At 43.0% G+C, this 144,179-nt stretch overlaps 2 protein-coding genes across 7 annotated transcripts in view; both read left to right on the top strand.

Moving 5' to 3' along the window:
• Grxcr2 (glutaredoxin and cysteine rich domain containing 2) overlaps positions 1-8,854 on the top strand; it is a 12,801-nt gene extending 3,947 nt beyond the window's left edge. Inside the window, exons 2-3 of the mRNA XM_059246025.1 lie at positions 2,791-3,018; positions 8,672-8,854. Coding sequence (XP_059102008.1) covers positions 2,791-3,018; positions 8,672-8,854 — 411 coding nt within the window. The remainder of the gene's footprint in view (positions 1-2,790; positions 3,019-8,671) is intronic.
• Positions 8,855-24,723: 15,869 nt separating this feature from the next.
• Positions 24,724-106,969, top strand: Prelid2 (PRELI domain containing 2). 6 transcript variants are annotated; one of them, XM_059246156.1, is made up of 9 exons: positions 24,724-24,837; positions 26,630-26,764; positions 29,554-29,667; positions 45,682-45,739; positions 48,065-48,138; positions 50,498-50,658; positions 70,818-70,923; positions 100,507-100,576; positions 106,677-106,736. In XM_059246156.1, exons 4-8 carry the CDS (start codon positions 45,694-45,696, stop codon positions 100,564-100,566), a joined length of 447 nt encoding a protein of 148 aa, XP_059102139.1. In that variant the 5' UTR covers positions 24,724-24,837; positions 26,630-26,764; positions 29,554-29,667; positions 45,682-45,693; the 3' UTR covers positions 100,567-100,576; positions 106,677-106,736. The 6 variants fall into 6 exon arrangements, with proteins under 6 accessions (XP_059102139.1, XP_059102138.1, XP_059102140.1 ...); XM_059246155.1 differs by lacking the exon at positions 29,554-29,667; XM_059246158.1 differs by lacking the exon at positions 26,630-26,764 and having other exon boundaries at positions 24,726-24,837.
• The last annotated feature ends 37,210 nt before the right edge of the window (positions 106,970-144,179 follow it).

The following is a 144,179-nucleotide window of genomic DNA, read 5'->3' as shown; positions in this document are numbered from 1 at the left end:
ATGCTGACATCTTCCTCGTGTTAGAGTCCAACTGAATACTTTAAGTATGAGAATGTTGAACTGTGGCATCATTTAAGTAGACTGGGTTTATACAATTTTAGAGTCAGGAAAAATATTCCATGCTTGGGTGTTTGGCTGTACAGCATGTGTGCATACATTATTGAAAATTTGTTTTTAATAACAGCAGTGATGACGCCCACAATTGCACATTATCAAAAGCTTTTGCAAACTCCATTTTTCTGTATCTTTCATATCATCCCCAGAAGGTGATATCATCCTTAGTACTAGAGTAAAGATATATAATCATGGGAATAAGGCCATCACAGAAGTCAGGAAGGGCCCTAGAGATTGGTGTCTTAAGCATTAACCCTTTGTGTGTGTGTGTGGGGGGGGAGTCGAGACAGGGTCTTTCTGTGTAGCCTTGGCTATCCTGGAACTATGGCCTCAGACTCACAGAAATCCACCTGCCTCTACTTCCAGAGTATTGAGATTAAAGGGCATGCACCACCATGCCCAGCTAGCATTAACCCTTAAATTATTGAGCTTGACAATGTTGGAAGCCCCCAGTAGGGAGAATGGATAATGTGTGGCAGAACCCAGGAGTTTCAGCACATCTGTGTACTACCAGTGTGGAAGTACTTTTGCATTTAAGGAACTAGCTTATCTGTGCAAGTGCCTACCAGCTGGATGTCAAGACACAAGCAGATGACCAAATCGGAGTGCATCAGAGTGCGTGACTGTCCTGCATCTTGTAACTACTAGACATCAGATCTGGACTCCAAGGCTGTTTCCTTCCCAGCTGTGTAGCTGGGCAGAACTGTGTGTTCCTGGTCAAGTGGTACCTGAGCATTTACTCTTCTGCTTGTCTTGCCCTCTCCTGTTCCTCCTCCTCCTCCTCTTCTTCCTCCTCCCCACTTTCTTCTCCTTCTCTTTCCTCCTCTGCATCCTGGACTCTCTGAACCCAAGGCCTCACACATGCTAGGCCAGCTCTCTGCCACTAAGCTACAATCTTACATCTCTGTCCTCCATCCAGCTTTTTTAGTGTTCTATATAGCATTGCCCCCTTTTTCCCCCCCATGAGCAAAGCATTAGGTAACGCATAGTAAAACCATAGAAAGAGACATTAGCTATTAACGATGATTGTTTGGAAGTATATTGACATAAAATAGTCCATATTATTTGAATAACAAAAGTGGATTATGACAGGCTATATTTACTGACATATCTGTTGTAATTTGATATATATGATATATAGAGATATATGTGGGAAGAAAGGAATGCTTGTGAATAGTGCAGTATAGGTGTTAAGAATATGGGAGTTAGCCGAGCGGTGGTGGTGCATGCCTTTAATCCCAGCACTCGGGAGGCAGAGCCAGGCGGATCTCTGTGAGTTCGAGGCCAGCCTGGTCTACCAAGTGAGTTCCAGGAAAGGCGCAAAGCTATACAGAGAAACCCTGTCTCGAAAAACCAAAAAAAAAAAAAAAAAAAAAAAGGAATATAGGAGTTTGGAGCCAGGCAGTGGTGGCGCACACCTTTAATCCCAGCACTCAGAAGGCAGAGCCAGGCAGATCTCTGTGAGTTCGAGGTCAGCCTGGTCTACAGAGCGAGATCCAGGACAGGCACCAAAACTACACAGAGAAATCCTGTTTCCAAAAATCAAAAACAAATAAATAAATAAATAAATAAATAAATAAATAAATGGGAGTTTGGAAAACAGGAATGGTGGTACACGCCTTTAATCCCAGCACTTGCGAGCAGATGCAAGTGGATCTTCATGAGTTTGAGGCCAGCCTGGTTTGCATAGTGAGTTTCAGGCACCAAGGCTATGTAGTGAGACCCCATCTAAAGAAAGAAGGAAGGAAAGAGATAAAGGAAGAGAGGAAGCGAAGAATACGGGCGTTGGAGACTGGGGAGTTGGCTCAGTGGTTAAAAGCACTTGCTGTTCATGCAGCGGCACCAAGTTCAGTTCCCAGCACCCACATGGTGCTCATAACTCCAGTTCTAGGGGATCCAATGTCCTCCTCTGACCTCTGCAGGCAACAAGCATGTATGAGGTGCACACACATATGTCTAAGCAAAACACTCATACACATAAAGTAAAAAGAATGAATCTAAAATTAAAAAAAAGAAAGATATTAGATTTGAATCCCAGTCACAGTTTCCAAGTCACTCTGTCACCTTAGTGAGGTCCTTGACGCCACTGAGACTTACTCCTCACTTGCAGAGTGTGGATATCATAGCATTTACTTCACATGGATGTTTGGTAGAGAAGTGATGTCAGTAAAATGCTTAGCATGATGTCTGGCACACAAATAATGTTCAGTAAGTGGTATGAGCTAGTGTTATTTATGCATAGACAAATGGAGAAACATTTGTATAGGACTAAAGAGTCCCTTTGCCTGTGCCCAGCTCTGCATTGGCTGTCCTGGGGTGTCCTGGCTGTTCTGGTGGGACCAGAAGGCAGATGTAAAGGATCAAGGACAAGATCATCCTTAGCTATGTTGGGAGTCTGAGGCCAGCTTGAGCTGTAGACCCTTTCTGGATTCTGACCTCTACAGTCCTGCCCTCCGAGTGGTTCAAACTTCCTTGGTTCTCATCCTCAGCGAGAAGGAAAGTGACTCTTCTTACTTTTAGAAAGAATAAATGAACCTTAGAAGGAAGCCTTGGGTAGGATGAGTCACAGGTTGGATGAGTACAAAGCCCTTCTCTCCTGCCTCTTGGACAGGGCATCGGGCAGGTTCTGCAAGCCTGAGTTTGGTGACTGCTGACGCTCACTCTCTGTTTCTCTAGCCTCCACCGATTATAGACTTTGGGAAGATAATCATCTATACAAACAACCTGAAGATCATCCGAACCCCGATGGACAAAAGGGACTTCATGAGGAAAATCCTGCAGAAGGAAGAGGTTGCGGAGGAGGAGGCTCTGATGAGCACAGGAGAAAACGACGGCGACAGGGAGCAAAATGACAGTCCCCTGCCGGAGACCGAAGGCACATTTCTCCACAATCAGCACACACAGGTGTGTCAGCGCCTCTGATCGCCCCAGGCTGGCCTGCAGCAATAGCCTGCAGACTGCTCTGCTTCTGCAATACCTCCCTAAACGTTTTTGAACAACACCACTTACAATATTTGTTGAAGGGTGAGGGGGTTTTAAAGTCTATGGGCTTGTAATGGCATAGTCTTAATATAAATTCGCATTTATACCATATTACATATTATTATAGTCATGCTTATAAATTCCTATTTTAAATATTTGTAATTTTTTGGATGACTTCTTTTCATATCTGATTAGGAATCTGTTGCTTTGGTGAACTTGTGAACACTGGGTTTCAGAGATGGAAAAAAATCAGCTCTGTTCTATTTTATTTATTTTTCTGAGAAAGGGTCTACAGCTCAAGCTGGCCTCAGACTCCCAACGTAGCTAAGGACGATCTTGTCCTTGACCCTTTACATCTGCCTCCAGAGTGCTGGGATTACAGATATGTGTGCCACTGCACTAGGTTCATATGATGCTGGACATTGAACCCAGGGCTTCCTGCATGCTAGGCAAGCACTCTACCAACTGACCTACATCCCCAGCCCCAGCTCTGCCTTTTCTTGTGGACTGCAATATACTGAATCTTTGCAATATGCTGAAAGTAAACAGTCGAGCCACATGTTGCTGCCAGCACTCCAGGGTTCCTTGGATGCAAACTTTGCTTCTGTGGGACTCACTCTAATATCCCATGAGTTGGACTGGAAAATGGAAGAAGGGCTTTGGGGGACCTGAATGATGTCCCTGCTCTGGGAGGACTGAGGTGAAGAGAACAGAAAAGTCATGGCCAATTTTGAGTGATGACCTTAGGCCAAGGTGCCAGGTCTCTCTGCTCTCATTTCTCTACCTTACATGGCTGCCTAACTCTCTACATTGCCTTTTAAAATCTATCATCTCTCTTCCTCTCCTGCTCCATCCCCACCACCAGATAGAACATAAGCCCCTTGGACTTCAGAAAAAGGTTCCTGAAGTTTGGTTCACATCCACACTTTGAGCTGATTTCACACCCAAATGCAGTGCTTTTGAAATGAGAATCTCTGTTTCTGTCACTCCCTTCCTAGCCCTTCTGCCCCTCAGAGCTTTCGATGGTGTTCATTCAATTGCTTGGGATAAAACCAAATCTCTTCACGTGTTTTAGAAAGCCCCGGTTGCCTGGCTAGTGCTGGCCTCTCTGGTTTTATCTGGCACACATTTCTTGTGCCCTTGCTCCCTCTCCTCTTTCCACTGTCCATCTGTCCACCTCTCATAGGTTCTTTCCACTCTCTTGCCAGAGGCAGATTCCCCTCTTCACGCGCCCCCAGGTCTTGCATCCTCTTGCCTTTAGTTCCTGATATCTTGATGGCTCCCATGAGGATAACACACTCAGAATAAACCCATCAGAACTTGTACGCCTCTTCACAGTTGCAACTTTACTTTCATTTTTGTGATTATGTGATTAAGATTGACTCACACTTACCAGGATTTGATCTCCGCAAAGGCAGAAGCTGTATTCATGTTGGATGCAACACTCCAGTTCTCACGTTAAAAAAAAAAAAATATCCTGGTATATAACTGATGTTCAGTCAATATTGTCTGTGTGTGGAAAACGTAATGGGATTTGGAACCAAGCATTAGCTGGTAAGAAATACCCACTATTGCTTCCCTTGTCTTCTGCAGGAAGTATGTAGAACCTAGCATGCCGGCAGATGACAACCTGAACATTGTGAACATCACCTTTCCTCTTTATACATTAATTCCGTTATTTCTCCTATTGTGCTTTAACTTGGAGGGACTACACACACACACACACACACACACACACACACACACACACACACACACAGAAGAGAGTAAGAAATAGGAAGGTGCAGGGCACCCCATAGCCCTGAAAGAAAAGCAACGGCAAGCTCCATGTGACAATTACCTTTCAATTCAATTTGGAGGAATCCAGATCTTCTTTTCTGTAGCGCTGTAAACCAGGGCACAGTTGTGTGGCAGAAGGTTGCCGGGAAAGGTTACGCTTTCCTTGTCTGTCCTTTAAACTCCGTTTTAAATTACTGTTTGTTTGTTCAATCCCTGGTGTAATGAATGCCCAGACAAGTTTTATTCTAAAAGAGAGGGTCAAAGAACATCAAGGAGACCCTTCTGGCTAAGAGACACTTTGCTCTGCTATATGCAACTGGGAAGAGAGAACCTGATGAAACTGTAGAGCAAGGCGGAAAGCCGGGCCACCTTGAACCTCTGTGGACTCCCAAAGCAAAGGAGAAAAATAATGGAGTCGAGCCTCAGCAAAATGTGCAGGGGGAGGATTCTGGCTCTGTGCTCGGTGAGATTGTAACCGTAAACCTCTGGGTACTTTAATGCTTCATGCAGCGATCTCATCTTTGAGATCGTAAGATAAGATAATAATAACAGCGGCCGGGCAGTGGTGGCGCACGCCTTTAATCCCAGCACTCAGGAGGCAGAGCCAGGCGGATCTCTGTGAGTTCAAGGCCAGCCTGGACTACCAAGTGAGTTCCAGGAAAGGCGCAAAGCTACACAGAGAAACCTTGTCTCGAAAAACCAAAAAAAAAAAAAAAAAGAAAAAAAAAAGATAATAATAACAGTAATAGCTACTGACTGCTGAAGGCCCAGGAGAGCCAGCCACTATTCTCAGCGTCTGACCATGCAATAGTTCCTTTCATTCCCATGAAGACCTCTTGGAGCACGTCTTACTCTGCACCTGGGGAAACGGAGGCTCAGAGAGGTCAATAACTCGCCAGAGGTCACCAGAGACAGCAGTCAAATTAGGTCCACGTGCCAATGTCATGATCACAGCCACTTTGCTCTGCAGACTCTGGCTGTGTGCTGGTCACTGTCTTCAGAGCTGTGCAAGCCTGTGTGTCTGCAGGGAGCACAGAAGCACCTTTTTCTTAGTCATAGAGTGACATACCAGAGTAGGAAGTGAGCTGAGAGGATCTGCTAGGCTCTTGAGCCCAAACTTATATGCAACTATGTTTTATTCCTGGAGTTAAATATTTTGAGAAGAGTTTTAAGAAGAGGATTCCTCTGATTCTTGTGCTTGCACTTAGGGCTTTCTTCCTTCTGTTGGGTTGCCTTGTCCAGCCTCAATGTGATAGTTTTTGTTTTATCTTTTATTTCATTTTGTCATGTTTGGTTGTTATTTCTTAGAAGCCTGTTCTTTTCTGAGGAGAGACAGAAGGGAGTGGATCCAGACGGAAGTGGAGGTGGGGAGGAACTGGGGGGGAGCAGAGGGAGGGAACACTGTAATTAGGATATACTGTATGAGAAAGAAAATCATCTATTTTCTTTCTTTTTTTTTTCTTTTATTTTGGTTTTTCGAGACAGGGTTTCTCTGTGTAGTCCTGGAACTCCCAGAGATTCACCTTCCTCTGCCTCCCAAGTGCTGGGATTAAAGGCGTGTGCCACTCCCGCCTGACTAATAATCTATTTTCAATAAAAGGAAAAAAGAAAAAAGGGGGCTTCTCACACATGGTTATGTTTGTTTACTGGAAGGCGAACATGTGAAGAAATATTGTGCCAGGCACTGCTCTAAATGTGACTCTGGATGTCTGGGAGGTGAGGATGAAGCAGCTGGGAAGCTTCCTGTCACGGACTCAGGAAGGCTCAGCGGTTCAGGGGGTAGCCCTGCGTGGGGCTCCTGAAAGGCGAGAGTGGGTGGATAAGTCTGTTTAGAAGGAACTGAACAGCTGACATCTGGAACAGGTGGGAATGGGCAGGGCTGTGTAGACATGCCTCAGAACAAGAGCCTGAGGCTCTGTGAAAGAAGAGAGGTTTAAATTAAAAAAAAAAAAATATTTTACATCTGCTGAGGTTACTCTTGCTGTATCAGGAGGTTTTATCAGGAGGGCAAGTATTTGTTAAGAGGGTTTGCCAAGTTGTTTTCCCTGAGATGGTCAGGATGATAGGCAACTCAATTGGCTTGAATGGAGAAAGTGTCTCACAAGAAGGGGTAAATTTGTATTTGGAGTTGGTGTACCGGGACCAGGAACTCGGGTGTGGGAGAACCTGAGACGGGTGATAAAGGATGTTTAGAAGCTGAACCGGACAGGCTCGTTAGTAAGTTGACCTGGCGTCAGTCTGGTCTTGCAGCCTGCTCCTCGGGAGATTCAGTTTATAAAGAGTGTGAAATTGCTGATTTCTGTGAGATGTCTATGACATATTGTTTCAAGACATAGCCGAGGGGCATTTTCTGGAGACAGGAGACGACTGGCTGGTTTTATGGGGAGCTTAGGATATGTAAGAGGACAGGACACTGTGTTTGCACATGCTGCCTTGCTTAATATTCCAGGACTCAGAGGGTGGGCATTACCAGTCCTGTTTTATAGGTAGAGGGACGGGGTAGGAGAGGCTGAGCGAAGGGTCCCGATGTGCTGCCTTCATCAGACATCAGCCTCTGCATTCTAGTCTACTGACTCCACAGCCAGAGCTTTTCTTTTTTATTGATAATTTCATACACACATATAATATGTTTTTTTTTTCTCTTTTGATATAGGGTCTCACTATGTAGCTCTGGCTGGCCTGGAACGTGCTATGTAGAACAGGCTGGCCTTGAACTCATACATATCTGCCTGCTTTTTCCCTCTTGAGTGCTAGGAATTAAAGGCGTGTGTTACTATGCCTATCCATATGTAAAGTGTTTTGATCTAATCCCCTCCCCATTCCCCACCCTTGAACCCCTCCCCTCAACTTTCCCTCCCTATTTCACAATCTTTCTCTCTTAAAGAAAAAACTCTGAGTCGACTTAGTGCTACCTGTAAGTGTACAGGTGTAGGACCATCTACCCAAACACAGGCTGCCTTTCAAGGGCCGAATCCCTGAAGAAAATTGGCCCTTCCTTCCCCAGCAGCCATCAGTTGCCAGTAACTTCTCACGTAGGAGTGGGACTTCACCGGCCTTTACCCTGCCATCGCAGATGAGGGCTTTTCATCATTGGGCCTTCCACAGCTCTCAAAGAGAATAAAATATTAGAAGAACTCAGAGCTAATTCATTCACTCACCCTGCCTGCCAATTGCGGAAAACATCCCTTCTTGAACACCTGGTAGTGTCCACATAATCCGAGGAGGGGATTATGTGGACAGTCCGAGGAGCTTGGGGTCTGGTGCTCAGTTCCAAAGGATCAAAACCTGCCTGTCTTCTTCCAGGCCATGTGTCTGACACTGCCAGGTAGCTTCTCCCTAGGGCATTTTCCTACCACACTCGGGTGATGGTATGCACAGGACTCTTGTGAGGGTGCCTTGAACGAGACTCAGGAAAGACTTGGGGAAGGAAGCTCCTGGTTTCTTTGAGCACCTGCTGAGGTTTGTTACACAAGTTTGTCACTCTGGCAGGATGCAAAGTCATGTCTTCCCTTTGTGGAGCTTGTATCAGTTGGGAACAAGGTTGATTAAGAGCAGAGAGTTGAAGAAGGCCAGATGTGGTGGCAGAAGATGTTGCGCTCATGATGTTCATCTGAGAAACCCTCTCTGATGAAATTGCCATTCTGTATCCTGGCCATTTCCCTCATTCGCATTGATGGGAGAAACATTTTCTCCAATTCTGCTCCGGTCTTTGCCAAGACCTAGCACTGTTTTGATCTCTGTGAAAACGGTAGGCTTGAGCCACTGGTCTAACTGGAGCCTGGCTTGTCTCTTGCAGGATGGGTTGGTCCCTGAGGACAACTGTCTCCACTGCCAGGGGTCCGGCATCGCCACCTGCTCTCTGTGCCATGGCAGCAAGTTCTCAATGCTGGCTAACAGGTTCAAGGAGTCCTATCGAGCCCTCAGGTGCCCTGCCTGCAACGAGAACGGCCTGCAGCCTTGCCGAATTTGCAGCCCGTAGTTAGTCTGTAGCCCTGGTTTTCACATCTGCTTTCATTGCACTCTCACATGCTTCTCCTAATAAACCGTCCCTCTTCCTCCTGCTTCTTTCAGAAAGGGGGCCGCTGCAGCTGCAGTCGCTCCAACCACTGGCAAATCTCAAATCATTTGATGGCATTTTGTGGAGCCGGGAACATCTCTGCTTGGGTCTAAGTAACAGGGGCACTTTTGAATTAGAATCTGCTTTGGAACTGGATCTAAAATTATCCTTCCAGGAACACGTGCGTGCGTGCCTCTCATTTGATTTAGCTCAGTCTTCCCCCTGCACCAGTGAACAAATAAATAAATGTACCCTTCAGGCAGCAGGTTGAAGTCATTTTCCGGGCTGGGAGTTATTTTGCAAAAATAATGTGGTGAGAAAGGAATCAAGAAGTGGATTTCCAATGAAGCAGATTCTTGTTGCTCATAATGCATCTGAAATTGTCATTGGTCAAATTGAATTTCTAATGAAGCAGAAGAAGGGAGGTACAGCTGACACTGGTGGTCCTGGTCCTGGCAGGCGTCTGCCAGCAAAATAGCATGCTCATCCCAGAGACCGTGAGCTGAGGAGGCCCTCTTTCTGTAGCCGCTCCTAAGTGGCAGAGTGCTCTGGCACAGGCTAGGCAGGCAGGGAGCTGCACTCCCACTCAGGTGGGGACGATACATGATATTTCTGTGTGCCTCTACCTGGTGAGGTTATAAGCCACGCCAAACCTATTTGTGATAAATTTGGTGCTCAAGCACGTATTTGTGATAAGAATTCTGCCAGCTTCTTAGTAAATCACCAAATACACAGGTCTATTTCAGGACTACGATCTAGCCAGTGTCTCTTTAAGACGGACAGCAGGTGTTCCGTGCTGATCTAAGGAAACTCTAAGAGAAAAACCAAGAGGGCTGATAGACATTGTGTTTCTACCGCCCACGCATGCGCATGTGAAAGGTGACTCTTCTCTCTTAAAGACGGTTATTAAGTTTTAAAACCACGCTTGTTGATGAACTTTTGTAGCTTGCACACCCACTTTTCCACACTCAGAGAGAATGACACCGAAATTCGTTATCTAGCGAGACTCGCGGCTTATCTCCGAGAATAGTTCTGACTTCGTAGCTTAGTGATTCTTCAGTGTTTGTTATTCTCTTAGACTCTGTTAAATCAACAGTGGGTTGCACGTGGGCAATGTGAATACTTCTAATAAAAAGATGCAGACTCCCTTGGAGGCCACGAAGCTCTTGTCTGCTTCCTTATTTCCCGCGTGAGCCCTTTGTGTCTGGTGTCACTGTTTCCTGCCTCCCTGCGCGCTTCTTACAGCTGCTCACCTTTCTGCCTTACACACACACACACACACACACACACACACACACACACACACACACACGGCAGTATCGTAGGTGCTTGAGGCCTCAGGTAACCCAAAGACACCAGGCCTTTGGCATCTTGTGGGTCTTACAGTTTAAGTGGAGACAGATGTGCAACAGGTACTTCAAGTGTAGTGTGTAGTGTAGCTTTACTAGGATGGACTAATTGCAGGGTGGGATCAATGTCTTTGGAGTAAAAGAAGGATACATTGTTAGCCTTAGTGGGTTGTTCTTTCTTTTGTTGCTGAGGATTGAATCCAAGGTCTAGCACATGCTAAGCACGTATTTTACCTCTGAGTTATCTTTCGCTACTTCCTTGGTAGATTTAGGGAGGCTGTGCAGAGAAGAAGGTGTGAGAAGTATTGGCTTGTCTTTCTCACACACACTTCACCACACACACACACGATTGTCATTCCCTCACCTGTCCTGCATTCTCTTAAGGGTGGCTAGCTTTTTAAATAATCACACACTAAATATGTCTATTAATGGCTACACTAATTATGTTCATTCAGTAGGTAGGTATTTATTATTGTGATGGAAACACAACATCTGACCTCTTCATAAGGTATTAAATATATTAAACCTTACTGCTGGATCATGAGCCAAAACTGAATTTTCTTCTTGAAAAAACAAAAAAAACAAAACAAAACAAATACCCACTGAGCATCAAAGATATAGAAGTAGTCAAAAAGACAAGATCCTGGTTCCTCTGGAGCTTATATTTTGGTAAAAGTATAGATGCCTAAATACATATATTTGTGTAATACTCACACATGTGGCAGCTATATAAAATGCTACAGAGAAATATACATTTATACACTACAGCTATGTATAGAATGTATAGCTTGTTAAAAAGGGATAAATCCATGCTAAAACAAAGCACCTCACGGGACTGAAGCGACGCTGAAAAGTGTCTTCAGAAAAGGCCTAGCAGAATTGTGTTGCAGTGAGCCCTGCAGATGTCTGGGGTAAGAGTAGACCCCACAGAGGAAACAACCACGCTAGACTTACAGGGTGGGGCCAAGAAGCCAGTGTGGCTGCAGGCAGTGCACTATGGGACAGATGGGGGTCACGCGGCAGAAGAGAAGATGTGTGCATGTGTGGTGTGCATGTGTGGTGTGTATATGTGCCCTTGCATGTGAAATATGTGTGCTTGTGTGTTGGGTGGCGAGAACCTTTCTCAGAAGCCGTGGTAAGAACTTGGGCTTCTGGTCAGTCAATGTCACATGCTCCTCTTCTATACTTTCCCCTGGACGCGGGGGATAGGAGCCTGAAAACTACACTTCCCAGACGCCTTAGCCTGATGGTATTCAGGCAATTTCTGCCAATGAGAAGTGCTGGCAGGAGGCTGCGCATGGGAGGAAGAAAGACACCCCACCCGACCCCCCCTCACCCACCCCCGCCCTTCGTCAAGTCTGGCGGCTTTTGCCACATGGCTTCTGCTCTAGCAATTAAGAATCTTTGTAACCAAATCCCGTAACACGTTCCCGGTTTGAAATGTCGAGAACCGGCATAAATGTTTGAGCAGAGGAGGATCATGACGCGTTTTAGCCGCTCGGCTGCTGTGTTGGGAAGGGATGGGGAAAGGGAAGAAGTGGAGGCTGGCGGGGGGGAGGGGGGGGGATGATTGAGGAGATCCTGGTGGTCGCTCAGGTAGCTAGAGCCTGTGTAGTACCAACTGGTCCAGCTATGGATGTGTTCTGAAGATGGAACCACCATGGGGTTTGTTTACTGCCCTTTGTCTTTAGAAATCTCGTTCTGTATTCTTTGTCTCCTTAATAACTACACCAGAATATACACTTCCTGATTTGTGACTTCCGCGCCTGGGGTGGGGGTGGGGGTTGGGGTGGGGGGGTCTGGACTGAGGACACTTTAGGGCAAGGTAGACTGGTCCTCTTAGGACTCTGAGAATCCCTACAGTTGGAAACAAGTGTGAAGGTTCCAAAACATCATCTCGACAATGCTGTGATTACAATGCCATGTCCTCTGAAAGTGCAGGATTTTTTTTTTTTTTTTTTTTAATGAACAAGTGACTTTAAAAACACAACGTTTCACGGAGTATGATGGCCCATGCCTGTAAGCTCAGCGGTGGGGAGGTAGAGGCAAAATAATATTGAGTTTGAGATCAGCCTGGGTTATACAGTGAGACCCTGTCTCAAACAAAAGCATAAACAAACCACCACCACCACAACAAAAAGCCAAAACAACCAACCAGCCAAAGGGAAACCAAACTTAAAAATCCAGAAGTAGCACTGAGCTGTTTTTACATTGGGTTCCCATTATGTTCCAGGCATGTGCAGTGCCCCTTAGGAAATAAATGTGGAAAAAGAATTAGTATTTATCACTAATAAAATGACAGCATTGGGCCTCTAAGTCAAGGCGATGCACATTGGGCCTCTAAGTCAAGGCGATGCACAGATTTGAGTTTATGATCTGGGGACAGCACTGCTGCCATCCATTGCTGTTCACTTCTGTGCATTTCATTTTCTCTGCCTGGCAAAGGTTAGCTGGGCCTGTCTGGATGGGTGTGTACATGCTCATTTATTTCACTGAACAAACACACATCAGCCTTAATGGCCACAAGACCTTATTCTTAGTTCTCTCCACTTCCCGGCTCCTTCAGTCATCTTCATAACGAAGTGTATTTACTACTGTCCTCTTAACCCCCGGCCCCCCACCCCTGTGGTGGTGCGAATGGAAATGTCCCCTGCTGTGGGATGTTCTGTATGGCAAATGTGTTGCTCTGATTGGTCAATAAAACACTGATTGGCCGTTGGCTAGGCAGGAAGTATAGGCGGGACAAGGAGGAGAATAAAGCTGGGAAGTGGAAGGCTGAGTCAAAGAGACACTGCCAGCCGCCATAATGACAAACAGCATGTGAAGATGCTGGTAAGCCACGAGCCACGTGGCAAGGTATAGATTTATAGAAATGGATTAATTTAAGCTGTAGGAACAGTTAGCAAGAAGCCTGCCACGGCCATACAATTTGTAAGCAATATAAGTCTCTGTGTTTACTTAGTCGGGTCTGAGTGGCTGTGGGACTGGCAGGTGAGAGAGATTTGTCCTGACTGTGGGCCAGGCAGGAAAACTCTAACTACAGTCCCCTATAGGTGCTGGCATTGGAATCTTAGAAGATTTAGCCTTACTGGAGGATGTCTGTCCCTGGGGGTAGACTTCGAGGTTTCTCTGCCTTCCCATCTTAGTCCACTCCTACCCTCATGCTGTGAGTGGAAAGGCTCATCCCTTTGGCCTGTTCGTCACTCCTATACTTCACACACAGGATCTTTGGCATCCAGGGACCTCCTTTCTCAGTTCTGCCCTGGTTGGATGACACTTGTGGACTGGAGTGACGACAGTATGTTGCCTTCCTTGACTATCTAGCAAAGTCAAGAAGGGCCGTACCCATAGGTTGTAAACCTTTGTTTATAGAGAAACTCTCTCTCTCTTTTTTTTTTTTTTAAATTTTTAAAGAAGGCCTCATTTATGCCAGGTTGACCTCAAACTCACTGTGTAACCAAGGATGACCTTGAACTTCTGTGAATGTGGGTGTGTACCACCACATCCAATTTTCTACAATACTGGGGGTCTATCCCAGGGCCTTGCACCTGCTGGGCAAGCACTCTGTCAGCTGAGCTACAATCCCAGCCTCTCTAAGAAAAAATAATTAATTTTTGCTTCCAGAAAAGATCTCCATTGAGTTACCCATTTAAAAATGTTTCAGAAACTTCAATCAGCATCACCTTTATGATCCCAAATTTACCTTCCTAACATAAACTGACTCCAAACATCACTTAAGTTTGAGTCCTACAGAAGATGATGTTTCCATATTCTAAGTCTTCCACAAATATGAATCATTTCAGCAATATAGTCATGTAAATGAGCACCGGCCACAGTTCTAAAAAAAAAAAAAATTACTATAGTTCACTGGAGCTTAATTGGAGTGAAGTTTATGCAAAAAGTAAATCTGAAAGAAATGTTCACAGTTGTTTTTATCACCTGTCCTCATTAGCTGAATTGCCTCCTTTTCTAATTAAACATAGTAATTATTGAGAGTTCATAGTCATGCAATTATTTGAGAGAGAAATGGAGCTATGTCAGTGCCAAAACTGTGGCATATAATCCCTGAGAAAAGCAGACCCAGAGACACTTCAGCAGAGCTTCCTCACTGAGTTGGTCCTGATAACACAAGGTCAAAGTTTACCTGCTTCCCAGAGCTTCCTCTCCGCATGGTTCCTTTAGCATCACTGTCAGCCAGCTCCTAAGCACCTCTCCCCCATCACTGGTTACTTCTCAGAAGACTGGGACTACTGATTTATATGAAAATATATATGGCTGATAACCAGCCATATCTGCTTTTATAAATGTAAAGTGTAGATTTCAAGGATTCCTGTATGTCAGGTATTGTGAAAGACACAAGTATGCAGAAAGATGAAAGAGAGATGTTTTCCTTCAGGGGTAATTATACTCCCACAGGAACCCAGAGATTTAAATAGATATTCGCAAAAACGGAGTGGCAGGTGTCAGAAAAGGAAAAGAAGGAAGTAGTTAAGTCATTCAGCTAGAGTTCCTTTCTGGAAGGTACCGTGCCTCAGTGATGTATGCTCTGCATCTTCTCATAGTGCCCAGTACACAGGCATTCAGTGAAGAGTTGGCCACGTGTTGTTTGTTGAGGCACATCTGGATTCACTCCTTGGCCTTTAATGTGTTGTTTGTTATCTTGTGTGTCAATACCTTATGAAAGCTTCACAGGTGGATAGCAGTTAAAGTGACTCTGAGCCAGGCATGGTGACAGACACCCTAATCCCTGAACCGAGGCTAAGGCAGGAGGTTCTTGAGTTCAATTCCAGCCTGGGGTTCCCAGAGAAACCATGCAAAAAGCAAAACAAAACAAAAAACAAAAAACAAAAACACTCACAGTGAGGCCCACGTGGTACATGGGTTTGTACCTTCTGTAATCACCTCCCCTCAAGTGTTGGTGGCCCCAGAAGCTTTCTTCTAACAAGAGGGCAGGGTCAAAATGTGACTTCACCTTTGAGATGTGGTTATAGAGAACAGTAACTCTTTCCCAGGCCATATGTGGCATTTTGGATAAGTCCATGTGACAAGGAGTGCTTTGTGGCCTCTAGCAACCTGCTGCTGACCACAGGAGGGAGCTTGAAAGGGCAACCTTTCCCAGCGCAACCTAACACGACCGCAGCCCTGGTACCTGGACTGCAGCCCTGGAGCCCAAACCACAGGCTCCTGGCTCTGACTTTAGAGTTAGTCAATGTTTCAAGATAGCATGTAAAGGACTGGGGATTTAGCCCAGTTACTAGAGTGCTTGCCTAGTGTGTATGAAGTCCTGGTGCTATCCTAAGCACTGCACCAAACAAATGGATGTGGTGGTGCATACTTTAATCCCAGCACTAGGGAGGGAGGTGGAGGCAGGAGGATCAGAAGTATGTCATTCTTGGCTAAATAGTAAATTAGAGGGCAGAATGAGATGCATGAGACCTTATCTAAACAAACAAACCAACAAACAAACAAACCAAAATAAACACACAGGCCTCCGCTGACTCCTTCTGTAGGAATAGGTAATTAATACAGAATAAGAGTACCTTCTTTCCAGCTCCTTGCTGGGTCTTTGATGTCCCCAGGTTTTTTTGCAGGCTGAGGGACACTCATGACCATTTCTGTGATTAATGCTCAATTTATTAAGCTCATAAACCTGATACCAAAATCCCCAAACCAAGTTTTCACGGAGCATTTAAAGACTGATTAAAATTGTAGAAGTAACCTTGAAAAATTTAAAGTAGTCACCATTTTATATTTAGGGTGACCAGTCCTTTCAAACACTCTAACATCCAGTGCATGAACAGATGAAGACAGCAGAACCTGGTGCTGAAGCTGCACCCTTCTACTGTGCAGCATCGACATCGCAGACGGGGTAGTTTTTTCAATTTCTGTGCCTGTTTTTCTGCGCTCATTTGGACAACCGCTTGGGGCTTCAGTCTAACTATTATCTCTTTTGCCTTCTGGGGCCACCAAATTCTTAGCAGACTCAAAAGATGATCTTATCAGGACCCCGAGACTGGGACGTGGTACATGGGTGGATTAATCCTTGCACAGGCTTATTTGTTTCTCCTGAGATGATTTTAATCCAAATACCTTTTCCGTCATGGCTTTTCTATAGTTCATTGACATCTGTCATATCACCAAGACTATTTCAGGCCATATCTTGTGCCTAAGGCTTAATTTTGCAGCCTACCGTCTACCCTTCAATTAAAAAAATATATTATCTCTTGACAATTGTTATATAACTGATAGCTTTGTCAGAATCAAATATTGATTTGTTCTCTTAGCATTAGAGACTGACGTATTTCTTATTATCACGGAGACTTAATCTCTAGAGTTGACAAACTGAGTCTTCGGTTGTGAGCTTTGCAGCTGATAGCTCGTTATTTTGGAAACCACTGTGGAACCTTTTCCTCTATGGTTCACGGAAGGGGTCACTCAGATGGAATAGCTCTGCCTGATTTTGGTTTACAGTTTCCATGTTCATTCTCCATAAGCAGCGAGAGAAAGACAGATGACTATGTCTCATACACACAAAATTAGTTGAAGAAACACTGATCCCTTTTTAATATTAAAATCAGCAAGGACTATGTTCACCATTTTCTACCACAGTGACCTTTGGGGCAGATGCCTTACTAAGCTTTCTATTTTGCATCATCTCAAATCCCTACTCTTTCACAAGACTTACCTTGTTTCTGGAGGGTATGGTGACGGCAACGGTAGGGATTTTGATGCTCAAATTGTAACACCACCTGAAAGCTTCTTCCTCTCCTCTTCTTAAAAAAACAAAAACAGGCAAGACCAAGCCATAACACCATAGGACAGTTGGATGACAAAGATTTAGGAAGATGAAAGGCAATTGGTGCTCACTGTGAGAGTGCACCCTGAAGGAAAGGAAGCCTGTGTGGCGGGAATGAGCGAGGCTCTCCAGAAGGATGGAATAGGTGGGGTAGCACTGCTTGATTTTTGTCGACCTGAAAATACATTTAATTTGTCTCATTTTTGTCATCTGTGCCTTATTTGTGCAATACATTTTAATTTTTTTTTATTAAATGGAGTTACATGAGGCTGTTTTCATGCAAGTATATAAGACACTTTGAGCATAAAAAGTTCCCTTTTCTTTTTCCCCCACACTCCTCCCATCAGCCCCTTGGTTGCCTAGACAGTCTCACTTTTACTTTCATGCCATCAATACGTGAGCCTACACTTTTTATTTCAAACACCGGCACCGTATAGTGGAGGCTTCAGGTGGCCCCTGACCCTCTATAGACCTATGGTGACATCCTTGGAAACATTTTTATCTTTTTTGTAACCAAAGGACGGTGGGGAAAATGTCCTAATGTTTTCTTCTGGCTTTCAGTCACGGACTTAGGTATCCTCGGAGGGATTGTGCCTCTCTTCAGAAGAAATCCACGTGGAAGGCCTTGCGCTAGACCCAGAAGGCACCAGAACGCTGGAGTAGGTGCTGTGAATGTTGCTGCTGGGTCACTCAGGGCTGAAGAAAGACTTTTAAAGGTCATGATATCCTGCTGACATTCCTAATTTAACTGTGCAAATTGCCGTTCTTTTCTGTTCCTGTGTTACATAAGGTTTCATCAACTTCCAAACCTTTCTCCTAAACTTTATTTATTTATTTATTTATTTATTTATTTATTTATTTATTTATTTATGAGGAAACAGCTAAACAGAGCCAAGACATACCTTCTACTACACTGTCCTTTTTGGTGTAATGATCTCCAAACTTTGGTCACTCAGATAATTCTTATTTTTCCCATTGTTTTCAAACTAAGAATTCTGTATCCTTCTGTTATAGTTTTATTACTATTCTGATTTCATTAACATTAGGTAGCTCAGGCTAGCCTGAAACTCATGAAAGCCCTGCCTCAGTGAGTATAGGGCGTATGGGTATTTACTATCATATCCGGCTAAGATTTTATGTGTATTAGTCATCAGTTATTTGGCGATTGAGAATGTTCACTTTAAGTGGATTGTCTTAAATATATCTCTCTGAATAACAGAATTTCTCCTCAGCTTTTCAAGTGTAAACTGGATAATAACAGTGCCAGACTGTGGTGGTTAAATGACTTAATGTATGAAAGGTACTCTATGTAGCTACACAAAGAGTGACTGGCACGTATATTCAGTACTCACATCCTTAGTTGAATAGCAGCCCCATTGCCAGAGGACTTGTTTATACTCTGTCTTATCTGCACTGCATGATGATTTAGCATTTAGTGTTCTTTGGATGTTCTAGATACAATTATTAAAAATAGCTGCATCTTTTGAAATTCAACCAGTTTCAATATTTTATCCATAGTTTAAAGGTAGGAAAAACAATCTCTCCAGGAAAGCTAAGCCTAGATTGTTAGCCTTTTTCTAGTTAGGATTATTTTTCTTAAATCTATTTTTAACTGTGTATGTGTGTCTGTGTACATATGTGCAAATGAGTGCAGGTGTCAATGAAGGCAGGAAGACAGCATCAGATCACTTGGAACTGGAGTTACATGCATATGAACCTCCTGACATGGATGCTGGGAACCAAATTTGGGGTTTCTGCAAGAGCAATGCACACACTTTTAACCACTGGGCCATCTCTCCAACCCCAGGATTTATTTATTTTATTTTAATCTACAAGCAGTACATTGTTATGAAAATTGAATGGTGTTTCAGATAGTTGGTCTAGGGTTCACTGAAACCCTAGGTTTCTCCAAATCGTTAACACTTCATCAAAGTGATGGTTTGGATCTTAAATGTTTCCCAAAAGCCGTGTGTTAAGTACAGGCATGGCTGCCGGCCACTAGCATTACTGACAGACAGTGGGACTTTTAGGAGCAGGAGTCTATTTGAATAAAGTTAGAACACCTGTGATAAATCTCTGAGGGGATATTAGGGTTCCACTCATCCTCTCTCTTTGTGTCCTGGACACCATGAGGCAAGCAGCTTCTTCATCATGATGTACTGCATTGCCATAGGCCCACAGGCCATGGAGCCAATTGGCCGTGCACAAAAACCTCTGAAACCAAAGGCCAGAATAAAATGTCTCTCTTTTTGAGTTGTTGATGGTCTTGACAGTGTATTGATGCCAGTGGTGTAAAGCAAACTCATAAGGTATCAAACTGAGGCCACCTGCTGATGGGATGTTTGCTCGCTTTGGTTGGGATCACTTTCTTGTTTGTATCCAGAGCAGGCAGAGCTTATTTCCAGAAGACTTTCTTGATGTCTCATTGGTCCATACTGGGCCCTGTGCCCACTGCGTTTCTCCTCTGGCAGTGGAGGCGATCCTCAGATCCACCAGGAGCAGCCCCGAAGCTTTCTGTCTTGGGAAATGGTGCTTATTAGGAGTGAGGCAAGAGTCTTCAGGAGAGCAGGATTCTATTTGAAGATGGAAAGGCGGAACAAATTCTGATGGACAACAGACAATTTACAGTCTACCCTTTGAAGGAGGAACTACATTAGCTTTTCCTTTATACTGTAATCTGTTCTTTGCCAGGTGCACAGACAATACTTAACAAATACCAGTGGAAAGAGTGTGCTGTCAGGGCGGACCAAGAGTTACTCATTCACTTACACCAGTCTCTGAGTCCAGTTTCTGACTCTCAGAAGTGCTTGACGCAGGAACTAGCATCACGGTCTTTTTCTTGTTTGATTTCCATCTCGGCAACTCCATCCACCCTCAGGACTCCTGGATGGGTATAGACTGGCCCTTTCCTCTGGATACTCCTTGTTGATGAATCATTAGCTATCAACATTTGTCATTCACTCTAAGATCATGGGTCACTTTTTGGCTGTTGGGCATTATGCTATGCTAGATAGTTAATATTTTGAGATTTATGCCCAGAAAAGTTTAGTCATCCTCTTTGTTATAACTCTGAGGTTAGGGAAGCAGCTGCTAATGCGTTGATTAGTATCTTGGGGTACGGAATGTGCTCCCCATCCTTTGACAGTTGCTTACTCCATCAAGAGACTCTGACATCATCACTAGACTGTTGTTTCATGTAGAAAATAAAGGTTGACTTGACCTCCTGGTTTCTGTGAGCAGCTCAATGGGAGTAATCCTAGTAAAGGACGTAGAGAAGTCTATCACCTCTGGGCGTATGGAAGGATAACACTGGGGTGCATGTCACAGACAAATCTGCTGCATCCCTGGAACTCACTCTTTAATGCTCACACTCTGCCTAGGAAAGGGGCTATGACTTCTGGACAGAATTAGGGTACCAAGGAACCATTTTATTCTGCATGGGAATAACACTAATTAGAAACGCTCTTTTGGGGACTAGGATGTAGCTCAGTGGTAAAGGCCTATAGGAGGCCTTGGGTTTGACCCTCATTACATCTCTCCTATTTCCTACAACAATTTCAAAGGAGAAAAAGTTAAAGGGGGGGAGGAAAGCTTGGTCTGGTGGTACATATCTGTAATCTCAATGTTTGAAAGGCTGAAGAGGAAGAGCTTGGGTTTGAGGCCAGTTAGGCTGACAGTGAGATGCCTTCTCAGAAACAAACAAAAATGCTCCTTTGATTTCAGTCACTCTGCTCTTCATTGAACTGACCCAGAAGAAGTATTTCCATCCACCACCCTTTCTAGAAAGGATCCCACTATATGGCCTGGGCTTGACTAAAACTACTATGTATCCCAGCAATCTCCTTGCCTCAGCCTCCTAAGTGCTTACAGGCCTGTACCACCATGCCCCACTAAAGTAAGTCATTTTATTATTACTTTTTCTTTGCTTTGATTGTGACAGGGCTTGGTTTGGTAGCCCCAGCTGACTTGGAATTTGTTATACAGCTGAGGCTGGCCTTGAATTTGTAATCCAGCCTCAGCCTCCAGAATGATGGGATTTAGGTGTGTGTCATCATACCTGGTGAGAAGTATTTGCTTGAGGTTAATCTTGATGTGGCCATTTTAGGAGGTTTTTGTTTTTTTGTTTTTTGCCAGTGGGGATATATATATATATATATATATAAAGTCATGGGAATCTTTGAAAGGAATACGTATCTACTATCATATTTACCTCTTAAGTTCTATTTTCCCACGATTTCCTAACTCCCCAGCTTTCTTTTGCGCAGTGTGTCATTTCTTTGGAAACATCAGTGTCTTTGTGTGTTAAGGTTTCAAAGCATCCCAGTTTTCTTGTTCCTCCAGTTTTCTGCACATGTAAAATTTTCTCTTGTCTTTGCAGACCAGAATTTGGCGAAATTAAATCCTGATTGCTCTGGATGTGTGACTCTCTTCCCACTTGAGTCTTTTCATCCCAGTCCACGAATAATCATATGAATGACATAGCAGCACTCTGCCTACACCTCTCCTTGGGGCCCATACTCTCAACTCCTCAGGGCCTCACTGGACCTGTCTTTTGCTACAGGGGACTCGTTTATCTGGTTGTCCTGTCAATAGAGCTTCCTGAAGAATTGAAATGGCCTCTGGGACCACATTGACCCTCTGACTATTCCTGAATTCTTTACTTCCTCAAGGTATATCTTCCCAAAGCACCTCTTAATATCCGTGCATGCAAATCCTCATCCAGAAATCTGTTGCCAGGGAAACCAATCTAAAGATAAACATGTATCTCCTCAGACGGTTGCAGATGAACTGTATATGTGAAAGCTTTTGGGCAGCACCGGGGCTTGGGAACAGATATCATTTGCTAGCTGTCATTATTCTCAGGCGGTAGGTACTTCATCAGCTAATAACATTACCATTCCAGTCAATCTCATCAATCAGTCCTTTGGGGAAAAAATGATTAGCTAAAGCTACTGTTTTAAAAGAGCTCATTTACTCTTCCTTTGCTCTGGGGCTCCTTGTGGTTGGTCACAGTGTCTCTTCTATTCTTTCCCCTTCTTCCCACACATTCCACCCTTCAAGACCCTTTCTGTTTATCATATCCCACCTCCCTTGAAAAAGGAGTTGGGACCTAGGGATGCAGCTGAATGGTGGAATGCCTGTCTAGAATGCCTGTTGTCTTAAGTTTTGATATCCAGCCCTGCAAAAATATATAAACACAGGAAGAGAAAGGATTTCTCTTTAAAAAAACTTTATTATTATTATTATTGTTGTTGTTGTTGTTGTGTGTGTGCATGATGTGTATGTGGGCATGAGTGTGCCATGTGTAGATGTGGAGATCAGAGGACAGCTTTGTTGATTCACTTGTCTCCTTCCACCTTGAGGTGGGTTGTGGGGATGGACCTCACATCACACATTTATGTGGCAAGTGTTTTTAATTGCTGAGTCCTTTTGCCTGCCCCAAGGAAAGACATCTTGAGGTTACTCACATTAAAGGGCTATGCTTGGGGGGAACACATTGGTAAGCCATGGGATTAGCATGTTTGAGGCTTCTGGATCAATGCCCAACATCAAGAACCAAAACCACGTGAAGCTTAATATGTTGTTCCTATGTCTCACTACATTTAGTTGCCTTTTTTGTCTTTGTTTCGTTTCTTTTGTTTTAAATTTATGGCCCAACTCCTCTCAGCCTCCTATAGGCTGGGCAAGCATCATTCCATTTGAAGTTCTCTCTTTCTTTCTCTCTCCCTCCCTCTCTCTCTTTCTGTGAGTATGTATGCATATGTGTGCACACACATGCATTTGTGAGTGTGATCATGGACATATGTGCTATGGTGAGCATGTAGAGGTCAGAGGACAACCTCAGGTATAAGTTCTTACCTTCCACTTCCAGGGTCTCTCTGTGGTTTGCCACTGTGCTTTGTACACTGGGATAGCTGGCCCTCAAGCTTCCAGGGGTTCTCCTTTCCCTGCCTCCCATCTTGTCACAGGAATGCTGGTATTACAGAGGAGTGATGCTGCCTGGGCTTTGCATGTGTACTGGGGATTTGAACTGAGGTCCTCACACTTGCATAGCTAGGACTTTACCCACTTATTTATTTCCCTAGCTCCGCCTCTGGATTTTAGTCATTATTATTATATTATTGTATGACTGCAGACGACCTTCAGTAATTTCTGGCCTTCAGTCTGGTATGAGACAAGTCTTTTAAAACCCATCTTCTCAGACAAGAATTTTCTTAAATAGAGGCTTTTAAAAATGCCACTAATGGTGTGAGATGGTTGGCCTTTTAAGGATGTAATTTCACCAAACAAAATGAATGAATTTCTTTTTGGATTTTTCCACAATCAAGGTGAAAACAAGGTAAGTGTGAACAGCAGATTGACTTTTCAAGGTCTCAGGAGCTGGACTGATCTTGGGACAGAAAATAGATTAGACAATAAAGTGACTGCTTTCTTTCGTTTAGCATATGAACTCATGGCGGCTTATTCTGTCTTCCCGAGTCCTGTTAGGTAGGAGTCTTAACTCTCAAATTAAGTTAAGTACTAAAGGAGAGGTTTAATGGAAGGATCTGTTGAAGTTCAGAGAATCCAAACACAGACTACACAAAAGGATTAAAGACTGGAGGTGGAGTTCAGCACCTTCAAGATGTCTTCCGTCTTCCACCTCTGCTAGTCTACGCCTGGCATTCTGGTGGATTAAAGTGTGTTCTCTAAAAATGGGTTGACATTCCAACTCCAGTGCCTCCAAATTCGATCTCATCAGGAAGGACGGTCCCAGCAGATGAGTTGCTTTGCCAGCATTCACAACAAAGTGTAGTGGAAGGACTAAACAACAGAAAATGTGTTTTCTCAGTGCTCTGCAGGCAGTGAGTCTGAAATGGGAGCAGTCAGCAAAGTGACTTCTCTGTGGCTTGTAGATGACCCTTCTTCCTCTGCCCTCACAAAGGCCTTTCCTCTGCACATGTCTCTTCCTCTTCTAATGCCACAGTTGTGTTGGTTAGGGCTCAACTTTATAACATTATTTTAATTTAAACATCTTTCAAAAACCCCTATGGCAAAGTATAGTTACATCACTAGGGCTATAATTCAATGGTAGAGTATGTACGTAGTCTGTGTGAGATCCTGGATTCCAGCTCCAGTACCCCAAATAAATGAACAGGTAGATAAATGAAGTTATAGAAGGGTTAGGACTTCAACACAGGCATTTTGTACCAATACAGTACAGTTTGTAACAGTTGAAATCACCCATACTGATGACTTGGTGATTTCAACTGTTACTGTTTTTGTATTAAAAGAACTGGAATGGGTAGAAGGCATATCTCAGAAAGAGTAGCTTTGTACACTTAAGGCCGTGAGTTTAATCCCTAGAACCAGGAAAAAAGAAGTTAGAAGACCTTGAATGCTATCTAGGACTAGGTATTCTAAGCTTTTGAAGAACTAGGAACTTCCTAACTTTCTCCTGTTTCTTTCCCCCATGACAGACTCTGAAATTTACTTACATGTGTGGGGCAAGACCAACTGTAATTGCTAAACCTTCCCCCTGGAAATCTCAATTAAAAATTGGGAAAGATGAGCCACGGAGGAGAGAGAGAAAGTGAGTTTGGTATCTCACAAAAGCTCCTTGGTGAGCTCTTTGATGTCACAAAGACATCACACATGAGGTTGACCACCTAGGGTGGCTTGGATGAGAGTAGCCCTGTAGGCTCACATGTTTGACTGCTTGGTCTTCAGTTGGTGGAGCTGTTTGCAAAGGATCGGGAGGTGTGACCTCATTGGAGGAGGTATTTCACTGAGGGTGGGCTTTGAAGTCAGAAGTCCATGCCATTCCCAGTCAGTTATCTCTCTACACATACTTGGTATTTGTAGATCAGATATCAGCTCTTAGCTACTGCTTCAACCCCATGCCTGCCTGCCTGCTACCATGCTCCCCACCATGATGATCATGGACTCTAACCCTTTGGAACTGTGAATCTCCACATTAGATGCTTCCTTTTATAAGTTGCCTTGGTTGTGGTGTTTTGTCGTGGCAATATAAAAGTAACTAAGACACCAGCAAGTTTTTAAGTACGTTAAGAAACAAACTGGTTTCATAGTCCTTTATTCTTCCTTGGGAGGCGTACTCAGCAATGAAGAGTTCTAGTGTACAGACTGGCAGTAACTCTGCCACATGGTCACAGGCCTTGTGCTGTTTAGCTTGGCATGCATTTTTACCTTTAGACTGTTTTGATGTCCTTGAAATGGGCAGGTGGCATTTGTTTTTAGACCAGTCATTCAGCCAATCAACCTCACATGGTGCCAACACGAGCTGGGTCCTTTAACCTTTCAGGACACACTTTTGGCCTTTAGTAGTCAGTTAATCAGAGGTTGGTGAGCAGCTGCCTAAGGACACATTCTGGGAGACACTGGTGGTCAGAGTAGAGTGGGCACCCAAGTCCCCATTCTGTGGTAACAAAAACAGACAAGGACTAAGGGAACTTTACCTTCTATCCTTTGAAGATTTCTCAGAATGAGCTCATACCAGGAAGATGAAAAGAAGAAAAGGCACACACACACATCTAACATGAAAAGGAGAAAAATCACAGGACTGGAAATAACCCTATCCCAGCATGATTCAGAAACTCATATGCTCCTCTTCCACTGGGCAGGGAGTGAAGCAATGGATAAGGCAGAAAGGATTTTAGGTTCAGTAATGGTTGACAAGGAGAGCTGAGTGAGCCTAGAGCAACATACATGGCCAGGGTCAAAGTCCACTGTGCCTGCAGAACAGACAGTAGATTAAAAAGGATTCTTTTTCAGATACTGGGTGAGACTGAAATAGGAGACAATGGTGTGTGAGGAAAAGGTCTGTCTGATTGTGTTGCTAGATCAGTATTTTTTCCTGCTATATGAGTTCAGTTAATGAGAGCTCAGGGCAGAGACCAGAGGTAACCACTTCATCTTCAGTGGCTCCAAACTTTTGCTGACAAGGGAACTAAACAGCCTTTCCCTGCCCTGCTGGGAAGAGGCAAGATGAGGTTCTGAGCCTACTGCGAAGGTCTTTTCCTTTCCTTCAGTTAAACTGCTCACCATGCCCAAACCTACCATGTTTTGGGGATATCATTCTCAACAATACAACCACACAATATACTTTTTCAAGCAAATGATTTCTGCTTTGTGGGTCTGTACAGGCTCCCTGGACACACACACACACACACACACACACACACACACACACACACACACACACAGTCTGGTCTTGAACACTTTATCTTCCTGCTTCCACTTCCCAAATCCTGGGATTATAGGCATGCTAGGAGATGTTTTTACCCCTCAGTAAGGAAGGGTTGGTGATATCCTGGAGTTCTCCTATAGAGACATTGATCACAAGTAGGAGCTATGGCACCTGGCCCACTCATCACTCAGCATTTCAAAGAAATGCTGCTTATAGGTTTAGTAAGGTGGGGCTTCTGTAGCTGTTTTCCCTGAAATGAAACATTCCCCTTTAGACGGAGGGTCATATGACTCAGGAAGCAATGAAAGTTATAAGAGTCAAGAATCTCAGAAAGTTACCAGACTCACGGGATCTGTCTCCAGGTCGCATAGGCAGCGAGCAGTTGCATAGGGAAAGAAGACTCTTTGGTGGGGCTGTCTGCTACCTGTGGAAAGAGTGCCAGGGATGGAGCTTCTGTGAGTTGTCACCAACTATGAGTGGGCTTCTTAGTGATGCAGGTACCTTTTCGTAGTAATTCATGCTGCAGCAAACCGATTGGTTCATCGGGCTGGTTTTGGTGGAACTGTTTATTTACTCTGGCATTTGGTCTTTCGTTGGCGTCCTACGTGAAGTGAACAGATGTTCGTTCATGTGTCCTCAGGAAAAGTTATGTAACTCAGGGATTAAAAATTAACCGTTGTTCCTGTGTGTGTATGTGTGTGTGTGTGTGTGTGTGTGTGTGTGTGTGTGTGTGAGTCCAGCAACAATGGAAATCAGAATGGAGGTTTCTCAACAACTAAAAATAGACCTAATCACTATGGGGATTTACCCAAAGACTTCAAGTCAATATACCACAAAGATATTTACACGTCAATGTCTATTGCAGCAGTTTCCCCAATAGTTAAGTTATGGAGCTGTGGTGGTATTGTGTTCCCCAAAATATTGTGCACCCTAATAAACTTATCTGGGGTCAGACACAGAACAGCCACTAGATACAAAGGCTAGAAAATGGTGGCACTCACACCTTTAATCCTAGCACTCCAGAAGTAGAAATCCCTCTGGATCTCTGTGAGTTCAAGGCCACAATGGAAACGGCCAGGCATGGTGACACACACCTTTAATTTCAGAAAGCCAGCCTTTAATCCCAGGGAGTGGTGGTAGAAAGCAGAAAGGTATATAAGGCGTGAGGACCAGAAACTAGAAGCATTTGGCTGGTTAAGTTTTCAGGCTTCTAGCAGCACAGCTCAGCTGAGAGCCATTCGGATATGAGGACACAGAAGCTTCCAGTCTGAGGAAACAAGACCAGCTGACCTAGGTGTCCATCAACAGGGGAATGGATAAGGAAAATGTGGTGTATGTAGATGATGGAGTTCTGTCCAGCCATAGTGAAGAATGCAGTAATGTTATTTGTAGGAAAATGGATGCGACAGGAGATAACTGTGAGAAGTGAATTGAGCCAGTCTTAGAAAGATACACATATTTTATTATGTGGTTCCTAGATTTTATATAGACATATAAACTAACATATGCATACATGACAGGAAAGTATAGTGATTGTAGAATACAGAGAAATCAAGATTGACCTAAATTGGAAGCTTCTTCTCTGCTGGCTAGCTTTTGTAGTGTTGGGAGGTGTTACGTAGGCTGTTGGTGGTGAAAAGTCAATGATCTTACCCAGCTGTGCACCCCATAGAGTGACAAGACACATCTGTCAAGCAAGATGTGCCCACTGGTGCAATAATGGCACGACTATTATGGGGATAACCAACGGCTTTCTGATTATAATAGAGGCCTGCTTCACAGGAGGGAATTCATTCCTGCTACTGTAAACCTGGTCAAAAGCAATGGCTGGGGAAGTCATGGGCCCCAGTGAGGAAGTTACTGCTGTTGTTTTGCTAAATGAACCTGGTGTCACACTGCCTCCTAAATATTTGTTTATAATCATAGATTAATGCTGCTTTCAGCTTTGGTCAGAGAAGCTTTTGTTTGCAGTGGGTGACCCCACAGAGACTCATAACTGGTCAGAGTGTTGAGAATAAGTAAATCTTGAGTGCTCAGACTTACTCTAGACATTATATGTCTAGATTATCACCCCCTCCAAAGTTCAGGAAGAGATGGAAGAAAGAATATAGGAACCAGAAAATTAGTGAAGAGTTTGGTGAAATGGTTTTCTGGACACAGCATGGCTAATGCACTCACAAATTAAAATAAGCTTTAGCTATCTGCACAAGACCTATTCAAGACTGGGCTTGTTGACGTTCAATTATGGATAGAGGAATGATAGAGGTGAGTCCCTCCTCCTCCAAGAGGAGATATTGGCAATTAATGGTTTCTGGGGGTCAGGGTAGTCAATTTTTTCAATGGTGTGGCTGCTGGTGGGTTGTCCATGCTCCAGTTAACAATACCAACCCAAGGCCATGCCAGTAACCCTAATTAGATTTAGTCTCTCTCTCTCTCTCTCTCTCTCTCTCTCTCTCTCTCTCTCTCTCTCTCTCTTTCTCTCTCTCTCTCTCTCTCTCTCTCACACACACACACACACACACACACACACTCTACAAAACAGAACAGTTGAAAGTGAGAAAAGGGAGGAAATCTGTGGCAGTGGAAGGGAAAAGACAGAGTCATGGGTGGTGAAACGACCAAAATATATACTTGCATGAAACTGTCAAATAAAAAAAATCATCAGCAACAAAGAAAGTATAAATAGCTGGGTGGTGGTGGCACACGTCTTTAATCCCAGCACTCTGGAGGCAGAGGCAGGTGGATCTCTGAGTTTGAGGCCTGCCTGGTCTATAAAATGAGTTCCAGGACAGCCAGGGCTACACAGAGAAGCCCTGTCTTGAAAACAAGCAAGCAAGCGAACAATGAAACAAACAAAAAAGAAAGTAGAAATGAAACAGCTAGGAGAATAAAAGAGAGTCGGGGAGGTCAGGGGATATGGAGAGTCTGCTCAATGTATGATACATACTTGTATGAAAATGACCTTATGTAATACAATACTATTCATAATAATATATATACAACTAAAAATTAAAAAAAATAATTATCACATCCCTGTTATGCAAGATATTCAACTGGAGTACAAAGGAATTATTTTGAATTAAAACATTGACCACAGAGAATTAATTATGGAACTTAGCAATTTTGTCACTGGGAATTTGACAAGTGTAGTTTGAGTGGAATGGTGGAGGACAAAGCTATGAGAATGGCTCAGGACATTACAGGCCTCTCTCTCAAGGAGTAAAATTGGGGTGGAGCTGTCTGGAGGGATAAAGGGAGTTAACGGTGCTTTCTTGTTTTGTTTTAGGGTGGAAGAAATCATAGTGTTTTTGTGTGCTGCTTGTAATGATCTTGTAGGTGTGGATGCTGATGATACAGGAAAGGACCCTTGCTAGAGGGATGCCCTCAAGTAGGAAAGAAGGTAGGAGACTTTAGTGATGCGTTGGGGGCTGGCTGCAATCATAGCTATTACTAAATATCAATTATTTTGCAGTTATAATTAAAAAATTATATATATATGTATATATATATATGTTTGTGTTTGAGACAGGGTTTCTCTTTGTAACTCTGACTTTCCTGAAACTCACTCAGTAGACCAGGCTGGTCTTGAACTCAGAGATCTATCTGGCTCTGCCTCTTGTGTGTTAGGATTAAATGTATACACCACTAATGCCTGGCTAAGAAATTATATTCTAAAGGGTAGTAAATATTCAAGAGGCATCACTTTTTTTTTTTCATTTTACACACCAACCACAGATCCCCCGCTTTTCCCTCCTCCTGTCCCCCAGCCTTCCCCCCCAACACTCCCCCATCCCCTCTTCCCACAAGGTAAGGCCTCTCATGGGGAGTCAGCAGAGGCTGATACATTCAGCTGAGGGAAGTCCAAGCCCCTCCCCCTGCATTAAGGCTGTGCAAGGTGTATCACCATAGGTAGTGGGCTCCAAAAAAGCCAGTTCATGCACCAGGGATGGATCCTGATCCTACTGCCAGGGGGCTCCTTAAGAAGATCAAGCTACACAGTTGTCTTGCTTAGGCAGAGGGAGGCATCACTTCTTAACGATGTCCCTTTGCTCATTATGTATATTGATATTATCTTTTACTAACCCTATGTGGATGGTGGAGATATTCTGCCAGTCCTGTGCTCTATCCCCAACTTCATACATAGTGAGATTAGCTTTAAACACAGTAGTATTCTCATCACAAGAATTGGCAACTTAGAGAGGAAAGGACTTATTTGCCTTATAAGGGAGGGTGACTTGTTAAGTATTTGTCTGTCCAGCCTGGATTTGGAAGCCAAGGGGGCAGATTGTCCCTAAAGTAAGTGAGGAGAATTCTAAAATAACTGATAAGAATTCATTCACAAGGACAGAGGTGAAATGTTTCCTATTTATGAGGAGGACATCCAGGTTATGGCCTGGGAACCGGGTAGGGAAAGGAGGCAATGGTGGTCTGAGATGAAGGGAGACAAGAGAGCACATAGATTGGAGATATTTTGTTTGTAGATAGAGCATTGGCCTGACACACTGCTTGGAGGGCCTGAAGGCATATAACATAGTTGGAAGAGTACTTGCCCTGAGCCCATCCCCAGCACCACATAAAAAGTTGAGTATGCTGGTATATATCTGTAAGCATAGCCTGTGGAGGTGGAGGCAGGAGAACCAGGAATTCATGGTAATCTACTAACATAGCAAGGTTATATGAGACCCCTCTCTCTTAAAAAAAAAAAAAAACCTGGGGTGGGGAGAAAAACCCAACAAAACACACACACACACACACACACACACACACACACACACACACACAAATAGCAAGAAATGGGGGGATGGAAGAAAAACCAAGGCCCCTTGAGGTAGATAGTTTTGGGTTCAGATAACAGGGTTTGTCTCCCAGAGTGACCCCGAATAGACCACGCAAACGTGGATGTCAACACCTTAGGGAATGTTCCTGTTCAACCTAGCACCAACATGTCTTAGGCCCTGGGACTTTATTTGCCTACATTATTGAGTGGGTGTCAGCCCACGCCTCATTCATTTTACCCAGCAGCAGGGACGGTTTGAACTCGCTGCTGAGTCTACAGTCTACAGCTCTACACAACCCGTGTGCAGAAACAGGTGAATAACTTAGTGAATAAACGTAACATTGGCTTCTAGTAACAACTGCTCTTTGGAGGGAAGAAAACATTTCTTCTGTATCCCTTTTCTTGCTGGCTGGTGCTTTTGCTGGTTGGTGCTTACTTAACCTTAGCCAATGAACTTCCTAGAGCTGGATACATAGGTCAACTCTATTTCCTAGATGGTTCTGGGAGAAAGGCAGTTTCCTCCTCGCCAGAGGCCCAGCCCTACCCCTCAGGCAGCCGTCCAGATTAGTGAAGCGTGCCGCCGCTGGCCTTTGTGTCGCTGGACTTATCTGAGCAGGGCTGTCACACCACACACACCCACGGTTTCAGGGCGGAGGCTCTCCAATTTATTACACCTTGTTTCTATTTGGTTCTGTCAACAAAGGATAAAACTGTGACCTCCGGCAATGATGGCTTAAAATTCTGGCTGCAAAGAGCAGGGTTGCAGGGTATAACCGGGTGGCTCAGAGGCAGGGCGGGCGTGGCCAGGGTGGGGACGTGGACTGAGCCTGGCTTCCCGGTCGCTGGGGTCTGGGGCGTCTCCGATGATATCTTTATAAGGCACAAGTGAAAGGGAACGTGGGTGTGACCTGTAGCCTTGTCTCCGAGGGGGACAATAAAGTTTGAGAAGTTTGAAAAGGGGAGAGAAAGTGCACGCCCCTTCGGCTACGGGGTGTGGCCAGAGCTCGGCGAGGCGCTTGGAGGAGGGTGCGCGCGACATGGGGGTCACCGTGGACGTTCACCAGGTGTTCCAGTACCCCTTCGAGCAGGTGGTCGCCTGCTTCCTCCGAAAGGTACCAGTCCCTCCGACCTGGGCGGTGCGTCCGCTGCCGAGAGCCTGAACTGCGCCTCCCCCCCCCCCCCCCCCCGTCTTCCCCCCTACTCCTTGCCGCGCGGTGACAGGGATCCAAACCCACTCTCCAGGTCCCTCTCCAGGGCGCGTGCTTCTTTGGGATGCACAGGGGAGGGTGGAGGCGGAGTTCCTCGAAGGCTGCTCTCGGGACCGGAGGGTGCTGTGCCGGGCATCACGTCCACATCCTGCCCGCTTCAGGCAGAGAGGGTGGGCTCTGGGTGGCCTCCCTGGGTGGACGGTCTAGTCCGGCCTTCCAGTCATCACCCACTCCTTACGCATGCCCTTTAAGCTGTGATCTTGGTAACTCAGCATTACTCTAGTGTTCCAAGACTTTCTCTTTTACTAAGTAGCTGTGGGACTCCCTGCAGGCTCACTCTCTCTGGACTCTCGTTTGCTAATCCGTAGTGTGAGAAAAACAGTGCACACTCCTAGTGTTGTCGTGTGGATTCGAGTGAGATAATTAATTCTTTTTTTGTTTGTTTGTTTTTGTTTTTCTAGACAGGGTTTTTCTGTGTAGCTTTGGCTGTCCTGGAACTCTGTAGACCAGGCTGTCCTTGAACTCACAGAGATCTGCCTGGCTCTGCCTCCCGAGTGCTGGGATTAAAGGCGTGCGCCACCACCTCCCGGCCAAGATAATTAATTCTTAAAGAGTGTTTATCAAAGGATCGATGGTTATAAGTCTTTGAAATACTGCTGCAGTATTATAATATTGCAGTTTTGGATTCTATGGTCCTCATGATGAGGACTCCTCTTAGGACTATGCCTCAGGCTAACAGTAAAGTGAAAAACATCCTTGAGAACTGGTTGTCACCTAGGCCTGTGTGGTGGGACCCTGGACTAATCTGTTTCTGGTTCAGTTAGGTCTCTGGGTGACCCTGGTCAGAGATCTTCTCTCCAAGATCTAGTGTCTGTAAGATGAGAGGTTGTACCCATACATCTTCAAAGTCCCTTTCGCTTTCACAGTGTTGACCAAGACTTGGCATGATTGCAGCTGCCCTCGGGCATGTAGCATGGGATCTGTATAGCCTGAAGTTAGTTAGACCCAGGGAGTGCTGGGAAAATGGTTAGAGCTTCCATTACAGGAGAGGCCTCTATTAATGAGGGAGACACAGCTGGGGACCCAAGTTAGTGAGGGTTAAGTAGAGTACTCCTACAGTGTTGCTATGGAGACCCCCCCTCCCTTTCTTTTTTTTGTGGAATAGCTCATTGAACTTTGGGAGCTAGAAAGTGCCTTGTACCTGCCAGGTCCTCAACAAAAGTCTGAAGAAATCAATGAAGAAATGAATGAGTGAGTGAATCTGGTGTAGACTTTGTCTTAGGCCAGGCTTCTAGGCACATAAAAGAAACAGTTGACTCCCCATGCTTCGTTCAGACTGGCAGTTTGGAGTGTGGCTACCTAGTGCTTTTTATGTCGGTCACTTTTCCACCGTGATGAAATAATTACTGGGGATAATGAACTCTCAAGGAGAAAATGTCTGTACTGGTTCACTGTTAGGAAGGCTCCGGTCCCTAATGATGTGTTCTAGTTGGATTTCTGTTGTAATAAAACATTGGCTAAAGGCAGCTTGGGGAGGAAAGGGTTTATTTCATCTTATAGGCTGCATTTCATCGTTGCATGAAGTCCAGGCAGGAGCACAAGGCAGAAACGGAAGCAGAGACCATGGAGGAATGCTGCTTACTGGCTTACTTTCCCTGGCTCGCTCAGCTACCTTTCTTCCGGTCTCCTGTAACAGCTCATGGAGCTTTGAACACTCCACCTTTTCCAGCCCCAAGCTCCAAAATCCTTCCACAATTCTCCTCCCAAAACAACATGGTCAGGTGCATCATAGCAAAATCCCACTGTTCTGTACCAGTTTCTGTCCTAGTTTGCTCCTCTGTTGCTGTGATAAAACACTGACTAAAAAACATTCGTCTTACCGCTCCCTGGTCACAGTCCATCACTGAAGAAAGCCAAAGCAGAATCTCAATTCAGGGACCCAGAGGCAGGAACTGAAGCACAGGGCATGGGGGGACATCACTGGCTTATTCTCCACGCCTTGCTCAGCCTGCCCAGGGATGGCACCATCCAGAGTGGGCTGAGCTCTCCCACATCAATCATTAGTCAAGGAACTGTCCCTCAGATATGCCCATAGGCCAGTCTGAAAGATGAAATTCCTGAATTGAAGCTCCATCTTTCCAGGTGATGCTACTTTGTGTTAAGTTGACAAAAAATCACCACCCCAGTTGCCCTGCCATTCTGGGCCTGTGGAGGGGCAACATCTCTTGGTGGGAGCCCATGGTGGAGCAAATCTGCTTGGGTCTGAGCCAGGGAGCGAAGTGCAAAAGGATGGATGGGCTGGAGTCCCATAATCCAACTCAAGGACAGGTACTCACTGCATTAGGGCCTCTTCCCACAATTCTCTACTTCTTCCAGAGTCCACCCCCCACCAATAGGGCTGCCCTGGGGCCTAACCATTAACACACAGCCTGTGGGGAGCAGTCAAGATGCAGACTGTAACTGCCCCTTGGGGAGGGATTGTCATCACGAAGGGAGACCTCTGCCTTCTCAGAATAGAGGGATACTTGGTCTAGGCTTCACTGACCATCTAGAAGGTCAGAGATGACTTCTGGGCATGTCCTCCCCCTTTCAACTTTCCTGGAGCAGATCTCCCTCCACAAAACCATGCATACCACACTGCACACACTCTTCTTTGTAGTGTGCACCCACATGCTGGTTTTAGGTAAAGGTGATGGGTTTCAGAGAGTGAGACCAACATTTAATGACGACGACGACAAGGTTAGCGTAATTTCAGTGGGTGATGCATACTTCACACCAGGAGCATACAGGGTGGTGGGGAGGCCTGCAGCAGTCCCACATGGAGCCCTTTAGGTAGGCTTTCTCAGAAAAGTGACAGCTATAAAAGGTTTGCTGAAACATGGATAGGAGTTTTCTTGGCAAGTGATTCCTCCCTCCCTCCCTCTCTCTCTCCTTCCCTCCTTCCTCCCTCTCCCCCTCCCTCCCTCCCTCTGTCTCTTTCTCTCTCTTTCACTCTATGTGTATGTCTATGCACACACATGCATGTATGTATGTATGTGTCTATGTATGTATATATGTATATGTGTGTGTGTATATATGTGTATGGGTATATGCTCTGAATAATAGTGTCATCTCTATTCCTCCAAGCAGCCTAAGAAGTCATCATGACTGACTCATTCACATCGTAGGGAAACTGCGGCTCAGAAAAGTCTAAGTAACTGTTCAAGCTCCCTCAGCCAGCAGGTAGCAGAGCCAGGATCTCAGCCCATCGGAATCCGAAGCCCATGTCTCATCAGCAGCCTGTCCTTCCAGCCCTGACACAGTGGCCACTCAGGAGATGATGTGGGGAGGGCAGCGGCTGAAGGCCCAGCTCTGCTGGGTGTGGTGCCCTTTGGCTCATTTACCTCTCAGGGTCCGCTCTTCTGGGTGGACCCCTGTATCTAACATGAAGCTTACCTTAGATGTGTGATGATGGGACACAGCCATTGTTAACCATTTCTCTGCAACAAATCACTCCAGAACTTAGTGGCCTTGCCAAGCGACAGGCTTTTAATTCTGGTGATTCTGTGGGTTGACTGAGCTCATGTGGTTGGATTTAGTGTGTCATGTGGTGTGGCTGAGGTCACTTCTATAAGTACATCCAGTCAGCGTCTGATGCAGTTCTTATAAGTCAGCTAAGTGTTTGGCACATTTGAGAACTATGGAAGGACCCAGGTGTGGTGATTTATGCTTGTAACCCAAGCCATGGTGAGTCTGAGGCAGGATGGTCATCACACACTTGTGGCCACTGGGCTACCTAGCAGGACCCTGTCCTAGAAAAACCCAAACCACATAAATTAAACCAAAATATCAACGAAAGGGATTTGTGTAGGCAGCCCTAGCTACTGTGAACTATGAGTGGAACTTCCTGTTATGTCCAGAAGACATTTCTGGTCCTCCCAACCTCTGGGTCTTACAGTCTTTCCACCCCCTCTTTGAATGGTCTCTCTGAGCCTTGGTGTGTGTGTGTGTGTGTGTGTGTGTGTGTGTGTGTGTGTGTGTGTGTGTTGATGTGCACTCCACAGTCCCTTATGCTCTTCAGTTTGACTAGCTGTGAGTTTCTGTGTTAGCCACCACCTACTTCAGAAAAACACTTCCCTAAATGAGGTCAAAGAGCTGTTAGACACTCAGCATTCTGGTATGGAGTGGAAAGGGGTTCATGAGCCTCCCTAACTGATTGCCTATGGGCAGTTTATGGCTTCTCAGGGAGGAAGAGTTAGTTTCCTCAAGGGTGTAGCTCCTGGTAAGTCTACACTTCAGTAGATGCCCCCACACCTAGAACTATATGGACGGTATAACTTAGAGTCGATGGGATAGTATATAGTAATAATAGTAAAAGGACATGAACTTGGGGTGGGTAGGAGGATGGGAGTAGGTCTGGGAGGAGAAGTTAAGGGGAGGAGTCAAGGGTGAATATGATCAAAGTACACTGTGTGAAGGTCTCAAAGAATTAAAAAAACATGTATTTTCTGAAAAAGGAATGACTTCTTCAGGGTGGATGTGGTCCACTGACTCACCTAATTGGGAGCCCCTATGCAATGCTCAGCCATATACACGGCCTCCTCTTCTCATGGTGATGCTACCACCTTCTAGGCTGGTTGTGAGGATCAAAAATGTAGCAGTTTGACAGGTATGTGCTTTTATTCTAAAGCCTTGGGTGGAGAGAGTTATATTTTGGGCAAAATAGGATTTTACTTTTTTTTTTTTAGTCTTTGTGCTGCTGATTTTTTTGGAAAAAAAAGTAATTGATTTTTTTTTTTTTTAAGCAAAGCCATAGGCAGAAGGGACAGTCACGTGAGAAGCTCTGGGGACATTTAATCTGATTTTGCACAATGGTGGGCGAAGCTGCTTTAGAACTGAGGACATTGTGTTTTAAATAGAATCTACTGATCTGTGGCTTTTGGTATGTCCAGATTCGCCTTCCAAGTTCTAATTCACTACTATATTTAAAACCCGAAGATTATCTGATCTCCTTACACCTGTCTGTCGGCTGCTTCGGGCAAAACATTAGCCGCATGCTTTCAAAGATGAGTGGTACCTAGAAAACAAAGGATATAATGCTTGTGGAGTACAGTGTCCTCAGCCTCTTCTTGGAAGAGTGCTAGGAGACCCAGCATGGCTCCTTCAGATGCTATGCTGTGCTTTCTGTGACGACTTCATTCACGGTGTCATTGGGTTCTCTGGTTTCCTTTTTTTTTTTTTTTTTTTTTTTTTCCCTGAGACAGGGTTTCTCTGTGTAGCCCTGGCTGTCCTGGAACTCGCTCTGTAGACCAGGTTGGCCTTGAACTCAGAGACCCGCCTTAAAGGCCTGCATCACCACCTCCTAATTGTCCAATTCTTACCTTTCCAGCACTCATCATTTAGTGTTTTCCTTCTGTTTGAATAGAAGGTTGTGTAGACAAATGTGTGGCATAGAAGATGCTTCTTCGTGGAGGCTCGTGCAGGCTTTTTTGATTGACCTGTCTCTCATGTGCTGGGAGCTAAGGGATTTTCTTACATGTCACACACCTGGAATTTAAAGTCATTCTTTTTTTAATTTTTAATTTTTTTTTGCTTTTCAAGACAGGGTTTCTCTGTGTAGTTTTGGTGCCTCGTCCTAGATTCCGCTTTGTAGACCAAACTGGCCTTGAACTCACAGAGATCCCCCTGGCTCTGCCTCCCGAGTGCTGGGATTAAAGGCGTGCGCCACCACCGCCTGGTTTAAAGTCATTCCTAAAGATGCAAATGAGCTGTGGTGATGAGTGGATTTTCATGTCTGTGCAAATGAGGACAGAGAGCCTGAGGTTTCTCACTGCAGACTTGTTGAGGTTGGCTTTGCTCCTTGAGAATGTGGGTAAACTCCATGGAGATTTGTACCAGCTGTTTCTGTTGTATTCCAAGCCCCCAGAGAGGTTCTAGAACACAGGAAACATTCAACACGCTCTGATCCATGAAGAAAGCTCACCCTCCTGTGGTTCACAGTATACAGTTTTCCACTGAAGTCAGTACTTGGGAAGTTGAGGCAGGAGGATTGCTTGAGCTCAGAAGGCCGAGTTCAGCCTGGGCAACACAGTGAAACACCCACTGTCCGTTTCACAAAAGGAAACAAACCAAAACCCCGACAGATGAAAGTCAACACAGGGTCCAGAAACATTCCTGGGATACTGTAAGAAAATAGAGTGAAATAAATTTCACTTCCATCCGTGACCTAAGGCTTTATTTATTCCAGCGGCACGTTGCCTGGAATGGATCAGTGTTTACCCCTAAGCTCATAAAGGGGATTTATGAATGGCTATTTCCATTTAGAGTAGAAAACTGATTGGGTAATTAATAATGTTTCCTTCTGATCCCATCTTCACTCCCTTGCCAGTCTGACACTTACGTGGGCGGCACATCTTTCCCCATGGAGCTCCAGAAGAATTTAGGAGGATCTGCATTCCCCCAAACCAGCGGTTTGGTCTGATGTTAGGCCTCAGTGTCAAGCAGAGCCTGGAGATGATCTTGATGCCCTGTGCTGGGTGGCACCTTTGGTCTTCCATTCCTAGGCTCTCCTGCAGGCTGAGGTGCGGCATGAAGGAGAAGGTGGGGGTGAGGAGCATGGCTCTCAAGTCAGGTTGTAGTGCCGACGGTGGTGGGGGTGTGGACAGGTCATTTCATGTTTCCGTGCCTCAGTTTCCCCGTCTACAGAATAAGGTTAATAGCCATCTTCTAAGGTTGCTGGGGGCTATTAATTAATGCATGCACTTCCATGTAAGCACCTAGCTTAATGCTGGGGCTTGGTAAGTGCTTCCAAAGCGCTTGCTAAATTCTGGAGATCTTTATATTTGTTCAGGAATGTGAACCTGGAAAGCTGGGGGGAAGCAGTCTGCAGAAATCTTTACCAACTTAGAACAATAAGGGAGAAGGTGAGCATGAATAATGGTGCACATCTGCATGATAAATTATTTTTTAAGTGCAATTTAAATTTTAAAGCGTGCTTAGTAACTCATCCTGGGAAGGCTGTGGCTTAGTGTGTGAAAGAAGATTTTTTTATCTATCAAAGTGCTAATAGTTACATATTCATTATGTGCCTATTAATTGCTATTCATGGTAAGTCTGTGCACCCTTTGACAATAAATAAAACATGACCTTGTCCTGAAAGTGCTTCCTGTCAGGGGGAGCAGAGAGGAACATATTGATTATTGTACCAAGCTTCCTCAGGGGTATATATAGACATATAACGTGGGGCAAAGTGCATTTGCTAAAATTACGTCTTCCTCTGTAGCCCAGGCTGGCTTTGGGCACTTGGTACTCTCCCCCAGCCTCCCTAGTACTGCAATCCACAGGCATGAGTTTCCATACCAGGCAGATCAAGGCAGTGTTGATTAACCGATGACTCGTTGATCTTGGTAACAAGCCAACTTTGCTTTTCTTCCGGAGTGAGCTACTTTATGGAGACCATGAAAAGGTTGGGCAGTGTACGGTGATGTCTCGGTGTAGCTGAACACACAGCAAGACCCTTTGTACATGTTTGGAAGTAGTGGGTAGCAGATCCACTTATAGTGGATCAAGCAGACCATGGTGTGTGCCAATGGGCCAGGCATTCTACAGGTCTTCATTCTTGGTGCTTTCTCTGATAACCCTATTCAAAAGCAGCTTCACAGTGATTCCTATGAAGATACTGACTATGGTGAGGAGGACTGTGTTTCAAAAGGCAGGTATTGACTTCTGAACTTTTCAGAGAGCTGATACTTTAATAACTTCCTGCTCTTAAGAGAATACTTCCTGAATGATGAACTTTCCCTTAGCAAACAAAAGTAGAGGCTATAGCCTCATAAAGCTCCACCCACAAGTGCACTAAATATTATTCCTATAATAGATGGACTCAATTTCTTGGCCTCTCACTTTAATAATTATGAATTTGCTTTAATGTACTTTCTCCAAACTTGGCATCATGTGGCTTTTTGGGCCTCTCTTTTAAACAACTTTTTTTTTTTTTTTTTTTTTTTTTTTTTTTTTGGTTTTTCAAGACATGGTTTCTCTGTGTAGCTTTGTGCCTCTCCTGGAACTCACTTGGTAGCCCAGGCTGGCCTCAAACTCACAGAGATCCGCCTGGCTCTGCCTCCCGAGTGCTGGGATTAAAGGCGTGCGCCACCACCGCCCGGCACTTAAACAACTTTTTATTAGCATGTATGAGTTATATGTAATGATGGGTTGCATTATGATGTTTTTGTGCATATGTAATGTATTTTTATCGTATTGAAACTCATTACCCTCTGTTGTTTCCCTCCAACAGCAGCTGATACCCTTCCTCTTCCCAACTTGTTCCCCCCCTTTCATGGTGTGTGCTTGTGTGTGTGTGTTGTATGAGAGAGAGAAAGAGAAAGAGAGAGGTAGAGACAGAGAGATGGGTGGGTGGCTACTGAGTTTCATTTGGGTGCTTACAGGAGCATGGATAGGGCCTATCTACAGGAGTATGGATATCTGACCTGTAGCTACACCACTGAAAAGAACGCCCCCTCTCCCACAGCAGCAACCATTAACTGTCTATAGACCTTCAGAGAGGGAAGGGTGAGCCATTGTAAGTGTCCCCTCTTCATGGAACGATGGCTATAGACCCAATCTTATGCCGCTGCTATGAATTTAAGAGTGCAATGGCTGTGCTCTACTTTGGAGACCTTGTTCTACAACATTCCACCCCCTCTCCTGCTCCTACTTTCTCCTCTTTCACAGTGTTCCCTGAGCCTTGAAGGAGGTGATACAGATGTCTGTTTAGGGCTGAGCATTCAACAGTCACTTCCTCTTAGTACTTTGACCAGCAGTTATATCTCCTCAGTAACCACTACTTACTACAAAAAGAAGGGTCTGCACCCAGAGGTGACAACAATATTCACCTATGGGAATGATAAACATAGTTATTTAGAAGCCAATTTAATGAACACAGCATATCCATTTAGCAAACAACAGCAGTAGCTTTTCTACTGGACGCATGACCTCTACAGCCACAGGACTTTGACTAGGCTTATATTACTGAGCACTATTTCTCTCCTATGAAGCAGGCCTCCAATCCAGTTAAAAAGTAGTTGGTTGCTGGGGCTGTGGTGGCGCACGCCTGTAATCCCAGCACTCGGGAGGCAGAGGCAAGAGGATTTCTGTGAGTTCGAGGCCAGCCTGGTCTACAGGGCGAGATCCAGGACAGGCACCAAAACTAAGCAGAGAAATCCTGTCTCAAAAAACAAAAAAACAAAAAAAAAGGGGGGGTGTTGGTTACCCCACAATGGACTTGCTGCTGTTGCAGTAGTAAGAACATCTTGCCTGGCAATTCAGCAAGACAGCTTTGCAGGGTCCAAAGCTGAGTAAGAGAGCTGAGGACAGTTTCCCCACAGCTGTCTCAGCACTGCTGACACTGTGAGGGCCAGTCATCAGGAGGGAGCATCCAGCTCACCTCTAGCTTAATTTCCCAGTGTCCTTAGACCAGAGCATGTGCTGTCTTCATCAACAGGGTCTAACCATCTAGTTCTGGTGGGCAGCCAACAGCAGTGGAAACCACCTTTGTGATTTTGGAGGCTCCCGAGTGTAGGGAGGTAGCCCATCCCTGGAAATGGGATTTTCATTTAATAACCTATGGATTCTAGGAGTAGCTTTATCTACCCATTCAAGATACCTCCATTCAAATGGTTTCTGGCCTCTTTTTTTTTTTTTTCTCGAGACAGGGTTTTTCTGGGTAACTTTGGTGCCTGTTCTGGATCTCGCTCTGTAGATCAGACTGGCCTCGAACTCACAGAGATCCTCCTGGCTCTGCCTCCCAAGTGCTGGGATTAAAGGCGTGTGCCACCACCGCCGGGCCTGGCCTCTTGTAATATGTAAAAAGGAAAATGAAAAGGGATGGGTGACAACCTTAGAAGTATGCATTTTACCTTTGTTAGTGTTGCGGTAGACTTATATCTTTGGAAAGGAAAGGAGTCTGCCCGCTTTTTCTGTGAAGGAAGTAAAATCATAAAGAAGATAAAAAATAAAGCCAAATGTACCTTGAGAAATCTCCAGACTCACTGATAAAATACAGTGCACCTGATGTATATACACAGCCACAGAACCAGGCTCAAAAAAGACGAGGGCTTTTTGGCAGAAACTGGGTCAACAGACCATGTTGCTCCCAGGAGTGTCTGGTATGGAGTGGGGATGGGCAGGCCCATCTCTGTTCGTGTGCAGGATTTACACATGAGACTTTTAACAAGAAGAGTTCATGTCATAATACTCGTTAGTATGTTTCCCTGTTTGGAAGAGAACTAAATGAGATCGTGTGGAGCAGCCACTATATAACATGCGCAGAGTGGGCACAGTGTATATTTGGATCTGGCTGGATCAGTTCCATGGTCACGTGGTGTTTGAATAGATGTTCAGAAATCATGAGGCTGCAGGGAAGGGCTCCTAGTATGAGCTCTGAGCAGCCTCTCCTCTCTTAATCCCTTAGAATCAGGCTTCTCATGTATTTCGTGTGTAAGAATTAAAGCATGGGTATGTAGGTTACCACAAGATGGCATTCTATTATTTCAAGTAATGCCAGGTAGAGAGAGCCTTGGTTCAATACACTTTTAATTGCTGAAAAGCGTTAAAATTCGCACCATCCACGTCATGTATTCAGCTGTTTCACACAAACCTCTAATTTCCTTTGCCATTCTTTATGGAAACTTGAGGTTTATGTCTATTAACTCATGAAGGAAAACAACTTAGGTTTTGCGAATGATATTTATTAGAGTGAACAGTTCATGGTCTCATGTTCAGCTATTAGAAGTTCCATTTTCCTACAGCTGTTTGCAAGGATTGTAAAATGAGTGACCCTTAAGTGTTTTCCACTGTGTCTTCCGGGCTTTTCTATCACCCTGTCCTATTTTCTCTTAAGCAGATCTGACATATTTATTTACTGCTTTTGTTTGTTTCTTCAAGTATTGTATGCATTTTATAAGAGGCTACATGGTTTTCATTTCACGACTATATCCTCAGTGTCTGAAACAGTATTTGACTATCTGTTTGTCTGTCTATCTATCTATCTATCTATCTATCTATCTATCTATCTATCTATCTATCTATCTATCTATCTATCTATGGTAGTTTGAAAGAAAATGACCCCCATAGGCTCATAGGGAGTGGCACTACTAGGAGGTATGGCTTTGTTGGAGTAGGTATGTCACTGGGGGTGGGCTTTGAGGTCTCAGAAGCTCAAGCCAGGCACTGTCTTTTCCTGCTGCCTGTGGATCAAGTTGTAGAACTCTCAGCTCCTTTTCCAGCACCATGTCTGCCTGCATGCTGCCATGCTTCCCACCATGACAATAGTGGACTAAACCTGAACAGTAAGCCAGCTCCAATGAAATGTTTTCCTTCATAAGAGTTGCCGTGGCCATAATGTCTCTTCATGGCACTAAAACTCAAAGATAAGAGTCTATCTATCTATCTATCTATCTATCTATCTATCTATCTATCTATCTATCATCTATCTACTTACCTATCTGTCTCTCATCTTCCTACCTGCCTAATCATAAACAAGATGAAGAGGGACCTTATTATTTAAATGAATATCCTTTTTCATTAGGTAAAATGAAAATTAAATGGAAGTGTGAAGTAGGGTAGTTTAACCTGTAAGAATTTCACTGATAATTTAGTGATGTAATCAGCACTGAGAAAGTTTTATTACTGTGCCTGTCTGGTGATGCATTCTGTTTTCCTTCATAATTTAGTTTAGTTATCTTCCTACAATTACAGCGTGACTTTAACACTTAGTCGGAATGCATTTATGGGTATGAATGGACAAGCTGGAATACAGTAAAGGAAACAATTTCATTTTATGTTAGTGTAAAAAGGCTAATTCACACACCTGTCCTCATGGTTTAAGGAGCTGTGTGCAGGAACTCTCCTTTGTAGAGGAACAGAATCCTCAGCCCATCCTTCTCATACCAGCATTGCTCTCCAGAGGGCTAAGCTTCATGGAGGTAGTCATTGTAATTTTGAGCCTTTCCATCAAGGGCTGAACTGAGTGAATGCATGCACAAATGCCTCTTCTTTCTTAATTTTGGTTCTTTGAGGCCCATACTGATAGAGTTTTATATTTCATTTCTAAGGATTCAGGAGTCCTGAAGTTCAAAATCTTTAGGCAAAGGACTCCTCTCCCCACCTCAGCCTGGGCAGTGCACTTGGCTTCTACTCAGTGTGTTAAGATGCTATTTGATCACGTGATGAAGCTGGGACCTGAGGAGGGGGCAGGAGATAGCCCAGAGCATCAGTCTCCAGTTAGAAGCCACTTTGTCCTGTGGCTTTGAGAGACTCATATCCTCTCTCTCCGCCCACATCTGAGTAATGGAAAGGTTGAGTTAGAGTACCTCAGAGGTGACTTCACAATGGATGTGGAGGTAGCCAGACAATATCCGGGGTAAGTTACGTTATCCCAGGTGCAGTAATTATTAACGAGTTTAACAGGGTACTTAGTTTTTCCAAGCCTCATCTTCCATATAGGAAATAGAAAAAAAAAAACTCCATGGTATGCTTTTGAGAATTAACAGACTATATATGTAAATTGAGTAGGTTAAAAGTGGTAGATGTTAGCAACATTGGTGTATCTAAATTGTCTTCCAGGGCAATTTAATAAAAGAAATAAATTATTTATTGAATGTCTTCTGTGTGCCTGACATCCTATCCTTTTATTATTATTTGCCTGAGGTGCTAACACAATCACTAGATCATGGTCCAGGGTAGTAGTAAAGGAATTCTCTGTTTTGGACTAGCCTATTTAATTCCTAAATCAATCCAGTCTTCACGCAGTTCCTACTTTTGAAAATTGGGGGTAATATGTAACTCCTTCACAACAGAATAGCTATTAGAGTTAGACACGATGGTGTAATTAAGGCATTTAGCACAGGTCTGGCTCCAAGAACATTCTTGATTTATGTTAGGCTGATTCATCACTATTATTATTGTTGCTGTTATTATTACTTATTCCAACCTCATTCTCATCTCTGCTCAGGGCTTAGATAGGATCTAAAGGTTTTCCTAGGGATGGAAGGATGGCTCATTGACTAAAAGCACTTGTTACTCTTGTTGGACCTGGGTTCAATTTCCAGCACTGATGTGGAGGTTCATAATCATCTGTAACTCTAGTTCTTGGGGATTCTGTTGCCCTCTGATCCTCTCTTTGGCACCAAGCACTCACATGGTACACGCTGCATATGCGGGGCAAGATCCCCACCCCCCAAATTAAATAAATTGTCCCTGGATTTCATGAAAGCCTACCTCACTTGTTTGAGTCCAAATGGTAAAACGAAGATCCTTGATTTAAAACTGGGTTTTACATAGATGTTTCTTGGAAGATGTTTACTGGTCCTACAGGTACCTGTCATCATTTCTATCAGCTGATTCATGTTGACAAAAGAGAATGCTAACTTTTCTTTTATGTATTTTCATTTAGTATCCCAACCCCATGGATAAAAATGTCATCTCTGTAAAAACTGTGGAAGAAAAGAAAGGTAAGTTCTCTGAATATGCCTGCACTTTAGTTATGCTCATTAAGTATACTGACTTTGTAAAGGATATATTTGTGTGTGTGTGTGCGCGTGTGTGCGTACGCCTGCCTGTATATATATCTATTACATCTATCTATTACAGGGCTCTTGTCACTTTCTAAATTATAGTTGATGGTAAGACTGAGGCTGGGCAGGTGACATGTTGAAGTACTTAATGTGTGCCAACATCTTACTTTGATTAGCTCGTTCAATGTTTAGAAAGATGTTTGAGGTAGGAATTAAGATTATTCCCATTTAATGCAGGGTAGTAAAGTACAAAGAGACTGACCTGCCCAAGCTCATTGGGCTGTATCTCTGTCCCATGTCAATTTTTAGATGGCAAAACATTTGTAGATAGCGCACAGATGAAGCCAGGCATGGTGCGGCTCATGTCTGTAATACCAGCCATTGAATGGTGGAGGCGAGAGAATGAGGAATTCAAGGCTAGCCCAGACTACTAAAAAATAGCATGTGACATTGCTGTAAATTGCTTAGATTTACAGCAATGAAACCATTGTAAACCATACTGTGGTTTGGCAAATTACGGCTCATGCTGGGTGTTTTTGTAAGCAAGGTTTTGTTGCACATTAGCCACTCCCTCTGTTTGTATGTTATCGATGGCTGCTTTATCTGAGTTATAGCAAGAGCTGAGGATTTGCAAAAGAGACCATATGGTCCACAAATCTAAATTATATACCCCATGACCCCTTTCAGAAAATTTGACTGCTCCACCTCGGGGGTCTTTGGTGATCTCTGCATTTCCTTCTTCAGGGGAGGCATTGTAACTGTTAGTGTTGGGACTTGAGGCGTGGGCGGTGCCGGGAGCTCTGATGATGTGCGCACTTGATGCACAAGCCTGTGGAGATATCCAGAGCCTGGCCCAGCATGCTCTTCAGCCTTAGAAACCATGGGTGTTGCTGTTGGTGATGTGGCTGCAGCTTCTGCTGTGCTACATAAACATGACACCGTCTTATTTATGGGGCTGCTTTCTACATGCCTGCGGCTGTAGAAATAGACTGTAAAAGCTTTTTCTCATGGACCTGTATGTAGTATGGGATGAGCTTGCTTTCTGGCCTGAGACAAACCTGATTTCGAGTCCTGGATCTGTTACTTCCCCCATGACCTAACTTTTAAAAGGCTGTAAGTCATTGTCTGTCAAATGGTAAAACAATCCTGTGAATTTCAGGATGTCATCTTTGCCTCCATTTTTTTTTTCCACTATTTAATCCTGGCTGACCTGAAACTTGCTATGCTCACCAGGCTAGCCTAGAACTCACAGAGAGCCACCTGCCTCTGCATCCCAGGGGCTGGGATTAAATGCATGTGCCACCATGCCCAGAAGGGACTCCATTTTTAATATATGTGTTGCTCACACTGTCTGAGGTTGCCAAAGGGCTGCTAGGGGTGGAGCATTTGTTTCCTGACTGCAGGTTCCTGGTGGCCATAGTGTTTGCAACAGGGGTTGTTAGGAAAGCTGTATTCAGCGCACTGAGCCTTAGTAATTCAATGAGAAAGGACAGCACTTCACAGTCTGTCTTTTTTTTCTGTTTCCTCTCATCTAACTTACACTTGTTATTATTATCGTTAGTTTTAACTCTCCTCCAGGAATGCTCTGGTCACAGGGGTTTCATTCCTCTATGAATATGACTCATGTAGTTATTTAGTTACAGGCTTAAGTGATACACTCAGAAATCTTTGTGTGACAGTGTGGTCCAGGAGGTGGCGGAATCCGTTACCATCCCCTTGTTATGAGCAGGTGGCCACTGGCCACTGCCACTGGATGCTTGACACTGATCACCCAGAGTGGTGGCCTGTTTGTGATACATTTTCTCAACTTTAGCACTGTGTTTGAGGTTGTTTTACTGTTATCTCTCGAGCATTTGTAATTTGGCTTAGAAAACTGATCAGAAAAGGAGAATGCTTTTTTTTTAATTTTTTTATTTTATTTCATATTTTGTTTGTATATGTCTGTGGGATATGTGTGCCTAGATGTAGGCGTCTGAGGAAACTAGATGTGTTGGATTCTTTGGAAATGGAGCTCTAGGCAGGTATGAGTTGCTTGAGGTAGGTGATGGGAACCAAACTTATTTACTTTTTATAAGAGCGGTAAGCACTCTTAACCACCGAGTCATCGCTCCAGCCCCCGGAAAACTTAATTTTGTGTTAAACCTTATCTGTAAGAATTCTACATATTGAAAATTGAAGTTGAGTTAAAAAGCTCTATGGACTCTTAGATAAGAATACGCTTTTCCCTAATTATTTTTTGGCTATGAAATTTTCTTTTTCTAGATGAATCAACAGGACTCATCTATAGAAAGAGGATTGCTATCTGTCAGAATGTGGTTCCAGAAATTTTAAGAAAGGTAAATTCATTTCAGAGTTTAATCACAGTGGGTACAAAATTGAGGAGTTTTAATAGTCATAGAAAAAGACAGCATTTTCTGATCTAAAGTAGTGTCAGAATTTCCCACTTCCCCAGTCTCTGGTTTTGCAGGGGAAATATTTCTTTCATGCCCATCCCAGTTTTGGCAGATGCCTCTGGAATGTCTCATCTCTGTCCTTTCCAAGAAGGGCTCTTCATGGATGTGGGGAGATTTAATGATTATTTTGCGGGCACTTTTGGCATTTTGAACGAAGTGTTGTCTTTTCTAGTCTGTCTGTGGTTAGCAATAGATAGGAACAATTAGAAGTGGGAAGATTGTATTAGTGTCATGTTCGGTTAGGAAGTCCACACTTCCGTTTTGCAATGCACTGTCAGAAGTAACAGCTGTCTCTGGAAGCATAATATTCTTAGTGCCCTGTGCAAGCCTTTTGGTGTGTATTTCTGTGAAATAAGGTCGCTGATGCTGGAATCTTCATGATAGAAAATTGTTTTCTCTCTTTGAAACCCTTAAGCACTCTGATGATTCTGTGTTGGACGGAGGTAAGTTGAAAACATCATTTGCATGGCTTGAACCATACACGGATTTTCTTCTTCAGAGAGGGCCTCACTCCATAACCTTGGTGGGCCTGGAACTTAGGGTGTAGCCCAGGCTGGCCTCAAACTGAGCATAATCCTCCTAAAGTTGGCCATCTAAGTTCTGAAATAACACGTGTGTACCACCATGATTAGCTGTAGAAGTATTAAAAAATGGTTTTTATTTATTCTGAAAATTTCATGTGTATATATATATGTGTATATATATACATATATATGTGTATATATATATATATATACATATACATATATGTCTTGATCTTATCTACCCCCTTACCCCTCTAACTTCCTTCAGAATCTCCCTCCCAACTTCATGTTCTCCTGTTTTTATTCTAGTATTATTATTTTTAAATCGTTGAGTCTAGTTAGTGTTGCCCATATGTGCTTGGGTTTGTAGTTATCCACTGGGGCATGGGTACCCCTCCAAAGAAAAGTAGTTAGTGTTGCCCATATGTGCTTGGGTTGTAGTTATCCACTGGGGCATGGGTACCCCTCTAAAGAAAAGTAGTTAGTGTTGCCCATATGTGCTTGGGTTGTAGTTATCCACTGGGGCATGGGTACCCCTCCAAAGAAAAGTAGCTCTCCCTCCTTTAGCAGACTTCAACTGCAATAACTCCTCAGCTAAGCCTCCCCTGTCTGTGCTATCTATGCTGGATTTTTAACCAGCTTGCTCTTATGCAGGTCTTATGCAGGTAAGCACAGCCCTTGTGAGTTCATAGGTACAACTGCCATGTCATGTCCGTAAGACAGCCTTCTACAGCACTCCTCTCCTGCATTCCCTCTTTCCTCTCTTCCACCGGGTTCCCTGAACCTGGAGGTGTTTGCTATCGATGTCCCATCTATGGCTGAGCACTTGCTGTCTTTTATTCTCAGTACTTGAAACAGTTATGGAGCCCTTCATTCACAATGTAGGATTTTTTGATGGGGGTCTTTGAATACATAAGAGGAGAGCATCTTGACAGGCACTTAAAAAATGCCTCAGAAGAGATTCCCTGTGTGATACAGAATGAATCTGGGCACTAAGGATTAGCTTGCAGATTAAATTGCTGTGCTTATGCTAGGAAAAAAGGCAGCTCCCATCCATTCCTCATCGTGGGTTAAAGCAGTTATTCCCTTAGTGGAAAGAAAGCTAGAACCACGAAGAAGATGAACCTCTTTTGACTTGCAGATGGAAAGCTGTGTTGCGCTTCAGCGGCAAATTATCACTGGCTTTTCCAGAGTTCATAGCTGCCTTTGCCCCATATACGCACTTTGAATCTATTATTTAAAAAGGCATTCAAGTTCGTCTTGTATCTCAATTCTTAAATAATTTAAGGCTCTGACTTGTACAATTCTGCCTTTGTAGCTTTCCTTGTCCTCCCCACCTGGGAAAGCATCGATTTCTAGGGACTGAACAGAGATTACAACTAGGAAAATATTTCTCTTGATACTGCCCTGCACGGGAGCGTGTAGGTGGGCCTGATGAGGATCCATCAATGCAAGGAGGCCTGCCCCAGAGGAGACACGAGACAGCTGATAATTTGTTTAGTGGCCTACATCAATCCTGGGCCATTTGTAAACCCTGGGCAGCATGTAGTGAGGCCACAGTGTGTCTGATTATCTGAGACTGAGGGGTGTTGCTGAAGTGCTATCCCTACATTAGGGACACCTGTCCCTTTTGTTGTCTAAGGCTGAGATCTACCCTAGGCAGTCTTCATGTAGCTTGCTCTTCCTAAATTGAGAATGCTGTCCTCTCTGTTGGACAGGTGAGTATTTTAAAGGTACCTAATGTCCAGCTAGAAGAGGAGTCGTGGCTCAGTCTCCAGGAAAGGAACATGGCTATTCGGAGTCACTGTCTCACGTGGACACAGTATGCTTCCATGAGGGAAGAGTCTGTCTTCCGGGAAAGTGTGGAGAATCCAAATTGGTAAGATCACCTGTGTGTGTCTGTGTGTGTCTGTGTCTCTGTGTGTGTGTGTGTGTGTGTGTTGGGTGTGGGGATCCATATACACAGTATATGATTTCATACTTATGGTCTCTGTCTATGACACATATTTCACATTATTTTTAATCATGTAAGTAATAGATGAATATGTTTTCTTTTGGAGAAAATATGACAGAACTCCAAGTACCCTCCAAATTCTGGTATTTTCTTACTCTTGCCAAAGGCAATGAATGTCACCAATTTGTTGGATATTCTTTTTGGCCCTTTAAAGTCAATCCAGGTATTCAACAGAGTTTAAATAAGGAAAATATTTTGTTTGATATTTTCATGCATGTGACTCTGCCGGTGGGCCTGCCTAGCACCTGCCAATTCAAGTAGACTTAAGGAGGTGCTTCTCCACAGGCTCACCCAACCTGCTTAGTTTGTATGTCTTTTTTACATGCATGATTATTTATTTATTTATTTATTACATATACAGTGTTCTGCCTGCATGTATGCCTGCATGCCAGAAGAAGGCACCAGATCTCATTATAGGTGGTTGTGAGCCACCATGTGGTTGCTGGGAATTGAACTCAGGACCTCTGGAAGAACAGCCAGTGCTCTTAACCTCTGAGCCATCTCTCCAGCCCACATGCATGATTTTTATGTCATCCAAGTTTTGTACACTTATCTTTTATATTTACTAGACTGCTTCTGAGCTTTATTTATCTTATACATGTAGAGCTAGATTATTCCTCTGCATGCGATTCAACTTTACTACATTTTATTTAGTTACTGCCACAACGGTAGATACTCTGCTGGTCTCTAGTTTCTCTTTGTTGTAAAGGGAGAATAGCATATCCATGAGTTGTATGTCCTCTGAATATGACTCTTACGTGATATGTGTTTCACTCAGTGAAAATTTTCAGTGTTGTATTTGTTGCAAAATTATCTATAAACAATCAAATTTACCTTTCCTAGCACACAGTAGCGACACAACTGTACATGTGATACATATGTACACAGTTACTGCTTAACCCTGCAGGTATACTAAATTCTCCTGAAATGTGTGACTTTAAGTGGATTCTGTGGTATGTAGAGGGCTCACAGATAAGCATTGGAGAAACCTGGAGTGTTAATCATGCTGGGTTATCTCCTCAATGGAGTGAATGAATATCTGCTTTCCATCCCGAAGGATGGATATTGTTAATAACCTGGTGACATTTGGTGACCTACCTGTAGGGCCATACCTCACCCAAATCCCCCAGAATGTTTATTGCAGGCTCTCCCTCCCTTGACCTTTATCTTTATCTTTGTTTCTCAGTCAATAGAACCCATCCTCAGGGGAGATGTCACATGTAGTTTATAGCCTGCTAACCTCTACGCTATCTTGGTCAGAGACCACACCAGATCCTAGGCCCTTAAGCAATCATTTATGGTGGAGGTCATGCATATTTTTCAAAAGAGTTTCTGTGTAGCCACATCTTAAGATTTATTGTCCACATGGGACTGGGATAACTGTTACCAGGAAACTTTTTTCCAAAATCGTACTAGACTTAAAATGTGTCTAAATAAACTGGCCTGGTGTCAGGCTTCAGAAGTTTGAATCGGTGTTGGCTAACGACATTGAGCGAACCAAATATCTTTCTTTACCTCACGCTAATGTTTTCCTGTGTCCGTGAAGCTTACAGGGATCCCTACAGTGGTTGTATGCCTTATATGTTAGTTTTAAAGCACTGTGGGCTGGTTTTCAGGACACGTACAATTTGAGTTCCAGGAACTCTTTAGTTTGAGATGCCGTAATTAGATACCACAGTCTTGGCTGTTCAAGCAACACCTGTGAATTTCTCATGGCTCTGGAGGCTGGGAAGACCATTCTGTGGGCACTGGCAGATCTGGTGTCTGTGATCCTGCTTCTAGCCTGTCTCCTGTTAAACCCGATGGTGGAGAACATGTGATCTGCTTTCTTTCTTCATGGAAGGATTCCATGGCTGAGTTCTACATTTATGGAATCATGTAAACTTGGTTTATTTCCCAAAGGCCAGTGTCCTAACTCCTTCCCACTCTGGGTTAAGGTTTCAACACACAGGCTGGAGGCATCCGGGTAGTACACAGCTTGTCTCCCATGCATGAGGCCTTCCATCCCTAACACCAAAAATACAATGCAATTCAATTCAATAAAATAAAAATGGCAACATATGAGTTTTGGGGTACATAGACACATAGTTTGTAGCAAAGATTCTGGAGTGTTGTCTTGCAGTGTGTTAGCATATAAGTTTGCACTCCATAACAGCACTCAGCAGAGTTTACTTCCCTACAACATGGCCTGTAGTTAATTAACACAATTTAATTTTTATAAGTACAATGGGTGAGAAACAATCAATTGTAGCATGAATTGTTAGACGGTCTTATTAATAAAAACAAACCCGGAGCCAAGTATTGGGGTGAACGCTGAAAGATCAGAAAAACAGAACCAGCTACAGCTAACCTCACCTCGCCAATCCCTCACCTGATCTCATTTCCTCAAACTGGAAGCCTCTGTGTCCTCATCCAAGTGGATCTCAGCTGAACTGCTGCTCAAAAGCCTAAAAGCTTAACAGACTCTAGTTACTGGTTTTCATGCCTTATATACCTTTCTGCTTCCTGCCATCACTTCCTGGGATTAAAGGCGTATGTCACCTTGCCTGGGTGTTTCCAGTGTGGCTTTGAACTCACAGAGATCCAGATCTCTGTTTCCAGAATGCTAGGATTAAAGGTGTGTGCCACCATTTTCTGATCTCTATTTGGTGGCTGTTCTGTTCTCTAACCCCAGATAAGTTTATTAAGGTGCCCAATATATTGGGGAACACTATCACCACAATCAATTCCTTGAAAACACATTTAAAAGAAAGATTTTTATATTTCTATGTGTATGGGGCTTTGTCTGCATGTTTATATGTGAACTATATGTGTGCCTCCTGCCTGCAGAGGCCAGAAGTAGGCATTGGATCCCCTGGCAGTGGAATTATAGATGTGTGTGAGCTGCTGTGGGTGCTGGGAACCAAACCCAGTCCTCTGCAGGAGCAGCAAGTGCTTCTTAACTGCTCAGCCCTCTCTCCAGTCTCCTTGTTTTGTTTTTGAGACAAGTGTCTCGCTATTTTCTCCTAGGCTCCCGCCATCCTCCTGCCTCAGCTTCTTTGGTGTCTGTTATTTTTTTTAGCACCCAAAGATAGATTTTGAAACAAAAGTAAGACATCACAATCACTAAATATTAATGACAACCATTACGGTGAATGATGTGATTTCAGAAGATAATTTACTGTGTTTTATTATGACTTTTCTGTGTGGCTTGAAACATTTTATTATATAGCTACAGTTTTAATGAAAATAATAAAACCTTCAAATAACTAATTGTCCCAATGTAAAAGCCATTCTTAGTGCCCAGCCTTTTTCCATATCATTTCCTCCTGCACAGCTCTGGCCACACATCAATGATGCTAGGATGTTTCAACAGCCTCCCGGATGAGTAAGGAAGCATGTCTTATTCACATTAGAGAGAGAGCCATGGAGCCATAGTTTTTGCTTGGCTGATGCCCAGAGCTGACATAGGACATAGATGGCTGGGATTAAAAGCTGGGGCCAGAGAATAGAGCTCTGTTGTTGGCATGCAGATGGCGTAAAAGGATGGCATTGTCTGATGCATGCAAAGTAAGTCTTTCATTTCATCCTCTTTATTTTAGTACTGTATTTTGTTAATGTTATTTGGTATTATATTTGGGCTATTGGATAGTCTTAAAAGTTGTCTGTGTCAGTTAAATTACAATTTGCCAAGATAATCCAGGAAACTTTTCACTTTATGTTTTTTAAAAAAATTATATGAAAAGAATAATTCTTTTTTTTTGTTTTTGTTTTTGTTTTTGAGACAGGGTTTCTCTGTGTAGCTTTGTGCCTTTTCTGGAACTCGCTTTGTAGACACTCACAGAGATCCACCTGCTTCTGCCTCCCGAGTGCTGGGATTAAAGGCGTGCACCACCACCACTGCCTGGCTGAAAAGAATAATTCTTATTATGAGGAAAAGGTGTAAGACTATGACTCTGGTAACTAATATTAATTCTGGGAAACAAATCACATGAACTAGACTAGACATCATGCTTATTTACATACTTTTTTTATAATTTAATTTAATTCTACATATCAGCCACGGATTCCCTTATTCTCCCCCCTCCCGCCCCCCCCCCCCCCCGCCCCCCTCCCCGCCTTCCCCCCAGCCCACCTCCCATTCCCTTCTCCTCCAGGGCAAAGACTCCCCTGGGGATTGAGTTCAACCTGGTAGAGTCAGTTCAGGCAGGTCCAGTCCCCTCCTCCCAGGCTGAGCCAAGCGACCCTGCATAGGTCCCAGGTTTCAAACAGCCAACTCATGCACTGAGTACAGGACCCGGTCCCACCGCCTGGATGCCTCCCAAACAGATCAAGCTAATCAACTGTCTCACCCATTCAGAGGGCCTGATCCAGTTGGGGACTCCTCAGCTTATTGGTTCATAGTTCATGTGTTTCCATTGGTTTGGCTATTTGTCCTTGTGCTTTATCCAACCTTAGTCTCAACAATTCTCGCTCATACAAACCCTCCTCACTCTCGCCAATTGGATCCACCTGGGGCCTGGCCGTGGATCTCTGCATCCGGTTCCCTCAGTCATTGGATGGGGTTTCTAGCACGACAATTAGGGTGTTTGGCCATACTTTTTACATACTGTTTACATTCTACTATTCTTAGTCCGTTCTTACTTGACTCTTAGGTTTCTGAACTTTTAGCTATTGCAGTGTTATAATGGAAATCTCTGCAACTGTATGTTTTATCACGTATTTAATTACTTTTTTGGAGACAGGGTCTCATGCTACCAACGCTGGTCTTGAATACATTATGTAGCCAAAGATGACCTTGAACTTCTAATTCTTCTGCTTCTACCTTCCAAGTACTAGGATTACAGGCCTATGCAACTACCCCTGGTGTATGCAGTGCTGGAGATGGAACCAGGACTTGGTGCTAGGCCAACACTCTACCAACAGAGCTACACCCCAACCTGTCATCTATGATCTAAGAATTTTTTTATGACTCAATTCTAATTTGTAGTATGGATATGTGTATATATGGAAAGACAGAGAATGAATAAATATGAATGTGTGTTACTGAAGACTTGGACAAGCCCGGCAGATGCTCTACCACTGAGCTGTAGCCTCAGTTTGCATAGTTCAAAATAGAGAAACAGAAATTATGCTTAGAACTATTTACCATTATCCTGCAAGACTCTGCTCCATGTTTAGGTTTTCTGTTATCTCAGTACATCATCCCCAGAAGTGCTCACTTCCCCACTTAAGACTGATGGGACTGGGAACCTGCTGTCTTACTTCCAGAGCCAGATGTAAGTCCAGGAAAGATGTGTGTTCAGGGATTTATGTATTTCCCATGGACAATCCCCCACGTCGATGTCGTCTTCTCTGTTGTACAGTGACTGGTGTGTGTAGGTCCAGGATGCCATGGGGAGTGTGTTGGCGAATGTCAGAGTCTCTGGACTCAGAGACTCCAGGCTGATGTTCTCCTTGCCCTTAGGACCCCTCAAGACAAGCCAGAAAATAGAAAAGTGAACAAAACAACAACAGAACAAAATTAAAATCATCTCTTGTGGGAATGAGCTTTTACTAGGAAAATGGAAAGTGGTGGTTAAAAAAAAAAAGAAGAAAAAAAATGATAATTTCTGCTTTCTGAAAACCTCCATTCTGAGATAGGCTTATTAGTTTCTTAGTATTTGTGTTTGAACTGATTCTTCTTTAAGTTTAGTAATATATTTGATTTAATCCAGTATGTCCAAAATATTATCATATCTACATATAATTAGTATAAATAGTTAAGAGATATTTTACAGAAATTTCTAATGAGCCTCTGACATCTAGTATGCCATTACCATTTTGAGGGCCCGGCATCCACGTGTGGCCTGTGGCTGCCACTAGGAAATTACAGTTTTGGCTAAGAAGGTCGAGTAAGCTTACTATCTCTTGCCCTTTCCTTTGTGACCTCAGAACTGGAGCAGCTTGGCAGTGATCTTATGTATTCTAACCACTATTACACCTGTTTTAAATACATTTATTAGGTCTGAGTTCTTCCTTTGTAACTAAAATTTATTTTTTTTTTGGTTTTTCGAGACAGGGTTTCTCTGTGTAGCTTTGCGCCTTTCCTGGGACTCACTTGGTAGCCCAGGCTGGCCTCGAACTCACAGAGATCCGCCTGCCTCTGCCTCCCGAGTGCTGGGATTAAAGACGTGCGCCACCACCGCCCGGCTAAAATTTTTTGATGTCTATGTGTGTGTGTGTGTGCTCGAGTGCACGTGTGCCGTGCCATGTATGTGGAGGTCAGAGGACACCTTGTAGGAACTAGTTCTCGCCTTCTACTGTGTGAGTTCTGGCAAAGTAATTTTACCTGCTGAGACAACTCTCTGGCCCTTTAAAAAATAATTTTAAAAAATTTAATTCATTGACAGTTCCATATGTGTATAATAATGAATTTTGGTAATTTTCACCTACCGTTGCCAACTCTCATTCTGCTTTCTTTCCTGCTGAAACCATTCTTCCTAGTAAGTCCCCTTCCACTTTCAGGATGTGTGTGTGTGTGTGTGTGTGTGTGTGTGTGTGTGTGTGTGTGTTTGTGTGTGCCTCTGAATTAAATTAGGATTGTTTTCATGAGCATAGGATGGGCAATCAGTGACCACACCACTGAGGACTGTGTCTTCCTTGTCTGGTGTCCATTTTCTGCCAGTGGATCCTCTGGGAGGGGTGGGACCTCATGGACCCCTCCCCTCTCCATGGTGGAATGCTGAGAACCATAGCTGCTGTGAGTCCTTGAGTACACCCACTTAGTTTTGAGTGATTTAACTTGTTCTTTTTTCCTTTACAATAGACTTTAATTATCCTGTCGCAGACCGTGGTAGATGTAGGGTTGCTTTGGTTTTAGTAGTTGACATTGTACCTAAGTAACGCTGTTCTAGATGACAGTTGTCATCTTGAGGAGTTTGCCTTCCGCTCCTCACCCCACAACTGTATTCTTGTGGCAAGTTAATCTGTACCTTCAGTTTCTCCTTGGTGGAGTTTTTTGCTTTTGAGTGAGGCGATGATTCTTCTACATTCGGTGTAGCATCTCAGCTCCTGATATCTGAACTTTCCCACGTCCAACACCCCATCCTTGTGCTCTGATGGCATAAGACCTCACATCTGACTTCAAAATGCTCAGCTGAGTATATGCCAAGAGTGTTGAAGGTTCACTTTTTTTTTTTTTTTTTTTATAAAAATTTCAGTGAAACCACTCCTAGAACGGAGTACAAAAGATGTTGAAAGCACACATGAAATTTTACAAACAGATTAAAGTAATGGGTTGAACAGTCCGGTTTCATAGTTTTATAGAGGATCCCCAGGTGAATATTACTCATTCTAATAAATAGCTATGTAACCTTTGAAGTTTTCAGTTTAAGATTGTTGGCTGAAAGAGCCAAGTTTCAAGTAATTATCCAACAAATCACAAATAGTATGATTTATGTCTTTCAAGAGATACTTGTTGGGCAGTTTGTTTGTATATCTATCTCGTTCTTCTTCTGGATTTTTTTTATGTTGTTTTCAGCAGCAGATGTAGCAGTTGGGTGACTTCTGTGAGATTTTTAAGACTGGCACTGCCCTCTTTCAATTAATTTTGAGGCTCATGGTTCCCCAAGTATTAGCATCCTCTGACTCTATTCACTTACTTGGCAATTATTTCTAAGACTCAGTCTGGTGCTGCAGTACTTGAGGGTGCTTTTACCTAACAGCCTGAGTGAGTGCTCCTGTACTCAGCTGCAGACGCAACTCCCCTTGCCCATATTGACCTTGACTTCCGGGACACCAGAGGGTGATCTAACAATTAGCAGAGTTCATCGCCACTTACGACAGCTGAGCCACAAGGCCCCTTCTGTTCAAACTCAACATCTGGGTAGAGCCTTATTTGGGCTCAGAGTGACTGCCCTCATAAAGGACCTCATTTGCCTTCTGATGTTTGTGTTCACATTGTCAGGGTCTGTTCTGATTTTCTTACCTGTACTTCCTGTCTTGTGAGGGTTTTGTCATGGTTTTCTGTAACCCAGAGTCAAGCACAGTGTATGCCACACAGAAGGTGCTCCTGGCCCTTTGACAAATGAATGATTAATGTTAATGGGATTCAGATAGTACATCTGGTCCAAATTAGGAGTGGTGGAAGGGAGGGGAAAGAGATGTTACTGGGCAGAGGGTAGGTAGAACTTGGGAAGCTCTGATGGGATCGGGAGAAGGAGTCTTGTGTACTGATATGGGAAGCTCTCATTGATGCTCTTGGTCATCTGTGTGCTCTTTGCTCTGGGAAACATTGGCTTGAGCTCCCTCACACAGTAATGCTCAGATTTAGTAAGATCCTAAGGGGGACTCTACACTTGGAGGATATAAACACGGAGTAAGTGCAAGTTGTCACTAATGGTGAGTAAATGTTTCTGATGTTGGGGGCCTCTTAAAAGGCACTATGTTGGAAAAGTGGAGTAAGATGTTTGACTGAGAGGAGAGGTGATAACTGAGATGGAAAGAATGATTTTTAGCCAAGAGAACATTCTGTGGCACTCACAAGTGAAAGCTTTTGAAATATCTTAGTGGACATCATTGGTACTTTTAATCCTCCGTAGGTTTAGAGTTGTGTCTTACTCCAAGGTTCAGAGGGGAATTAAGAAGTATAGATGTGTTGCAGTGAGTCTAGCTTTGTAGAGGCTCCAGGTGAATCTGCCCAGTAGCTTTGGAAACTTTGATAACCAGCCAGTGTCCTATGGCACTACTGATAAGCAGATACAGAGCTGGCACCCCTTTAGAACTCTATCCCCATTTTGCAAAGTTCAAGTTAATCTTGTAAAGCGTGACAAGTTGATAATCTTCTCTAGCAAACAGCAAACATTTCCCAGCGAAAACATCCCACTAAAAAGCATAGGAAACTCTCAGCAGCTCCTTGAATGTGTGTGAGAGGAATGACTGATGAAGGGAAGGGGTGAAGAATTGAGACTCCAGTGAGCCTGATGCATGAGAAAATGTGTGGTATTGTCTGCTCTTAGGGAGCACACACCATGGGGGCATCTCTTTCTTTGTGGTCGTTATGCATCTATCCACAATAAATTAAATACTCAGAATATTAAAATGATAGTGTTTTATCAGCCAGGCAGTGATGTAGTGCAGAACTCACAGACCCCAAGACCATCAAGAGGAGCGCGGTGATTCAGATGTGCCTGTCAGGAGGTTCATCAGCCTGGAAGCCTGATTATCCTCAGAGCTGGGCTGTATTTTGTCACTGTGACAGCATACCAGAGGAAAAACCTGACTTAACTGAATCACCATTTATTTTGTCTTACCATTTCAGAGAGTCCAGGGCATGGCCATCTGGTCCTATTGCCTTCAATCAAGCTTGTGGCGGGGTGTGGACATCACGGATGAAGGGCATGGAAGAGAAAAACCTCTTGCTTCACAGCAGCCAGGAAGGAGGAGGAGAGAGGTGGTGGTGGGTGGGTGGGGGAGTGGGAGAGAAAGAGGAAAGGGAGAGAGAGAATGAGCTTTAGCTATACTCTTCAGAGGTCCCCATGTCCTGTTTCCTCCTTTCTATTTGCCTCTCAATCACCCATTCAGTTATGGGTCAAGGGATCAATCCATTCATTAGCTCAAACTTGCCATGGTGCAATCATTTCCAAAATGCTCCACCCCTATATATCGTATTGGGAATCAATCCTTCTACATATGAGCCTTGTAGGGATGTTCCATAACTAGTCCAATGCAAGGGTATGCTGATTAGTTTTTTTGACAACTTGAAGAGCAAGCGTCAATTGAGGAAATGCCCCCTTCAGTTTGGCGCATAGTTAGTCTGTAGTATTGGTGAAATTCTTATGGCCACTCCACGTAGTTAAAAGGAGATTTATTTAATGGCGTAACTTACAAATTAAGGGATAGGTAGGTCGCGGGGTCTGGGGAAGGTGTATCACAGTCCAGCGGTGTTCTCTGGAGCTCTGCTTTGTCCACCTCCACCATCCAGGGTCCTGGAACCAAGAGAGTGTTCGCTGATCCAGATCTCGGGTCCCCAGGCACCTCCCTTGGCCCCGCCTTGTAGGCATGACAGTTGCCGAAGTCTCAATGGGGGTTGAAACTTCCAGAACAAAGCTGGAATGGCTACCCACTATACACTGTAGGGACATTTTCTTGATTAATTATTGATGTGAGAGGGCCCAGCCTACTGTGGGTGGTGCCATCCCCTGAGCAGATGGTTCCTGGATCTGAGTGAGTGCATGTGCTCTAGAGCATCTTATACAGATGTCCTTAATTCAGCCTTGGGACAATTCAAGTAGCAGATGTTAATCTCATTTTACAGAGGAGACAAAGTTTCAGAAAGCTTCAGGGATTTATTTATGTGATGCGAGTGCAAGGTTAGATGAGGATCCAACAGGTCTGATTTCAGGAGTGGCCTCACTAACCTGTGTCCTGAAGCTGTGCCTGTCTGTCTGTCCAGTAGACATAACCTGTATTGCTTGCTTATGTTACATTTTAATTTATATCACATTTGTAAATACAACTTTAGTAGGTACTCAAGTGCTGATAACTCTGCATTTGAGAGCTCTGTGGATTGCGTGGGGTCTCCAGGGATCGTGGTTACCGAAATCAGTTTTGCCAAACAGCATGGGAGGCTACATGATCTGGTGTGATGGGTGCAAGACAGCTGGGGGGTGTCTCTGCAGTAGTGTTAGATTCAGGGTTACCCAGGGACTGAGCATGCTGACTGGAAGACCCCATCTCCTTTGGTCACCCTTCTTTCTGTGTGCTTATAGAAGGCCCTAAAATCTGATTGGAACTGAGATGTCACCACATCATGACACCAGTGGAACATTTTCCCCTCCCTTCAAAGGCACTTTAATTAAATTTCCATCATGAAGATAATTAGACAAGATTTGCCACACCTAGCCAGCCAGTATTCCAGGCCAGGATCTCATTAAGAAACTTTGCTTTTCTGGAAACTGCCCCTTTGAGCTTTCCAAGTTGGTGGCCTTGTGCTCTGGGGATTAGTTTCATCCATGTTTTCCCTTGATTTTTATTTCCCCAAATTTAGAAGAAAAAAAAAAAGCTCTGGCAAAATAGGGGTCTTGGTTGTTTAAACTGCTGTTAATTTTCAGAGTGCCTAGATTTGGACTATGTGTTCTTTTTCATGATTCTGGTGTGTGGTATGTTGAATGATGTCTGTGTACGAACAAAATGCAGCTCAGATCCTGGTACTGCCTACGTGAGCTGGGCTCATTCACACACGTTGCCCGTGGCTTGCCTCTCAGCTGGTGAAGGCTGCCCTCTACTGACCTTAGCAGATGGACAATTTCCTTGACACAGTAATCTCCAAATGTCTCCTTTCCCACCTTTCTTCTGGCCCTTTCCTCTTTCCTTCCCTTCCTAATGCATTTTAGTGATTTCTTACCGAATACTAGTTATTGTGATTGGAATTGAGGCTGTAATGGAGAAAAAAAAGAGATACTCCTACTTAGAAAAATGTTTGGTGTTCTCTAGTCAGGTATTTGACTGCTAGTGATGTATAAGTCAGTATGTGAGCATTCCGGCTTTATGTGCCCCACCTCCATAAACAAACAGTGAGGTGATCACTGATTTCGGGCAGGCTGGAGTAGAGAATTTCGATTCTAGAGATGAGGACCCCAGCGGGGAGGCAGTTTCCTTGGACGTAAAAAGAGAAAGGGATGTGAGAAAACTGCCAGTAGCAGTAATAAGGGAGAGAAAGGCATGGCTGACTGAGAGTCAGTTGACATAAACTGAACATAACCAGAGACTGACTGACGAGGTATTGGAGCTGTAACACTTGTGGCTGGTGATCTTCTAGACTAGTGTCAGTCAATGGGGCAGAGAAAGGGGAAGGCTTTGAGGTTGTGGGTGACAGATGTGCATGGGATCAACCCTTCTGCCCTTGGGTAAGTTATTCAACATCTCTTTACTACAGTTTCTTCTTATTTACATAGATAAACTAATTTACAAAGCATATCAGCCTCCGAGGATGTGTTGTCTAGGGTGTGATGTACACTGTCACCGTAGAGAGTTTTGAGTGTGACCAAGAGTGTGAAAAATGTGTGTAAGGTGAGTATGATACAGTTGTCTGCAGGCTTAACAGAGAGGGAGACAGGAGGAAAACCTGAATCTCGCTGCATGCTTCTTGACATCAACACCACCCACTTCACGTGTGGGGTAGGGAGGAAGAACCAGCCTTTCAGAGTGTAGGTACGGAGAGCCACAGGGTACCTTTGCTGAAAATGGTTCTTGGTTGCACGGAACCTATTCAGAATGTTTTATTCTATAGAAATGATAGTCATGGCTTTACTATTAGTTTTATGTGATTGTCAAAGTAATGCATATAAGATTTGCTAACCACAGGAGAGTATGATAAATGAGCAGCAGCTACAATCCTAATGCTCCCAGATTCTGTTAGTTAACATTACATCTCAGTCAGTCTGTCCATCCTATTTTTGTGTCTTCTTTTAAAATGTATTTATTGTGTGTGGGTCTTTTGCTTGCATGCATGTCTGTGCACCACATACATGCAATGCCTGTGGAGGCCAGGAGACAGCATTTTGCAACCCCTGGGACTAGAGTTGTAGAATGTTGTGAGCTGCCATGTGAGCGCTGGGAATCGAACCCAGGTCCTCTGGAAGAGCAGACAGTGTTCTTAAGTACTGAGCCATCTCTCCCCCACTCTTTTTTGTTTCCTTTAAAACTTGTGTGTGCTTGTGTGTGTTTGTGTATGTGTGCATACGTGTGTGTGCATGTGCATGTGTGTTAGGGGCTGACTCACTGATGTTAGAAGACGTCCTTGGTTGTTGGTCCTCCTCGCTTTCCATCCTGTTTGCGAAAGGATCTCTTGTTTGCCACTTCATACACGGGGGTACCTGGCTCACGAGCTTCTGGGAGTTTCCTGGGGTTCTCCTGCTTCCACTTCTCAACTCACCATAGATGCATTGGGGTTACAGATGTGATCTACCACATCCAGCTTGACACGGGTGCTGGGGATCTGAACTCAGGTCCTCACACCTGTGCAACAAGCAGTTTACGAACTGAGCTGTCTGCTCAGGCCTAGTTCGTTCCTGTTCTTTAATGAACACAAAGCTGATGGAAACAGCTGTGGTTAAAGTATGCTGCACAACCAGCTGCGCTTTTCAGAGGCATTTAAACCGAAGCTCGTCCTGACAAGAGACATTTGGGATAGTCGTGTGTCACAGGGAGAAAGTGCTACGGTGCTCTGAGTTACTGAGAGGGCAGTGTTTTCTCCTCTGACAGTCTTGAAGTATAGTAGGGTGAACTCCCATCTTGTGGATGGCAAGGACGTGACCCTCTTTACTGCCCTGCTGGTCTCTGACAGGTGGTCAGACCCCGAGCACGCTTTTCTGAGGACTCACTTCTCAGATTGGCAGAAAGAGCTGTTGGTTAGAATATGATATGAGAGAGACTTTGATTAATCCCTTCCCCTACGCTCGCTAGAGGACTCAATGCTAATCTCTCCCAAAGAGTGGGAGACTCTTCAACTTCTCATCTTTAAATATTAAAGTCGTTGTAGAAGTCTGCTCCGACTAATCCAGAATAAAGACAGGAGAGATTAATGTCACTAGAGTGTAGTTTTACACGAATAAAGCATTTTAAATGAGCTTAAATCTAAGAAGCAGGTTAGACAGAGGTGTATGTGTTAGGTTGGGTGGGGTAACTCGTGTGTGTATGTGTGTGTGTGTGTGTGTGTGCGCGCGCGCAGTGTGTAGGAGCAGGAAGAGGAAGGTGGGAGGTGGGAGGGAGGGAGAGAGGAGGCTGAAGGTCTAGATTTTTGCTGTGACTTGATCTAAATGTAGGTACTGCTGTTAGATACAAGGGCGAGCGTATGTGCTCGAGATGATTCTAAGTGACAGAGAGCTTGCGTGGCTTGCATTAATACTCAGCACCGGGGAAAGAAACAGAAAAGACAAGGCCACGCTTGCTAGATTGACTAAAATCACATCTTGTTGAGTCCAGTGTTTCTCAGAATATTTTTGTGTGTAAGTGCATGTATACACACATAATGTATGTACACACAGGAACATACGCCCAGGAGACTTGGGCTTTTTCTCTTCTCCATAAGATGTAAGAAGGCGGGGAGAATTGAGAAAATACTTTCTGTACTGAGTAGTTGGATTGCAAAGGTAACTAGTTCCTCTAACAAATGTGGTTGCTTTCATGAAGTGTAAGGACTGTGCTGCAAATGGGGTGTAAAGAGTTGTTTCCAGGCATCAGTGGTCTCAGCAAGGCTAGCAGTCAGTCACTGATGGACCAACAGCTCTTAATCTGTGTCAGTTCCTCTGTGCTGGGAGAAGTCGCTTTCCTTCCGGATAAAATCTGACTCCAAAGCCCGAGGCGCCTTTCAATCTGGGGTTCACATTCCTTGCCATTTTTATCTCGCATATCATGCAATTCCTGAGACTATCATGGGATGGATAAACCTTGTGCCACGGATGGGCATTTTTAGATGTGTGTGTGTGGGTTAGCTTTTTGTCACTTTGATACAAAATAGAGTCATCTGAGAAGAAGGAACCACAATTGAGGAAATGCCTCCATCAGATTGGACTGTCAGCAAGTGTGTGCCGCATCTTCTTGGTTCATGATGGATGTGGGAGGGCCCAGTCTACTGCTGTCCTTGAAGTGGCGGTCCTGCGGGGTATAAGAAAGGAAGGTGAGCAAGCCAGGTTGCAGCATCCCTCGGTGGTCCCTGCTTCAGTTCTTGCCTCCAGATGCCTGCATTGAGTTCCTGCCTTGACTTTCCTCAGTGATGGACTGTGGGGTGGAAGACTAAGCCAAATACACCCTTTCCTCTGTAAGCTGCTTTTTGGTAATGGTGTTTATCACAGCAATAGAAAGCAAACCAGGACAGTGTGGCTCCTCAGAGACTGTCTGCTACTTTGTGCCCGGGCCCTATGGGTTTTCTCTGTTGGGATGCTTTGCCATCAGCTGATGCGGTCACTCACTTACTTGTTCCTTTCATTTCCTGTTATGCAGTGAGGTCCCGGAAGAGCCTCTCATTTTCAGTATGGTGTGGGGAAAGGGAAAACTAAGTGGTGCCTTAAGAGATTTGAAGTGAAGGGCGAGCCCAAAGTTAGCAGGCGCCTTAATTGAAAATGTTTCTTCGTAGCACTGACCTTTTAAAAAGGAGTGTTTTATTTTTATAAAACTGAAATTCAAGGCTGCCATTTTTTGTTTGTGTAGTATGTACACGTAAGGTGTATGTGTGTGATGTGAATGTGTATATTTGTGTGTGTGAGGGTATGGGCATCTGTGTGTGTGGAAGTCAGAGGAAGACGCTGCATGTCCTAATCAATCACTCTCTGCCCTGTTTCCTTGAGACAGGGTCTCTCTCTGAACCAGGAACTAGGCTGGCCACCATCAGGTCCCCTCGATCCTCCCACCTCCACTTGCCATAGCCCTGGGGTTACAGACAGGTGTGCATGGTTACACCTAGTTTTTTAAAGTGGGTGCCGGGAATTTGAACTCTGATCCTCATGGTTACCAGGAAACACTTTCATCCACTGGGTCATTTCACTAGCTCTGCCATAGGTATGTATCTATATATAGATATCACATATGCTGTATGTTACTTATCATTATAAATATATATTATACTTACATATTTTTGTGATTTTTATATATGATATGTAATATAGAGTCATGTAATCACATATACATGTAAATATATATGTTATATATATTCGTGATTATATATGATATGTAATATCTAGCATATAGTAACCATGTAGTCTGTGGTTTCAACAAATGAACTAGGCCAGGTTAACTATAGTCCAAGTCTCTAGTGGAGATGCATATGTTCAGCTTTTGTATAGCTGGAAATCTTAATTTCCTTTTCCTATCTGGAAGGTAGTTTTGCTGAATTCTTGGTTTATAGTTTTTCTTTTTGGCGTGCTGAATATATCAACCCAATTCCCTCTGGCCTGCAAAGTTTCTGATTAAAAAAAAAAAATCCACTGCAGACCTCCCGGAAGCTCCTTGTATGCGGCAGGTTACTTTATTCTCGGTGCTTTCGATATTCCCCCTGTGACTTTTGACACGTATAATGTGTCTGGTGTAGTTCTCCTTAGACGTCTCCTACTTGGAGTTTGTTGAGATTTTGAATTTGTGTGCACATTTCCTTTTCTTTTAAACTTGGGAAGTTTGGGCCATTATTGCTTTATATAATCTCCCTTCTCCATTGGCACTGATTGCCCCTTTAAGACTCCACAGTGTGTGAGTGGGCCCACCTGACAGCCTCCGTAGGCCTCCAAAGCTCTCACCATGTCTCTTCATTCATTTTCCTCTTTGGAACAGCCTGTCCTCAAGTCCCCTGCTGCTGTTGCTTTCTGCTTTTAAAGCGGTTCGTCTTGGTTGATAGTCTCATCTTGTTCATGTTTCAGTTCCCCGAGTTTATGTAGTTGTTTGAATGGCTAGGTGGACATTTTTAAAAATAATTATTTCAGATTAATTGTCAGGTAATTCATATGCCTGTTTCTTTAGGGTGAGTTTCTAGACATTTATTTGGTTCAATGACTGGGCCATTTTCCCCACTGACCCGCCGTGTGTGTGTGTGTGTGTGTGTGTGTGTGTGTGTGTGTGTGTGTGTTCCTGTGTCCGTCCTGTGATCTTTCAGAGAGATTTGGCTCTATGAAACAACGACCACCTCCCCCATTTGTCATGGGCTGGCTTACACAGCTTAGCTGGGAGTGTGCCGGCCCCTCAAACTTCTTCTGATCATCTCTGGGACTGTATATACCCAGATGCAGAAGTCTGCCCTGTCATAGAGCCAAGCTTGTAACCTCTCTTTTTCGCTGGTGGTTCCACAGACCTTTTTTTTTTTTTTTTTTTTTTTGAGACAGGGTTTCTCTGTGTAGCTTTGAGCCTTTCCTGGAGCTCACTTGGTAGCCCAGGCTGGCCTCGAACTCACAGAGATCTGCCTGGCTCTGCCTCCCGAGTGCTGGGATTAAAGGCGTGCGCCACCACAGACTCTTTTTTTTTTTTTTAATTTTTATTTTGCAATACAATCCAGTTCTACATATCAGCCACAGATTCCCTTGTTCTTCCCCCTCCCGTCCCCCTCACCTTCCCCCCAGTCCACCCCCCATTCCAATCTCCTCCAGGGCAAAGCCTTCCCCACAGACTGAGATCAACCTGGTGGACTCAGTCCAGGTAGGTCCAGTCCCCTCCTCCCAGGCCGAGCCAAGGGACCCTGCATAGGCCCCAGGTTTCAAACAGACTCTTAAGGCCTATATCAGCATGCTGTGCTGGCTTTAGTTCTCAGTGACCAGCAAGCACCCAAGTATACTGTTTCCGTTCCCCAGAGTACGTCCTCAGGCAAGGCCTGCTAGAGCCACAGTATCGATGCACATTTATCTCCCTTTTTTCTTCTGTGGGAGAAACAAGCCTTTGTAGTTTTCGACCCATTCTGCCCCACTGTGCTAGTTGGGAGGGAGCTATCTGGAGTGTGATGGCTAATTCAGATGGATTAAGGGTCACTTAGGGGCAGTAGTGAGGGACAGGTTTAAATGTATGTGTAAGAGCTTTTCCAGACTGGATTAAGCTAATCTGGGGAAAATCTGTGCTGAATGTGGGTGGCACTATCCCCTGGGCTGAGGTCCTGGACTGGAGAAGAAAGGGAAAAAGAGGAAAAGCTAGCTGAGTGCCTGGATTTTCCTTTCTTGGTTTGCCTCCCAATGGCACAGAGCCCGGGGTGGCCAGGCAGCCAGACTTTTCCCAGCATGACAGATTATCCCATGAACCAGGACCTGAAACACACCTCTCTTCCAGAGGGGCACAGTGGTGTATGCCTATACTTCAGCCCTTGGGAGCTGGAGACGGAAGATCAGAATTTCAAGGCCAGTCCCTCCCACACAGAGTTTGAGGCCGGCCTGGGTTATATGACACTCAGTCTCACGACAAACACCAGCACTAACCTCTCCTTCCTTCAGCTGCTCATGTTAGTAATTCGGCCGCAGCTACAGACGGTTCTTCCTACAGTGAGGAAAAGCAGCGCACTTCACTGGCTTTGACGTGACTATTCTTGGCTCTGTCCTCACTTGGGTATACTCTTCCACCTCTTAATTGGTTTCAGGAGGTCTCACAAAGGCAATTTTGTTTGTAAATTTTTGTTAAGTCATTGTCTTTATGGGGTGGAGGGTGGGGTGAGAGCTGGAGGCTTCCTGTTCAGCCATCTTATATCATTCTCAAGTGTAACCCAAATCTCTGTTTTATGAGATGGGGATAATTAATATTGGTAGAGCTTTGATAATTAAAATGATAGAAATGGTAACACATTTGTTCCCTGTCCCTAGGGACTCAGTACCTATTCCAGACTTCTGGCTTTGCAGTCTCCATGTCTGCCTGCCTGCCTCTCTTTAGCAACCGTTGCTAGAATTTCTAGCAAATGCTTAGCACACGTCAGTCATTCTGCATATCCCTGTTATACATGTAAACTCCTTTTTTATAATATTGTAAGTGGGGGATATTATGGTCCTATGTACATGGGAGGAAATTGGTTATAGAAAGTCAACAATTTATTTAAGGTCGGGAAGCCGAAACTGGTCTCAGATTCCATTTTTAAGAGGTATTTGCTTTTAAGCAGAGGAACTAACTGCATTTATTGTCATGGAGCAAGTTCATGTTAGTCATATAATGAGAGGAGCTTTTGGTCTGGATTGCCATGAAATACATGTATTTAGATGTTAACTGAACTGTAGTCCCCTCAATTGCAAATTAAGCGTTTCTAGCTGGGCATGGTGGTGCATAGCTTTAGTCCCTCTCTTTGGGAGGTAGAGGCAGGTGGATCTCTTTGAGTTCAAGGCCACCTGGTCTATAGAGTTCCAGGACAGCCAGGGCTACCTAGTGAGACTCTGTCATGAGGAAAGCAGCAACCCTCCTCCAAAGAGTGATAATTTCTTTTTTAATTGTTTTAATTTTTGAATTTTATACAGGAGTACAATGCATTTTAATCTTATCTACATCCCACCCAGCTCCTTTTATGTCCCTCCTTCCCTTTCAACTTCGTGTTCTCACCTGTAATTATATATGTATATATACACATATACACACGCCCTACTGAGTCCATTTCATGTTGACCATATGTACATGGGTGTATGGCTGGCCACTTAGGCATGGACAACCTATCAGGGGGATTGTCGGTGATGAAAACTGACTCTTTCAGACATTGTGGGTCATCACTAGCTTGTCAGCTCATGAACCCTTTCCCCACCCATGCAGGAATGTTGACTGGTGTGATCTGGTGCAGGTTTTGTGTAGGCAGCCATAGGTGTTGAGGGTTCCGGGGTGCAACGTCTTCACCATGTCCAGAGGACAGCAGTCCTCCCTGTCTTCTGGCTCTGGCAATCTTTCTGCCTCTCTTCTCGGATGTTTCCCGAGCTTTGGGACAGGGCTTGTACTATAGACGGTCCGTGTACGGATGGAAACTCCACAGTCACTGGTTCCCTACCCCGGGCCAGCTGTGGTTCTTTGGGATGGCCTCCATCTGCTGCAAAAGCTTCTTTGGTAAGGGATGAGAGCTGCATTAATCTATGGGCATGAGAAGTAAGTATTTGGAAGGCAATTAGAAACTATATCACTCTAGCAAAATGGTTGTGGTAGCTTCTTGAAGAGGCATTTTTGCATCATGAAATGAATATTCTTTAATTCAAACGATTGTTGTTTGTACTGTATAAACTACATAGTTAGGTTAACCTTAAATAGCATCTTTTGTTTTAACAGTAATTATTCAATTATTATGGATATTATTTCATGTTAATTTTAGATGGTAATTATGCTGCTGAAAGTGCCTGTAATTTATATATCAGAATGCAAAGTCTCATGAAAGATGAATGTTTTTGACAATTGCGAGTAAAAGATGGATTGTGATCATGTTGATGCCCCATTACCTTTCCTTTTCCCTCTCCCAGCCTAGCAGGATCTTCTTCCCATTGACTGTCCCTCCTACCCTCATGGCTTGCTTTATTTTATTTTATGCAGATAGCCATGGAGATGAATTTTGTGTGTGTATATAGTTTTTTTTTTCTTTTTTCTTTTTTCAGGACAGAGTTTATTCAAAGAGGCAGAATTTCAATCACAGGGGCTGGATTTCTCAACTGCATATTGGAAACTTTTGCTAGTACTTTCTTAAGACATGGAGCCCAGAAGGTAAGCTTGCTTGTACTTTGAACTAACATTAATTTTAAGAAAACATGGAGGAATCAGTTGGGTATTGAATAGGACAGAATAAAAGAGTATCATGAGGTGATATTTAAAAAAAAAGGGAGTTAATGAATAAATATATCCACAAAATTTCTCTTAATAATTGTTATTTAAATCCAAAGTTTAACCAGGCTACACCAGTCTGAATATGTTCTAAGGAGCGCGGCACTGGGTTGTTGAGATTAATGATGCGTTCTTGGCCTAGTTGAGGAGGTTTCTCTCATGGATCCAGACTGGTTTAGCCTAGGCTGCAAGGGAGTAGTGGAACTCTTAGAAGATGTGATGTTACTTTTACTCACTGAGAAATTATTGTGCTTGTTTTCTGCTAGACCATAATATGTGCATTTGTTTAAAAAAAAAGAAAGAAAAGAAAAGAAAAGAAAAACACCACCACCACCCTCTTATCTGCAAAACTGCAATCTCAAAGTAATGCCCCTGGTGGGAAAATTAATTTTATCACTGTGTCTCTGACTGAGTTGACTCCTTGTTCATCTATTAAATCCTGTATTAGGAAAGCTGTAATAATAATAATTAAGTATAATTGTTTTACACACAAGTCTATTCATCAAAAGGATGAAATCCCTTTTGGGAGAGATAATATTTAAAAGTTGAGGTTTCTTATTATTAAATTGGCTACACATCCCGTGGTCCCTATGAAAACAGATAGCAGGCTGTATTCATCGTGGAAATTATAGCTTGCTTCACTTTAGATAAATACATGTTGTTCATTCACTCAAGTGGTTTTGTATCTGTCATCAGTCTGAACCTTTTAATAGTTGTTAATCATATCTTGATCCTGTAAGATACATGAAGTGGTCTGCATTCCCATTTTATTGGTGAAAGATGATTCAATAAGTACACCCAGTATACTCCTATGTCTCCCCTATCTTCTTTCTTCTTACAGGAGAGTACCTGCCTTGTGCTAGGCGCCATGTGAAATGTGTGTGTGGTGGTTTGAATAGGTATGGCCCCCATAGACTCATGTGTTTGAATGCTTGGTTTATAGGGAGTGACGTAATTAGAAGTGTGGCCTTGTTGGAGGAAGTGTGTCACTGTGGGGGCGGGCTTTGAGGTCTCATATGCTCAAGCTATGCCCAGTGTGGGACTCAGTTCATTTCCTGTTGCCTGTGGGTGGGGAACTCTCAGGTCCTTCTCCAGCACCATGTCTACCTGCATGCAGCTTTGCTTCCCACCATGACAATAATGGACTAAATCTCTGAAACTGTAAGCTAGCCCCATTTAAATGTTTTCCTTTATAATAGTTGCTGTGGTCATGGTGTTCTTCACGGCACTAGGAACCATGACTAAGACCAGGGGCTAAATGTATTTATTCGGTCATAGAAATAGTGAAATGTAGGCTCTAGACTCACATCCCATCTTTCATTGGCAAGTGTTCACTCTCCTTCGAGGCCCCAGGTAGAGGCAGTAAAGCCCTGACCTTCTCAGCCCAGTGACCTTCGCATGAATGGCTGTGCTAGAACAGACTTGCGTTGTTGTGTCCTACGCTTCTTGTATCTATTGGTTGCAAGTGACAGAACACACTTGAGGTTGCTCATTGGAATGGTGCAAGGGTGCTGAGGCTGGATGCTGGCTTCAGGAAGAGCTGCACTGCGCTGGAGCTTCTGAGGACCCTTGTAGGATTCCTTCTCCAGTCCCGTTCTCCTGGTCTGTAGAGATGTGTGTGCTTTGTGGTTCTCTTCTTCAGTCAGTCTGGTTCTCTCTGTTTAGTGGAATGTGGGTCTCCACTGTCTTGGTGTACGTATTGAATAGAGTTCTAGCCAATGAAGAGACTGACTGCATCTCTCTTCTTTCTACCAGCAGAATGGCCATGTCTTTCTTCTTTTTCTTATGTCTCTGGACGAAGAGGCCTTTGTTTGCAAAGAGGTCAAACAGGACCAGGGGGTTGAATGACAGCTGTATAAACATGACCTTCTTCTCTGCCGTGACCGTGGGGATCGGGGATGAGGTCACTTCTCAGAGAAAGGGCTTTGGGGGAAAATATTCCCAAAGCATTTTTGTTTCTACAATGTTCTCACAGTACACGCTGTACTCTGTACCCTAATGGAAAAGAGAAGAGGGACACACACACACACACACACACACACACACACACACACACACACAGATCCCTTTCTCTCCTCCTCCTTCTTATTCCCCGCTTCCCCCTCTCCCCCTGCCACATGTTGTGCAGGCCAGAAGAGGATGTTTGGTGTCTTACTCTGTCTTTCACTGAACCCTGAAGCTAGATTTCTGGTCAGCAAGACCTAGCCATCCTCCTATCTTCCACCTCCCTACCAAGTTTAGGTCATAGGCATGCACATGTGTGATGTATGTGTGTGGTATGTGTGTGTGTGTGTGTGTGTGTACACGTATGGCCAGCTTTTTATGTGGACGCTGGTATCTGAACTCAGGTTTGCATCCTTACACAGCCAGTACTGTTACTCACTGGGCCATCTCTTCAGCCCCAGCTTTCTCAGTCTTGATCCTGATTGCTCCCTAACCTGTGATATTCTGGGTAGCGCCTCCTATGTGTGTGCCGAAGTGCATAGGCAGGAAGTAGAATGCAGAGCGGTGCATTGTTGGCCTCTTAGGAATATTCACGGGAACAAAGCCAACAAAACCAGGTGACTCTAATGTTTTAACCCGATGAGCCCTTTATTCTTCTTGATGATGCTCGGAAGTAAGAGAATATATTTTTCCCCCTCTCTCTTTTCCAACTTTGCGTTCTGAAGAGGCTAAGTTTAAATAGCTTTTTGGTTTTTAGAAGGCAGCCATGTCTTTCACCTCTTACCCACGCGAGGCTGTTTTCTAGGGCCAGCCTGCCTTCCTGGTAAACCTCATAGCTGAGTCTGCATCACTGACTTCTGCCCAAGTGCTCTTGCCGGTGTGTGTGTGTGTGTGTGTGTGTGTGTGTGTGTGTGTGTGTGTGTGTTAGGTGCTGTATTTTCACTTTCGGACTTTATCCTTGAGGCTGTTTAGTGGCGTCAAAGGGGGGATCTGATAGCTATTTTATTCCCCCTAGTAAAAGCAAAACTAGACACTCAACCTTTCTATCTATGATTATAAATTAAAGCCAGGCTGTTGGTGTCGGGCTGGAGGTGAGGTCAGTTGTGTTTCTGGGTCTCCAGGGGCTTGTTCAATTGCATTTTTTCCTTTTCCTTCACTATTCCAGTGCAGTTTGCAAGTGGGGCCCTTTTGGACACATGCTGGCTTTCACACACCCGTCAGAAGCCGCCCTCTCCTTGGATTAGATGCAGTGGTTATCAGCGTTGCTGATTTCCCTTGGGTGCCAAGCCTCAGGCATGCCTAGGCAGTGGTACAGGTTGTACCTAAGCGGGCTGCTGTGTACCAGCCCATCACTTTTGTGACCTGGCAGCAGTTCCTCTGCCCAAGGTTGTTCATCCACCAAAGAGGTGTTTTTACGCATTCCTGGAGATATGAGTGAAAACTATGAGAGTCTTTAAGTTGAAACAATCAGGTCACATATAAATCATGTTTTCTTTGCTTTTAAGAGTTAAAAACATCACACTCACAAGCTTCTCTGTCATACTTTCTACTTATCATCACCTCCCCGCCAGCCATGTGAACATGAGTTGTGCTCATAACTACATTTTAAACTTTATTCAACCCCACAAGCATCTTTTGATGGGCTGTGTGCTGGGCATATCGGGTAGAGTGCTGGAGACACGTAGATACGAGACATCGTTCACAGGATGGAGACTGTGCCTTGTGCAGCTTTAGTTTGGGGCATGTTGCTGAGGGTGGAAAGCATGGCAGACAGTGATTCAACACCTGCTGATGCTGGGAATGGATAAAGATTGGCTTCGTGCTCACGCTCAGCACTCTGAGTCCGAGGAGGGTATTAACAAGGCAGTTCATGAGGATGAGAGTTGCAGATGACAAGCTTTAGGCTTCGCATGTGTTGCTTGTCCGCCTCTCTGAGCAACTCAGTGAGATGGGATTTACTGTTCTCTTTCATTTGCACAGGGAAAGGGAAACCGAGGTGCCATTCGACGGGACGGTTTTCTCAAGGTTACTAAACTAGAAAGTGGGAGAACTGGAATGTGATCCAAAGCTTGTCTGACCCCAGAGCGTGCTCTTGGTCTCTAACCCTTACAGTCCCATCTACAATCTCTGCACTTGAACCATGTGTGTGCTGGGGGCAGTGTTATATAGGCCTAGGATAATCAAAACAAGGGGATGTGAGTACAGCGAGAATACAAGAATGTAAGAAGAGGGAGCCGGGTTATGATGGAAGAGCATGGAACAGCAGAAGAGTAGGGGCTGATCATTTTTATAGTTTTAGGGGCAGATATCCTTTGCTCAGTCAATAAAGTGCTTGTCACAAAAGCATGAGCACCTGACTTCAACCTGCAGAACTCATAAAAAAGCTAGGTTTTAGTCCCTGGTGCTGAGGAGGCAGAAGAAGGTAGATCTTTGGGACGTGCTGGCCAGCCAGCCTAGTTTCCCAGTAAGCTCCAGGCCAGTGGGAGACTTCGTCTCAAAAAACAAGGGGGACAGCTCCTGAGGAACAACACTGGGGTTCATTTCTTATTCCGCATGAACATATATCTGCACACACACTTGCACAAAAATCACAGCACAGACACACATGCACATAGACACACACAGAGATGCACAGACATATACAGACACAAACGTACACATTCAAACAAACACACACACACACATATAGACACACACAGAGATGCACAGACACAGACAGACAAACACATACATTATACAGACACACAGGCAGGTAGGCAGGCAGACAGACAAACACATACACACACACACACACACACACACACAATCTTTGAACTTTTTGGTTAAATTTATTTGTGAGTGACTTTCTTCTTTGTATTTGCTGTAAATGGTTCTCTTCAAAGTGTTAGTTGTCCATATAAAGAAGTACTATCATTTTCTGTATTAACTTTGTATCTTAAAACTTCATTGAATTTATTAATTCTAACATCTTTTTGGGAGTGAATCTTTTAAGGATCTTTATATGGTTAAGATCATGTCATCGACAAACACACACGTTTCTTTCCTTCCTTTCCTGTTTGAATGACAACTATTGCTTCCTCTTTGTCTAATTGCTAGACTTTAATAATATGTTAAATAGAAGTGGTGAGGATGATCCATTTTTTTCATACAACTTTATGCATAGCAGCTATAATTTTTCCATTACTGGGTATCTTTTTCCAGCCTGTGCTGAAGAGAGAGTCCATATACACTAAGTTCTTAGCCATTGAGCACTAGAGAACATATGGCATGTGTCTCAATTTGAGAGGCATCGCATAGGTGTGTAATGGAATGTGAGCACAGACCATTGGTACACAGAATCAGAGAGATACTGGGTACATGTTTTAATCTGCAAAGTTGGGGTAATTTGTTACACAGCAATAAATAACCAATAGAGTGAATTTGAAAAAATCATGCAGCCAGATATAGCCAGGCCTTTTCTTTCTTTCCTACATAACCCTGGCTGTCTTGGAATTCACTGTGCAGACCAGATTGGCCTTGAACTTACAGAGATCCACCGGCCTCTGCTTCCTGAGTGTTGGGATTAAAGGTGTGCAGCACCATACTCCGCCTAGCCAGGGTTTTTCAAATGTTATTTTGGATCACATGTATTAGACCAAAATTTCTTTGACAGTAGGGAATTATCATCCATTGTAAAACTGGATTTTTCAAAAAATCCAGAGTAACAAGCTCACACCCTAAACTGTCATGTTCAGATTTTTTAGATATAGCATGCCCAAGCCAGACCTTTAAAGTCATGTTCAAATGGTCTGACTTGCCTACAGTTGTCTCTGTAACAAATATTTCACACGCTCTTGAATACCACATCTGCTTTAGCCTTCTGATCAGCGTGATTGAGAATAAGGATGGCACTAATAATGGGGCCTTCTGCAAGAGTGGTTGAGATAACAAATTATTTTATCACACATTGAAAAATGTATTTTACAAACTTAAAGGAAGAGCACGTCTGTGAGATCGGATAATGAGAACTCTGCATTCCTCGGCATTTGTAGTCGTCCCTAACCACAGAGACGAACTGGCTAAAAAAAGAACACTGCATGGCAAGATCGTTATCACCCATATTATCTTCCAAGCCTCTGTGGAGAAGTGAAAAGTGAATTCCAGCCTCAAAAGAAGAAGCCATGTGGGAGCAGCTCGCCCCAAAGTTGTGATTTCGGTTTGCCTTTTTGCCTTGTGCTGTTTTGGAAGAGGAGTGGGGTGCAGGAGCTGGTGGTAACTTTGCGGGGGCGGGAGCAAAGCTCCTCAGGATCGTGTTCTTTGTAGTATAAGATGCCCTTTCTCAAGGGAGTGGTGTCAACGAGAGGAGGCAGTGGGTTTGGGAAGCCAAAATGCATTCTCTGTATGTAAATTAGAGTCAGAATATACACACAGGTCCTCAGTTCGTTTGAGCATCACAGTTTCATAATAAGGAGAGCAGTTAGAAGGAGGCGGAGTGAAGCAGCCAGTGTCTTCTAGACCAGCGGTCTGCTGTAGGACTAGCTGGTCCTGAATGGTCTTAATTGAGATGGATAGCTTCCATGGTCAGGCAAGGATGGGAAAATCTCCAGCATTTTGAGCTGATCCCTGTATCTTAAGTCCCATTCATTGCGTTAATGAGAGTCTATTTCTAATGCACATTATGGTAGTTAATCAGCCACCAATTTCACCAGTGAAAATTCAGTTTTAGCATGCCTTGTGCTAATTTCCTTTCAAGGGTAAAGATAACTGAAATTTCTAGAGTGAGATTGATGATTAGAATAGTCATGCCATCCACTGGAGTGTGAGGCCCACGTGAGGGCACTGGCTGTCCTTAGCATATGACAGGATGTAACACATACATGCCATAGGACTACCTTGTGCATGCTGAAGTGCTTTGAAGCAAATTGTAGACACCCTAATAACCACATACAAGTATCAACTCCTGAACTAAAAGAGTGTGCTGTGCTTTTCAAAGACTTTTTTTTAGTATGAAATGGGATTCTGGGTGTATGCTCAATGTAGCGAGTGAGCGTGAAGCTTTACAGAAAGGCTCATTGGCCACTGGTCTGATATTCTAAATGTTACACTTTACAACCCAGACCCCCAGCTTTTCATCTGTTTATTCCATAGAGATTGGAAAGGACTAGTAAGTCTGTGAGCATGCTTGGCATATATTAAACTTCAATAGTCACTAGTATTAAAAGATGCTTTCTGACAAGAAGTGTAGTTATAGGTAAATAAATGTGTGTGTGTGTATGTGTGTGTGTGTATGTGTGTGTGTGTGTAGACACACATGCACATGTATGTGTAGTGGCCCATTTTCTGTCCTGCCAGCCAGCTCCCAAATAATGACATGGAGACTTATTATTAATTATGAAAGCTCAGCCTTAGCTTAGGCTTGTCCCATTAGTTCTTATAACTTAAATTAACCCATATTTTTATTAATCTTCATTCTATCACATGGCTTTACCTCTCTTCCATCTCCTGTTTCCTCTCTGCTTCTCTCTTAAGTGCCTAGATTCCTCCTCCTACTTCCTCTCTCTTCCCAGAAATCCCACCAACACTTCTGGCCTAGCTATTGGCCATTCAACTTTTCATTACACCAATCACAGCACTACACCTTCACACAGTGTATAAATATCCCACAACATGTATATGCACGAGTGTGGAGGGCAGAGGCCAACCTCTGGTGTTACACCTCAGATGCCATTCACCTTGTTTGCTGACACAGCATCTGTCGCTGGGACCTGGGGCTCCCTGGGCAGGCAAGGCTGTCAAGCCAGTGAATGGCAGGACTATCCATCTGTTTGTGCTCCCAGCACTGAGACTACCAGTGTACACCATCATGCCTGGCTTTATACGTCTATTCTGAGATTGAACTCTGGTCCTCATGCTGGCAAGACAAATACTTTACCAGCTGAGTTAACACTCCAGCCCTGTAAATAGCCTTTTCAGTACTTACTTAAGATTTTGTTGTTATTTTGTTTTGTTTTGTTGTGACAAGAATCTCTCTATTGTGGCATCCTTGGCTGGCTCAGAACTTGCTATGTAGCTTATTTGGCCTAAAATTCATAATCTTGCCTGAGCTTGCTAGTGCAGGTTACAGGTGTGGGTCCCCATCACCCACCTAGATGAGATTTTAGTTGTCTTTGGAAATCTTTTGACAGTTAACCGAACTTGGCTCTAGATGTTATTGCTTCTCTCTTTTGCTTAATTATTGGCGTGGGTCCCAGAACCCTGATTAGGAGCAATGAGGGAATGAAGAAATGACTTACAAACAGATATAGAAAAGTTGGGATCAGCTGGTCTGGGCTCTCTAATGAAGAAGCCACAGCACTCTGAGAGCTCAGTGTATTTATTACATACAGTTGAGCAGGAAGGCAGGGCTATTACATACGGATAAACAAGGAGACAAGTTTTATTATATTCAACTGAACAAGGAGGCAGATCTGATTCATCTCTGTAGGAGCAGTTTCCGTAGGGGAGCAGTCTCCAGGCCTTAAACATCCAGGAGGAGAACGCCATGGTGGGCATGTTTTTCCAAACGCATTGTCAGCATTTGTACTCAGACCCAAGAAAGGCTTTGCCATTCCCTTGGGTCTGAAGCATTGGAGTCTTCGTTATGGCTGTGCCCATGTCAAACACTGCTTGTTCACCCAGAGTCCCTTCATCCTTTCTTCTGTGTGTGTGTGTGTGTGTGTGTGTGTGTGTGTGTGTGCGCGTGCGCGTGTGCGCTGTTGGAGATCAAGCTTATGGCCTTGCACATGCTCAGTAAACACACTTTCAGTGAGCTGTGTTCCCAGCCTCAAGTACGATTGTAGATATACAATGGTAAAGGAAAAATTTGTGTTGTTTCTTTCAAAACATTTTAGTTATCTTCTTAAATCACAAATATTTTATCAAAATACAGTGAAATATAAACTATAATTCTAATAATGCATTCATTCCCCTTTAGCCTATTGATGTAGCTCTTGTTTGCATAGGTATAGATGAATCGTTTTTAGATTTAAAATGGTTGAAATTATTCAGCCCAATGTTTTCATTTATGGGCATATTGTCAACATTTTTCTTTGTCGTCACATATTTCTGTACTTTTTTTGTTCTTTAATTTTTAAGGTATGTTTTCACAAATAGCCCAAGCTGCCTCAAACTTTTCATAGCTCATGTTGTAGTTGAGTTTTAGGCCCCCTGCCGTTGCCTCCCAAGCACTGGATTACAGGTGTGCATGGCTACATCTAACAGTATATATTCCTTGTACTTTTTGCGTAATAACATTTTTTGTATAATAGCTTTTTTTAATTTTATAATTTAATTTAATTTTACATATCAGCCACGGATTCTCTTGTTCTCCACCCCCCCTCCCCTCCTCCCTCCTTCCCATCTCCTCCAGGGCAAAGACTCCCCTGAGGATTGAGTTCAACCTGGTAGATTCAGTCCAGGCAGGTCCAGTTCCCTCCTTCCAGGCTGAGCCAAGTGTCCCTGTATAAGCCCCAGGTTTCAAACAGCCAACTCATGCACTGAGTACAGGACCCTGTCCCACCGCCTGGATGCCTCCCAAACAGATTAAGCTAATCAACTGTCTCACTTATCCAGAGGGCCTGATCCAGTTGGGGGCTCCTTAGCTATTGGTTCATAGTTCATGTGTTTCCATTCGTTTGGCTATTTGTCCCTGTGCTTTATCCAACCCTGGTCTCAACAATTCTTGCTCATACAAACCCTCCTCTTTCTTGCCAATTGGACTCCTGGAGCTCCACCTGGGGCCTGGCCGTGGATCTCTGCATCCGGTTCCCTCAGTCATTGGATGGGGTTTCTAGCATGACAATTAGGGTGTTTGGCCATCCTATCACCAGAGTAGGTCAGTTCGGGCTGTCTCTCGACCATTGTCAGTAGTCTATTGTGGGGGTATCTTTGTGGATTTCTGTGGGCCTCTCTAGCACTTTGCTTCTTCCTATTCTCATGTGGTCTTCATTTATCATGGTCTTTTATTCCTTGTTCTCCCTTTCTGTTCTTGATCCAGCTGGGATCTCCTGCTCCCCTAAGCTCTCTTTCTCTCGACCCTTGCCCTTCATTACCCCCACTCACGTCCATGTTGTTCATGTAGATCTCATCCATTTCTCTGTCATTGAGCGATCCCTGTTTCTTTCTTGGGGTCCTGTTTTCTAGGTAGCCTCCCTGGAGTTGTGAGTAGCAGTCTAGTCATCTTTGTTTTACATCTAGTATCCTCGTATGAGTGAGTACATATCATGTTTGTCTTTCTGAGTCTGGGTTACCTCACTCAGGATGATTTTTTTCTAGATCCATCCATTTGCCTGCAAACTTCATGATGTCATTGTTTTTCTCTGCTGAGTAGTATTCCATTGTGTATATGTACCACATTTTATTTATCCATTCTTCAGTTGAAGGGCATCTAGGTTGTTTCCAGGTTCTGGCTATTACAAACAATGCTGATATGAACATAGCTGAGCAAGTGCCCTTGTGGTATGATTGAGCATTCCTTGAGTATATGCCCAAGAATGGTATAGCTGGATCTTGAGGGAGATTGATTCCCAATTTTCTAAGAAAGCGCCATATTGATTTCCAAAGTGGTTGTACAAGCTTGCATTCCCACCAGCAGTGGAGGAGAGTTCCCCTAGCTCCACACCCTCTCCAGCATAAGGTGTCTTCAGTGTTTTTGATTTTAGCCATTCTGATAGGCGTAAGGTGGTATCTCAGAGTTGAGATACCAACTCAAAACCATGTTTTGATTTGCATTTCCCTGATAATTAGGGATGTTGAGCTGTATAATAGCTTTTATTAATTTCTTTGTTTTCCACATTGGAAATAGTGTTGAGTCAAATCCCTGAGTATAAATACTTCTGTACATTTTTGATTGCTTCTTGGGTTAAGACCTTCTGTACGTATTATCAAGTTCCCTTCCAAAAATAATTCTGCCAGCTTATCGCTTCTTCTACCAGTTCAGTACTAGGCTTGTCTGAATTGAATGAATGCCTTGGGGTCTTAGAACTGTCGGCCTGATTATTTTTAGCTCATAGAATTGTGAAGCAGAAGTAAAATTGCCAGCTCTAACCCTCTGATTATCTATTCTGGAAATGATAACAGTTATTGATTCTGCCAATGCCACATCGTTTGGCCTTAGTCCCCCTCTGGGCTTTTATGCTGTGTGACGTTGATGTGAGTGCTGTGTGAATGCTGAGTTCCTTAACTGAGAACTGTGTGTCCCATGCATACACTTGCAGAGGTAGTCACAACTCTTGAAAGGGGGATGTTTTAAAGTCAGTAATCCCAAGAGAGAGGAACAGAACAAGAACTAGTGTCATTTAACCACAGAAGTTAAAGTTATGGGCATGTCATGAGGACATCTGTGAGGTAGCACATAGACTGAGGACTGAGGACTTCCATTTCCTGCTTGCTCATGTGCATCCTTTTAATATTCTTTATGTTACTTGAGCCACTTGAAAGACCAGATGAAATATACTCTGTCTTCAGTTCCGGAAGTCTCTTCCCAGCTCTTATTCATGTCTGATGATAATGCTTTTGAATCCCACTCTTGAGTCCTCAACTGGACCACTTCAGGTCACAGTAATTCATTTGATGCTGTGAGAATAACAACTTACTTCTAGATCTGTCTGTCTTCTTGAATGGCCCCTCCCTGTCTGCTCCGCTCAGTCTGTTGTCGCTTGAGTCCCCTGAAACACCGCCTTCCTGTGGAAAACATCTCAGTGTCAGAGATCTGTGAGTCATAATAGTTTTGTTTGTTTGTTTGTTTTGCCTTGACTGTGAGGCCTAGGAATCCCAAACCCCCAGATGACTCATTTGAATTCATCTGTTTGTAATAGACTTTGTTCAGTGTGGTAGCTTTCGGGATTCTCATAAGTCCGGTCAGCTGAAATTTGGGATGTGTTTTTTCTGAAATAAGGTGAAAGCTGGGAATTTAAGGCTTGTCTGAAAGGCTAGGAAGTGGTTTCCTGAGGTTTGGGAGTGTGTGTGTGTCCTTGTATGTATGATGGTAGGAGAGACCATGTTAAAATGGTGTACAATGGGCATGCTGATCTGGCCGTGAGTTAGGGAACCCAGGACCTATTGTGACCAAACTCTGATAGCCATGTTGTTCATTCTGGTTCACTTGTGATTAAACTATCATTTTCTGTAAAATCAGATGGAATTAAGTCATTTTAAATTCTAAAATTACATGCATTTTTCATTCTTTCCTAGTTCCCTTTATCTCTAAACAACATTTTCCTATCTGTTAGTCTTTAAGCATACATAAGAATTAAATAGTTTTAGCTATGTAGGGATTAAAGAGCATCAGAGATAATTCATTTAAAAAGTAGATGGTTAAGTGTAGCGGAGATAAAAAATACTAAAAATAAAAAAAAATGCTAATAAAACACTGCTTAGCAGAAATGGCCATGAGCACGTGGTAGGGTCTTTATAATTTTGTTTCATAGTCCTGTTCATATGAGTCAAGCTACATATTATAAATATTTGTAGGTTTTTGAAATGCTGGTCCCAGTAGTAGAGCAAGATGACTTACTTTTGATCTATACCTCCCATAAATACAGTTTAGAAACTCTAGGGGAGACCAGATAGAATCATGATAGTAGCTGATTGCACACCGTGATCCAAACACTTCCTAGTTTCTCAAACATTCATCCTCCCAATAGCCTGGAAAGGAGGCTGCAGCTACTGCAGCTATTCCTGCTTTCCCCTCTTACAGATGTGGGCATGGAGATATAATACTGGAACTTGAGTCCAGGCTGTGTGATTTCGGAACCCACTCTCTTAGCTGCCAGTGTGAAGACAGAAGTCTAGGTGAGGAGATAAGACAAGAGAATGACCCGACTCCAACAGCGTCGGGTTACTTGTGACCTTGAAGTTGACATTTGTTAGACGGTAGAGAAAGTGGCCTTGCTGTCTTAGCTCTTACCGTGACATTCTTTTTTCCAGCTCTCCCTTGTTCCACTCAGTCAGGCACTGGGACATTCGGGAGCTGAGTTCTTGCCGTTGTCCCAGATCAAATCTCCCACCAGTGTGTGAGTTTTTCCGAGCTTTTTCTCTCTGTCCATTGTACAAGATTCAAATATATAAAAAGACAGTGGAAACAGAATTTGTGGCCACCATAAATCTTTACCTACCCGATATAAACCTGAGACAGGCATAGAATTAAAGGTATGAAATGGCCTGCACCAAGTAGCAACAACAACAGCAAATTAAAAAAAGAAAAGACAAAGAAGAAAGAAAGAAAGAAAGAAAGAAAGAAAAGAAAGAGAGCAGGATTTGTGCGTGCTCATTGTGTGGACTGAGTGCTTTTGAGGTACAGATTTGCTGTGAATCAATAAGACCACTTGTAAGTTCCAGCTTGTCCTCAAGTAGGCTCTTTGCACTATATTAAGGCTCAGTTTGACCAAAAGGATCAGAAAATCCCATCAGTCAATCTCAGCTTGGGAATTCAGAAGTGTAGGAATGGCTACTTGGATTGGAAAGGTAATTTCACTTCTTTCCAGTAGGTCCAGTAAGCTGTCCACAGTCAATGGTGTGCTTGCACCCTGTGACATGCTAATGAAAAGCTCCCTGGGTTCCCTGATGTGGGGACTTTTGGTTCCTTTTGGGTGCTTTGCTTGTTTTGGGACCTCGGCAATGGTGCTGTGGAAGAGGCTTCCTTCCGTGTGTATCTGCCTGTTCCACGGAAAAGGAGTATTGGGTTTAGAGACCCTGAGTTTGTTAGAGTGTTGTCTTTTTTTTTTTTTTTTTTTTTTTTTTAGTTTTTTGAGACAGGGTTTCTCTGTAGTTTTGGTGCCTGTCCTGGATCTCGCTTTGTAGACCAAGCTGGCCTCGAACTCACAGAGATCAGCCTGGCTCTGCCTCCCGAGTGCTGGGATTAAAGGCGTGCACCACCACCGCCCAGCTATGGAGTGATGTCTTTTTGCCACTTTCAAGTTGTTCGTTTTTAATTCTCCTTGCTGTCTGGGGTTTGTCGTTTGATGCACCTCGGTCCCTAGCTGCCTTTTTCTTTAGAGATGTCTTACACTGCTTTTCTGTCTCCCCTTCTGCCTAGAATCCTCTCTCCCTCTCAGCCTTCACTTCTGTCCCCTGCTCTTCCTGGCATTTTGTTGTCGTTTGTGTTTTGTTTTGAGACAGTGTCTGTGTACCCTAACCGGGCCTGGAATTTAGGATGGCCTTGAACTCACGTTGATCCTCCTGCCTCGGCCTCCCAAGTGCTAGGATTACTGGCATGAGCCATCATACCTGGTCCTCAACTGTTTTTTCTATTTTTTTTTTCCAAATTTCCTGAACAAAAGAAAATGGAGTTAATTCATTTTGCAGTTAATTAACTTCTTTCATATTGATTCCCAAGGTAAATAGAATTTAAAGGCTATAATTAAAATTTTTATTGCCTCCCAAGTCCTGGGATTAAAGGCATACACCATCACTGCCCGGCAGCTTTTATTATTTTAAAATGTACTTACATTTGTTAAAAATTTGACTGTTGCCAGACAGTGGTGGTGCAGGAGTTTAATCCCAGCACTTAGGAGGTAGAGGAGGTGGATCTCTGGGTATGAGGCCAGACTGGTCTACAGAGTGAGTTCCAGGACAGCCAGGACTACACAGAGAAATCCTGTCTCCAAAAACAAAAAACAAAAACAACAACAAAATCAACTTTTTTTAAAAAATTAGTTTGTAATCTTCTAGATATATCTGAAATGGTTAAAATGTAAAGAAATTGTGACCATCTCCTCCCAAAGACTTTGAAAATCTTTTACATAATTTTTATGAGGCTTGTTTAAAAATGGTTCTGAATAACTAGTATATGAACTGAATAACTAGTGCATGTTTTAAATTGGATTGTTTGGAGAGCCATTCGTGGCAATACCCTGCCCAGAAGAGCTGTGTGACTTTGGACAAGCCATTAGAATCTGCGCCTCGTTTTCTTCATCCGCAGAATGAGGACTGTATTGGTTCCTACTTCCTAGAGTCCTTGGAAGGAGTAAATGAGTTCTATAAAATACCACAGGTCAGGACTTGGCGCAAAGCAAATGATCGGTTGTTGTATTGTCATTATTTAAAAAGCAAAGTGCAAGGAAGTTAAAAGCCAAAACTTGTTTTCCCCATTAGAGCATTGCAGACAATGTTTAGTGGTTATAATGCGCCTGCCTTTGAAGTCAGCCTGACCTGGGTTTACACCGGAGCCCTTCCTCGTCTTCTAGCCCAACCTTTCTCTGGGTGACATTTGAATAATGCTGTCTACCTCGTGAGCATGAGAATCACAGGCAAGTGTAATGAAGCATGTAAAATACCTTGGCATACAGGAAACACACCATAAGGGATCATTGCATTAAAGCATAATTTGGAGTCGGGCTTAGTGGTGTATGCATGCAATCCTAGCACTCAAGGTGCTGAGGCAGGAGAATCGTGCCTACACTATATAGCAAGACTGGCAAAAAACAAAAACAAAACAAAACAAAAACCCACCACCACCACCACCACCACCACCACCGCCACCACCACCACCACCACCAACAACAACAACAAAAACAAAACAAAAACCCCAAAACAAAACAGTAAAACAAGCCAACAACACAAATTGGTACATTTTCATCTAGTCTTTATTTGCATATTTCAAACATTGATGTCCACATTATTAGTACAATTATACATATTTTTTCAAATAACATTTCATCACAAGTGCCTTTTATACTAACTACATAAGCTTCATTGAGTAGTTATAGCTTACTTTGCTATTTAGTACTGAGCATTGAGGTTATTTCTAACTCCCAATGTTAGTCAATGTTACAGTGTCACAAAGAAACACAAGGTGAAACATCTGGAGTCTAGAACCTTCCATGTTTGCAATACTGTCTTAGAAAAGATTAAATGAAGAACTCCTACATGTGCAATCGTTTCCCTGGACTTTGTAAAGTTGCATGTTTCTTGCTGAGTGACTTCCAGATGGAATGCACTACTGTTGCACCCATTTCACGAAACCCCAGAGCCCACCAAGGAGCCGGTTTCCAATGCAAGCACATAAGGGTCCTTTTATTCAGGTTCAACCTGGGCCACTGCATGGCAGATGGAAGGAAATGTGGTGGCGGCCACGAGCCCAGATGTAGAGAGTTTTTATAGGGGAAAAACCACAAGCTGGGAATTACATGCTTGGGATTGGGTAGAAGGGATATGGGGCAAGGTGATTTTATGAAACTATTGGTCTAGACTTTGGGTGCGAAACCACATTTGAAACCACTGGGTTAGACTTTTGGTGGGGAACCACAACAATCCACTGAACAGGATAATCTGGACTGCTCAGCAGGAATATCTAGATATCTTCAAGGGACATAAATCGCAGACAGGATGTCTACAGGAATATCTGGATCTTGTTAAACTTTACTGCCCTGTATCTGTCCAAGTTGTCATGGCACATTCCTGAGATTCTTCCTGAAACTGAGTACAGCAGGTGGTCTGAGATGGTGGCCCTTTCCCTAAGATGGAGCCTGTAAAGTCAAGTCTAGGTGGCCCTTTCCCTAAGATGGAGCCTGTAAAATCAAGTCTAGGTGGCCCTTTCCCTAAAATGGAGCCTGTAAAGTCAAGTCTAGGTGGCCCTTTTCTTAAGATGGAGCCTGTAAAGTCAAGTCTAGACCTTCACACTACTCTGCCCTCAGGATCCAAAAGTTTCTCAGGGTTCAGTGGATACTTATTGACTTGATGAACACATTATTATATTATTTTCCAGAACTGGTAATAATTTTATGATTCTATTCTATTTTGAGTTAATATTAAAGCAAAGTAGTTTCTTTTCAAATACAGAACCAATGGGATGGTAAAAAAAATATTTTACTTATTGCCATTATTATTATCTATTGATTTTTAGTTAGTATAGAAAGAAATGGTTTTCAATGTGGCATTTTCATACCTGGGAATGTATATATTTTGTTATTGTTTGGGCCACCACAATCTTCTCTCCTCATCCTCTCTTCTATCCTCTTATTGGGTCCCTTTCACCCTGTAAATAATTTCCCCTTCTGCCTTTATGTCACACATATTTCATGACCCTCTGTTGATCTCCCTTTTAGACTTTTTTCCTGCTTCTGATGGTCTCCCTTTTACTTTATGGTCTGTATAACATATACCTATACACATAATATAATTTAAACCTACATTCTGCATATGAGATAAAGTATACAATATTTGTCTTTTTGAGCCTGGCTTTTGCTTACAAGTGATCTCCATTTTTATCTATGTTCCTGAAAATGCTTAATTTTGTTCTTCTTTATGGCTGAGTAAAACCCTGTTGTGTGTATGTACCACATTTCCTTTTTCCGCTCAGCTGTTGAATGGGCCTCTAGGCTGGTCCTTTACTATCACAAATAGTAAACAGTAGACATGGATGTGCAAATATCTCTAGGTGATGACTTGGGAGCCCGAGTACTTTGCATGCATTGTCTCATTCAGATGTCTCAACACTTGTCTGTGGCGGGTACCCTCCTGAGTATGTATTAGATGAGAAGGGACAGGCCTAAGACCACACAGGGGGCAACACTTAGTGCCATATTCAAATCAGTGGTTAGATCTCTGTCTCTACACTGAAGAGCAGGCTCCATACATGTCTGATTTTTAAATAGGAAAAATTATTATCGCTGTGTTTCTGTTATTAAAAAAAATTATGGTCTTGGTCTTAACAGTGCTGAAGATTAACCCCAAGGCCTCCTGCTTGGCAAGTGCTCTGACCCTGAGCTACACCCCCAGCCCTAGGCTAAGTGGCTTTAAGATAGACAACCACCCCATTTCCCCATTTTACATTCCTAGCAGCCCAAGTCTTTCTGTCTGCCATTGTAACAGATATTTCCCAGAGAAGCCGAATTGGCCAGTTGAATTCCAAATGAGGTAAATAGACCGAAGAGTTGTCCCCCACCTTGAGGATTTCACATGAGTTTCTCCACAAGAGCTGGGATTGCTTTCCATTTTTGGTTTTAAAGGTAATTTCTTTAAATACCTTTTTATCAAAGGAAAGAGTTTTAAATACTTTTTTATCAAAGGAAAGAATTTCATAATATTTTTTTCACATCAAAGACAGGTTTAGAGCTTCATCCACGTGGGAGTTTTTAATCCGTAGAGATATATCTGAGACTAAGCAGAGGCTTAGGAATTAATCGGTTAAAACACTGCCTGATTAATTAGTTGACTTGGTGGAGTGACTTTTCCAAACTGTCAGCCTGTCACCATTGCGTCCAGTCCTTCAACTTTCCTTTACCGCTTACTAATTTCTAACAGGACTTGGGGATTTTTAAATATCTGTTTGCATAAGCACTGCCTGACTTTTGTCTTTTGAAAGCAAGGGGTGAACAAGAGGTGTGTGGTGATATACAGGTATAATTCTAACTCTTGGGAGGCTGAGGCAGGAAGATTTCAAGTTTAAAGCCAGACTGGGCTACATAGCAAGACCCTGTATCTAAAACAGAACAAAACAAAGTAAGACAAAACAAAAACAAGTAAACAAACAACAAACAAACAAACAAAAAGACAACTATCTAGCCAAACAAGCGAAGTTAGTAGTCATTCACCTTTAAATCTTTATGGAAAGATTTTGATTTTATCTTTAACAAATATCTGCCGTTGTAACAGCTATTTCTCAAAGAAGCTGAATTGGTCAGTTGAATTCCAAATGAGGTAAATAGATCAAAGAGTTGTCCCCCACCTTGAGGATTTCACATGAGTTTCTTCACAAGAGCTTTCCTAAATGTTGCCTTTGTTCTAAGTTGGTTGATTTTTAAATGTGAAATGCTTAGAACTTTAAAACGATTGCTTCGAAAAACCAAAAAAAAAAAAAAAAAAAAAAAAAGCCGGGCAGTGGTGGCGCACGCCTTTAATCCCAGCACTCGGGAGGCAGAGCCAGGCGGATCTCTGTGAGTTCGAGGCCAGCCTGGGCTACCAAGTGAGTTCCAGGAAAGGCGCAAAGCTACACAGAGAAACCCTGTCTCGAAAAACCAAAAAAAAAAACAACAAAAAAAAAAAAACGATTGCTTCTGGAACTTTCCATGGCTTACTTGTGTGCCCCTCTACAGTGTGTATGATGAAGACCACCATCATGAGTATGTTGCCGTTAATTATGGCACTGTAGCTCCAAAAAGGGACTTAGCACTTTGCTCATCTGTGGTTTTTGTCCCCCAAGAAATGATGGGCATGGTTAGCACCAAAAGACCTTTAGTGATTTGGTGTTCTGAATGAGAAATGCCCCCGATAGCCAATAACCTCAGGTATTTGAGTACTCGGTCCCCAGTGGGTGGCACTGTTTGGGGATCTTAGGGAACCTTTAGGTGAGCCTTGCTGGAGGAAGTATGTCCCAAAGCCAGGCTTTGAGACTTGATAGCCCCACTTCCAATTCTCTTTGCTTTTTGTGTGGAGTTGAAGGTGTGATCTCTTAGCTTTTTGCTATATCATCCATCCCTCACCATCATGGATTCTCCCTCTGGATCTGTAAGCAAGAACAGGCTTGTTCTTCCTGAAGTTGCTTTTGGTCATGGTGTTTTGTCACAGCAACAAAAAGTCACCGATGCAAGTGGGAAATAAAATGTTGGTTGGACAGCTGACCAAGACACTCTATACATAGATAACTTATTGGAGCAGAAATGCTTCCTGTGGGTGTGCTTGGCTTCTCTAGAGCCCAGGTGTGGTGAGATGTTTTGCTCTGAGGATATTGCAAACACTGCTTGTGGTTTGTTCTCATTCTGCTTCTCCTAAATTTAGAAAATGAAGACCACATACACGTAGATGGAAGTAAGTGACATGACACAATGTGAAAGCTACAAACACATCTTTCCTCCCCATCCCATCCCATTTTCCCTTCTATAGCATCTTATGGAACCCAGGCTGGTCTTGAACTTGCCGTGAAGTGGAGGCTGGCCTTGAACTACTAATCCCGTGGCCTCTACTTCCCAAGTGCTGGGATTATAGCAGCGTACCACCATGCTAGGCCATGAACACACACCTTTTAAAGGCATTAGGAAACTGAGAGAGTCACTAGATTCTGCTACTTTCTAGCTAAGCATACCACCGACTAACTTCCTTTCTGAGTGTCACTTACCCGTGTGACTAGCTCATAGACTGGGCGTGAGGATTTGATGAGTCCAGGAGTATTGTGTGCTCAGCGTGGCACAGCAGAGGGCTTTGCCTGCCTGCTGAGAACCAGTTCTTCAGTGGACCCAGATTCCAGTTGTGTTCCTGCTGCTGACCAGTGCTGTGACCTCAGGAAGGCTGGTTTACCATTTGGTGTGTCAGCCACCACAGAAGCACCAGTGTCTCTTTGAGAGGATGAACTACACTTTGTGAATGTAAAGCTGCTCGAGGTGGGTTGCTGGAGGCGTTTTCTGTGAGGCACTGGACACTGACTGAAGAGAGCTTTGTAATGAGAAAGACATCCTCCCCCCTCCTCCCGCCTTCCCCTCCCCATCATTCCCCCCCCCCCTCCCCCAGCTCCATCTGCAGAGGTCAGCACTTGTCTTTAGTCCACAGGGAGACTGGAAGGTTAAGCATTGTTAACACAGGCGTGCTGTATGCAAGTGGCTTTAGATGTCTCACTTAATTCTTAAAGATAGCATTGCAAAGCAAAATGCTTCCTGTGCTCTCTCTACGCAGGCAAGCAAACAAATTCATTGAGGTGAGTGCTCATTGTTACAGGAGCTGGAGAAATCCAGGGTGAAATTCCAGCCCTGCCACTCGATAACCGTGTGGCCTTATGTTCTCACTACCTGAGACTTTTTCCTTCCCTGGAGACGAGGAGAGTGAAAGCAGCTCACCTCGTAAGACTGTGGAGAACATTAAAGATGTGGGTGAGACAGAGGCTTGTAGTCAGCCCATAACACGTCTGCAGTAACGCCGATGCTGCTGAGACTTCGTGAACTGGGCTTTTTACTAATGTACGGCTTTAGGAAATGATAGTTTGTTCTAAGGAAACACCTAATTTGAAGACATGCATGCAAATATTATTGATTTACCCAGAAGCATAGTGATGGGTAGGGGTGGAAATACAAACAAAAGGAGAATTATCTAGGAATCTGTTGGATTTATTTATTTCCTGGGCAACAGTTAAATTTTTATGCATTCTGTTAGAGACAATTCATTGATAAAATGTACAGACACTTTGGCTCTCTGTTTTACCTCAGAGTAAGGAAGGAAAATGGAGAAGCTATGTTTTGGCTCAAGTTTGATGAACAGGAACAAAAAAATTCTACTAAAAGGGAATTGATAGAAGGCTTGTTACTTTTTAGTTTCTCACAGCAAGAGTAGGTAATGGGGTCCACTGGTGCCAGGCGCTGAAGCCACTCTGCTGGAGGATAGGAGAGAATGCCTTGTCATTAGGACAGACACAGACGGCATGAGTGAATGTGTCCCATGGATGGTGACTTCTAGCAGAGATGAGTTCAGTAGTGGGATGGTCTCAGGTGGGGTGTGGCTCTGTGTGAGAGGCTGGCCTTGATGAATGGTGAAGGAAAGCTGTGTTTCACATGAAGTTTAAGTCAGGAAAAATAATTTCTAGACAGTCAAAATTGAGACAGATGGAGTCATGTTGGACGGTGGAGAAAGAATGTAAATACAGAAGCACACTAGAGACTTGATGCTTGTCAGGTGGGGCTGAGGAGGAAAGGGGGCCATGAAAATGACAGTGTCCTCTTTCCTCCTGGTATTTGGCTATCGAGCTCTCTAAATCAAATGGGCCACTTTCAACCCCTTGTTGAGGGTTTTCTTTCTGGTTCAGAAAATATAAGATCTTTCCCAAGTTTTAGATTTTCTTATTTGGGGACATATTATTTCCTGTTGCAAGTTGTAAGAATCGAATATTCTCCTTCAGGAGAGAGAAAGATTAATAATGTGAAGTGGAGGTGTGCGAATCATTGTAGCAGTTAATATTGTGCAGTTATACCTAAAGATTTGGGGTGATTAGTGAAAATAAAAATGAATCTTACTGAAGAATGTATCAATTACTATTGGGAAAATTATATCAAAGCTGTATATTATATCTGACTATTCCTACTTGAAAAGTATTGTATTTGAGATAATTTGTAGATATGATTAGATATTGACTCAGATATTAAAATTCATGACATTTTGTTTGGGAACAGGACTAAAATGTCTGATTTGTTTATCAGAATTTTTGAGCCATAGTCAAACAGGGAAGGGAGAAAAGCTCTTGGTACATATCCAGCATTGTAATAGGGGTCTCACACTTTCCTTATAACTTCCAGCCTAGCCAGATTCTCGGCTCTTCTGCTTGATTGCCTTGAGTCAAATGGAGGCTCTGGTTTTTAGTTACTGTGTGGGTTCGGATTGGATGTTTAATGTCTCTGAGCTTTGGTGTCATCCCCAAACACAAATAACAATCCTTTAGTGCAGAGGGAGGGTAGAGGAGCTTTGCTCTGGGAAGGTTCTCCCACAGTGTTTGGCACACTGCATGGGCTAATAAATTTTTATTATTGTTATTTGGTGCTATTCCAGTTTTGCAGATGAAGGTAGCTCTAAGTTGAAAAGAATTGGGCATCAGATTAAAAGATGCTTTATTGTGATAAAGTATCTCTTTCTAGAGAGCTTTGCTCAGTGTTTCTCATATTTTGATGAGAACACTGGATACAGATAGCTTCCTCCTTTAATCACCCCTTCCTCCATTTCTCTTTCTCTCCTTCCTTTCCTTCACAAATGAAGCCCATCCTGTTGGGTTCTAGTGTATGTGGGATTCAGCAGTGGACACACATGGGCTCTTTCTTTGATTTCATGAAATACACCTTCTTATGGGGGTGACAGATATTTTAGAAGCTTGAGGATTGCTATATGGTTGCTATAGAGATAGTGGCATGTGGAGATTGGACCTAGACTGGCTTGGCTGTATATGCAGGGATGGCCACAGGAGTAGGCATTCTCTGAGGAGGGGGTAGGTCAACTGAGCTGTGAATGCTGCAGGAGGACTGCCACTTAAAGACCTGGGCTTCCTCAGAGAGAACAGTGGGGGAGAAAGAAGGCACAGATATGTTTCTGAGTAGGAAGCAGGCATGTGGGTCATGTCCATGGTCAGAGGAGAATGCAGAGGGATATGGCTGGAAGACTGGGAAGGAAACAGACCAGACAGAGCCTGATGAGTATGATTAGGGCCACAGGTCATGTTGGGAGTTGAGGCAACCAAGTGTTATTACTTTACCTTATTCATGTCTTCAGAATTCTGCATTGTTAACAAGATGATTCTGAACAAGTTCTATAGAAGCCATCTTAATGGAAAATAGAAGTTGAAGGGTAATGAAGTTTTTAAACTAAATTTGATGCAAAGCTTTCTGTTAAGTGGCCCATGATTTTATAGCGCAAAGTTTCACATTGAAAAGTATCTCTCTTTCTCAATATTTGTTGACTAATCCAGATTTCTCCAGACCTGGTGTGTGCTCCTGGCTCTCTCTCCATCATTCCCTCTTCTTCGTCTCATGCCTTCATCCTTTCCCTGTTTGGTCCCTTCATCTCTGCAGCAGCTCTTGTGATGCTGAATCTCCCACTTCCACTTCACGGATGCTGAACATGAGGCAGATTCATTCAAAGCAGTTCTTCCTAAACTCATTATTCTAGCATTCGTAAGTCATATGTTGGTAAGTTTTACAGCCCATCAGCATTGAGCACCTACAGTGTGTTGAATTCTGCCGAAGGTGCTGGTATTGAAACATAAGCTAAACTTGCACCTTAAGTGTGTACCTTTTCATCTCATCTAAAGTGGTAGGAATATAAATTGATTATTGATTGGTTAACTAGTACATTCATTCAGTGGACAGTGATGCTATGTCTCCTGTGTCCCAAGGCTGTCCTCTTCCACAAGATGCATGCATCCTTGTTTGTTTACTTGTTTGTTATTATTCTCTGTGTGTTGGAGTGGAAGTTGGGGGTGGAGGTATCACATGCTGTGCTGTATACGTGGAGGTCGGGACAACTTTGTAAAGTAGTCTCTTCACCTTTTACCTGTGTTCTAGGGATCAAACTTGAGTGGTCAAGACTTCATGGCAAGTGCTTTTACCTGCTAAGCCACTTCATCAGCCACGCCCCCCTCTAAACAGGATCGCATTCATCTCAGGCTGATCTTGAACTTGCTAGGTAGCCAAAGATGACCTTGAATTTCTGATCCCCCTTCCACAGCTTCCTGAATGTTGGGATTGCAGACATATGGTTTAAGCAGTGCTGGGGATGGAGCTTTGTGCATGCTGGGAACCAGCGAAGCTATGCCTCCAGCCTCACAGGATTACAGGAAGATTTAGGGGAAGCACAGCTATTTAATTGCAGGCTGTTTACCATAAACTAGCATTTTAACGCTAGGAATTATGGTAATCAGATTAGGCATGATTTTACCCAAATTTGAAAACAAGCCCATGTTGCTATCTCTATTCAAAGAGGAGGCAGTTAAGGTATAAAGAATTTTAAATTTTGCACCAAGTTTCACAGCAAACTTGGATATGACCCAAATGTCTCCAATAGAGTCATTAGCTGATTACAGTGTCATTTGTGGCTACAAAGGAGGTTTTATGTGCTACTGTCTCTTCCAGGAAGAAGTGGAACTAAGGAGGAGAATGTGTGTGTGTGGGTGGGTGGGGAACCAGGAGTTTGGAAGATGGGTTGTATAATCATCCTGTTTCCTTCCCTATTCTGTCCAGTTTCCTGTGATAACTGCTTAACAGCGAAAGTGCTATATGTAGCTCCCTGCTCCAAGGCCTTTTCCTAACCTTCTTGGGGTCCCTCTTTACCTTCTCTGGTATCTGTGACTCAGAAGCCACTTTGGTGTTTACTCATATCTCTCCTCCTCTGGTTGTTCTTCCGACTTGTCTCTTCTTGTGTACCTGACCACTCCTTGCCCTTTTCTATAAGTTGCAACACTTTTCAGAGATTGGCTTGCCTCTCAGTTGTTTTTCATTCTTCCATGAGACCATGACCTCTGACTGTGTGTTTTTGTCAGTGGGACATCATGTCCTGTTGGATCTCTATGCCACTAGATGAAGCCTCATACACACAGTGGCAACTGGTACTATGGACAGTGTCTTAATTAGGTTAGCTATTGCTGTGATAAAACACCATTGACCAAAAGCAACTTGGGGATGGAAGGGCTTACTTAGCTTCCACTTCCACATCACAGTCCATCATGGAAGGAAGCCAGGGCAGGAACTTAAGGCAGGAAACCAGAGGCAGGAACTGAAACAGAGGCCATGGAGGAATGCTACTTACTAGCTTGCTCCTCATGGCTTATTCAGTTTGCTTTTTTATATCTTAATAACACCTGCTCAGGAATAGCACCACCCACAATGGGCTGCACCCTTCTCCATCAATCAATCACCAGTCAAGAAAATGCCCCATAGGCTTGCCTACAGGCCAGTCTTAGGGAAGCATTTTCTCAATTGAGGTTCCCTCCTCTCAGATGACTCTGGCTTGTGTCAAGTTGACAAAAATTTAGCTAGCTCAGGCAGTATTTGCTCTAAAGCCATGAATCACAAGAAGGAAGTTCTTTCCAGTGGGGTCTTTGACACAATTTTTATTACTGTGATAATTAAGTGAGCAGCTCTCTTATTAGGAGCTCAGCATGGGTATGCCTTTGGGGAACTGCTCCGGTGTCTGTAATTTTTGTAAGGTCTAATATGACTCCCTTTGGAGTCTCCCAGGTAAATCAGACCTTCATTAAGGGAGCATCAACTTGATTATAAAATAAACACACTATCTAGATCTAGCCATCTTTGATTCTACCTCTCTTGAAGACACAGTTTGGTCCTGCAGTAATAATCAGTGATTTCTCAGAAACAGAGAAGGGTTTTTGTGAAGGATTTCCAACCTGAAAGGCTCTGAGACTAAATGGGAGTACCTTTAGGTGTTGCTGTCCTGACATTAGGGACATGAGGCCCTGAGATGGCTCACTTGCCTATGCATTGACAAGTGGGGAAAGATGGCCTAGTAATAGAGGAAAAACCATTCCGAGGGCAGAGAGATAATAAAATCAAGCTGGTTTATGGTTTGTCAGCCCAAAAAGCTTTTAAAGCATATCCAAAAGGTGGATGCACTTAATGTTTACTCTGCATGAAGGCCTCATTGTGTGATAAGGGGTATAAATTTAGCCTCTTTAAGTCTCATCTCTGGGGTGAGATTTGAGTGTTAGAATGAACTTTATTTGAAAGTACTATTGATTGGGCTTTGATTTGGCCCCTCCTTACCAAGAGAGGTGCCAAATAATGGCTAGCCTACTGTTCGGAGTTTTCTTTTTCTTAATTCACTTTATAAGCCTTTTCCCCTGCCCTCACGCTCCCCTTTCTATATCTAACTATTCTTCTTAAGAGTAAAGTGCTATGAGAGGGGGAAAGAGGGAAAGAAAAATCAACTGTCACATTGTGAACATAATTGATTCAATAAACATCATCTTTGAATTCCCAGAGCAAACCTTGGAATCTTTATTTACGTCAATTAGTGGCCTGGTAAGTGGTGGAGGTCTTAATTTAGACGGATGAGACAGATTACGGGTTAGTTCTCTCTTCCCAAGAAAGAACGTGCTTTCCTTGTTTTAAAGACATACTGTCCAGATGTGTACAGCTACTCTGAAAAATGTAAGTTTGAAAAAAGAATTTATGTAGCAGTTTTTCTGGAAATAAGAGGACATGTAATTATTTAGGGGGGGGGGTTGTTGGAACAAGAAAAAAAAATTTGAAACAAGAAAGAAAATTCCCTGTAAAGGGCAGAGACTTTTTCTTAGCTGTTCACCATTTAATATCCAGTGCACACAGCAGGCACACAATAAATATTAGTCAGGTGTATTGTTGAATAAATGAACACGGAAGTGAACACTGTCCTGATCTGGTAGATTTTATCTTATTAGTTGTTGTACCCCTGGTCCCCACTCCTTCTTCCTCAGTGTTCTAGGAGACTAGTTTTCTTTTTTGATGTTGTTTGTTTTTTTAAGATTTATTTTTAGTTATATGTGTATGTGAGCATATATGCATGTGAATGCAGGTGTCTGAGGAGACCAGAAAAGGGTGTAGGATCCCCTTGGAGCTGGAGTTGCAGGAGATTGTGAGCTGCCTGATGTGGGTGCCGGGAATTGAATCCAGGTTTCCTACGAAGAGCAGCTAGTGCTCTTAGCCACTGAGCCATCTCTCTGGCCCCAACAGGAGACTAATTTTCAAAGTACAGTTTGAGAGAACATCTCCAGGTATGATTACAGAGAGCCTGCTTCATCATGCCCAGATGGGCAGAGCTGGAGGGGGACCTTAGAAATGTTACAAAGCTATTATTTACAAATCCTTGGAAATTGCATTTCAGAATCTTCCAAAGGGTGTTATCAATGCACAGTTCCAGGGCCTGGCGCTGGAATTCTGGTGGAAGTCACTGTGGGGGCTGAGGAGCCTGTAATCCCTATTGTGAGTAGCCCTAGTTGCTTTGGTATACTGGAAGTAGATGGCCTCAAAGTCCCCTGACCTTGGTAGTCAAAGGCACTTCTTGGTGAAAGTGACCATCCTAAGGAACCAGCTTTAGAAAGGCTGTGAGCTGTAAACAGGGTCCGAGTCTCCTGGCTCAGATGACCGTTACTGGTCCTTTGGTTTGCTGTCCTGCTTCATCTGACAAGCCATGCTTCTCAGCCTCTGTCATGATCCTTTAATACTGCAGCATTGTCTGCGGTGATGGCCCTGGCACAGCTGGAAGGACTTTCAGAATCATATCTCATTTGTTCTGCTTTGGTGTGAAAGGTGTGCGTGTGCGTGTGCGTTTGCGTGTGCGTGTGTGTGTGTGTGTAGGTGTGCGTGTGTGTGCGTGTGTGTATGATGTATGTTCATGTGGGTATGCTAATGTGCACACAAGGTTCACATGTATATGCATGCATGTGGAGGCCAGAAGTTGCTGTTAGGCATCTTCCTCGACCATTTTCCACCATATCTTTTCAAGATGTGTCTCTTGTTTAACCTGGAGCCCATGGATTTGTCTAGAATTGACAATTCTGTCTCTGCTCTCTTGCCTCCCAGTGCTGGAAATACAGATGTGTGGTCAACGTTTTTTGTTTGTTTGTCTGTTTGGTCTTTTAAAAGAACGTGTTGGGAGTTTGAACTCAGGTCCCCATCTTCTCTTGTCAAGCACTTCAGCCACGCGGTCACTTTCCAAGCCTCTGTTTTATTGTGTTCACTAGTGATGCCTTTGCTTCCTTCCAGTCCTTGTCTCCTGTCTCACACAAGCACCAGTGGTGGGTCCCAGCCCTTCTTTTGTAGGCCAACTCAACATTGCCCAGCCCTGCTTGAACTTAAGGGAATCACGTGAGAGGTTGTCAAAGGTACAGAACACTGGGGCCCCACCGGAGTCCCATTAAACCCGCCTTTCTGGGAGAGGCCTGGGGAACCTTTTTAAAGTTCTTTTCATTGCTACGATTCTCGACATTTCTAGTCTCTGTGAACAGCAGGCCCCTTTCTTTCTGGATCCGGGTGTGCAGTTTTTAAGACCTTACCTCATAGTTATGCCTCAGCCCCATCTTTCCCTGCAAGCTATTCTCTAGCCTGCAGAACTGGTCTCCAAAGTAGGATGGGGGTATCTGCCATCTTCTTTCCTTCAAGAACAAGAGTAGGCAGGGTGGCATGGGAAGTCATGGAATGTACAGTGCAGAAGACTGGTGTGTGGGGCTGAAACCAGGGTGGAGTGCCTGTGCGCTTCCCTGGCATCACGATGTGGGAGCTTTGGGCGCACACTTAAACCTCTTTGAACATCTGTGTTCTAACTAGGAAAGCGGTTTTGTCTGTATCAAACAAGGTGTCAGAGTGGGGATGTATGTATAGAGTGTGTTGGAGAGGGCTGTGGGGAGCATCTCTGTAAGGAGGGAAACCAGGGAGGCTGGCTGAGATACAGCTGCAGCAGAGGTCTCAGCTACGCCACGGAGAGCCATGGGGGTGCAATACCCTTCACAGTTGTTGGCGATTGAGAGAAGAGAGTCATTATGTCTTCATATCCACCAGTCATAGGATATGGGCTGGTACTGGAGAGAGGGCATGACCTCAGGTGATGATGTGCCTTGGCTGTGATGTCCTTGTGCCTGCAGCGGTCCACAATAGGTTCTTGTGGGTGGGGAAAGAGTGCCTTCATCTTGGAGAGCATCTCAGTGGGGTATGGTAGCACCTGCTGCCCGTACCAGCACGCATGAACCTTGGCAGTGAAGCCAGCACAATTGTCGCCATTCAGCAAACATTTACAGTTGCCATTATCCCAACTCTGGCAAGCTGTGCCACTTGTGAGACATTGCTTACCTTGGCTTGGCTTGCCTTCTGATGTTGCAAGCAGATTCCAAACCCCGCTCTGCCCACCTCCTAAACAGCTCCGAGAACATGCCGGGAAAGCAGAAGGGGGATTGCTGAGTGAAATATTACAAAAATGTCAGGGATGACTGAGCCCACTTTTCTTCAATGAATATATATGGTCGGGACCCGGATTCCCTGAAGGGAAAAGGTTGTGATAAATGTAATGGTGCTTGTCTATGAAAGATGGCATTTTGATTTTTCTTTCTTCTCTCTGTAGGGAATTAGAATAATGGAGATGCTGCTAAAGGAACAGTGTGGTGCCCCCTTAGTGGAATAAAGAATCATCAGTGAGTATCAAAAGCAAAATCAGAATTATTTACTCAAGCCATGTTTCCATGCTTATAAACCTGGCATTATGAATCAGCCTCCCTGAGCTATTCACTGTACGTTTCCTAGTGATACCCATAGAATACTATTTCACAGGCATTTTGTTATCTGCTCAGCAGCTTTATTTGCTTGGCTCTCTGATTTTCAAAGCAGTTTTGTACTATGCGCTGAGTTACAACTGCTTTCAAATCGCTAAAACTGTTTGGTATAATCTGCCATGATTGAGGCCCTTGGGGTGGCAGAGATTTGTAAAGGCTGCTCTCAGGATTAACTGAAGCTTACTTATTGTTCTCAGAACAATAAGAAAGGAGACTTAAAGCTGTAATTGGGGCAGGAAGGATCACAGAAAAGGAACATGTTGATTGGCCAACTAAAACAAATACATCTTACTAGTCTGGAAACTAATCCCCAAGACCAAAATACGAAATTCTCCTAAGTGTACAACTTCTTTAATACTGACCTAAGGTGCTGTGTGACAAACTTTATACCTGACCTTATGTGGTGGGTGGCAGTCCAAAGAAGGAAAACTGAAAGTATTGTATATAAATGATCTTCAAGCTATAAGTATACAGTCTATATAAAAAGGAAATGAATTTAGTGTTTACACTTGGGTTCCAATCCCAGGGAATCTCATTATATATGTGCAAATATTGCAAAAATATGAAAAGTTCCCTAATCCAAAATACTTCTGGATCCAGGCAGTTTGGATAAGGGATACGCAATAAGCATATACTTTCCACTGCCTGAAATGCTGTTCAGAAGGAATCCGAACCTTCTGTAATTCATGGGCTCCGGCTTGAGTGCCTTGGGTGATTAGGAGTGTTTGTCAAGGGCACTATTGACTAGCAATCCATAATTACCTTAGGCCAGCTTAAAAGGACACTCTATACATAGTTTTCTATAAACAACCTGGTGTTTTAATTGTGGCATACAACGAACTCTGAGAGCAATTAACCAAAGAAGAAATGATAGGACCATTCATGTACAAGTACCTTGAGTTTCAAAGCATGCCAGTCATGCCTCTGAATGGACAGTAGTTGGAGAGTTGCATTTCTGTTGATTTGCAAGTTGTACGCCCACCATTCTAATGACTACTTAGCTGTATACACTTGACATATAGTAGATTCCAATGTTATTGGAGGACTAAACAAGATAATTTTATTTAGTACAGGCATGGCATGTGGTAGGTGCTCATAGAGTGTTAGAATTGAATCTAGGTATGGTTTGTTCTTATATCCATCCTGCTCCTTAAACAAATTATAAAGAACTTGGCTATTTCTCCCTGTTTTTCTAGGCTGGCATGTCTGTGAGGATGACTATATTAGTTACTCTGCTCACTACTGTGATATAATACCTCACAGAAGCAACTTTAAGGAAGTATTGGTTGTAGTATTAAGGCCACTCCACATAGTTAAAAGGGAGGTTTATTTTGTGGGGTAACTTACAAGTGAAGGGATAGGTTACAGGATCCGAAAAAGGTGTAGCGCAGTCCGGCGGTGTTCTCTGGAGAACTCTGCTTGGTCTACCTCCAGCATCCAGGATCCAGGAACCAAGAGAGCTGGCACATCCAGATCTCGAGTCTTAAGGGCTCCTGTCTTGGCCCCACCTTGTAGGTGTAACAGTTACCGAAGCCTCAGTGGGGGTAGTACTTCCAGGTCAAAGCTGGAACAACTACCCACTACAAGGAAGGAAGATTTATTTTACTTATGTTTTAAGAAGAGATGGAGTACAGTGTGGTGGCAGGATTGTAAGGTGGCTGATCCCATTGCTTTCCCAGCAGGGAACAGAGAGATATGAATGTTGGTGCTCATTCGGTCTTCTCCTTTTTCCATTTATGTTAAATTCAGAATCCCAACCCATGCCATGATGCCACCAACACTCTGGGCATGTCTTCCCTTCTTGCATAAATTTCTCTGGAAATATCCTCCCAGCCTCACCTAGAATTGTATGTCCCAACCACCTCTGAATCCAGTCAGTTGACAGCGAGGACAAACAAGCTCATCCTTTATCAATGTGACACCCAGACACCTTGAACTGTAACATTCTACCCTTTGTCCTCAAGGGCTCATGGCCCTCTCATAATACATTATGAGGTCTTCTAAATACATCTCATAATGTAGTAAAAGATACCAACTGAAAAAAAAAAACCAGTAGCTTCTGATGGGTCTTATGGTCAGATAAAAGGAAAGACATCTACATATTAGATACCAGGAAATGTATTAATCTATTCAATCAAGGCAAGTGCAGCTTGGACATGATTAGAGTCCTCACTTGATTCAACTCACAATAGTTAACTGTCATTCTCCAGTGTCCACCAGCTGCACAGGCCAAATGGACTTAAATGGAGATATGGTTGGAGTCATCACCCCTGTGGCCTTGATGGTGGCTCTCATCTTCACAATCTCCCCAGGGATGCAGTAATGGCTTTGCTTTACTGTAGTCCCAGGTAGAGGCATCTTTAATGGCTTCCATTTGGCTGCTTCCATCTTAATAGACCCCACTCTAACTAAGTACTAATGCGCGTGTGCCCTTGGGCACTGATCCCGACTTACCCAGGGGGTGAGATCTGAAGTCAGCTCTAAGTTACACGAGGGACTTTGGAAAGGCAATGCTTGCTAGTTTCCAAGCTTTGAATTAGTGGTCTTGAAATTTTAGTCAACATCAGGAACAGCTGGAGGATTTTAAAGCATAGACTAGTGGACCCACTCCTGGAGTTCTGGTTGACCAAGTCTTGCGGGGGTTGGGGTGGGGGGGGGTGGAAGGGCGGGTCTCCTGAGCTCATCTTGGGTAGAGATGATGGAGGCAGTCAAGAGCTAGGACACCAAGAAAGCAGATAACTGGGCTTTTAGCATCTTTGGGTATACGTTTACCTTTATATCAGTTATTAATGGTTTGCATCCTGTATTTTCCCCTGATTTTTTTTCATCAAAGCCTCTTCTTGCATTATTCATTCATTCGTTTGTTTATTTTCTGAATGTAATGTAGACAAGCTCCAGGTTAGAGCAAATTCACCCAAAACAAGGAGTCAAGGCTCATGCCAGCTTGTGGTTCTAAGTCAGTTTGGATGTAAAGTGTTGTTAGTAAAGATGAGTAAATTTAAAAAGTTTACAGTGTGGCCTGTTGTCTTTCAGTCATGACCAGCCTATGGCCCATGTAGCCCATGACATCTATCAGTGCAGCTTAACACAAAATAATAAACTCGTACTTTGGAGATGATGATGATGATGATGATGATGATGATTTTAGCCTGTGTGTATGACTTGATACACAGTTCTCCAGTATGAACTTTGTAGATGATAATGTTTTTGTAGTAGCAAGAGGTAGGACACTTGGATTTTCTTTTTTTTCTTTTTACCATGTGAGACTAACCTATGACTTGGGCTTATCCTGGTGTATAAGAAGCAGCTTATTCCATCTCAGGCAGCTAAGTGGTCGAGGTCTGCATAGTGTCAGGACTTTGGAGTGGGACAGTAGCATTTGGTGCCACAGAATTCCTGTGTTATATGCATAGAGCAGGCTGTCATAATTCATAACCCATTTTCTCAAAGGAGTAAATGTAAAGGAAGGGATATATATTCTTCATATATGCATCTACAATTACTGTAAATTAAAGACTACCAGTTAAGCTTTAAGCTGTTCCAATCAACTTCATTGAGTTATTACTTATATACAATTAAATTGATGATTCCATTTTGTGAAGTATAAATAAATAGTTCTGTAATCATCACTACAAATCAGACTTGGAAAAATTTGAGGCTTTGGTGTTGTAGCCCAGCCACAGCTTTATTCTCTCTCCTTCCCATTTTCTTGACAATTTTTACAAAGCTTTTGTAGTTTAAAATGCTTCTGTTTTTATGGAACGTTCTTCCTTTCTCAAAAATAGCTTTATGGAAAATAAGTTGTAGGTGGGGCGTGTACTGTTCTTGAGTTGTGAAGTGATAAAATTAAACGGAAAGGAGCCAGCATTTGGGGGGCTGGGACAGGGTGGCTGAGAGTTTAGGAGCAGCCTGGGCTATGGAGTGAGACTTGCTTCGAAACTAAAAACAAAGTCTGAAAAGATGGCTCATTGAGAGGTGTTTGCCCCCAACCCTGGTAGTCTGGGTTCAGTCTTGTGGCCACAGGTAGTAGAAGGAGGGTACTGACTCCCACAGGTTGTCCCATGTCCTGCACACATGTGTGGTGTATGTGAATGCACATGCACACGCGCCCCCCCCCAGGGAGGGAGGGAGGGAAGAAGGGAGGGAGGGAGAGAGAGAGAGAGAGAGAGAGAGAGAGAGAGAGAGAGAGAGGTAACTAAAATAAAAAGCAAATAAATATATAATAATGGGTAGGAGGGACCACACAGAGAATAGAGTTCAGAACACTGTAGCCGTAAAATGTATCCAGGCTGCTGCTTTTTATAAATTAAGATTTATTGGAACACAGCTGTGCTCTTGGCTACGTTCAAAGCTGCAGCAGCAGACTCGAATAGTTTTGACAGAGACCTTGCAGCCTTTACAGCCTCAATTATTTACTTTATTCTCCTTTTGTTGTTTGTTGGAAACAAGAAGGGCAAAGTTTGTTGTCTCCTGAGTTACTTTCATAAATTAATGTCCAGGATTGTGGTGGTGATTGTGTGGCCTTTGAAAACTATCACATGGATCACATCATACCTCTGCTCTTTATTTTTTTGACAGTTTATCTCCTCTGCATTTGTGCTAACAGCCTCACTTAGTGAAGACTCACATCATGCTATCTTAAGGCGTGATGAGATATTTAAATGCTAACAACAATGACATTAAAAGTGCCATCAACAGTGGTCACTGACGCACTCAGAGAGGTCCAGTGCACATGCAATAGAAATACAGGCATTCTGTTAACATTGACAATGTCATTGGAGCATGGTAATAATATGGGCACTGTTTATAATTCAATTGATATACCAACTTTGGAATTTTGCAACTCTCCATTTTCTTTTGTTTTTTGCATATGTGCATATGTATATGTATGCATTTATATGCATAAATGCAGGTGTGTGCATGTGTGTGTGTGTGTGTGTGTGTGTGTGTGTGTGTGTGTGTTTGTGTGATGGAGGGAAGGAGAGAGGGGATGATAATCTGAAGTATTGATTCTTACCTTGTACCTTATTCAAGATAGAGTCTCTTGATTTTTTTTTTTTTTTTTTGCTGTGTATACCAGGCCTGGGAGCAATCTTGTCTGAGTCCTGGGATGATAGGCACACATACTATTGCGTTTGACTTCATATGGTTTCTGGACATTTGGACCCAGGACATCACAATGTGTAGTGGGCCCTTTGCCCTCTGAACCATCTCTCCAGCCCAGTTCTCTGCCTTTAAAAGACAATTTGTAGAGTTACACAAATGTGCCAGAGGAGATATTATTTCATATTTTTACATCACATGCCTTTAATCCCAGCACTTAAGATGCAGATCTCTGAGTTCCAGGCAAGTCAGGGCTAACCCTACCCCCACAAAAACATAAAAATGTAGGATTTAAATTCATGGAACACATGCCTACATTTTTCATGGCACCTAGCATCAAAAGTAACATTCATGAACTTGCTGACCTGTGTGTCCAAGTGGGCATTTGCAAATGTAGAAAGCTTAGGTAATTTTCTCATGGACCAAAACGGAGGCATATAAATCTCACTAGCCAATATGCTTGTGGTGTTGCTGCTGGCACATCTATTTGATGGATTTTTGATTTCCTGTCACTTTTGAACAAAACAAATAGCCCTGACATCTGTTTGTTCTTGCCACTGGCTTGGTGAGGTCTGATAACACAGTAGAATTCTATCTCATCGGGATGATGAAGACCTCACTTTTAGCTGTATCTTGAGTTCCACTCTGAACTAGCTCCTCTAGGTAGCTGCACTTAATAAAATAAGGTGCTTGCTTTGTTCGAAGATCATTAGGAGGTCGGAATGCAATTTCTTCAAGAATTATCCATAGTGAGAGAATTCAAGTGACTCTTGGGAGTTGCTTCAGAAAAGAGGCCAAATAAGTATTGATTGGTGAGACGTGTTTATTAGGTGATAAAACCTATTTCTTTCTCTTGCAGGGAAGCTGCTGCTGTGTTTACTCTTTTTTTCTTTTCTTTTTTTTTTTTTTTTTTGTTTTTGAGAATCCCTTCTCAGCCACGACATCACAGGCACAATTATTGGATGCAAGTTTCAGGACACAGAATCTGTGGCTTAGAGAAAAGGAGACCTTCCTGCCGAGCACAGACTGACACTCTATTTTGGAGCCTGCTTCAAATCATGGGACTCATGGAGATGAGATCTTTCAGCTGGATTTTATGACATGGTCTCTTTACAATCTTATGAATAAAAGGAGAGAACATATCAGATGATATCTATGCTTCCTCAAGATGTTCTTCTGATTTCATGTGATGGTGTCAGGGCGGCCAGGGGCAGGATGGAGGTTTGGGAAGGCACCTTATACTCATTGGCTGTCAGCATCAGCATTCATAGGATCCAGGAGAGGATTCTGGGACACGTAAAGAGGTCCACCCTGGTACCTTTTTCCAGAGAGATGGATAGAAAGGCAGTGTGCCAGAGCTGTGGTGAAGCTAAGCCACATGTATATATACCATGGTCAGCTAACCCCATGTACACCAGCTAACCATGTGGATACCATGTTCAGGTAACCCCATGTATACCAGCTAACCACATGTATACACAATGGTCCGCTAATCACATGTATACCATGGTCAGCCAAGCCACGTGGATACTATGGTCAACTAAGCACATGTATACCATGGTCCGCTAAGCACATGTATACCATGGTCAGGTAAGCACATGTATACTATGGTCAGGTAAGCCACATCTATACCATGGTCAGCTAACCACATCTATACCATGGTCAGCTAAGCCATATCTATACCATGGTCAACTAACCACATGTATACCATGATTAGCTAAGCCACCTATGTATGAATATTTGAGATTCTCAGAAGTCAGTACAGTTTTTAGGAGATGACATGTAAACTCTGGCTTGTTCTTCTGCAAGAGCATGGAGTGAAGAGTATGAAGAGTCTGGCTGTGGCTCCCACTTACTTGTTTTGTGATGTGGCACAAACTATACAGCTCTGTTTTTGACTAGTAAAGTGGGAGTAATCAGGCACGATTCTTTCATCTGTGGGTTTAGTCTGAAGAGCACAGGTTTGGGGCCAGTCAGATTGGTGTGGATTAAATCCTGGTTCTGCCACCGATTATTTAATGGGTGTGCACATCATTTTTAAACCTTTCCACAGCTAATTTAAATAAAAATTGCGCAATGGGGTAATGGGTATAAATGAGGTTATTGGACTGACTTAAGATAGTTTATAAAAATATTAAATAGGATCTATTATTATGTGAAATGATTTTTGAGCATTTGCTTTTCTGTATTCTTTTTGTTGTCTACTTTTTTTTTTCTTGAGACACAGACTCTCTATGTATCCAAAAATGATCTTGAACTCCTGATCCTTCTGCCTCTGTCTCCAGAGTGCTGGGTTGACGGGTGGATGCTGAGGATTGAACTCAGAGCTTGGTGAATGCCGGCAAGCACTGTACTAATGGCGTTACATACCTAGCCTGGGCGTCTGCTTTTCAGCTGTGATGTAGATGGTATTAGTGGGTGAAATTTCGATGACATTAGTTTGCATTTCCCGTGATGAGAAGCCAAAATATAAATGCATACCGTCTAACAGAAAGCTTGAAAGGAAGTAATAATTCGGAATTCATCTTAAGATAAAAATTAGGCCATTATTGAAAAGACTTAAGGAAATTGTTCCCTTTTTTTTCTCTTTCAGTATTTGAAATTTTCTCTGCTTTGTGCATTGATGAATTTCAAAGCAATTGTGCTTTTGCATACAAGCCTGCCACTGTGAACCTCCTCTTATTGTGTTTGAGCTATTTGTGCTGTTTGAGTTTTATCTCTTGGGATAATTTCCCTTCATTTCCTTAGCATTTTACTCTTCCGTTGTGTCGGAGGGAAACTGAATGGTAGAAGTCAGAGTAGATTTTGACCTTGTTTTCCAGTTAGTAAATGGCATTAGAATAATTTCCCTTTCCCAAAAGTAAGTGAATTATTATGGATGAGAGCGACAAGAAATTTTTACTTGGGGGTTGATGCTGGAGTAAATACAGCTCTCTGCACTCAAAAGCTCACAAAGCCAGGCTTCTCTTCTTTAGCTACCTGTTAGGGTTACTCGGGAGACTCCAATCCATCTCATAGAGCAGGGTGCACCCCAGACAGAGAAGTCAGACTCTCTGAATGTGGAATCCTGGCATCACTACTTTTAAAATAACTCAGTTGTGCCCAAAGTCTGGGCCATTTGCATACGTTATCTGTCTTCTTTCTTTTTATTTTCTTACTTACTCATTTATTTTAGATAGGGTCTCACTATTGCGGCTCAGGCTGGTCCAATACTTGCTGCGTGTACTCCAGGCTGACCTTCAACTGTGGCAGCTGTCCTGCCTCAGCCAATTCTTGAGTTTTTTTGTTGTTTTTGTTTTTGTTTTTCGAAAGAGACAGGGTTTCTCTGTGTAGCTTTGCACCTTTCCTGGATCTCGCTCTGTAGACCAGGCTGGCCTCGAACTCACAGAGATATCCACCTGCCTCTGCCTGCCGAGTGCTGGGATTAAAGGTGTGCGCCACCACTGCCTGGCTCAGTTCTTGATTTCTTCTTTAACACCTGCGAGGCAAGAAAGGATTTTTGTGGCAGGAATTTTCAGCAAGAGAGTGAGGCAGAGAGAGACTGAATTTGTGCCAGGTTCCTTCAAGCTGAGGTGACTGGTGCAAAAGTGTGTGGGTCCTTACAATTGTTGTGGTGAGTGAAGCAGGCTGAGGTCGCTGTAGAATGTGGTTGAAGGTGGAGCGCTGCTGCTAAGCCCCAGCCTCTGTGACTGGCCACATGGCTGCTTTATGTGGTCCTTGCAATGTTTACCTTTCCAGGAAAGGATGGAGGAGGAGGAGAAGGAATGGGAGGAAGAAGAACAGGAGGAGGATGGAGAGGAGGAGGAGAAACCTTTTAAGTGTCAACAACAAATTCTGAGCTGCTCAAACTTTTCTGTTTGCCATGCATGCTTGCCAGCCAGTACTTTTGAGCCCATGCTTCTAGAGCAGTAGTTCTCAACATTCTAATGCTGTGACCCTTTAATACAGTTCCTTATGTTGTGGTGACCCCCAACCATAAAATTGTTTTCCTTGTTACTTCATAACTGTAATTTTGCTACTGTTATGAATAGTAATGTAAATATCTGTGTTTTCTGATGGTCTTATAGGTCGTGACTCACAGATTGAGAACCACCCTAGCAACTCAACCATGTGTAACTCCAATTCCAGATGATCCAATGCCCCCTTCTGGCCTCTGGGGTACTGCATCCTTATGCATACCTCTTCCCAGACATACACATAGTTAAAAAGAAAGTCTTAAAGAAAAATAAAATATTTATAAAAATATTACAGAGCTGGGGATGGAGAGATGGCTTAGAAGCTAAGAGTACTTTTTGCCATTCTAGAGAACCCAAGTTAGGTTCCCAGCACCAACATCAGGAGGCTCCCAACCTCCTGTAATTCCAGCTTCAAGGGATCTGATACCCTTTTCTGGTGCCTGAGAGCTACTCACATACGTATGACATCCATTCATACAAACACACATATACATATAAATAAAAATAATAAAAATAAATCCTTAAAAATATTCATCTTTTTAGAATTAGTTAGGATTCTTTAGTTTAAAAAATTACGTATATCTTATCAAAGTGTGCACTTGGTCATCTACTGGGTTGGATGAGAAATGCCAAAGTCAGGAGTGTGGCCTTATTGGACACACTGGGCACAAGAATGGGGAAGGTTCATTCACAGACCTGGCTGGCTTCCTGACTGCGTTGCTGAGCCTTCCTTTCAAGGTGACGTTGTACGGTGATGGGGAGACTGTACAGACCTCCCCAGAACTCTGCTGCCGTGTAGTGCAGGCTCAACCCTTCTCCGACAGACTCCGATTCTTGTAATATCCAGTTGGGACTCTGGATTTACATTTTGAAGCAAGTTCTCTAGGACATGTGTGCTTCTGTAACACAGACTACGTACGTTTTGCGAAAGACAGATGAGGGGAGAGTGTTTTTGGTCTCTATGTCTCCTGCCCTGTAAGAAGGTTTTGCATCAGTTGAGTCCACTGATCAGCGCATGCGATCACTCAAAGAGTGTTCTTAGAAAGAAGGAAGCTAGCTTGAGTGGTTTTCACCAGGAGGGTTCTTAGGTTTTCAATCATTGGCCAATGGAAAAGCTACTATGTTCTTTTCATGTGAATTACTTTGTGTGTTTCATAGACAGTGCCGCGTATGAATTAATATCACATTTCTCAGACACTGTGGGGGCACATGGTATAAACAACTTGAGGCCATTCTTTCACACTCCACATCTTTTAAAAAGCCACTTACATCACCCCTCCCCCCCCCCCCCCCCCCCCGATTTCTTGCTTTTGTAACTGGAATTTATCGAGGAAGGCTCTTCAAGGCTGTCATTTTATTTTTAACCCTTTTGGGTCCTATTCAGGTTTGTGAATGCCCCCGTTTAGACAGGGTTTGCTCCTTGGACTCTAGGGTGCCTTGTGAGTTTTCCTTTTCCTCAACATTTCCTGCACCATTTCTGTGTCGGCCTCTAGTAGCCTTCCTCTCATTTTCCAGGGGTCTGGGAAGTCATGTGACTACACAGTTTGTGTCAACTAGCAGTGAATAGCATCTGATGAGGCTGTGCGCGCTGCCTTGCTCACATTAAAGTGAATGAGCGTGGCTGTCATGACTTGGAACACTATTTCAGTGGCTTAATGGCCTTCCGATTTCCTGTCTTCAACCACAGCTGTCACACTGCGAACTCAAGGTAGGCGAGACGTGGCTCGAACTCATTTCTCTTGCTGTACAAGCCCTTTCCCCATCTGTGTTTGCGTTTTCAGATGTATTTTGCTCTATAATGTGAAACAACATGGATTAAAATCCTAACGGAAATACCTCCAACTAGGATTTTATACAGGATGAAGTGTTTTAAAGTCAGTGTTACTGTGAGTTAGAGCTATGAAATACTGTCCTGTAGAAATAAAGGCAGTTTTTTTCAATGAGTATTTATGGATAAAAACTACTATAGTTTTTCTGTCAGCTTAGCAGCTGCAAATGAATCTACTGATATTTGAATTACTGTCTGAGGCCCCACAGCCACCCAGTCAGCGGGCCCACTGCCCACTTAGGCTGCTGCCTGGAGGATCTTCCAGTCTGGCAGCCAGACTCTGCCTCAGCTGTGATGTATAGGTTTAAACTAAGTCTCTATTGCTCTATTTAGCAACAAAGACTCTCGAAAATCAGATGTGAGTGTGAAAACTTGCTAGATCAGAGAAGCGAAGAAGCAACCAGCTGGCCTTGCTTTTTGGCCAGACACACAGCAAGAGTCCATCTCTTCCTCATCTCAAAAAAAACCAAAAACCTGTGCCAAGCTGTAGTCCCACCCTTTCCTCCTTTAGGTTTTCTTGGTCCAACTTCCTGGCTTCTCTATGGCTAATTCCGGTCAGCTAGTCTCTGGCTCTGCCCTCTGATTCATGGTTAACTTTATTGGCAGACTAAGGAGTGTCAGAGTGAGATCAAAATATCCCACAACATTTTCTTGAGGTCATCACATCTCCCAACATAATGTGTGTTTAGTGATTGTAGTGGCAATCCTGGGTTTTGCCATCTGCTTCAGGTGAAGGTGGTAGGTAACAGGATGTTCACTCCTCCCTCCCTCAAGGTGAGCCAATAAACTTTCTCTGAGATATAAAGAGAGGCCACCATTAGTGGTTGACCCAAGTAGGCCAAGTGCAAAGGACTGGAGTCTATAGGGGGAAGAAATGAGGCCCACTGTCCATAGTAGAGCTGGATGGCACCAAAGAGGAAGGGGGCGGGGCAGAGCCGCTTCTGGTTGGCCTGAACCTCTGCTCTGCCTCCTGCACGTTGTTTCTGTTTGTCTCTTTTCACTTGGATGTATTTGAGTGGATCTCTGTGCCTTGTTACTGAAGTGCCCGTCTAGACGCTATTGATGTTTTCCTTTGCTAGAGCCAGGGTTGGGTGATGATCTTGCTTTTAGGAGTAGACTCTGGTTCATCCAGCATTTACCAAGTACTTGTTATGTGTAAGATAAACATCTCTTTGGACTTGAACTAATAGGTCACTAGGAGGCTTGAAGCATTGTTATACTGACATAACACTGATAGATTCCGACTGACAATAAGACCCGATGTTGCCACTTCTTAGGTAAAGCAAGTTGTGATTATTAGTTTAAGGGATACAGGAAAGAAAGGTCAGCATAAGATGGACTGTGCAGAGATCACATCACAAAAGCATATAGGTTGATTATCCCAAAGCTCACTGTCAGACGCGTGGTTGCGGATAGTGCCTGAGTTAGGGTGGGTCATGTGGCATCTTAGAAGGAGACAGCTTCTTGTAGGTCCAGCCGCATAGACAGAAGGGTGGAGCAGCCTCCCCCAGCCATCTTACCACAGCCGGGAGCTTTGCAGTGCACAGTGGTTAAAGGGGAAGGGACACTCAGGCGTGAGCCTCTTTAACCTTCACACTCATACGAGCAGCCTGGTCTGACACCTTCCAGTGTCTCCCTGGAGTCAGGGGACCCCATGTTCACTATTGCAGGCTGACCTCCAAACCCCATAACTTTAACAAAACCTTGGAGAGACGGAGGCTTAGGGAGAGAGAGAGTGGGAAAGGAACATCCCAAGAATAACAAACCAATGCCAGGGTGACCTAGGGTAGAAGTTAAGGAACAGAAGTTAGCTTTCTATAAACCAATTTACAGAAACTTGTAGAAATTTCAAATATATTACTTCTTGCATACCTTAGACAACCTTGGACCACCTGAGGAATTTGAAAAATGACTGATGCCTGGGCCTCACCCATGAGGACTCTGGTTTATGGCTGCATTGCAGCCCTTGTGCCAGGGTTGGGGGAGGCACCACAGGTGGTCATAAGCTGGGCAGCGATTCTCACCAACGTTAGAGGAATGGTCTAAATGGGTGGGCACTGCAAGAAGCTAGCTGAGGAGGAAGTTTCATGAAGACCTTTCCCTTTGGTGTTTGCCTGTGGTCCCTTACTAAGAGGTTGATTTACTGGCTAATGACAGAAGATGCTCCAATGTATCCTAACTACCAATAGAAGAAAAGTGATGTAAAAAACATCCCACCATGGGCAGCCCATTTTCTTATGACCAGAAATTCGGCCTGCATTTTCTAAAAACAAGATCCAAGGTAATGGAAGAAAGAAAGAAAGAAAGAGGTCTCACAAATGCCTCCCAACTCCTCTTGCATATCTCATGGTGTTGACCTTAGTCACTGCATAGCCAGACCCGTGAACTACGGCCTGACATGCTGTGCAAGAAGTAGCAGAGAGGAAATGGCAGCCACCGTTAAATTAAACTCCACGGAGCCATTCTCCAGCATTCTCTGAGAAGGTTACAGCCATTTCGTGCCTGCCATCTGGTAGCTGCTGATGGAATCATTACTTCTTTGTGTTGGTGCCAGGATGAACTTTAGGTCCGATGACAGAGGAGAAAATGCTATTTGCTTGCATGTTTTTGTTTTCCTGTTTGGAATTCAGGTGTCTCCTTGCATTCAGATGTTTGTCAATTGTTCAGACATTGAAATGGACACATTGCTGGTTTTTCTTTTTCCTCTTTTTCTAGAGGTTTGGGGGAGATTACTTGCTGGATGGAAGCCCACTGTCATTTGTGTTTAAGTATGTGGTTATTAGTCTGATCTTTGAAACTAAAGTTGTCCCTGTCAGTCAAAGAAAAAAAGTCTTTCTGGTCTTTAGGGTAGGAGCTTTTGGAGGGGAGTGGATAGCTAGAAATTCAAGATATAAAAAACATGCTCAGGTGTGGGTTATACAGAAGCTATAAGAGAAACTGAAACATTGTTCTCAATACGTGGTCATAAATGGGTATTTTTTCGAGATTAAAAGCCCCTATAATGCTAGAAAGAAAAGAATTTGATGAATGAATGACCCCAGAGTACAGTTTATTATAATGGAAATGGAATGTTGGAGATTGTGAGGGATGCCCCACCAAGGCCATACCTGTGGCTGATTAGATTTGACTGGCTATGAGGGAACCCTATTGCCCGTTGTTTTCTTTTGCAAATAGCATTTCAGACACTCAGGCTCTGGCAGGAAGGTTTAGAATGTTCAATCATGTCTTCCCTTTTGGTTTCCCCCCACCTCACTCCAGGCAACACATCCCTAGAGCCAGCAGAAGAGAGTTCAAGGCAGTTTCCTTCCTGGTGTCTTGCAGACCGGCATCTGCCTTCGGAAAATTTGCAGTCACGTGATAGGTGCCGGCTTACTGCAACTTTTAATTACAGTTTTAAATTAGATTAAACATTACGGGTAAGATTACAACTGGAGCCAGTGTAGCACAGAGAATAGTGTTTATGTATGAAGTCAGAAACTGGCCCAGTAACCTGTTTCCTTTGGTGTTAATTGTTCCGTCAAATGGTATAAGAATGAGTTCCCGGGAGAAAGGAATGTTCACAATGTTTTTAGGCTTTAGCGAAGGGACAGGGTTTGTGGAGACAAATTATAGGAGAGCAGAAGCAGGCAGACTTACTTTTCCCCTCTGATACGTCTTCCTGTGGCCCATGGCTGATGATTCTCAGAATAGGACACCTGTTCCCTTGGAGACCTAGGACCATCTCTGAGATGTGTATGAAGAAGCCCTTTGAGGCATCTGCTCTTCTCACAATTTTAATATTAAAGCAAACCCCTAACCTTGTAGAACATAAAGCTGCAATGAATTACAGATTTTAAAGCCCACAGCCACTGGCAAGATCCTCCAACAAGGCCACCCCTCCTAGTCCTTCCCAACCAGTTCCCCCCACTGGGGACCATGCATTCAAACACCTGAACCTATGGGGGCTGTTCTCATTCAAACCACCCCACGGTATAATTAGTCTCGAAGGTGTGAAAACCCAAAGAAGAGGGAAATTTAATGAAACAGTATTTTGATTCCTGGCTCTTGTAATTATAGTGGTAGAGCTGGCTCTGCCTCCGTGAAGCTCTTCACTTTCCAGATAACAGACCTCCCTTCCGGTGTGTTCTCCCAAGTACATTTTACCTGTCTTCTGAGTGAACTGCATGGAAGCTGCTGGCAGGAATACCCAGCCTCCCTGTTTATTTGAACAATGCATACATGTATGGGAAGTATAAAACGTCAAGTAGTGCCCGAGCTTCTCTGTTGAAACAGTGTCTCCTGTTGAGATTTGAATTGCCATTTTTAAAAGTCAAATTCGAAAAGTAAATTTTGTAATAGATTAGGAATCTTTGCATCTGGTTGGATCCAAATGTCCCTTGAGAAGTGGCGATGGACCAAATTAACCAAGTTAACTCTGCATGTCATGGTGGATGAGACGGAAGACCCAGGACCAGAAGCTGAGCTCAAATCCTGGAAATGTCATATGCTTGCTGTGTTGTTGGAGTTCTTGGAAGCTTGGTATTTCTGTTTGAGAAGATTTTAAATGATCAATTTCGTTTCCTTCATGGTTGGAGGGTAAATCCAGGGTTTTATTACACGTTGAGGGAGTTGTGGCCGTTTTCAAGATGGATGGGTCCACGTCATCTGCATTTTCCTCTTGTTTCTTGGGGTGCTCGTCTGGTGCTTTGCTGGTCATTAGCTATAGTCACCTTTATTCCTGAAGCGTGTCTTGGTAGATATTGGTCAATTTCATATTCCATTGATCTCTCAAAGCACCAGCTCTGCTTTATTTTTTCTACTGCTGTTTTTTTTTTTAGACTTCATATGTTTGTTTTATATATGCTGTTCGTGGGTTACAGTTGTTCTACCGCTGACTTGTGTGTGTGTGTGTGTGTGTGTGTGTGTGTGTGTGTGTGTGAGAGAGAGAGAGAGAGAGAGAGAGAGAGAGAGAGAGAGAGAGAGAGAGAGGAAGAGGGAGAGGGAGAGAGAGATAGAGTATTCACCCATGAACGTGTACAGTCCAGAGGTCAATGTCTAATTCTTCCTCCATCATTGTTTACCTAATTTTTTATTTGAAGGAGTTTCTCACTGAACGCAGAGTTCTCCATTTCAACCAAACTGGCCAGCTAGAGCACCCCGGAGAGTCTACCCCCTTCCCTCCCCCAGCTGTGGCGTGCTTGCAGACATGTGCTACCATGTCTGACTTGTGCGTGGATGCTAAGGATCCACACTCGGCTTCTCTCTCACGTACCGCAAGCACTTTCCCCGCAGAGCCACTTCTCCAGTTCTGTCCGTGACTTTTTCTAATCCGACGTCTTCCAGCCTCTTCCTCTGGGGGAGTCCCACCTTTCAGGTCTCAGTATGGAGCGGCTTCTTCTGGGACACTCTCTGAGCCTGTGGAAGGGACTGGGTCCCTGTCGTACCTTTGTCAGTCCCAGTCTATAAGTGAAAGAGCCAGAGTTGGTGAATTTAGTCTCTCCTTCCACGCTCTCTTTTGTTTCCTTATCTCCCTCTTCTTTGATTCTCTTTTCCTTTTTTCCATTTTCTTTTCTTTTCCTCTACCCACTCAAGTCATTTCTAAGATGTAAAATTAAAACAATCCTTTCCACAATTCACTTACTATATATTTTCCCTCACCACCTCATCTATTCAAATGGAAATATCTTCCTAAAAAGATGGGTTTGGATCACCTTCACTCATTTTATAAATATTAATACACACACATACACACACACACACACACACACACACACACACACACACACAGTAAATATGTGAGGCCAGTGGTCACTGAATTTAATTGAGCTGTGTATTATTGGATGAGTCACTTATCCTCTTTGAGTACTGGATTTATCATCGTGAAATAAAGTAAGTAGACAACTATAATGAGTCTTTCTCTGTCCTGCCAGCCAGCTCCCAAATAATGACACAGAGAAACTTATTAATTATGAAAGCTCGGCCTTAGCTTAGGCTTGTTTGTAACTAATTCTTATAACTTAAATTAACCCATTTCTATTAATCTATGGGCTGTCATGTGGCTTGTGGCTTTTACGCCTCTTCCTGCATGTCCTGTTTCCTCTTGTGTCCTGCTGGTGACTCCCTCTTTCTTCTTCCCAGAGCTCTCTGTGTGGAAGTCTTGCCTATCTCTCCTGCCTACTTATTGGCTGTTCAGTTTTTTACTACACCAATCACAGCAATACATTTTCACACAGTGTGATAGCCCATAACAGACAACTTTAAAGAGCAAAGACACATTTTTATTTTGAAACAAAAGTATAAGTGCAGTCTTCATCCCTCATCAAGGAAACTTTTCTCTGCAACAGACAAAAACTATTACAGAAAACCACAACCAATGAATATACAGATTTGTGGAGTCCGGTCCCAGTGGATACATCTACAAAACACTCCCCTACCTAAGCTCCAGAGAACATTGTAGAAGAGGGGGGGGGGCAGAAAGATTGAAAAAGTCAAAGGATCAGATACATTGCTATGAGATTGTGTCTCCTAGTATCATTATATGGACTCAACAGGTTATATTTGGGAAGATATATGTATATGTACATATGTAAGCATACAATAATAATTGATGAAAAAAGAGGCCATGAAATTTGAAAGCGAATGGGCAGGCTAAGTGGGAGAGTTTGGAGGGACAAAAGAAAAGGAAGAAATGTTGTAATTAAAATACATTCTCAAAAATGAATGAACAAACAACAGAAAAATGAAAGTACCTGTGATTTTTTTGACATTTTTACCCTGATAATAAATGTATCGTGTCACTGTACAGCAGGAGTCAACCACTGTCCCCTGTAGGAGTGCCTTCGTGGTTGAATGAAACCATTTCAGTGGGGGCCAGTTGCGGTGAGGGTCAGGCTGCAATTGCAAAGGAACCGCCTGGACTTCTTCAATTTGTCATTTTGTTTTCTTCTAAAGTGATGCTTGGCTCACATTTCCCAGACATCAGAGGCAGTGATGAGAGGTCCTGGGTGACAATCCTGTGAAGCCAGCAAGGCTTTCAACAAAAGGCTCGCAGTCTCTGATGAGCTCAAGCTTCATTTTGGAGGGGGCCAAGAGATGGGTTCTTCTCAGAGTGCCGCTGGGCATGCCAATCACTGTTTTGCTTGCTTCACTCCTCATGGTAATTCCTCTTATCTGAGCAGGACCTTTGAGTGTATTAAGTATTTGTGTGTGTGTGTGTCGTGTGTGTGTAATTTTCTCTAGTCCCTGGAAGGAACTTTTTGAAGATAGTAGCAGAGGTTTTAAAGATGAGGAGCCTAAGACTCACAGTGGCGATGTGGCTTATCCAAGAATGAGGTTATTAAGTGGCTTCACGCCATACTTCTAGCAAACATCAAAAGCAAATGTATAGTAAGTTTCTGCGATAGAAAAGATGAATGTCTGCATGGCCTTTGACTTGTGTCTCCTGCCACAAACTTATTCTTTTTTTTTTAACGTTATAACTGCCTTTCCTTTATTAACTTTTAAATTCAGATATAATTACATTGTGTCCCCTTCCCTTTTCTTCCCTCCAAACCCTTCCATGTGCTCCATCACCCTTGATCCCTCTCAAGATCATGGACTCTTTTTCTCTAGTTGTTACACACACACACACACACACACACACACACACACACACACACACACACCCCTAAATATAGAAATACAACCTACTCAGTTTGTATAATGTTACTTGTATGTATACCATTTCATAGCTGACAACTTGGTATTAGATAGCAAATTAGGGGACTCTTCCCTGGGGAAGACTTTTTCCCATTCAGCATTCCTTAGTTGCCTAGAGTTCTTTTTCTATGTGTGGGGCCTCATGGGATTTCCCCCTCCCATGTTAGCATGTCCACCAACGTGGAACTTTTCAGATCATGACATACTGTGTTCTTTAATGATGTCATGTCATTATAGTGCAGTCTCATTTGTCCTCTTTCCTAGAGGAGAAAGATATGTCATCTGGACTTCCATGGTGTATTATTGAATAAGTGTAGAAATATGGCTATGGGAAAAATCCCTTCATTAAATTCCCATTAACTACCCATTGTGGTTATTTCTTACTGTGATTTTTTTTTTTTTACTATTACAATAATAAAGCTATGGCAGGTTAGATTAAGTAAGATTTTATTGGAAAAATGAAATAGGATTAACATCTGAGAAATAAAAAAACCCTTTCCAATGAAAGGGATCACAGTTCAGGTGCTGGCTGGTGCCTGCCATGGACTACTGATGTGACCAGACAGCTTAATTAATCCCTCTGAATTCATTTGCTTGTTCACAAAAGAAAACTAATCATGACTTCTTCAAGAACACTTTCCAGTTTCCTACAAAATATGACGATTAATACAGCATTCTTAATAATCCACTCCTTTAACCTGTTGGTTTGGGATCTAAAATATGGGGTTTTGTGTGTCCCAAGAGTTCAGAATCTCAGAAGGATCATGCCTGTTGTTCCTGTATTTATTTTGTCTAATGCCTGGGAAGTGAACTGATGTGTTGCTTTCTTGTCCCTACTCTGACAGACCATCACAAACTCCATGACACACAATGTATTACCTTCCTTGAGCACTCGAGCAGAAATGGGCTTCACTGGACTGAAATGTCTTCCTTACCACCTGCCTCCCTCCCCACCCTACCCCCCCCCCATACCTTTGCTTGTGACTCAGCTCCTCCAGCTTCAGAGACACCAGCATAGCACTTTAAAATTGTCCCCTGACTTTCCATTTGTCCTTTCAGTTAGGACTCTGGGACTAAGTTTGGGTCCACTCCAATAATCCAAGATGATCTCCTTAAGTCAAACTCCTTTATCATAACAAGTAACTTGTTAAAGATCCCGAGGACATCTTTTATGGACATTATTCGGTTTACAACGACACTGGAGGGGAAGAGAGGAGGAGGAGGGGCAGGGAGGAAGAGAAGGGAAGAAGCAGGGAGAGAAGGACATACCACAGAGAATGAATGACTATTTTTATGAATTATAGTTTTTTTTTCCTTTAGAAAGACTTGTTACATTAAATTAAGAAAAATTGCATTTGAATTAAACGTGGGCTAGGTGAAGGCGAACATCTGGGGCAGCTGTGAAACTCCCTGGTGTAGCTGCACCCGGATTTCTTCAGAAGTGTATGCTCTTGATGCACTTAGAAAAACAACCTGTAAATACTGAGATACAACACGCTTTTGATTTATGGAAGAAAGATGATGTAGAGGAAAATAAAGACTGTTCAAAACAATGTTTCCCAGTGTAAGATAGAAAACTGACAGGCCACAGTTGCACCCAGGAGCTCTCCTGCCACACAAGTCATTGCTACAGTCTACAGGGGTCACAGCAGGGTAGGTAAGACTGCTGATTAGTCACTCCTCCCTCACCAGCAGCCAGCACAGCACCTTCTGCTGCTATGGAAGCTGGCCACCTGGAAGGGAGCTCCCTAGTCAGTACCAACTTGATGCCTCCATGTCCTGTGAACAAAATGTGTGGGGTCTTCAGTGACAGGGCCTTACCGTGGTGTTGTGGTGGTAACCAAGAGCAGTGACAAGGAAATGTGTTGTTCTGAGGAGGTCACACCCTGACCAACAGCTTGAGAGGAGGGTTCCTACACACCTGGCCCTGGATTTTTCATTTGCAGCCTGTGGCTTTCTGGAGTACCATTATCCCTTAAACTGTTTTCTTAAAAAAAAAAAAAAAAAGTCTATTTGATAAATTTATAGAACTGTAGGTTTCCATGCGGCTTTCTCAAGCACCCTTTAGTGTTTATTCTCTCTCTCCTCAAGCCCTTCCCTGCCCTACCCACCTGTCTCTCTCATATGAGCAGATGGGCAGCACAAATTGGACTTGATTAGTCATTTTAAAGAAAAAAAAAGGACATGAAGTTGGAGAGGTAGAGGGTGGATCTTGGAGAAGTGTGGTGAATATGATCAAGATGTATTGTATGAAATTTTCAAAGAATTAATAAAATACTGTATAAAAATAGTATTGGTAGTTATGGTGGTGCTCACATATAGCCTCAGTGCTTGGGAGACTCAGGCAGGAGGATTGTGAGTTTGGGACCAGCCCTAGGTCATGTATTTAGACCTTACACACACACACACACACACACACACACACACCCACACACACCCACACACACCATACCACATACTCACATTCATATACATACATACATACATACATACATACATACATACATATAAGTATATAAAACTTTCACTTTGTGGGTTAACCAGTCAATCCTAATTGTGTCAAGTCTCTTAGAATTAATCTGATTTTCACTCATCTCTGGATCTGTCTGTTCTGAGGTTAGAGAATAGATTTTGGTCAGTGATTCTTCCAGTTTTGGTGGGAGTCTTAGACTCCTTTGAAAGCTAAGAACAATCTTGAAAATTAATAAAATCTTTGTTTCTTTTTAGTACCTTGGGTGCAAAGAATTAAGTTATTTCCTTCAACCCTTGGCTTGCTATCATTTTTAGTTTGAACAAAGCTTTCCTTTTTTCTTTTCTCTTTTCTTCTTTTCTCTTTCCTTTTCTTATCTTCACCCTATACCCTCTCCCCATAGACACCCACCCTAATTTATTTAACACTGGTTCTTGAGTAGCTGTGTATTATTAAAGACAAACAGTTATTGCTGCATACTCAACATCTCATCTATAATTCTAGATGATTTTATGCATCTTCTGAAGATGATCCGAGACACTGGAAGTCCAGAAACTTTACTCTAAATTTGTACTGTTCAATTCAGTGAACATTAGCTTCAGGGTGCTACTTAAATTCAAATTAAATTATTTAAGATTATATTACATTGAAATGTTCTCAGCAACATTAGCTTCATTTCAAGTGCTTAATGGCCATACATACGTATTTAGTGGCTGCTGCTGTATTAGACAATGATAAGAGACAATGTGCCCATTCATGTAGAACACTGTTGGACAAAACTGCCCCAAACGATGCACAAGAATGCTTAGGTCTCATCCATGCTAAAACTGACAACAGCCAAGTTGCAATCTTGTCTCCTTCACAGCTTAGAAACTTGCGTCTCCTTACAAAGCTTTGCTTTCATTAGTATTGTTATCAGAGACACTGAGGGTCAGAGATTGTGCCCCTGCATCCCTAACAAGCCCAGCTTGGGTATCCATCTGCAATTAGCCAATTTAAAGAACCAGATTAACAGCAGAAAGCAGAAAAAGGAGGTCTATTTAATGTGGTCACATTGGGGTGAGGGATGAAAAGTTCCAGTGACATCCCTACCCCCTCCACAAAATCCATCATCAAGGCTCCAGTGTGAAATTTGGTTGTGAATAGAAGGAAAGAGCTATGCACGATTAGGCAGTTCTGGTTTCCTTTGACATCATTGACCTGCCATTTTTTGGTTTCACTCCTCTACTCCTCTGTAAGAGGGTCTGAGAAGTTGCAGATCTCTTTCCTAGAGAAAAGGTCTTTCACAGACCCAGGTTTAGGTGTTTTTTTCCTCCCCCCAGTATGAAATTCCTGGAGAAATTCTAATTTCTTGGGCTCATTTGTTTCAATAGTCTAACGTCAAAGAGAGGCACACGTGTATCTTTTTAGCATATCCCTGTTCCTGCCCGACAGGCTGCTTACAGTATGCTTGATTCAAATCCATGCTTCAGCAACATTAGAAATGCTTTCATGTCACGGATCTTCCTGCAAACATAGTAGCTGAGATTTTCATGTCGGGGCTGCAGTCGTCATAAACACTAATTATTAAAATTCACCTACTCCCCACCTTTTGGATACATGGTAGAATTATACTTCTTTCCCACTCTTTGAAATTAGACATGACTATGGGAATTACTTTGGCCAATGAAATGGACTAGAAGATAAATGAGGCTCTTCTAGAGAGAAGTCTTTAGAGCCAGCACACAGTGTATTCATTGTGTGCTGTATGCTTCTAAACTTAGAGAAAACCCCTGAATCTTTCTTAGGTGCATGCTATGGGCTTGAAGCAGAAAGCTATTTCTGTGGGAAAATTATAGCTGTTCTCAAAGCTGGGTCAAGTTCTTAAGACTAGTGAAGGCAATTGATGCTTAATCTACACAGTTGTTATCAGCCATAATTCCATGAATTCTTCCACATAATAGGCTTCATACTGGACCTCACCTTCCAGGTTCTTGTCCAAAGTGTGGTGTTCTACTAGATGCAGCTGTATCTATCTATCTATCTATCTATCTATCTATCTATCTATCTATCTATCATCTATCTATCTATCTATCTATCTATCTATCTATCTATCTATCATCTATGTCTCTTTTGTTTCATTCTTTCTCTGTGTCCCTTGGGGTTATCTTTTATAATATTTTGTATGTTTTGCAGATCATTGGTAAGTTTGGGGTATCTGATATTTTTAATGATTTTTTATGTATATGAATTTGTATATATCAATAGGTTATGTATATCTGTATGCATAAATCTATGGGCTAGTGAGCTGAGGGACTATATATATGTATATCCACAAAGGACGTGTTCTCAGACGTCAAATCAGGGCCACAAGCTTATCAAATTACTTGGTACCATTGCTATCTCAGTTACTGTTCTATTGCTGTAAAGAGATACCATGACAAGGCAACTTATAAAAGAAAACATTTAATTGGGGGCTTACTTAAAGTTTCAGAGGGTTAGTCCATGAATATCCTGGCACAGAAGATGGTGACAGACAGGCATGGCACTGGTGCAATAGCAGAGATCTCACAACTGATCCACAAGTTGCAGGCAGAGAGAGAGCCTGGGCCTGGCATGGGCTTTTGAAGGCTCAAAAGTCCGCTGGAAATGACATACTTTCTCCAACAAGGCCATACCTCCTAATCCTTCTTAAACATTTCCACTAACTGGTGCTAATGCATTCAAACATATGAGCCTACAGGGGCCATTCTCATTCAAACCACCTCAATTTCTGAAGGTGTTAATTGTAACCTCACATGACTAAGGTGAGCTTGCCAAGAACCAATTCTTCTTTTGTAATGGACTATATTTGCATATTTTAGAAATACAAATACATTTGTGTGCTACTGCTCTGTCTCTCATCAATATTGGCTGCACTCATAGAAATCTTCCTTTTTTTTTTTCTTTATTCCAAATGCCCAGCGCTTATTTTTTGCATATATCACAATTTATTCTACCAACTGCCTGGATATAGACATTTAGGTTGTTTCCAATTCTTTGGATGTTTAAACAGTGTGGTAATGAGTCACCAAACACAAATGTATTTTCTTGTTGTTGGAGATGTACCTGCAGGGCACATTTCTAGAATGGACATTTCTGAGTTAAAAAGAAAATCCATATGTAATTTTGTTAGAGATTGCCAAATTCCCTCAACATAAGGGTTGTGATGTTTATAGGCAACATGCAAGGCTGCCTTCCAGCCTTGCCAACAGAAAGAATATGTTGCCAAGCTTTTAAATTTTTTTTCCAGTTTGATGAAAAAGAAATGGTATGTCAGGCTAATTTTACGTGAATTCCTCTTATTATAGGTGAAAGTGAAATGGTTTCCTATGATTTATGATTACTGCCTGCTCCTTTTAGGCATCACGTGTGTCTTTAGCTCATTGCTCTACTAAGAATTTGCCTACTTTTCTTTAATTTACTTTATTTACTTTTAGAGACAAGGTTCTTCTTTGTAGGCCAAGCTAGCTAGCCTCAAACAAACAATCCTCCTGCATCAGCCACTTGAGTGTTGGCATGTTAAGTGTGTGCCATAATACTCAGCCTCTCTTTTATTTTAAAATTTTCAGATATATTAAGGACAATAGCTTTGAATTTATGATATATCTTACACATATTTCACCCCATTGGCTACTTGCCATTTTACTTTGTTTGCATGAACTGTATGCATTTTCATATGGTTAAATTTATTTTTTTTCCTTTGCAACCAGATTTCCACTCCTAGTTAGAATACCAAGCTACAGATAAATTCCATATTTCATGCTTTTAGTTTTTACATGTAGATTGAACTTACTTTTGTGTAGAGTGGGATTAATGGACTTAGTTGAGTTGTGTGCTTTCTCACACTAAAGAAAAAGACACGGAAGTGAGACGGGTGCTTGTTGAGAGTATCTCAGGGAAGGGAAATGATGAAAGGGGATGAAATGACTAAAATTCATTACATAGAGGCAGGAAACTGTCAAATGATAAAAAATTAAAATAAATTTAGAAATAATCAACAAAGGGAGAAAAAAAGGTCTTCGTCCGTGTTATAAAGGCCTCCTTTATCCTTTACTGGAGGTTAATTTTCTTTCGTGCCTGGGTCCAGGCATCTTGGTTTATCTGCTTATTCATGAGTGGGTTCCACACTGCTTTGATCACAGAAGCATTACTGAGTGTTTTTAGTATCTGGTGGGGCTAGTCCCTTCACATAGCTTGTTTTTGGAGTATTTCCTTAGCTACTGATCCATGTTTGTTCCTGATACAAACTTTAATTGCAGCACATTTAGCTTCGCAGAAAAGTTTATTGACATTTTTATTGCTATCTTAAATGTGTGAATTAGTGTGGGGAGAAGAATCTCTTAACTTTGTTACTTTATCCTGTCTGAGAATAAGGGCTAACTCTCCACTGTTCTAAGTTATGTTTGTGTCTTTCAGTAGTGTTTAAGGCGTTGTTGAAACAGGACCTCCACAAGGGGACAGAGGGCAGGTAAACAGTGGACCCTTAAACATTAGATTTGCCATAAAGAACAGATTGGGTCACAAGGCTGTAATAGTTACAGCTTAAAAGCCCCTGATGACTTAGCCAAGCTCAGACTAGTGTGGTTTAAGATGCACAATGACACACAATGGCAAGAGGGAACTGTTACCAAAGAAAACAAATACCCTCTAGCTTCACTGTCCCCTAGTCAACCCAAAGGCCACCCATTTTAGAGGGCACATAGAGAACTAAGACATCATTAGCTTCTAACTTTACTGCAGATACATCTTTGTTAGAGTCTCTTTACCAATGGGTGGTTCTTTACCAGTGTCTAGAGATACTTGATGCAGGACACTAGTGACATAGATTTGGTCTCCATACTCGTGTCTGTCTGTCCCCTTTCTACTTTGCACCAGACTCTACTTAACTCTGCTAGTAGACTTGTTGACTGAGAAATACTTTTCCAAGGCAGACATATCCACTGGAGTGAATACATGTGTCCTACACTCTGCCTTTGGCTTTTTCATCCACTCAAGCACCCTGTGTCCTTTGCATATATCGTAAGGGCCAGATCAAACTACAGGATTGAGAGGCTTAGCATTTTCTGAGTCCATTCACTGCCCTTTAGCCAAGTACAAGGACAGAATGTTTGCATATAAGGAGGAAAAGATTTTTTGACCATGCATACAACTAGCAGACAATTATCAACATTAGCACATCTCCCCAAAGTAAACAAAAATACAGAGTACTCTCAGGAAAGCTTGTTCAGTGACAGCCTGCTTCAGCCCTACAGGTAAAGCCATCCCAGCTTCCATTGAAGATTTGCTTGTCTTATTCATAAAATGTAGTTTGGTCTCATTTTACTATTTCTGTGTCAGAAGATCCCATTGTCTGGTGTTATAACACAGATTTTCTACACCTGTTTAACAAATGATGCCTGAACCCAGTGACTTAAAAGAGCAATAATAATTCACTCTCTTTTTCTTTTCTGTGACATGGGGATTGAACCCAGGGCCATACATATGCCAGGCAAGCCCTCAACACTCTCCTATTGAGTGATATCTCCAGCCAATATACATTTATCATCTCCCAAAGTTTCTGTAAGTAAATGGTTCAGGAGAGGCTGACCTAGGCAGTTCTGGCTTTGGAAGTGGTAACAGCCAGGATGGTGACTGGGGCTTCGAACATCCAAGGATAGGTTGATGTTTCCAAAATGGATCAGTAACATAACTGGTAGGTTGAAGCTGGGCTGTGTCTAGAGACCACAGTTTCCCACCATGTGTACTCTCCAGGACTGCTTCAGTGTCTGTGCAGCATGGTAACTGAATTCCACTGGGCAAAGTGAGCCAAGAAAGAACAGAATGGAAGCACCACATAACATCAGATGCCACATTACAGCATTTCTACAATATTTGTGTGTGTGCTGGTCAAGACTGCTCAAGGATTAGTCAATGTGGAGGGATCAACAAAGAGTGAGCATGTGAAAAATGGGGATCATTGGGGTCATCTTGGAGGTACTAATCTAGCACATATTTTTTATTTTTTATTTTAGAATTTAATTTAATTTTACATATCAGCCACAGATTCCCTTGTTCTCCCCCCCTCCCATCCTCCCCCCACCGCCGCTGTCCCCCTAGCCCACCCCCCATTCCCATCTCCTCCAGGGCAAAGACTCCCCTGGGGATTGAGTTCAACCTGGTAGATTCAGTCCAGGCAGGTCCAGTCCCCTCCTCCCAGGCTGGGCCAAGTGTCCCTGTATAAGCCCCAGGTTCCAAACAGCCAGCTCATGCACTGAGGACAGGTCCCAGTCCCACTGCCTGGGTGCCTCCCAAACAGATCAAGCTAATCAACTGTCTCACTTATCCAGAGGGCCTGATCCAGTTGGGGACTCCTCAGCCATTGGTTCATAGTTCATGTGTTTCCATTCTAGCACATATTTTTATATTAAGTATGATTATGGCACACAAAATCAGTGCTATGCACATGTGTGCATATGCTTGTGTGTGTTTTTATATACGTATTCATCAGTTTTTTCTTTCTCTTTATGCAATCATTTTTAATTATATGTATGTGAGCAGGCCTGTGTGTGGGTATGTGCACATGAGTGCAGGTGCCCACAGAGGCCAGAGGCATTGACTCTCTTGGAGCTGGAGTTATAGGTGGTTGTGAGCCACCCACTATGGGTGTTGGGAACCAAGTTGCAGCAAGTTCTCTTAACCACTGGGTCACTTTTAACTAGCACTTGTTCATAGGTTTTTCTTCCGATTCTTCCTCTCTCTCTCCCTGCCCCCATCTCTCCATTCCTCTTCTTCCTTCCTTCCTTCTTCCTTCCTCTCTTCTTTTTGAACTCACAGAGACCCAAGGGCCTCTGTTTCTTGAGCGCTGGGATTAAAAAGTGTATACCACCAGGCCTTGCTCCACAGATTTTTCTAAAGCAAGTGTATCTTATATCCTTGCTTGGTCATTATGTATTATTTTCACAGTGTGGTAATGATTTGTGCTTTTCATAGTAAATATTTAATATTTTTGCATTAATATTTAAAGCTGTATTACTCTACAATTTTATTAAATTTGTTTGGATTTAGGCATTTATCTAAAATCAAGATAATCAGATTTTTGGATGAATGTTATATTTGCTTCATAAAAAGATTTTGAAAGTTTTTATTTTCTCCCCTTTGGGACAATTTTTGTGCACTGAAACTACCTTACTGTCTGGTTTGATAAAATTTTCTTACAAAATCTTTGTGTGTGTGTGTGTGTGTGTGTGTGTGTGTGTGTGTGTGTGTGTGTGTGTATGTGTGTGCGTGTTGTCCATGTGAGAAGGATAACTAACTTTTTTTCCCTAATTTCTAAAAATTGGCTCATTTTAGCTTTGTAAGTTGAGTAAGTCTGATAACCTGAGTACTGGCTGGTTTTGTGTGTCAACTTGACATAAGCTAGAGTCGTCAGAGAGGAAGGAGCCCTAACTGAGGAAATGCCTCCATGAGATCCAGCAGAAAAACATATTCTCAATTAGTGATCAATGGGGAAGGCCCCAGCCCATGGTGGTGGTGCTACTCATAGGCTGATGGTCCTGTATAAGAAAACAGGCTGAGCAATCCAGGCAAGCAAGCCAGTAAGCAACACCCCTCTATGGCCTCTGCATCAGCTTCTGCCTTCAGGTTCCAGCCCTGCTTGAGTTCCTGTTCTGACTTCCTCTAGTGATTGACTGTGATCCAGAAGTGTAAGCCAAATAAACCCTTTCCTCCCCAACTTGCTTTTTGGTCATGGTGTTTCATCACAGCAATAGAAACCCTAATTAAGACAACCTGTATTTCTTCAAACATTGCTCCCTTGATACTGATTTTCACATTTATTTGCACGGTGGTGTACAATTTCAATATCTTTTTTCTTTTTCTTTTTTTTTAATTAAGCAATTTTTAATTCATTCCACATACCAACCACAAAGCTTTCTTCTGTTTCAATGGTTTTCCCTTTTATCATTTCTTATTTTATACAATTTGTGTCTAGCTACACTCTTCTCTTGATTAAGTGAACTAGTAGTTTGCCTACTTTATTAATATTCTTTAAGAAAGCAGGCTTTTTGGTTTATCAACCAGGTTTTCTATAATTTCTCTGTTCTACTAAGATTTTCACTTTTGTCTATTGTTTTTCTGTTTGTACTGACTTTTGATTAACTTTGTTGTTTGAAAAAAACATTTTAAATTTGTAATTTAGTTATTTTTTTCATAATTTTATTTTTATTGATATGAATATGTCAGCTATTTTTTTCTGACTATTTTAAATGTTTCTCACAGATTCTTATATGTACAGTTTTCATTATGACATTGTCAAAATTATAAAAATTTTTGTGGGTGGGTGGCATTTCCCCCTTCAGTTAAGATGTAAGAGAAAAATTTAATTTCCAGGTAAGCGTTTTGCTATTTTAAAATGTTGCTATTAGTCTTTTATGGCTATGATCAGAGATTGTTATTTAATGCATTTCTTCTCCCCATCACATACCAATGCTTCCTTTGTTACCTAGTATTTGACCAGTTTTGCAAATGTTCTAGTCACTCTTGGCATGATAACACATCCTCTGAGATCAGAGTTTAATGTCTGACGTGTTTCCTGAAGACGTGGATTAGGTCTCAAGTAGCCCTTCTTGTGTTACTTTGTCCTGTGGAAGATTGAAAGTGTCCTCATGGTCTGGTACTAGTGTGCCTGTTCTGTAGTTTCTGCTCTATAAAAATGGCCGCTGTGTCACTTTGAATTGCAGCATGTGGCATTAAAAGCATCATTTATTTTTTTCATACTGGAACTTTTCTTTCTGACTTCTCCTTTCCTGACAGGAGCACCACAAACGTGGCTTTCTAATTGATTTGCCTTTTATAGTCAGTGTTTTTAAAGCTGTCAATCTTCTTCTTCTTTTTTTTTTTTAATTTAAACTTTGAAGTTTTTAGCTGATAAGTGACAGTTGTCCTGGGAACACTGTGGCAATCAGATAATACATAAAATAGGTAGTTACTATTCCGGTTTTGTTTTCTTGGATTGCTTGTCCTATAAAATCTAGCTACATGCTATGAAAACACTCAGGTAACTCTCAAGGGGACTACATGATGGGAGTCTATGACCTTCCTTCCACAGGCCAGCAACAACCTTGCCAGCTGTGTGAGTGACCCAGGGCTTTGGACATGCCCTTTACTACTGAAAACAGCACAGACCAACGCACATCTCAGGACCGTAGGGGAAACCCGGCTGGGTAGTGCTGGCTTGGGACTGTGACCTGTCATCATGAGAGTTAAGATGGTCCCCAGGGCTTTAAATATCTGTGGCTAGACTGGTGACTCCAAGATGAGTCACTTAAGATCTCTATGTATACCAGGCTGATCTCAAACTGTGATCTTCTTGCCTCAGCTCTTGAATGTTGAAATTATAGGAATGTACCACTAGGATCTAGTTTTATTTCCCTATGTACAATAAACAGGGCTTCCTAATACATGTTATTAGACATTTAGATATTTTCTTCATCATTTATGTCTTATAATAGATGAAGTACTCAAAGACATAACTGTATTTCTAAGTTGCTTATTATACACCGTTGATCCATTCATCTATGATTGAATAATAAGAATATTTCATAATATTTGAGTGCCTAGTTTTAGTTCAATGTTTTAAAGCTGACTTGGTTATGCCTGGACCTTTGTTTTCCCTTAGTGGTCTTAGGATATATTTAAGTTTCTCAAATATATTCAGATTGAAGCTTGAGAACTTATAGGTTAGTGATAGGAAGATTTAAAACCCTAAAATAATTAATAATTAGTTTTACACAAATCATGAATGATCTTTCCCTTGTTCTCATCATTCTTACTATCATTTTAATTTTAGTTTGAATTTTGTGGTGATGGAGGTAGCGCTCAGGGCCTTGCTCATCCTGGGAAAATCTGCCGTTGAACTACATCTCTCATCCCTTTGCTGGTCTTTACTAGATTTTAAAACTGTTTTGTAGAGAGGTATTGCTCTTTATTGCTTAGGTTAATTTCTAGGTGTGTATTATAGAAGAAGTTATAAATTTGAGAACAAGCGGGAGAGGGACACAGGAGGAGCTGGAGGAGAAAGAGGAAAGGGTAGAAATTATATAAATGCAACATTCATGTATAAACTTCTCAAAAACAAAACCTAAAAAACTAAGTAAGTACTAATTTCTGAATAGATCGGTGAGAAACATATCCAATTCCTTTCAAAATAAGGCAAAAGAAAACCGTAACACTGGGTCACGCTTTCTCTAGGGACAGAAATTCTGTGGATCCGAAAGTTCCTCTACCAAAAGGATGCCACAATAGAGCCTTCGCTGTACAATCACACAGTGTCCCTCAGCTACACAGCCTGGGAGTGGTGGCCACAGCCTAGGGACCCAAGCATCTAGAGGAGGGCTATGTGCAGAGTGGGTGCTCTGTACCTCCCTGCTAAACACTGCATGTGAACGGGAACAAGGAGTGTGAAATTCTTTGACTTATTTTTGATTCCTTTGTCTTTCTCTCCCTCTCTTTCTTTCTCATTCTTTTTTTTTGTGATATGGTTTTACAGTGTAGCTCAGGCTGGTCTAGAACTCACTGTATAGTCAGACTGGTTCAGAACTTTCAATCACGCTCCTGTCTCCAGTCTCTCAAGTACTGGGATTATAAGCACACCCTGCCCCTGCACCTGTCTTTAGAAACACTCTCTTGTTCCACTCAGGCTTTCTTCCATTTTACTGACTGGAGCCATGCGACTGACTAAGGGCAGTTTTGCCCTCACGCGTGCGCATTAAGGCAGCTCTGGTGTGTGGTTTCAGATGGCCCTGCAAAGCTCTACTCTGCCTATAACCTCACCAGCTAGAAATGCCACAAGTGGAAAAGCCGGCCCTCAGTTCTCAATGCAGCCAAAGGCTTGCAGGAAATGTCATCTACGCTTTAAAAGGGTTGAGTCCCTTCCAAAGGGAGGCATAGATAAGAGAGAAAAGAGAGTCAATGGATCATAGTTCCGTGGAATAAAGGGCCTACCTGCATGCCATGTTAAGACTCAAAGCAGGATAGGTACAGTGATGCATACCTGTAATCTCAGCACTTGGGAGGTGGAGGCAGGAGGATCACGAGTTCAAGAACAGCTTCTGCTACATAGCAAGTTCAAGGCCAACCCTGGTTACAAAAGACCACATTTAAAAACAACAGTAGCAACAACTCACAGTGGGTCTCATTGGAGTTGAGTAGGTTGGTGGATCAGGAAGAGACAGATGAACGGAGATGCAGGGCTAACCCCAGCCCTCATCTCCAGGGCTTGCTCTGCTTGAGGTGGTGGTGGGCGGGGCTCTTACATTCAGCTATGTATCAGCCACAAGCCTGCAGGGGACTTAGCAGGGCAGTTTTGTCACCCAGGCTCTCCTTCTCCCGGCCCAGGCCATCCTTCCACCCTTTTCTGGTTTCCTGGCTGCACACAGTGACACACACTGCAGACAGTGCCCTTGATGCCAGCATGCCGGGGGAATTTTCCACAAAGCACGGGGATTTGTCTCACCCGACTGAGAATTCTGCTTTTCTGGATGGATCTCTGTTTATGCATGAGGAGACTTGGCACTGGCCAAGTGGCAGCTTATTTTCCCTTTTTTGTTTGATTTTATTTTGTGCTTCAGAAATAGAACAGCTTAAGTCTCGCTTGCTTTTGAAGGCTTCAGCTCTCCCTACAGCATGATTGTAAGTTCTTTTCCCCCTAGGTGAGACTGTGAAAAACATCTCATCCAGCTTTTGTTAAAAGCGATGCAGATGCAGGGCACACTCGGGAGGGACTTGTCCTTGTTTAATTTAATTTAATTTAATTTAATTTGTAAGTCTTTGAAAGTAAATCTTTTCTTCCTATATAGAAAGTATACGCCCATTGAAAAGAACTTAGAACAAATCAGAAAACACAAACACATAAAAAAGAAATAAATAAAATTGACTGCTAATTAAAGTAGCATTACTTTAAATCTGGGAAGGACCTTGTAATTAATCCAACTCATCAAATTATTTTATCAGTTATATAAGTGCGCTCCAGAGAAGCAGAGTAACTTGTTCAAGGCCACACAGCTAAAAAAATAAGTGCTAGGACTAAAGTCTTTCATTTTTTTCTGTCCCTTTTTCTTTCCTGTCCTCCCTCCCTTACATTTATTTATTTATTTATTTATTTACTTATTTATTTATTTATTTATTTATTTATTTATTTATTTATTTGAGGCCAGTTTCCCTTCATAGTCCAAAATTACTTCCAACTCTCTGTCCTCCTGCCCTGGCCTTCAAGTGTTAGGCTTACATCGTTGGATCTGGCTTATTTCCCGTCCATTTGTATGTGCACATGGTGTGGGTGTTGTGTATGTGTCCTACTTGACATTAACTGTCAACTTGACACAGCCTGGAATCACCTGGGGGAAATAAAAGAGTCTCATCTGAGTAATTGTCTTTATTAGGTTGGTCCATAGGCATGTTTGTGAAGAGTTGTCTTGCTTATTAATTGGTATGGGGGGCGCCCAGCTCACTGTGGGCAGTACCATTCCCTTGGCAGGTGGTCCTGGGATGCATAAGGAAACTAGCTGGACATGAACCTGAGAACAAGTCACCAAGAAGTGTTCTCCATGGTTTTTATCCTTGAGTTCCTACCCTGACTTTACTCAGTTATGGACAAAGACTTGGAAGTGCAAACCAAAAAATCTTTTCTCCCCCTGCATTGCTGTGCTGAATAGTTTTATGTCAATCTGAGACAAGATAGAGTCATTTGGGAAAAGGGAACCTCAGTTGACAAAAATGCCTCCATAGGAATGGCCTGTAGGTAAGCTCACAGCGCATTTTCTTAACTAGTAAAATTGACGTGGGAGGGCCCAGCCCATTGTGGGTGGTGCTGTCCCTGGGCTAGTGGTCCTGGGCTCTATAAGAGAATAGGTGCAGTTAAGTCATAAGGAGAAAGCCAGTAAGCGTCACTCCTCCTACATCAGCTCCTGCCCTAGGTTCCTGCCTTGATTGAGTTCCTGTCTTAACTTCCTTCAGTTGAACAGAGATGTGGAAAACCTTTCCTCCCCACGATGCTTTCGGTTATGCTGTTTATCACAGTTCTAGTAACCCTAACTAAGTCAGTTGCTCTAAGTCAGAGTGCTTTATCACAGCAACAGAAAGGAAACTAGAATAGATCTATGTTCCAACGTCGTGGGCACATGTAGGTAAGTGCACATGTACGTACGTGAGTTCACATGTATGTACACACTTGTGTGCGTGGATGTAGAGGCCTGGGGTTCACGTCAGGTGTCTTCCTTGCTCTCCACCTATGTATTGAGACAGTGTCTCTCACTGAATCCAGAGCTCACTGTTTCAGCTAGCTTGGATAGCGAGCTCACTCCAGGGATTTCCCCCTCTCTTTCCCTGTGTGCTGGGATTGCAAAGGCACCACCACACTTAACTGCTTTGGGTTCTGGGAGTCTGAACTCCTGTCCTAACATCTGAAAGGAAAATGCTTTACTCTTTAAGCCATCTCTCCAGCTCCATTTTCGTTCTTTTTTGAGTAATCATTTCTTTTCTTGTTTTCAAAAAGTTTGTTTTCCTTTTTAGTGATGGAATTCTTAGTTATTCAGTGACTACTTACTAACTGTGTATTATGCACCAGGGATCTTTCCAGGTAAGATAAATACAGCCTTGGGCAAAGCTGACAGGAGAGTCAGGGCATGCAGTCTGGTGCTGGGGGCTTCCCACAGGGTCTCAAGGGTCTGTAGCTCAGGTCCCAGATGACGTTTTCTCTTGCAGGTCTGGATAGCCCATGTAATTTGAGTCATAGACCACTCCGAGCACAAATCAACCCAAGAACCTCCAAATTGGTATTTGTGTTTTTCTGACTCAAGTACTTCTTGTTTTTTCTTTGTTTAGAAGTCATCCATATCTTCAGTGCTCACCAGATCATTTTTCTGTAGCTGGCAGTGGAGTAGGTAGCTGCCTTGGACCACTCTCATTCGAGAAGACGAGTTTGTTATGACTGCCGCCATCACATCAGCACCCCATAGATAAATCTCCTAAGCAAAATGAGCATGCTCCTTTTGTAGAGTATGAAGGAAGTCTCATTCCTGTGGGACACAATTATAGTGTCTGCTTCTGCTGTCCCTAATGTAGTATATTCTAAGGTGAAGTTTGCACAGTGGTTCTTATCCACAAAAGGTGTGTTCCTAGACCTGCAGTGGGTCCCTAAAATTGTGGCTAATGTCAAACTCCATCAGTATTATGGCTTTCCTAGACATATCTGGGATCAAAGCTAGCTTGGAAATGAAGTAGGGTAAGAAATTAATAACAATAGCTAGTCCCATGTTAGTGTGTGTATATATATATATATATATATATATATATATATATATATATATATATATATATATATATATATATATAAATATATATATAAATAAATAAACCAATATGACATAATGAACATTATGTAGAATGCATGAATGCTTATTTGTGGAACTTTTCATGTAGTATTTTTTCTCTGTCTTGCCCTCCCCTTCTGCCCATTTCTTCCTTTTTCTTCTCTCTCTTTCTTTGACAGCCAACTGTGGGTAACTGAAACCCTGGCAAGCAAAACTGTCGATAAGCAGGGTGACCATAATATAGACATTATCGTCTTTCCAACATTAATGCTAACCTCACATCTTGAGTCAGCTGGCCCTTTCTGAAGCTGGCTACATGGTTCTGCATACATACCTTTGGACCTGGCATGAAAGCAGGAAGGACAGATGTTACTATGAGCAAGGGGGACAAATCTTGGCTCTGCCACTTACTAGTTGCAAATCCCTGGCAAATTATCTAACTTCCCTGAGTTTTAGGCCCCTCCAGTACAGATTACTGTAACAAGCATGCAAGCAGAACTCTCGTTGAGGACAGAGAAGCACTGATATGGAAGTGGCAAAGTGTCTGATTTGAAGGTGCTTAATAGGGGCATGAAGGCACACAGTGAGCAGGTCTGTGAGGGAGGTCTGAGGCTCTGCGCTTTGACCAGGTTCTCCAGCATTAGCTACATTCCAAGACTTAGGACATAAATATTCATGACTTTAGAGTTTGGCATGTGATTGAATCTTGCCTTTCCAGTTTGTCTGGGGCAAAACACTTTGTCTGTTTGAGTCTGTTCCTTCATTAAAAAACAAATTATTATTATTATTTTTTACATTGAGAGAGAGAGAGAGAGAGAGAGAGAGAGAGAGAGAGAGAGAGAGAGAGAGAGAGAGAGCGCACACACACACACACACACACACACACACACACACACCTTCCATATAAATTTAGCGTTTGTATGTGAAAGAAAGCACACAGAGATTTTTCTTTCTGAGGTCAGCTTATTTCTCTTAACACAATTATCTTCTGTACCATTCATTTTCCTGTAAATCTCATCATTTCATTTTTTTTTTTTATAGTCAAACAAAATTCTTTCTTCATTCTTCTGTGGATGAGCATCCAGACTTCTATTTTTTGGCTTTTGTGAATAGCGTAGCTGTAGCCGTGGGTATGCACATATCTCTGAGATATGTTGACTTGGAAGTCCACCATATGCGCACTCACAAGTGGCATGATAGTTGAACAACATTTCAAAACCCATTTTCTTCTTTATAAAATTTACCTAAAAATAATTTTCCATAAGTAACGGCAAACTTGCCTACACAGAAAAATAAGAAACATGGATGATGAAAAAAATAAGTATTTCTGAAACATATAACTACAAACTTCTCATCTTCCCTCCCCACCCCTTCCTCCTACTGGACAAGATCTCACTATGTCCCCTAGACTGGCTAGCCTTGAACTCATCTTTCTGTCTTAGCCTCCCAAGTGCTGGGATTACAGGCATGGACCCCTACACTTGAGGGTAAATTCTTTTAACATTTTGAAGTAAGATTTTTTTAAAGTTGTTTATGTGTGTGTCCCACAGATAAGAATGTAGTTTATACCTTATATATTTGTAAATTGTTGAAAAAAATTAAAAATAATAATATTCTGTGACATCTAAAATTTATTTGAAATTCACATCTCAGTGTCCATGAGTGCAATCTTATTGGAAGAAATTAGTATCTGCAATTTATCTACGGCTACACCCTGGGTGTAGAACAATTTTGTTGAGCTGAGATGCTCACAGGCTTCACTGTTTACTGTCTGGTTCTCTGTGGTAACAGTTTGAAGACCGGTGATAAACCAACATCTTTTTTTTTTCATTTTTCTTTATTAAGAAATTTTCTACTCACTCCACATACTATCCACAACCCCCCCCTCCTCCCACCCCCCAGCCCTCTTTCCCAAGCCACCCTGCAACCCCACATCCCCCAAATCAAGGTCTCCCATGGGGAGTCAGCAGAGCCCAGCACACTGAGCCTAGGCAGGTCCAAGTCCCTTCCCACTGCACCAAGAGTGTGCAAGGTGTCACACCACAGGCACCGGATTCCAGAAGCCTGCCCATAGACCAGGGACAGATCCTGATCCCCCGCCTTGGTGCCCCCCAAACAGTTTGAGCCAAACAACTGTCTTCCATATTCAGAGGGCCTAGTCCAGTCCCATGGGGGCTCCACAGCCACTACTCCACAGTTCATGGGCTTCCACTAGTGTGGCCTGTCATCTCTGCATGTCCTCCCATCATGATCTCGATATCCCTCGCCTGCAGTGTCTCTCCTCTCTCTCATCATTTGGATTCCCGGAGCTCAGCTTGGTGCCTGGCCATGGATCTCTGTATCTGCCTCCATCTGTCACTGGACAAAGGCTCTATGATGACAGCTAGGTTATTTGCTAGGCTGGTCACCAGAGTATACCGGTCCAGGCACCCTTTGGACCACTGCCAGCAGACCAAGGTAGGGTCAACCTTGTGGATTCCTGAGAGTCTCCCCAGCACCCTGCCTCTTCCTATTCCAATGATGTCCTCATCTATCATGGTATCTTCCTCCCTGCCCTCCCACTCTGTCCCTGTTCCAGCTTGACCCTCCCATTTCCCTATGTTCTCTTCTCCACTCTGCCACTCCCCCCCGCCCCCAGTTTACTCATGTAGATCTCATCCACTTCTTTTTCACAGGATCATCCATGTGTCCCTTCTAGGGTCTTTTCCTGTTAGCTAGCCTCTCTTGAGTTGTGGGTTGCAGTCTGGCCATCCCTTCCCTCCCATTTAGTATCCACTTCTGAGTGAGTACATACTATGTTTGTCCTTCTGAGTCTGGGTTACCTCACTCAAGATGATATTTTTTAGATCCATCCATTTGCCTGCAAATTTCATGATACCATTTTTTTTTTTTACTGCTGAGTAGTACTCTATTGTGTATATGTGCCATATTTTCTTTATCCATTCTTCAGTTGAGGGGCATCTAGGTTGTTTCCAGGTTCTTGCTATTACGAATAATGCTGATATGAACATAGTTGAGCATGTGTCCTTGTGGTAAAATTGAGCATTCCTTGGGTATATGCCCAAGAGTGGTATAACTGGGTCTTGAGGAAGACTTATTCCCAATTTTCTGAGAAACCGCCATACTGATTTCCAGAGTGGCTATACAAGTTTGCATTCCCACCAACAGTGGAGGAGTGTTCCCCTTTCTCCACATCCTCTCTAGCATAAGCTGTCTTCAGTGTTTTTGATCTTAGCCATTCTGACAGGTGTAAGATGGTATCTCAGAGTGATTTTGATTTGCATTTTCCTGATGCCTAAGGATGTGAAACCAACATCTTTTGATTAACTTTATCTAATTTATGGGAGACACTTTTCTATACAGGGATGTAGTTTTCTCCAAAATAATTTTATTTGTAAATGAAAAATTGCACATTTATCCAGATCTAGCGTGTCTATTAGTTTTCATTTTTTTTCTAAAATTTATTTTGTGTGTGTGTATACAGGTGTTTTGTCTGTGTGTATATCTAAGCATCACATGTGTGCAGTATCCACATAGGCCAGATGAGGGCGCATGATACCCTGAAACTGGAATTTCAGACAGTTGTTAAGCTTCCCAAGGCTTCTGAGAATCATAGCTAGGTCCTCTGCAAGAACAGGCAGTGCACTAAGCCGTCTCTCCAGCCCTTATTAGTTTTTAATATTGCTTTTCATTTATAGATTACTGTTAATTCTCAGTCATCCAGTGAGTTAGATGTCATTTGTTCATTAAAATTCTTTGCAAATAACAAACAAAAAAGATTGTCTTACACAAATAGAGCTGATGGGAAGAAGTTTGGTTTTGAGAACATAGGTTTGCTGTGGAGACTTTGGACAGGACTCCTTTGGGTATTTGAAGGGCAAGAGAGTCTCCTCTCAGCTCCTTTATGTCTTTGCACTCTAGGCATTTGTTTTTTGCATAGTCTTCCTCTGTCCATCAGTGCATGAGACTCTGGCTTGTGAACATCTTGAGACTCTGTACTCACAGACAGAAGGCATTTTGCCTACTCACTATTCTAATAGAGATTAACTTGTTTCACTTCCTAGCCTTTTAAAACATACTTACAGGGAGAAAAGTGAGTGGATTAACTTTGGCCAGGTTTTACTTACAATGGTCACAACCTGCGTATCAGCGCCTCTGTGTATTAGAGGGCACTGAAAAGAGGGTGTGGTGACTTGAATGAGGATGGCCCCTATAGGCTCATATATTTGCATGCTTAGACCCCAGTTGACAGATGCACTGTTTGGGTAGGATTAGGATGCGTGTCCTTGTTGGAGTAAGTGTGTCACTGTGGGTGGGGTTTGAGGTTTCCAAAGCCCAGACAGTCTCAGTTTCTTTCTCTCTCTGCCTGCTACCTGTGGATCAGGATGTAAAGCTCTCAGCTACTGCTCTATCACCATGCCTGTCTGCTTCCCTGCCTCGATGATCATGGATTAACCATCTGAAACTGTAAGCAAGCCCCCAGTTAAATGCTTTCCTTTATAAGTTGCCTTGGTCTTGGTGTCTCTTCACAGCAACAGAAGAGTAACTAAGACAGGGTGTAACTATGGATGGGGTGGATACGCCACTATGTTGCTACTATTTTTCAGAGTAGGCAATTAAATTGTATGGCCATCAAGTGAGTTGTTCAAGTAGTCATTTTCAAGTATAAACGTATAGACTCCCTCCAGAGGTCATATTTACTTTGGATAGATAAGACTACAGGGAAGTTATGATAGTAACATTATATTTGTTCTGTAGATTCTATGTTGCTCATTTCTCATCTCATTGCTTGGTAGATCACTGGAAGGTAAGAATTCTTTCTGTGTGTGTGTGTGTGTGTTTTATTGTGTTGCCAAGCTACAGCTTGGAGACAATGGACAGACACAGGTATTGGAATCTCCTCCTGGTCAACTGCTGTGCCCGGAGTGCTTTGATCCATCAATGGAAGGATATTGAGTGAAAACGATCTGCACGCCAATCTGGGCTGGCATCTTATCATTTAGCCAGGCTCATATCTTGTGTTCAATGCCAGTAACTAAATCTCCAAGCTCAATTAGCAATGGTTACAGTCCAGTAAGCATGAATCAGAAACTGTTTGACATGATGCTTCATCGGGGAGAGATGCAGCCACAACACTGTGCCAGAGCCCATTGGGGAGGCCTCTGGTACCGTGGATCCCATTCTTGGGATGCTGTTATTAAAATATGCCACGATTTTATGGATTTATTTCTCTCAAGTTGAATGAGTAAAACTTGCCATGTGGTTTTGTAAAATGTCACTCTGTCTGAAATAGTCCTGGGAATTGGAAGCTTGTTGGAAAATCTCTTTATGCAGGGAAGCACTGAAGCATGGACAGCAGGTGTGCTAGGAGTCGCCTGATTACTCCCACATTCATCCCTTCTATATTTTCCTCTAACTATAAACTCAACACATCCTCTATTTTGTCATATGGTTTTGAGTGGCACAGATCCCACATACAAATCTAGAAATAGGCAATGATTGACCTAAGTCGATTTGCATATTCTTCCTCTGGTCTCTCGTATTAATTTTTGTTGAGTCAAACGACCTATTTCAAGGTGAGGAAAGAGATCCCAAGACCTGGATATGTGCCAGTGGAGCTGACATGTTACTTTTCATGGATCATACAGGATAAAAATGTGAGACGAAACAGAGGCAGCTAATTTTCTATTTTGTTGTTATGGTGTAGCTTAAGTTACTATGTATGTTTCAAGGAATATCCATCAAATGGGTTTTGATGATGAAGCTGACCTGTAAAAGGCGGAGTCTGAAACAACAACAATAACAACAACAACAGAAACCAAGACACCCAGGGTCCCTGGAAATATTGCTTAAATGATTGAGCCAGCAAGCTTCATTGTAAGACCCTCCCAAACTGTAACTCAACTACTTAATCCATTTGAGTGGCTTTCAACTATTTGCTACAGATTCCAATCTCATATTTAACATCTCTAAATACCTACTCTGAATGGATGCTTGCTTGACAATTTGAATGGCTTCTTCCAAATGCTTGGCCCACTAGTCTCTTGATGGTCAATGGGTCAGAAATATAAAGAAATGGCAAGTATAGATCCCGGTATAGACCCAGCTTTCTGTTTGCATGACTAATGGGCATTTTTGTCAGGGTTGAGATATGATAATTGCTTTATTTGACAGCATTTGCAGTCTTTTGATAAAAGGGGAAGTAATTATAAAATCAGTATGGTAAATGACTCTTTCTCTTCCTTATGGTCTACCTTTATAAATTTTTAAGGGAATGTAGTGCTGTAGCCCAAATAGTTTTCTCTCTGACTTTCAACTGATGAAGGATGTTGTGGACAGTAATGGGCAGTTTGACAAGTTTGCTTCATTTAGCACAATTTCTTCCCCTATGTGTGTGTTTGCTCTGAGCTGCACACATGCCGATTCTGGCCTCTGGTTGTGCCTTGGGAGGGAGTCTGCTGAAGTGGGGGATGCTTTCAGCACAAGGCTTCTCAGCTCTCTCTAAAGAACAGAGGATTTTGCATTGCTGTACCTCTAGGCTTCTTTTTGTGTGAGCTTTCTTGGCTGGTTGTCAAGAGTTTTCTTTATGTCTTAATTTGTGTCGCAGAAAGCATCCTGATGCAGTCTGTCAGGACCATGCGAATTAGGGAGCTGTTGGTTCCCCTAAGGAGCCTAAAAAGAGAAAAGGAAAAAGACATCTAAATATATCTGCAGTGGCTCTTTTAGGTTTATCTGGCCATTCTGGTTCTCTGTGCACGGCCCTATCCTCAGACATGGATGAGATGAGTGGTCTGTGTGATTGCTGAATTTGGAGAGCTCTATTTTGTAAAGTAGTGGTACTTGAATATTATTCATAGATTATCATAAGTTCATGGGCTCACTCTCATACACACTTAAGAAAACATCTTTTTATGAGTATATGCGGGGATAGTATTAAAATACTTAATAAGCATTTTAAGAATATAAATTCATGTATAACTCAAGCAAGAAATAAAAATAAATCACTCGGGTGTGGTGGTGGATGCCTTTAATCCCAGCACTCGGGAGGCAGAGGCAGGCAGACCTCTGAGTTCGAGGTCAGCCTGGTCTACAGAGTGAGGTTCAGGACAGCCAGGACCTCATGGAGAAACCCTGTCTTGAAAAACCAATAAATAAATAAGTGAAAAGAAGTAAATAATGTATTCTCTTGTGTTCTCTGTCTAAACTTATAAAACCTACCAAATGGTCTAAATTGTGAGACACATAGTTCATTAAAATGCTCATGATTTACAGATCGGTTGTTAACTCTTAGGAATTGTGGCTCTGATGTGTTGATGGCAGAGCTGTTGGTTGTTAAGTAACACTTTGTGACTGGGCATAGGGGCTTTCAGCTTGTACTTCAGTCTCTCTGTTCTGTTCAGTGCATAGCCATCAAGAGCTCTGTCGTCTTAAGGAACAGAGTTGCTTTTAAAACCAGTAATATTATTCATGGCTCTGAGACCTCTCTGAGCCTCTGCTGAACTCAGCAATCGCATTAAAATTCTTTTCTAGCTTTTGTAAATGCTGCCTAAAATTTTATGTGGCTAAATTCCCTCTTATCAAGTAAGCTATGAAAATCACTTACTGGAATGTCATTTTTAATTAAGCTGAAAGTATACTTGAGGCCAAATGAGAGGTGTGCAGTGTGAAGGTTAAGCATGTACCTCTGTTGCTAGGGTGCCTGGGTTTCGAGCCACACTTGGTCGCTCACATGTTTTTCTTTAAAAAGTATTTTTATTAATTCTTTGGGAATTTAGCACAATTTATTTTGATCATATTCAACCTCATTTCTCTAACTCCTTCAAGATCCACCGCCACTCTCCAACTTCCCAAACTTTGTCTCCTATTTTTATTGTTATTTAAAAAATAATCAATTGAATCTAATTTGTGCTGGCCATATATTCCTGGATGTGAGGCCATCCACTGGAGAGTGGTATAAGTACCAAGAGCCACACCCTTAAAGAAAACATTCTCCCTACTCCAGAAACCATCACCTGTCCATAGCTCCTCAGTTAGGGCTGAGGGCTTGTGAACTCTCCCCTCCAGA

This window comes from Peromyscus eremicus, chromosome 19 (genome assembly GCF_949786415.1).
Source record: "Peromyscus eremicus chromosome 19, PerEre_H2_v1, whole genome shotgun sequence".
NCBI lineage: Eukaryota > Metazoa > Chordata > Mammalia > Rodentia > Cricetidae > Peromyscus > Peromyscus eremicus.
The sequence above is the reverse complement of the archived record's forward strand: the minus strand, read 5'-3'. Positions and strand labels throughout refer to the sequence as shown.

Coding starts and splice junctions, on each gene's coding strand:
- Prelid2 (XM_059246154.1), top strand. CDS start 32,082: ATGGGGGTCACCGTGGACGTTCACCAGGTGTTCCAGTACCCCTTCGAG. Junction 48,139..50,497: donor TTCCAGAAATTTTAAGAAAG/GTAAATTCATTT, acceptor TCTGTTGGACAG/GTGAGTATTTTAAAGGTACC. Junction 70,924..100,506: donor TAAGACATGGAGCCCAGAAG/GTAAGCTTGCTT, acceptor TTCTCTCTGTAG/GGAATTAGAATAATGGAGAT.